Consider the following 144,179-nt stretch of genomic DNA (forward strand, 5'->3'; position numbering starts at 1 on the left):
GTTGATCCCCTTGGGTGAGTAAGCTGCACAAGGATTCCAGGGCTGACAGCATTCCTTCTGTCACATCTGCTTCATCCAAAAGCATCTGCAGAGCTTTGACAATATCTTCATCTGCTTTGAGGTAGACCTGCAGCCAGGTTGCCTTGCCTATGCGGGAGAACCTTCCTGTGTTGTCAGCCCCAGTGAATGCATGGAAGGCTGGCAAAGCCTTTGCTCTTTCTTTACCTAGAGCTCGCCACAGTGGTTCAATCTGCACAACACTAGAGGCCATACAAATGGACGTGTTCTTCAACATGAGATCATAATTTGCTGTGATGAGCACTAAAACATCTGTATCTGGTGAGAAAAACACCAACTGTGCTTCATGTGGGTTTCTCTGTGAAGCCAGCACAGCCTGGTGGATCAGCAGTGTGTCTTCTTCTTCTTCAAAGAGAAGGTCTTTGTTGCTCCTAGTGAGCCCTGAAGCAGCTGTGATGATCAGCTTGGAGGATCCCTTGTTGTACTCCAGAGTTTTGGCAGCAAGATATTCAGTCAGATCACTCTTAGTTTTGTCATGGGAGAGGAACCTGCTCATTGGGATGCGTTTGATGCTGGTGTCATCTCTGACTTGATACTGAATAGAAGCTTTTCCTTGTCTTCGTTTATCTCTAGTTGCACTCTTCAGATAATCTGCCCTATATGTGTCAAACACGAGCATGATTTCATCATAATCTCGTGTTAGTTGCATCAGTCTGTCATTTAAGCAGCCACTCAGATCCTTGCCTGTCAATACAGTCGCTGTTTTTTTGCTCAGCTTCTGCACAAGCACCATACCGTACACCAGTGCTATCTTCCGACTTGGCTGATCAGTAGATGTGAGGTCTGTGAGTCCTGTATGCATTACATCTTGGTGAGTAGAACTTCCAACTTGAGGCAGCTGATGGTCTTCATGGGGCATGTCTTCTTTTGTCAGCTTCTCAAGTAGATGGATTAACTTGGACTTGTCATTGCATGGCAGAATTGTTCCATCAGGAGCGAACAGTGCTCTTGGTGTCAGAGTGAATTCATAGTTTCCTATGGCCTCTTTCTGGTTGATGTCTCGATTTGACCTAGCAAGTACCATCAGCCTTGCAAACAGGTCCTTGGTCTCTTTCAGATCCACAGTATTGTCTCTGAGTTTCACTGTAATCTTCTTGTTCCCAGACAGGAACATCTTGTTGTTCTCTTTCTTCACAGGGCCCCAGAGGCTGACATCTCCATTGATACGCTCTGACACATAGTCTTCATACAACTTCTGGCCAGTGACATCAGCATTCAAGATCTGTTGTACATACTCATCTGGGATGTAGGCTTGCGTGATCACATTGTGCAGGTTGTCACCTTCATTGGTAAAGGGGTTTCCATGGCTGAGTATGGCTGTCTTGATCTTGTCGATTGTATCATGTGCCCTCTTGACTGCATTTGGCCCAAGCTCATGATGCTCTGTGATTCTGTCAGCTTCCATGTCAAACTGACTCTTGAACTCTTTTGACATACGAGAAAGTTCTGGTGTGACCATGAAAAATCTCTGTCTGGCATTGGCATTGTTGGAGATGCCAATGATCCCAGAGCTAATCTTCATTAGCTTGTTCAGGTGTTCGCATGCATGGTCTGCCTCAACAGACACAAAGGGAATGACACTCTTGGTGACTGATATATTGCCTGCTCAAGGTGATTGGTCCTCAAGTCATGCATGTCTGTAAAACAATGTTCTTAAGGGATGACACTTCTGATATAGCAAGTCTGAGGAAGAGCCATTGGCTCGAAAAATCACTGCAAATAAAATCTTTCAACAGGAACTTTGCTACTTTGTTTGTGGATCACACTCAGCACGCATTCTAGTAGGTTAGCAATGTACATGTCTTTGTAATGAAAAGTTATTTCATATTCCAGCTGTTCTTCAAAAAATAAAGATTTTTTATATCACTCATTAAAACATGTAATATTTATTGTGGGAATGATTACAAAGATATTGCAAGAAAACAACCACACAGGGTAATTGTTTACTTACTTATGCATCTATGGCTTAATGTGGTAACATCTTGTAGCTTTTTAACTAGCACCATTGGATTCCTTGACCCTTACAGTGTGGGTTTATCAGTAAAAATCAACATTCCAGTTTATTCAGAAGTCGAGATATTACAATTTTAAATTTTACGGCGGCCATTTTTAAACTTCAATATGACATCTGAGCAAATGCAAACATTGATTTTATGACTCCTTATACAATAACCTTTCCAAAAATGTATAGTTTAGCAAATCCCCAAAAAATTCCCACAAAGGTTAAAATCAGAATATAACGAACCTGACTAAAATAGGGAAGCAAACAAAATAGGGTAACGAGGGAGGACAGGTGGAGCAAATGAGTCAATAATCAGGTAAGAAGATGGGTGGGGTTAGACAATCGACAGGAGAGCACATGGCACAAGGAAACATACTGTACATGACAAGCCATGTGCTCATACCAAACATGACTAAAACACGAGCACATGGCCAGGAAAACAAATCACCAGCCATGTGCTCACACATGAACACGCAGCTAATGAAACTCATAAGCCACGTGTTCACACGAAACATGACAACATGAAAGCACACAGTGTTAAACACAAGCTGTGTGCTAGTACAAGACAAAACATGAGTGTCAGGGCTCTGTCACAAAACCAAGAAATAGACTAGACAGAAGTGACAGAACTCTGACACACATTGCATATGCAAGATTGGTCAATGCGTTTCGAAGCTAAAGACAAGTTTTTTTAAAAACAGTATAAAAAACAAAGTCTCTTGCATTAAAACACCAGTATGCAACTGCCTATCATTGGTAAATGTTAGAAATGTTTAATATGGGCCCTTGAAAACTCTGTATGTTGAGGATTTGCAATACCATGACACTATTCTTGAAAGGTATACCCACATTTTTCGAATAATAAGATCACAGTAGCTTCATGGTTAAGGCATTCTGGAACTGAGTATCATCATGACTTACTGGTTTGCACTAAAATGGAAAAGTTATTTTCAGTAAAATAGCTGATATTGTTCTTATGGTAAAACGTTTTGGTGACTTTGGACTGGTTGGTTTTGTCGAGCATCTTCATTACTGTGCAAGAGAACAGAATATTTATGGTTTGTCAAGAGGATCTTCCTTTTTTCAGACCATTTGATTTACAAGCACCATATGGTTTTGAAGAACCATATTTGTATATTGTTCCAATGCATTGTTTTGTGCATGAAGATCTTTAATAATCTTGAACTAATTTCTGATTTGTTGTGGAGCACACAAGCTAAAACAGTTTTTCCATGAATATATTTACAAATTCAGTCAATTGAATTTATACTTGACTGCTTTTTGTTGCTTTCGGGCATGCTCATGCTTAGTGTAAGAAAGAAAGTTTAAGAATGTTTGTTTCAGGTCACCTCACGTTTATATGAGTTAGAGTTACAAACATCATTTGAACCATAAGTCATCTTTTTTATATTTAATATTTTGCAGTTTGTATACCGTTTTATATGCTCTTTTTCTGATTTGTCAGAACAGCAAAGTTTATGAAGTTGGAACAGATTTTATGAAATGTTTCTTGTTTTTTAAATTTAAATAGGAAATGCCTTGCTTTTATTTCTGAGAAGATTCCCTTTCAAAAAGCACATTTCATAAATAAAAAATCCAACAGAAGTGTGTGTGATTTACGTGTTAAAATGTACTCTGTGAGTAATTTACACAATTCACACTATCACACAGAACCCTTGAAACCACAAAAACACACTTACCTCAGCCCAAAAATAACTTCAACAGGAAACTTTACTTTGGTTGTGAACTCAAAGAGAAAACTCAAAGAGATCAATTAAAACTTACAATCTGGCTCCAACTTTTCAAATCAATAATTGAACCATTTGTTTTATATGGCAGTGAAGTGTGGGGTCCTCCTATAAAATTTGATTTCTTAAATTGAGAAAAACATCTGATTGAAACACTACATTTGGAATTCTATAAAAGAATTGTCAAAGTAAAAAAAAAAGTAAATTCTAAGTTCAGTAGTTTCATGACTGTTTCATGTTTCATGATTCATGACTATTTATTATTATTATTTATTTTATTATTATTTGTTATTATTATTTGCTATATCTAGCCATGTGTTTATATAATATTGTCTATTTTTATTTAGTTTTATTATTATTAGGCCTATTATTTTCTCTACATAGGCTTTACGAAATGTTCACATTTACTAAATCATTTTCTATGTTGTTTTAATGATTTGGCAATACAAAATGTCATGCCAATAAAGCTTTATGAATTGAATAGAGAGAGAGAGAGAGAGAGAGAGAGAGAGAGAGAGAGAGAGAGAGAGAGAGAGCGTGCACGCGAAAGATAAGCCCGTTTCTCGCGAGAGTTTTCCGTACGACGGTTACCTATAAACCCGATCACGAAGTTTAGCTCTTTGGCTGTGCTCAGCTGCTCAAAATGACACTGTTAAAGTGTCAGCATTGTATTGGAGAAGATAAAGCAGCAGAGGACACAGATCACGTGGAGGTTTGGTGTTATTCATGTTATACAGCAGCTGTTTTACCATTAAAGAGAAAAGCCTGAGTTTATGTGAGCTAACTTAGCTGGCTAACGTTAGCACAGCTGACTCGATTCATATATATTTACCTTTATCGTTAACACTACATTAACATTATATAGCTCTTTAGCCTATTAAAGTAAGTTAGTGTTTTAATGAAATAAAGTTTTGCTTACTATTATGAATCTTTATCATAGTTATAGAACAGTTATACCATTGTATAATAACCGTAGTTATTACCTTTAGGTAAAACCATGTGGCTCTTCAGTGCAATTGTTTTTTTTTTACAAACCGATATATGTTATGAAAAATAAACGTCTAAAGGTCTAAAAACACATGAAGAAACAATCACCACTTCTGCCATAGTCAAAATGTGACGCATTAAGTTCTTCTGCCAAAACACAATAACTTAGTTAATAAAGCTAAAGTTACTATAAGAAATACTTGGAAATAATATTATTTGGCATTGATTTCATTGTTAAGTGATTGTAAGAGCATTTCCCATCAAACTATCTATGTGAAGAAAAAAAAAAACCCTCCATAAAACACACATAATACATTGTAAAGTAGGCTATGTGATGGAAGTTTGCTGTACTGCATATAAGTTATGCTGATTTAAACACAAATTCGTTGAACTGCAATATTTCTTAAAAAACATGTTATTATAGTAATGATAATTCAATTTGAATCTTCATTAAGAACAATAAAAATGACAAAAAAACCTTCAAAAGTAAATTACAGTAATTAAATCTGAGGCAATAAATGTGTTTAATTGGCGTGAATATTTCACAATGCAATTCAAATTGAAGGTGACAGAGCAATACAATCTTGACCTGGACATGTTATTGTGAAATTAATTCAATGTGTTTTATTACCTGACACATTGTATTGCAGAAAATCTTGCCACCAGGGTACAGTCATCTGCTGTGTCGTCATGAACTGCTGGAAATGTCAGGGGATGTTGAAAACTTTCGAGCGGGTCTTAAATTGCAGCTGACTACAGAGGAGGAGGTCCAAAAGTGGCTGGAGGACTTCCAAAAGACCTCAGCTTTAACATGGAGGAAATCCAGGACATACCCTGATTCTGGACGCTACAACAAATACAGAGTAGGAACAACCTGTTATGTGTATGACAGAGCTTTAAAGGCAACCTGATATCAAAATTGAGTCTATACTTTCTTAAGATGTTCCTGTTCTTATTGAATGCAATTCATCAGAGTAATAACATTCTCTAAAATGATTAACGATGATGTAATAATGGTTACAGGATTAAAAGCAAAGAAGATGGGAAGAACACCCCCCCCCCCCCCCCCCCCAACCCAACCCCACCCCACCTGATTCCTGATGTTCAGTTTAAACATTGAACGTAAGGCCATTCTCTCAAAACTGCTTAAGTACTGTATTTTGTATACCAGGTGGATCTGAGATGCCAACACAAAACGTACAGTTCATCATCCAAGACATCCAAAAATACCAACTGCCCTGCTACCATGTTTCTGATTCTCAAGAGACATATGTATGAAAGAAAGTCCAGGTGAGATAAAAAAATAAGACCAAGGTGATGCACTACAAAACCACAAAATGTTTAACACCCAAACATTTGGTCAATTAGAAATTGAATTTTCAATAGGTCATACAATCTATTTCGAAACTGTGTTAAAACAAAATTCTATCTTATCTAATCTATCCTTCCACAGATCAGGAGACCCGCACATAGAAGAGGGCTATTTCCTTCATGTGAACTTGAGGAACGAACATAATCATAGACTGAACACTGCTGAGGTCATGAGGTGGAGAGATGTGTCTAATGACACCATTGAAAAGCTACATCAGCTCTACAGAACTGGTCACTCTCCTTCATCTGCACTCAAAAGCATTAAATACAATCTGCAGGAAGAGGAAGGTGATAACTACATTTACGCTATTGCAGATCGATCCATTTGCCCGGACCTTCAGTTCTGCTACAGGTCTGTCATTCAAGTGTGTTTGATAAACTATAGTAAAATCTATATTTAAAATGTGTTATGTAATGATAATGTAGTGAAGCGGTTTATGAGTCAGTAACAACAAAGAATTTTCATTATAACAATATCTCTAGTTCAAAACAATATTTGCATTCATGTTTATTTATGTTTTTTTTTAAATCCTAAATATTGTGATGTTTCTATAAGATGTTAAAATTTGACAAACTTAACTAACAGATACTTATTGACCTTGACACAGTCATGACAGCCTACAGGTATCCTCCCTGTGATACCATTTCCTCTTTTATGGCTTCGTACATGTTGGTCACACCACACTGACCTTAATTTGGTGGCCGAAGTTTTCAATATATTACTCTTTCTTTGAAAAATATTTTAATAAAACTTTTTTTTTTTACACCACTTTGACATTTGTGCCCCACAAATTGAAAACACGTTAATTGCAGAAGTGCATTAATTCTGTTTTATGTTAATATACATGTTGTTACTACTGAATACTGAGCCCTACTTTTTATTATATTTCACTACAGATTATACTACAAGCTTTTTCAAAAGTCATATGCTGAACCTGCAGGTAAGATGATTCTGGCAAACCTGCAGTGTCTAGAAAACAGTTTAGAGCAGTGCAGCGGCGATAGATTTATTGTGGCCATGTTAATGAAGTGGGTCACACAGGTGTAAGATGTTAGAGTGGACAGAAGAGTTTTGTAGATTAATCTGGCAGTTTTGATGTGTTTGTGTGCGTAATATATACAGTAGTCAACATTTGAAGTGGATCAAAACCTTTCATCAAAGTTATACATGAATTTTGATCAACTGGACAACTTTGATGAACTTTTTTGATCCACTTCAAATGTTGACTACTGTATTTTATTAATATTCAAAATTATACAACAAATAGTTGCAGTCCCAGATGCGAATCCATCTGTGCTAAAATACACCATATACAATCAGCTGTTACAAGGGTGCATGCTCGGACTGATGTTGAACTCAGTTGCAGGGTTTTATTTAAAAGTGATAAATAGGAAATAAACAAAGACAGTAGTGGATACAAGGAGGTAACGTTACAATCAAGCAATAAGGTATACGGATATATTGTGAATATACTCTTGTGTTTGGTAACAACAGCCTTTAGCAGTGACTACATTCACAATATAGCATGGCCTCTGATATTTTTTACAATATGTGTATAAATTGGATGGATACTTTAATTTGAAAAGTGCTACAAATATATTTAACATTTAAGTCATTTTAATCAAATCAAATGATATTAAATTACATGCAATTGCAGAAGATTTGTTATTAGTGTTGTTTAATCCCAGCATTTCTCTTGTGAAATATGGGTGTCTATTCAGAGAAGGACATTTCAGAAGAGCTTTTTAAACCATTAGAATTGGAACAGTCATGGGAGACGACAACAGTGACAGGTGAGTATGTCCCTGTTGAAATGAAACAAGACTATATCAATAATAGTTGTCTACAAAGAGATATAGAAATGATTTAACAACATTTTGCCCTTTCTCTAAAACAGATGGACACACTACATGCATTGAAGATGGGGTGTCTGTAACTACTCTACCAGTCATCACCACAGGTGAAACAACTCATCTTTTGTCACTTTGTTTGACTCAGTTCACATGTGTAGATATGAAACAGGTCAGCAATGCAAGAATTCATCTGTCACAGGGCTCCAGACTAACTTTTTTTACTAGGAGCGCTGTTGCCCCTGACTGAAAATTTTAGGAGCACAAGCAGAAAATTTAGGGGCACACCTTAAATCAGCTTGCAATGCAATTATTCAAATTTCCCCCAAAATAACTGTAATACTGACAAATTCTTTAATAATAAAGAGACTTAACGTACAGATATTGTTGGTAGCACTGGGGCTGACAATAAATCACTAAGCTTAATTTAGGGTGTAGATGAAATTAACTTTTGTTATTATTATCATTCATAATGTCTTAATATTAATTAAAAAACAAAAGGAGAGACAAAATGTATATTAAGGAGTGAACATAGCCAATAAACATCCTACTGTTTACAATGGTATTTTTTTTTTAAATAAGTGTTTAAATAAGAGTTATCCAACATCTTAAATTTTTTAGTTTTAGGACAGTCTTTGAAGGATGAACAAAAAATGTGTTGGTCATCACATAAAAAATAAATAAAAAAAAAGCATTTATATATGATATTATAGTTTTGAAGTGCTAGAAAAGATGTGTAGGCTGCGTTTGACTATTTCTGTCACATTATCATATTTATGGTTAGAGTTACTTACTACTACATTAGCCTAAATCCATGGTGAATGTTGCTTATTTGTGGACTGAAAGCCTTCTATAAGATTTTCTCCTGGTTTCCACGTCAGCACTGTTTGATCTAATATCTATGGTTTATAACAGAACTCTGCGCCGAATCGGAATGTTTCTCACTGGATCTCGTAGCGATGATGTTATTAATTCTGAGGCGAATTCAATGGATTTCTTCACTGGATCTCCTAGTAACAGTGTCGCGTGAGCGAGATCGGCCCGCGACTGGCAAGTTCGGGTCCTTATTTTACTGTCAATGGTTCGGGGCGCTGCTCCATTGATATACACTCACCGGCCACTTTATTAGGTACACCTGTCCAACTGCTCGTTAACACTTAATTTCTAAGCAGCCAATCACATGGCGGCAACTCAGTGCATTTAGGCATGTAGACATGGTCAAGACAATCTCCTGCAGTTCAAACCGAGCATCAGTATGGGGAAGAAAGTTGATTTGAGTGACTTTGAACGTGGCATGATTGTTGGTGCCAGAAGGGCTGGTCTGAGTATTTCAGAAACTGCTAATCTACTGGGATTTTCACGCACAACCATCTCTAGGGTTTACAGAGAATGGTCCGAAAAAGAAAAAACATCCAGTGAGCGGCAGTTCTGTGGGCGGAAATGCCTTGTTGATGCCAGAGGTCAGAGGAGAATGGCCAGACTGGTTCGAGCTGATAGAAGGGCAACAGTGACTGAAATAACCACTCGTTACAACCGAGGTATGCAGCAAAGCATTTGTGAAGCCACAACACGCACAACCTTGAGGCGGATGGGCTACAACAGCAGAAGACTCCACCGGGTACCACTCATCTCCACTACAAATAGGAAAAAGAGGCTACAATTTGCAAGAGCTCACCAAAATTGAACAGTTGAAGACTGGAAAAATGTTGCCTGGTCTGATGAGTCTCGATTTCTGTTGAGACATTCAGATGTTAGAGTCAGAATTTGGCGTAAACAGAATGAGAACATGGAACCATCATGCCTTGTTACCACTGTGCAGGCTGGTGGTGGTGGTGTAATGGTGTGGGGGATGTTTTCCTGGCACACTTTAGGCCCCTTAGTGCCAATTGGGCATCGTTTAAATGCCACGGCCTACCTGAGCATTGTTTCTGACCATGTCCATCCCTTTATGGCCACCATGTACCCATCCTCTGATGGCTACTTCCACCATGTCACAAAGCTCTAATCATTTCAAATTGGTTTCTTGAACATGACAATGAGTTCACTGTACTAAAATGGCCTCCACAGTCACCAGATCTCAACCCAATAGAGCATCTTTGGGATGTGGTGGAACGGGAGATTCGCATCATGGATGTGCAGCCGACAAATCTGCGGCAACTGTGTGATGCCATCATGTCAATATGGACCAAACTCCCTGAGGAATGCTTCCAGCACCTTGTTGAATCTATGCCACGAAGAATTGAGGCAGTTCTGAAGGCAAAAGGGGGTCCAACCCGTTACTAGCATGGGGTACCTAATAAAGTGGCCGGTGAGTGTACATAAGAAAGGCTATGCGCTGCCATAGGTGCGCTGCTCTGTCTATTATTGGTCCGGAATAATTAACGGTCCGTGAAGCATAAATGAGTAGCGTATTTTCGTTCCACTTTCATTTTGTTTGCATTCGCTGCTTGGTAACGAGTCGATAGATCGCTCATTGCTCAGACGCACATAGCAGCTTGTGATATTTGTCTCCGTCTCCTTCCCACAGACACGCGCGCTCTCTATTCTTGTCACACTCATTCATTCCGGATTCATTGACGCGCCCCTTCCACGCTTAACCATGCGTTTAACGTGAGGCAAATTTACTGGTCGCACATGTGCGACTGGATGTAAAATTCAGTCGCACACTCTCAAATTTTAGTCGCAAAATGCGACCACTTGGTCGCAGTCTGGAGCCCTGTGTCAATCTGTCCATCATGTAATGCTAAATAACTCCATTGCTATAGCAAGAAATTTCATGTTTATGATCAGTACATTTTCTTACATGCCAATGGCAAGTGTAGCAAAAAGTTCATTTTTGTCAGGTTTTCTGGAAGGAAGGACCCAAGAGCAGACAGATGTGTAGTCAACTTTACTGAGAAAGTTTAAACTAAAAAAACAGTGAGCCTCCTTACTCCAGGCCAATTCAAAATAGCCAGACAAAGACTGGTCAGCCAGGCGAGAGTCCAGCCAGGCGAGAGTCCAACCAGGAGTCCATCCGATCAGTTATCAAATCCAAATTTTAAGCAAATTTAGGTCAGAAATGGAGATTAAATGGGAATAACCGGACAAACCTAAAACAGAGTCAAGGGCAAGCACAGGTCAGACACAGGCCAGAAGGGCGAGCTGAACCAATCCAATCTCCAGAGCCAGGGATGTAAAGGTCAGCATCAGGATGGGCAGTCCGAGACCGCTGTGCTCTGGAGGAGACAGGCAACCACAGATCTAACTGAGCAGAGGACAATTTCGTGAGCAAGACAAGAAAATGGACTAATAGACTAGATCAACTGACAAAGACTAACAGGCAAGTGTGATACACTGGCAAAGAAACACAGAAATTATGAATTAGAAATGTGGATGTGAATGAGAATGTGGAGGTCAAAATTTGCTTATTTGTTTTGACTCTTTATGTGAGCTGTGTCTCAATGTTTTCTGAGATTAAGGGTGCTTTCACACCTGGATCGATTGGAGACGTTGTTCCGAAACAAAGGGGCGTTTCCCTTTTGGCCCGGTTCGTTTTGGTCATATGTGAACACAACAATCGCACTCTGAATCGGAACAAAATAACCGAGCCGAGACCGCCTAGAAGAGGTGGTCTCGGCTCGATTCCATACGAACCCTGGAGCGGTTCGTTTGTAGTGAGAACACAACCGACCCACGAACCGGAACAAATCAATAGGCAAGGTGGTCTCGTACCTTTATGTACTGCTGTCGGAGTTTTTTCGCCTTTGCGCGGCACTGCTCGACGGACCGTTCATAACCCCTCTCTTTCATTTTATAGCTGATCTTCTTGTACACTTCGGTGTTCTTGTATGTAGTGTCCAATATCCGGGAGATGTGTTCTTCCGACCAAATATCTATGAGGCATTTCACCTCTTCGTAGCACCAAGTCAACCCGCGATTCATTTTGTGTTAGGCTACTGTTGTCATGGCGATGTCCCACAATGGAATGCGCGACCTGAACGCATGAGGTAGTGACGAAAAGGCGTAAGGAAAGCCCTGGAAGGGTGCGCTATTTGTACCGCTTTACAACAGTGTGGTGTGAACAGAGTGACAAATTAAATTGATTCGGAACAAAGTATTCTGTTTCGGATCTGTTCCGGAACAAAACAAATCGATCCAGGTGTGAAAGCACCCTAAGATTTAATATGGAAGCAGACGTTTTGTTTATTTGTATGTCTTCTGTTTAGAAGGAGAAGATTTTTCAGAAGACAATGAGCCAGGCCCAAGTACGTATTTTCTTTTCTTAAAGGGTTAGTTCACCCAAAAATGAAAATTCTGTCAGTAATGACTCACCCTCATGTTGTTCCAACCCGTAAGACTTTCGTTCAACTTCGGAACACAAATTAAGATATTTTTGATTAAATCTGAGAGCTGTCTCACACCTCCATAGTGGCAGGTTGGAGGTAGGTTTCTATTGAAATTGAAACCTGCCGGCCCATAAACATTGTTAAAATAGTCCAAGTGACTACAGTGGCTCAACTTTAAGTTTATCAAGCGACGAGAATACTTTTTGTGCAAAAAAAAAAAAAAAAAAAAATTCTTAAACTTTTCTTCTTCTACTGTGTGGGCCTCTGAGTTCACGTAGTGTAACAGTGCAGCGCTGCGTCAGAACGTAGGCTCACTATTGGCCGACGCTGGTCATGAGTGTGATGCTGGCCAATAGTGAGCCTACGTTCTGACGCAGCGCTGCGCTGTTACACTATGTGAACTCAGTCAGGCACTGTAGACTATTTTTTTACTAACTTTCTGGGCTGGCAGGTTTCAATTACAATAGAAGCCTATGGAGGAGTGAGACAGCTCTCAGATTTAATAAAAAATATCTTAATTTGTGTTCCGAAGGTGAACGAAAGTCTTACGGGGTTGGAACAATATGAGGGTGAGTAATTACTGAAAGAATTTTAATTTTTGGGTGAACTAACCCTTAAACGCATTTTACATTAAAGGGATAGTTCAGTCAAAAATTCTGTCATCATTTACTCACCCTCAGGTTGTTCCAAACCTGTATGAGTTTCTTTTTTTCTGTTGAACATAAAAGACGATATTTTGAACTTGAAGAATGTTAGTAACCAGACAGTTGACGGTTACGCCAGCCATTGACTTCCATAGTAGGAAAAAAATACTATGGAAGTCAATGGTTACTGTCAACTGTCTGGTTACTAACACTCTTCAAAATATTTTCTTTACTGTTCAACAGAAGAACGAAACTCATACAGGTTAGGGACAACATAAGATTAAATGATGGCAAACAAATGTTTTGGGGGGTGAACTATCCCTTTAATAAGACTAATCCTGTTAACAGACAACACAGTCATTATCATTGTATCTATCTGTTAAGGTGGAGCTGAAGAGGTCGTCGGGTCTTTGGATGGACAGCTCGAGGAGATTTTTGGGATGCTAAAAAAGAAGCTAAACGAGGATGCAAGTTTTACACCACCTATAAGAGCGTTTGTGTCCAATTTCTTTCAAATAAAGACTGACAGTGCTCTGCAGTCATCACTTTTTTGTTTTGGTAAGGCCACTCAGACAATCAATCAGATCAGTGTACAACCTGCTGCAGGTCCACGGAGGAAAGGGGCTCTGGCTGGACGTAGAGCTGTTGGCAGACCCCCAAAGAGCTCAAGAAGAGAGCACCCATACTGCAACAGCAGATCCAACAACACTCCCCAAACTCTCACATTCTGTTTGCAGGAAAACAACACCCTTGAGAAGACAGTCCCCAACACACCACCACCAGCTTTTGGTGTGTGTGAAGGTCCAACTACTGTCTAGAGGATATTAAATTAATAAGCCTTAAGAAGCTGGGCTTTACAGTGAACATCATGAAATCATCTACTTTATATCTCTGGTCTTCTTGTGCACAATTCAACAGTGCATGTTGTTCTAGAAGAGGAAATGTTTGTTTGTATATTTAATTACAATGTAACGACTTATTGACTTTGTTCTGATGTGTGGGTATGAAACACACTTTTCACCATGCAGGTAATTCACTATGGATAAAATCAAGTTCCACCCTACTTTTTTTTTTTTCTCATTGAATGTTTAACTCTGCAGTGTCACATTATGGAAGTAAATTGGGCTGCTAAAGCCGTTTCATGTTCACTTATAATGACTGCCATATTTTTAAAGGTGTCCAGACACCTAATGTTACGGTTACCTTTTTGGTTAACAACCTTATATTTAGAGAAAATTTGTTCCTAATATCTTCATTTTCCAGACCAATGCAACTTCTTGATTTTTTTTTTTTTTGCAATGATCTTTACTGTTGTGTAGGCCTATACACCACTTAAGTTTTATTCAGATCCAGTACTGCAACAAGCTGTCTGTGGTGGCCAGTTTAATGTGGTTTCATTATTTACAAAATATGACAAACGGTCCAATCTTACTCTTTATGCACATGGACAAAAAAATATTATGCATTGTTTTGCCATTTCTAAATGAAATTGTTTTTTGAACGACAAAATATCACTTGTCAGTTATTTGTAAATTCATGGGTTTTGTCCCATGAATGGTATGGTATATTAGCATAGTTTTGCTTTATAGACAATGTACAAATAGCTTGTTATTTTCCCTGGAAGGCACTACAAATGTGTAGTTATAGGTATAATACTTGCCTTTGTAAAGTACTCAATAAACCTGTAAGATCATGATTAATACCAATATATCTGTGATTAAAATATTTTATATTGCATTGCTGCCATAAATGTCATCACAACAAAAGAATACTTAGAAAATTCAGAAACTAGGACACCATCTTGGGAACCGTTAACATTTTATGAATTGGAAATGCTCTAACCCTAATCTGGTATTCTGTCTAAGGATATTACAATTCACCCATGCAAAATTAAATGGATTTGTTGGTAGTCCCCTGGAAAGCTTGATCTTCCAAAAAAGGTTATTTCAAATGGAAATGCATTTACCATGTTAGAAACTATCCCAAAAAGTCATTTTTCTATTAATTGACAACTACGGGTTTTATGGGATTTGTGCGATTAATTACAAAGATGCATTTGCATCAAACACATTTACATGTATTCACAAGTCAAAATCTTTAATGAAATTGTTTATTTCTTAGATGACAAACCCCAGCAGAATGAATAGGTTGTACAAAATATCTTGGCACCTGAGAGTAAAAAAGACTTTTCATAGTATGGATAGAATACACTGAATTCCCCAGATTATTTGAACTGGTTTTAAATTGAAAACTGCTTTGTGATGCATGGTTGATGTCAAAGAACAACTTCCTTCTTGCAGCCCAATCATATCTTTCCTGGGTCCTCCTTGAGAGTAACGGTTCTGTTGAACACCAGCTGGGGAGGAAGAGGTGACAGATGAGAAGTGTTTTCCTCTACTGTATGTTCATCTTTTTGACAATTTAATGTTTCTGGAAATACCTTTTCAGATGTGCTATCAGGGTCCAGAGAAAAATAACCCACTCTTTCAAACTGAAATTTATCAAACACTTTGGCCTTGCCCACGGAACGATCCACCAAGGCACTTTCAATCACTGTTAAGGAATTCTAGGAATGAAAAAACAAAACAAAAAAACTTTATTAATCTTTTAAAAATGAAAAATGTCAGTTACACTTTAGCGTCCTTGTTACATTACATGTACTTACTATTGAAATAACTGTAAATTATGCATAATTATAAGCAACCAATCCTTTTCCCAAAAGTTACTTAATAATTGTAACCAAAATTTCTATATTATTGCATTCATTGCTTGCTATATGCAGTTGCATATAGCACAAAATCATTAGTGGTGGTTAGGTAATCACTTGGGGGCAGTTTCCGGGACAGAGATTAAGCCTAGTCCCAGAACAGCACAGTTGGTTTTAAATTAATCTTGTTTATTTTAGTTCAGACTCTATAATCCAGGTGTTAGTAATCTGTACTTAATCTGTTTCAGAAAGCCATTTTTTTAAGCCACAGGTGACTATTCTAGATTAAGGCCTACTCCTGGCTTAATTTAAACTCTGTCCGGGAAACCGCCCCTTAGAGTTTGCACTTTGTTGCATAGCTCATTTTAGTTTGTTGTAAACAAACTTTATTTAAAAATTCTAGTTTATCCTATATAATGTATTGCCTTACAGGGTTAATGTCACTCAGGAATCCAGCAGGCACTTCAGCTGGGTCCTCTGGGTGTTTATGGAGAAAACTACAGACAAAAAAATGAGAGTGAGGGTAAAACATACAGAGTCTGTCAAAAAGACGTGAGACATAAAATATTAAAATGAAATAAAAACCTGTGGTTTGTCAGCATACAAGGAAACTTACAGGCTTTCATACAGGCGCACTTCACACCGCAGTGGCTCGCTCACCCAATGAATGAATGCTTTGGGTTTCTCCCCAGAGTCTGAGCTGACACACGTCACCTCTAGCTCACACACTTTACCACAGTTATCCTGACAAGAGAAAAGACATTTAACTCTACAAAGCCTACTGTATTATATTTGATATGCAAATTTCTAAGGCCTCTAAATTATCAACATGATTAAAACTTTGCTGAGAAGCCTGTTGTACACAAACTTCTACATGCTTTTTGATCAATCAGCTTATTTTTTTTTTTAGCAACTAAAAGATTCTCAACAAAAACATATGCAAACTTTAAAAAAAAATTCATGCAAACTAAGTGGATCATGTGAGCTAAGTGAGTGGTGTTTCACCTTGATGACGCGCTGTACAGAGATGACGTATCCTGCATGTCTCAAGCCTACCGGCTGATCTGGAGTCAGGCGCTTATAGCCCTTCTCCATTACCTACAGCAAACACACAAAACAGCAAAAATGGTCACCTCTGCATATATGGGATGCTGGTTCAATTCAAAACAGATCCTCATATGAAATGATCTTAAAAACACCTCTCTAAAGTCACTCTGCTCAATAAAGATGGTCTTTGAGAAGGAAACCACGTGGCTGCCCTTGGCTTCATTGGCTGGGAAGTCTGGGACTCGAAGCTCCTTCTGAATAGGGGAAAAAAACAGATGAGTGATGCACTGCCGTTATGAGACTACGCTTCGCAGAAAAAAAGGACAAATTGATGCTAAATATGTGAGCTAATTAGTTCATAACTTAAAGTCATTTTGAAATATTTTTTTTTACATAAATGAATACTGTAACATTGCAGTGTTTTTTGTTTTGTTTTTGCAAGAGATATTTTCTATTTTGTAATGGACTGTTTTTTTATGCAAGCTTTTAGCTAAACTAGAGAGTTAAACAAATTATTTCATTTCCATCTGTTATTTAGTATTTGGCAAGTAGCCACATAATAATCATGATAATGTACCATCAGCCAGTCTGTGACGGAGACTCAGATGAACTCGTGTTGAGATCTATGTGCAGTTTATTATATAACTGGAGTTTCAAAAAACAAACAAACAGGCGTGGGTCGAAGCACCAGGATTAACAGCAACGTAGATAAAGCAGCAAACGTCATAACAGGCAGGTGGTCAGGGCTGGCAGCGAACAATCACAGAGTAATTCAAATCAAGGCAGAGTCAAAAGGCAGGCAGCAAGGGTCATAAGTCCAAAAACAGCAAGGGTCAAAACCAGACAAGATAAAGGACAAGGGAAAAACGCTCAGAAATGTCAACCGTGGCAAAACAAGACTTCGCACTGAGCTTGGCGTGCTCAGGGCTTAAATAGTCTGCGAAATGGAGTTCAGATACGCGTTTAATCAGTCCAGGTGTGTGGGTTGCTTGGAAATGTAAAAAAAACCCAAAAAAAAACAAAGTCCCTTTAAGACAAGTCATTTCACTCGGCGGCCATCTTTGAAACGCCTCTCGGCCGTGCAAGTACAGCTCCTATCTCTTTGAAAGGGTAAACATAAAATTCTCCAAACCTGAAACCACCAATAAAATCTGTCTCATAAATTTAGTTTCTAAACGCTCGAATCATGACAGAAAACGAAATTTTTCAGGCTGGATCAAGCTAATGCGCATGGGCAGTCTGACTGAACCGGAGCTTCTAACAGCAGCTGCAGTGACTTTACCCAGGGCTGGACTGGGACAAAAAAAAATTAGCCCAGGCATTTTGGCCTAGACTGGCCCACTATGATCATAAACACCACCCATCTTTGCACACCCTTGAATATGTATACCAACTCCTATTCCTTAAAACCACTAATGGCATGTAACGAGTGAGTAGGAATGAGTGAGAGTTAACAGATGAAATAACTCCAAAATTAAATGTATTAATACAATTGAACTATACCTCCACAGTGATGAATCCTAAAACAAGCTTTAAGCTGCATTGGCATAGCAATACCAGTGTTTCCCACAGGATTTTTAGTAAAACTGTGGTGGGTGAGCCTCAGGCCTTTTGGGGGGGTTCGGAGGCATGGCCCCCCGAAAGAAAAAATTGAGCATTTTAATGTAAAATTCATTAATCTGGAGCACTTTGAGAGTTAAGAGCTCCAACCCATATTCAGTGTGCAAATTGAACAAAGAAAAACTCTTAGTTGTGATATAGTGTTTCAGTCTACATTACACTACTACATACCGTATAGCCGAATATAAGACAAGGTTTTTGTCCTAAAAATAGACTGAAAAATGAGGGGTCGTCTTATATTCGAGTGGAGGAACCGATTGATAACCTTTTTCTCCCGCGCCGTCGAGCGCCGAGGAGAAAGAGGGTTTCAGACGCGCTGAATATGGCGCTTTCCATGACTTGGTCAGCTCGTCATGTACCTCCGGGAAGAAGGGGGTGGGTCTCTGCTCGCTTGTCTCCGTCCGCTCTGGCATCCTCTGTGAACGAATCGGTTACCTAACATAACCTCGGTTCTCTCTAGATGAGGGAACGAGTATTGCGTAAGCTAGCTTACGCTGCGGGAAAGATTCATCTTTTCTGAGAAATTGAAGCCTATAATTATCCTATAATTATCCTATAATTTTGTATCCATTGTCAACGCAGTTCAGCTGCAGCAGACCATGAGCAGGCTAGCTAGCAGCTCATTGGCTCGCTCACAGGGAACTGCTTAAGCCTATGAGGAGACACGAATTAACTCTCGGCCAATGAGAGTCTGACCTGCTCTCATTGCGTCAGAGCCCGCCAAAACGGGCGTGGCCAGAGAGTATAAATTCGCCTCTCAGGCTGCAAACTCTGGTTTTCATAGAATGAAGCGAGAACGCTAGTAGCACAAGCACGGCCAGGAACGCAATACTCGTTCCCTCATCTAGAGAGAACCGAGGTTACGTTAGGTAACCGATTCGTTCTCTTACGAGAGGTTCTCTCGTATTGCGTAAGCTAGCTTACGCTGCGGGAACACCTGGTCAACGCCGTGCGTGCTAAGCATCCACTATGAGTCCCAGGGGGGACCCCGGGGAACCCTTATGAGTGGGAATAATATATGTACATGTGACAAAGGCCAGCAGAGCGGGCCGGGGATTGTGAAGTACATAAGCACATGATAAGGAGGGACAGAGCGAAACCGGTCTGAGTGAATAACTCCCTATAGTGCAGCTCAACCAGAAGAGCTGTAACATACTAGACTGCTAGTAGTTTAGCCTGCAAGGCGGGAACTTCCAGATTGTAAAATCTGACAAAGGTGGAGGGGGAAGCCCATCCCGCTGCCACACAAATATCATGAATGGAAATTCCGCTGGACCACGCCCACGATGAGGCCATGCCTCTAGTGGAATGGGCCCTGATGCCCAGAGGGCATGGCAGGTCTTTTGACGCGTATGCGGCTGCAATGGCATCAACTATCCATCTGGACAGAGTCTGTTTCGAGGCGGCCAACCCTTTGGTGCGTCCACCGAACGAAACAAAAAGCTGCTCAGCTCGTCTGACCGGAGCAGTGCGAGTAAAGTATAATCTCAGGGCCCTGACCGGACACAGGAGATTAGAGTCAGATTCGCTATCGGATGCAGGCAGAGCCGATAGGGAAATAACTTGTGCCCTGAACGGGGTACCAATCGCTTTTGGGACATAACCATCTCTAGGTTTGAGAACGACTAAGGAGTCATTGGGCCCAAACTCCAGACAGGAAGCGCTACTGGACAGCGTGTGAAGGTCTCCCACACGCTTCACTGACGCGAGCGCGAGCAGAAAAATGGTTTTGAGCGAAAGGTATTTGAGGTCCACGGTGTTTAACGGTTCGAATGGGGGGGCTTTCATAGCTTCGAGAACTATGGAAAGGTCCCAAATCGGCACCGAAGGGGGGCGTGAGGGGTTCATCCTTCTAGCTCCCCTGAGGAAGCGGATGACTAAGCCATCTTTGCCCAGTGACTGGCCGCGCCGGGGTTCAGCGAACGCCGCGACGGCTGCCACATACACCTTGAGAGTGGACGGGGACCTGCCCTTGTCCAGCATCTCTTGGAGAAAACTTAGCAAGGAAGGAACCTCGCATGACCGTGGGTCCACGCTTCTGTCGGTGCACCACTTAGAGAACACAGACCATTTAGACGCATAGAGCCTTCTAGTAGAAGCCGCTCTAGCCTGCATGATCGTGTTTAGAACTCCCTCTGGCAAAGCAACGGGTAGTCGTTGATCACCCACGCATGAAGCGCCCAGCGCTCTGGGTGGGGATGCCAGATCGTGCCGCGAGCTTGGGAGAGGAGATCTGTTCTGACTGGATTGGGCCACGGGGCTGTCTGTGACAGCTGAGTGAGCTCCGGAAACCAAGTCTGACCCTCCCAACGCGGAGCTATGAGGAGCACCGAGTGGCGTGTTTCCCTGATTCTCTGAAGCACCTGCGGTAGCAGAGAAACCGGAGGGAATGCATAAAGCGGGCGGCTGGGCCAGGTCTGGGCTAGCGCGTCCTCGCCTTTTGAGAAAAATATTGGGCAGTGGGTGTTTTCTTCTGAGGCGAAGAGGTCCACCTCTGCTCTGCCGAATATTCGCCACAGCTTTTGGACTGTAAGAGTGTGCAGGGACCATTCCCCGGGGGGAATGGGGTTCCTGGACAGACTGTCTGGACCGTCGTTCAGATGGCCCGGCACGTGCGTCGCTCTGAGCGAGAGCAGGTGACACTGGGACCAAACTAGGATGCGTTCTGTCAGCCGGAAGAGATTTCTGGATCTGACTCCGCCCTGACGGTTTAGATAGGAGACCACGGCCATATTGTCCGAACGGATCAGCACATGGTGACCGTGAATGCGCGGCAGAAAGCGCGCGAGCGCGTTCTCGACCGCCAGCATCTCCAAACAGTTTATGTGGAGGAGACTCTCCTGAGCTGACCAGGGGCCGAAGGCCGGTGAGCCCTCGCAGACCGCACCCCAACCTGTGTTGGATGCGTCTGTCGAAATGACTTTTCGGCGAGAAAAGGTCCCCATGGAAACGCCCCGCTGAAACCATTCTGTCATGGTCCATGGCTGCAGAGCTGTGATACAGGTCTGCGTTACCTTTATCAGGCTGGCGGCCCGTGGTCCACGCGCGGTGAGACACACGGCTCTTCAACCAGAACTGAAGCGGGCGCATGCGCAGTAACCCCAGCTGGAGCACTGCGGAGGCTGAGGCCATGTAACCCAGCGCCTTCTGAAAAGTTTTCAGAGGTGTGAGTCTGTTCAACTGAAAGGATGCGGCGAGACGCTGAACACGGCGCGCGCGCTGTGTAGACAGACGAGCCGTCATCGAGACCGAGTCTAGCTCTATACCCAAGAAGGAGATAGTCTGACTGGGTTGAAGTGCGCTCTTTGTCCAGTTGACAGAGAGGCCCAAACTTTTCAGATGGTCGAGGAGAACTGTACGATGAGACAGTAGCTCTCTCTGTGATTGTGCCAAAATCAGCCAGTCGTCCAAATAGTTCAGTATTCGCAGCCCCTGACTCCGCAGGGGGGCGAGCGCCGCATCCATGCACTTCGTAAACGTGCGGGGTGCTAGGGATAGGCCGAACGGAAGGACGGTGTATTGATAAACCTGGCCTTCGAAGGCGAAACGTAAGAATGGCCTGTGAAGGGGATTTATCGGAATCTGAAAATAAGCATCTTTCAGATCTAGTGAAATGAACCAGTCCCCCTGGCGCACATGCGCGAGGAGTTTTCTGATAGTGAGCATTTTGAATGGTCTCTTCATAAGAACTTTGTTCAGAAATCTGAGGTCTAAGATTGGTCTGAGGCCGCCGTCTTTCTTTGGAACCAGAAAATAACGGCCGTAAAACCCTGACTCGCTCATAGATAGAGGAACTCTCTCTATAGCCCTTTTGCACAATAGTTTTGCTATCTCTGAACGGAGCAGAGTCACTGCTTCTGGGTTCACAATAGTTTCTAGCCGCGCTCGGAAACGTGGAGGGCGGCGGTGAAACTGTAAGCGATAGCCTAGCCTTATTGTGTTTAGCACCCACTGGGAAATTCCCGGAATAGCTTCCCACGCTTTGAAGCGTAACGCTAAGGGGTGAGTGGCTACATGGTCCCCGTTGCTGCACACAGCGGGCCGCGCGGGCGCGCTCATAGTGTTTATGACAGCGGGACTTACACTCAGAGAGGAGTTTAAGGGCCGTGTAACAGAGTGAGCAGAGGTGGGACGCGCACACGGGCTCGTGGGCGCGCTTATGCACTCTTAAACTCGAGCGGGTTGGAACCGCTTTATGAGAGTGGGCTCTGTGAGACACACGGGAACTGAAATGCTTTTGTGTATGAGTGAACACAGTGTTGTGGGCACATTTTCTACACGTGAGGCTTTTATGCTCTTTTTGAGATATCTCTGGGTCGCCGTGAAAACGGTGTTTGTGCACATGCAGTGCTTTGTGTATGAGTGAACACAGTGTTGTGGGCACATTTTCAACACAAGAGGTTTTTATGCTCTTTTTGAGATACCTCTGGGTCGCCGTGAAAACGGTGTTTGTGCACATGCAGTGCTTTGTGTATGAGTGAACACAGTGTTGTGGGCACATTTTCTACACAAGAGGCTTTTATGCACTTTTTTAGATTTCTCTGGGTCGCGGTGAAAACGGCGTTTGTGCACATGCAAGCGGGAAAAGAGACCGGCTTGTTGATGGCGGTGTACACTGCTGCAGTAGCCGTGTGAACGGGGACTGACAGAGGGCGAAACCTTGATGGCGGTTCAGCCATGGCGAGAAATAGCCGTCCTTTTCTCAGCTGAGGCTGGTCACGTGAGCGGCCTGCAGCGGGATATATATATAGCCTGAAATCGGCTGCACTTGTGACGCGCGTCGCGTGCAAGTGCGTGTTAGAAACGTGAGCGCTGCAAGCGGGCACGAGACTATTTTTAGCCTGCAGAGGCTGGACTTGTGATGCGCGCGGCATAAAAATTATCTGCGAGAGCCGGAATCGAACGCGGGTCTCTGGCGCGAAAAGCTTTGTGATACACCACTGAGCCACAGGGGTAATGACACAAGCACAGTAGCGCGAGCAGATAAGAGGGCGTGATAGCAGTAACAGGTTTGCCTCGGTGGAACTAACACACTATAACCCATTTGTCCAGCTTTATGCTCGGAAATGAGAACGTTTCTCATGAGCGCGGGAGAGCGCGGCCGCTTTCTGTCACGTAAGAGAGCTGGGCGCGAGCTCAGAGCTGCATAAAGATTATCTGCGAGAGCCGGAATCGAACACGGATCTCTGGCGCGAAAAGCTTTGTGTTCCACCACTGAGCCAGGGGTAAAGACACAAACATAACAGCGCGAGCAGATAAGAGGGCGTGATAGCAGAAACAGGTTCGGCCTCAGCGGAACTGATACACTATAAACGCTTTATGTAGCGGCGTTATATGCAGGCGGGAGAGCGCGGCCGCTTTCTGTAACGTAAGAAAGCTAGCCGAGAGCTCAGAGCTGCATAAAAAAGTTATCTGCGAGAGCCGGAATCGAACACGGGTCTCTGGCGCGAAAAGCTTTGTGTTCCACCACTGAGCTAGGGGGAAGACACAGGCTTAATAGCGCGAGCAGATAAGAGGGCGTGATAGCAGCGACTAGTTCGGCCTCGACGGAACTAACGCACTATAAACCCACTTGCCGGTGACGCGTATGCATGGGGCCGGGCTAGCTCTCTTGTAAAGTAAAGAAAGCTAGCCGCCGTTGGCACAGCTGTAAGCGGCTCGTCCCCCATTCAGCGCTCGTAGGCGGTGAGAGGGGGAGGCGGCGTAACGCTTCGAGTCGAGCCCGCAGGGTCGACAACAGAAGCCCATTCGCAGAGGAAACATCCGCCGTCGGCGAGAGAAAGCTCTGCGTGTTCCAGTCCCAGGCAGAGAGCGCAGAAGAAGGCGGGCTCTGGCGCTGAGAGGGACGCGGCATGAGCCGCAGGTGTGCGAGGCATCTTAAAAAAGACGCTCGCTGCTCTTTTGTGAAGGTACACAAACAAAATACAATTGTAAAGGATACGTCGTCGGATGGCGCTAGCTTGCAGGACGGCTGAAGGTGGCGAAGTCGGCCGGCTTCCTCAGTCTCCCAGATGCTCGCTAGAAGGTGCCTTTTCAACGACGGCGGCTTCTCTCAGGATCAGCAGATGCGTGTAGCCTCGCTGAAGAGATGAAAATCAGAGTTTGCAGCCTGAGAGGCGAATTTATACTCTCTGGCCACGCCCGTTTTGGCGGGCTCTGACGCAATGAGAGCAGGTCAGACTCTCATTGGCCGAGAGTTCATTCGTGTCTCCTCATAGGCTTAAGCAGTTCCCTGTGAGCGAGCCAATGAGCTGCTAGCTAGCCTGCTCATGGTCTGCTGCAGCTGAACTGCGTTGACAATGGATACAAAATTATAGGATAATTTTTGGCTTCAATTTCTCAGAAAAGATGAATCTTTCCCGCAGCGTAAGCTAGCTTACGCAATACGAGAGAACCTCTCGTAAGAGAACGGCGCTTTTTCTTGCGCGGCTCGAGCAGAGGGAGAGAGAGAGAGAGCGGGAGCCGGATCGTCGTCGAAAACCGGCAGACGATTCCGCAGGGTGGTTAAATCCATCCCGTCACACTCAGGGCAGCCGCCCTTGGTGAGTGCGGCCTCCGCGTGGTCACGGCCCAAGCAGGAAGCGCATAGGATTTGCCGGTCTCCGCCGACGAGCGGGCCTCTACACGAGGCACAGGTGATGCGAGGCATTTGGGACAACGCCTCGGAAATTTGCTCTTAAAATTATTTTCTGTTGAAAACCAGATTCTTTCCACAAAAATCTATTTTTTCCCAAAAATAAGTCTGGAAAATGGGGGGGTCGTTTTATATTCAGGGTCGTCTTATATTCGGGGTTGTCTTATATTCGGGTATATACGGTAATATTAGTTATAATATTAATCCCATGACAGTAATAGCCATATGTTGTAAAACAAATGCACTGAAAAATAAAGGAAATTATTTTTGTACTAGTTTCTATATTTGAAAGAGAAACACATGATCTTTTATTTTGACGGAAACTGCATCAAGCTTTTATTTTGGCGGAAAACATGGTTTACAAACACGACCCATTACAATTCTAGTAAAATGTGTCAACTATGCAGATGTGGAAATAATTCGTAACTGGGTAATGGGTTCCTTCCTACACTCATGACAGCCCAAGTGTTTTGAAAGTAGTTCTGCTTACCGCGGACTCTACACTCACTCATCTCTCTCCTGATCCTCCTCACTATCATCATCAGCCACGGGAGCTGATGAAGGTCCTGCTGCTGCTGAAAACATCTGTTATTTTGACACATTTTACAGCGTCTGCTTGAAGGGCCTGTTTCTTTTTTTCATGCTATTTCTCTGCCCATTCCTTGCGTTTCTTCTCCATCTCTCTGACTATTTTGACAGATACACACTGACACTGCACGCGCGCATAGAGCCCAAAGGGGGAGGTGTTTAAAGATGTGATTGGGCCAGCCCTTTGTCAATCAATAAAATAACCAATGGGCCACTGATCTACGTGGTTCATGGTCTAGTCTGTGAAAAAAAAAAACCTACGCTGACTTTTTTTGATCAATGCATTACACCGGCACAAAGACCCCAGCGCCGCGAATTAAGCAAAACAAAACATAACGAATGGGCTGCCGATGTACAAGTTTTATGGGCCATTTAGAAAAAAAGATTATTATTTTTTTTTTTTAAATGTATCTGACCAAAAAGCACGTCGGCCCACCGGGAAAGTGCCCGGTCTGCCAGATGGCCAGTCCGCCCCTGACTTTACCAATCGGCCACTGGCTCTTATTTAGAAGGCGGGATTTATGGTATTTTCCACCATATTGAGCATTACACTTTTCCCCATTCAAAACAACATGAGTGATGCGTCTTGTGTTATACTAGTCTTTGCTAATACTCAGCTGAGAGAGACCTCCGGTGGCGAATGGAAGGATTTTCAGGATTGTAATCTGTGCAAATCATTACCGCGATATAACCCTCTTCAGTATGCTAAAACTTCATTTTTATTGTGCGATAATGACCGACTGGCTGTAATTAGCGAGAAAAGCTTGTGTCAGCTTGTGTTTTTTTTTGTAATTATGACTGGCTAGCTGTATACACAAGTTTACGCGCCATATCCTGGGCGGCGCCATAACACAAATGCACTTAATTTCCGCTGGAAGTGGTTTGCACAGCGTCTGCCGGTGTAAACACAGCGATTAAGATGCAGCTTGGGAACACGGTTCTACTACTTTGACTGGAGATGGCGTTACTATCCCCCACCCGAATTCAGTGCAGACCTGGGAGGATAACATGACGATGGGCCCAGCATAATGTACAGCAAGATTTGCTCCTACTTCGTGCAGTCCATGGCAATAGATGTAAAAGCAATGGACAATCTGAAAGCCTCCGAGGCATATCAATATCTGCACAGCAACAAAGTCGGTTGTGTCATGCCATACAAACATGATCGTTTTGTTTATCTGAAAGCAAATGTAGAGCCTAGCCTTATTTAGGTCATGCCAACAGATGTCCATTGTTTACATAATGCACAATTTACATTATCTCTTTATGCTGTGCAATATATCAGTTAGAGCCCGACCGATATATCGGCGCACCGATATTATCGGCCGATATTAGGCATTTTCCTAACTATCGGTATCGGCCTTTATAATGGCCGACAAATTAATATTTAAAAAAATACTGGTGCGGTGATTCATGTAAGGGTGGCGCTGCCAATAAAGCACAAAAAAGCTGTCACAAAGAACTGGCAAAAGTGAATACATCAAATATAGCAAGGAGACATTTAAATTTTTTATTAATAAACAAGTGTTTTCAGTCAGTGTCGCTGCAAAGTTGACGACGCTGACTCACGATCTTCAGTGAACACGCCAGAGAGAAATGCACATTTCATACGGATTACAGCAGAGAGCAGTCTGTCTTTCGTTTTGAATTGTTCTGTTTAAAAGTAGACATTTCAATATAGATATATTTCTGCTGAGTTTTGGTTAATTTATGAGACGAGTTGCAGTTCACGCGCCGGCGCCTCCGTGTCGAGATTATCTATTGTCTGCTATACAGGTCCTTCTCAAAAAATTAGCATATTGTGATAAAGTTCATTATTTTCCATAATGTAATGATAAAAATTAAACTTTCATATATTTTAGATTCATTGCACACCAACTGAAATATTTCAGGTCTTTTATTGTTTTAAAACTGATGATTTTGGCATACAGCTCATGAAAACCCTAAATTCTTATCTAAAAAAATTAGCATATCATGAAAAGGGTCTCTAAATGAGCAATTAACCTAATAATCTGAATCAACTAATTAACTCTAAACACCTGCAAAAGATTCCTGAGGCTTTTAAAAACTCCCAGCCTGTTTCATTACTCAAAACCGCAATCATGGGTAAGACTGCCGACCTGACTGCTGTCCAGAAGGCCATCATTGACACCCTCAAGCAAGAGGGTAAGACAAAGAAATTTCTGAACAAATAGGCTGTTCCCAGTGTGCTGTATCAAGGCACCTCAATGGGAAGTCTGTGGGAAGGAAAAAGTGTGGCAAAAAACGCTGCACAACGAGAAGAGGTGACCGGACCCTGAGGAAGATTGTGGAGAAGGACCGATTCCAGACCTTGGGGGACCTGCGGAAGCAGTGGACTGAGTCTGGAGTAGAAACATCCAGAGCCACCGTGCACAGGCGTGTGCAGAAAATATGGGCTACAGGTGCCGCATTCCCCAGGTCAAGCCACTTTTGAAGCAGAAACAGCGGCAGAAGCGCCTGACTTGGGCTACAGAGAAGCAGCACTGGACTGTTGCTCAGTTTTGCATGTCATTCGGAAATCAAGGTGCCAGAGTCTGGAGGAAGACTGGGGAGAAGGAAATGCCAAAATGCCTGAAGTCCAGTGTCAAGTACCCACAGTCAGTGATGGTCTGGGGTGCCATGTCAGCTGCTGGTGTTGGTCCACTGTGTTTTATCAAGGGCAGGGTCAATGCAGCTAGCTATCAGGAGATTTTGGAGCACTTCATACTTCCATCTGCTGAAAAGCTTTATGGAGATGAAGATTTCATTTTTCAGCACGACCTGGCACCTGCTCACAGTGCCAAAACCACTGGTAAATGGTTTACTGACCATGGTATTACTGTGCTCAATTGGCCTGCCAACTCTCCTGACCTGAACCCCATAGAGAATCTGTGGGATATTGTGAAGAGAAAGTTGAGAGACGCAAGACCCAACACTCTGGATGAGCTTAAGGCTGCTATCGAAGCATCCTGGGCCTCCATAACACCTCAGCAGTGCCACAGGCTGATTGCCTCCATGCCACGCCGCATTAAAGCAGTCATTTCTGCAAAAGGATTCCCGACCAAGTATTGAGTGCATAACTGAACATAATTATTTGAAGGTTGACTTTTTTTGTTGACTTTTTTTGTATTAAAAACACTTCTTTTATTGGTCGGATGAAATATGCTAATTTTTTGAGATAGGAATTTTGGGTTTTCATGAACTGTATGCCAAAATCATCAGTATTAAAACAATAAAAGACCTGAAATATTTCAGTTGGTGTGCAATGAATCTAAAATATATGAAAGTTTAATTTTTATCATTACATTATGGAAAATAATGAACTTTATCACAATATGCTAATTGTTTGAGAAGGACCTGTATTTACTTCTTTTTTTTTCATTTATATTTTATTGTCTTTTCACAATATGAATTTTACAGAACAACAAGGCAAACATTGACAATATTTAAATACAGTCAAAACTTGTTTTTCCTTGAATTCCCTTAATGATAAGACATTCGTTTTTTGAAACATAAACCAAACATAAACATAAAACTAAAACAAAAAATAAAATAAAATTGTAGCTTAGAACTGGGGTGTGGTATGTGTTACTCTCCGTGACAATCCTTGCATAGTAAATTTGCTTTCTTCATCCTTCTACATAGTACATTAAAGAGGTATTCATAAAACATTCAGACCTTACCACAAGTCTCTAAACAAAATCCGTTCTATGTTGCCTAATATATTTAATCCATCCTTTCCAGATATTGTTAAATTTATCGACTTCCAATCTTAATGACGCAGTTAGCTTTTCCATCTTATAAATGCTTAGCATTACATCTACCCATTCTTCCACTTTAGGCACCAAATCACTTCGCCATCTTCTGGTTATTGCTTTCCTACTTGCCAACAGCATAATTCGAAGCAATTTATAATCGTCCTTTCTTTTTAATTTTAGAGTCTCAGCTATCCCAAGATACATAATTTCAAAGCTGATTGGTATTTTCGTTTCTATCACCTCATCAATTACCACTTTTAATTGTGTCCAGTATTGTGTTATATGGGAGCAACCCCAAAAGATATGGAAGTGATTTGCTTTAGTTTCACCACAGGATCTCCAACATTTAGTATCGCCATGTTTTCTCTGTGCTGGGGTCGCAAAAAACCTTAGTGTATTTTTCCATCCATATTCCCTCCAGAATGAGGAATTTGTGGTTTTCCAATGATATTTATTTATTTCCCCCCAATTCTCTCCTGACAACACTATGTTCGCCTCCCTCTCCCATCTTTCTTTTACATATACTGTGTTGTCTGCTTTCAAGTCCTCCAGAATCTTGTACAGTTTAGAAATATCTTTCCGTTCTATCTGTGACCTATATGCTTCCATCATTATTTTTATGATCCCTGGCCATGTTGAACCAAGATTAACTTTTTTTAATTCTTCTCCCAAGTAATGACGTAGCTGTAGATATCTATGAAAGTCTTGCTTCTGGAGACCATAGACCTCCTTCATTTTCTAAAAACTCATTACAGTTAGATTTTTGATAACCTCCCAATACATTTTTGGGCCATTATTCCACAATTTAAACCTGCCATCCAATTTATTGGGTGTAAAATCTATATCATATGCGATCCACCTCAAAAACCTACAATGACCCGTTAAATTGTATTTCTTCACAATTTTAGACCAAATTTTAACCGATACCCCCAACCATGGATTTATTTTTAGTTTCAGATGAGACCTCAGTGTTTCATCACATAGAAAAGCTTGTATCGGGAGCCCCTCAATTAGTTTTCCCTCAATGTCTTTCCATTTTGCAGAATATTCTGAATCACACAAATGAATCAAAACCCTCAACTGCGCCGTCTGAAAATAACTTTTTAGACAAGGTAAAGCTAGACCCCCGCTCCCCTTAGGTAATTGTAATGTTCTATATTTTATTCTTGGCTTAGCACCCTGCCATATATACCTAGATATAATTTTGTCCAACTCATTAAATTCTTTTCCTGACATCTCAATTGGAAGATTTTGAAATAGGTATAGCAGCCGGGGTAAAACGTTCATCTTAATCACTTCCACTCTTGATACCAAACTCAAGTACGGTATTAAATTCCATCTTCCCAAGTCCATTTTAATCTTTGATATTATTTGATCGTAGTTTGAGGATTTCAATTTTCCCAACTCTTTTGGTAGATTAATACCCAAGTACTTCATAGACGTCATATTCCAATTAACATTGATACTCTGTCTTATAACTTGATTTGGTTCATAGTTGAAGGTTATGACTTGAGTTTTTTGGACATTAACTGTATACCCTGACAGCATACCATAATCCTTAAATGAATCCATCAATATAGGCAAGGATGAATCGGGATTCTCCAGATAAATCAGGACATCATCCGCAAACAAAGCTATTTTCTGTTCTAACCCTGCCATTACAATACCTTTGATGCTATTATTTTGTTTTATCCACTGGCTTAGCGGCTCCAGAAAAACGGCAAATAGCAAGGGGCTTACTGAACATCCCTGACGGCAGCCCCTTTCTAACTTAATGATGTTAGATAAGCTACCGTTGACCTTGATCCTTGCTATAGGACCTGTGTACATAGCCCGAATGGTCTCAATGCACCTTTCATGAAAGTTAAACCTCCTCATTACCCGGAATAAGAAATCCCACCTTACGGAATCGAATGCTTTTTCTGCATCCATTCCCATTATTAAGGCTTCTAGCTTCTTATCATTAATATGTTGCATAATATGCAACGTTCTGCGGATATTGTCATTGGTTTGTCTATGTTTTATGAATCCAGTTTGATCTAAACTTATAATATCAGGTAAAACCTTTTCAAAGCGCCGTGCTAGAATTGCTGTGAATAATCTATAATCTATATTGAGCACACTTATAGGCCTATAATTTGAACAGTTGGTTTTATCTTTGCCCTCCTTAGCGATTACTGATATGATTGCTTCCCTCCATGAATCAGGAATAGCTCCCCCTTTTAATATCCAATTAAAAGTCTTGTGTAATAGTGGAATTAAAGTTTTTCTAAACATTTTATACCATTCAGAAATATATCCGTCTGCACCAGGGCTTTTATTATTTTTGAGTTTAGAAATTGCTAAGTTTATTTCTTCTGCCGTTATTTCTGACACCAAAGAATTATTTTGCTCTTCTGTTATTTGTGGTAAATTTAATCTGTTTAACCCTCTGGGGACCAAGGGTTTTTTAAGGCCCTTGGGATGTTTTGACATGCACTGACATTTGTGCTTTTTTCAGTTATTTATAAACATGTTAATGGCAACGGTGTAAATTCACTCTATATAGCACAAACGGGGCTACCATAATATTTGAGCAACATGTATGTACATGTTTGTATTTTTGAGAGAATATTATTTATGCATGGTTATTGAAAAACTTAAAAATAAAAGTTTCTGAAATAAGGCCACAAAACACATATTGATTATTTATTCACAAGACTTTTGAAAATTGTATCACATAGCCTAGAATATTTGCTCCAAAACTATGTGAGAATCATCCTGACTACTCATTCAGAGAAGTCAATAAAGTCTTTTATAATGTGTATGACGTGTTTAGTGTGAGAAAGCTTTATGCGAGGAGGCGTGATCTCTCATTAATATGTATGGCATTTCACACCTGAGAAAGACAAAGACCCTCCCATAATGGCCCTATTAGGTGCTATCAGGCCCTTATGAGGAGCCTTGCACAAAGAATGAGGAGATTTAAAAAAGAATGGCTTTTAGATTGTTTGGATTTATTTACAACACAACATAATCCAAAGATACACAACAAAGGACTGGTTTCTGGTTAAAATTGCTTTTTAATTATATATACACTACCGTTCAAAAGTTTGGGGTCGGTACGATTTTAAATACTTTTAAAAGAATTCTCTTCTGCTAACCATGGCTGCGCTTATTTGATTAAAAATACAACAAAAATCGGTTATAGTATTAAATATTATTCCAGTGTAAATCAGCTGTTTTCTGTGTGAATATATAGTAAAGTGTAATTTATTCCTGTGATCAAAGCTGAATTTTCAGCATCACCAGTGTCAGTGTCTTCAGTGTCAAATGATCCTTCACAAATCAGTATAATATGAGGATTTGATGCTCAAGAAACATTTATTATTATTATCAATGTTGAAACAGTTGTTGGTCTGTCAGTTGTACAGTTTTTTTTTTTTTTTTTTTTTAGGATTCTTTGATGAATAGGAAGTTCAAAAGACTTTTGTAACATTTTAAATGTCTTTACTGTCACTTTCGATCAAATTAATTATTCCTTGATAAATAAAAGTATTGATTTCTTTCCTCCAAAAAAAAAAAAAAAAATTCTCACTGACCCCAAACTTTTGAACGGTAGTGTATATACACACACACACACACACACTGCTTAGAATAAGTGAAAACACCCATGCTAAAGTTGACTAAGAAGAGGAATAAAAAATCTTAATGCCTTAATTTAAAAAATGAGGAACTCTCTAACCTTTAGGGAAATGAATAATGTCCCTGAATTCTTTGTGAATGAATAATGTATCGCAAATAATTAAATGTTCTTCTTTAAAATACAGGGTGCATACTCTGGACACTTCTATCACACACCCTTCACCATATAGACATGGTTTTATTTCAGTTCAAAGTTAGAGTTGGAAACATCTTGAAAAGAAAATAGTCTTTTTCCATAAATGTCTTAGTTTGATCATACATATTTCAAAGTTGAGGATTCATTATTTTGATATAGCTTGCATTGGAACAAACATCTTAGTTGATTAGTTTATTGACAAAACATAAGCTTATTTGATGTCTTTATTTTGAAGCTTATTTGATTTGAAAAACTTTATCCAAAACTAGTCAAAGAAATGTTCTTTTATTTCGTCTGTAACAGTGCGTATCTGTGCATTCATTCATTCACACACACACACACACAGACACACACACACACACACACACACAGACACACACACACACACACACACACACACACACACACACACACACACACACACACACACACACACACACACACACACACACACACACACACACACACACACACACACACACACACACACACACACACACACACACACACACAGAGAGAGAAACATAATTCACATTTAAACAGTAGGATATGCTATGTCCGTTTACAGACACTAACGTTATTCTATATCGCGATTAGAACAAAGCACAAAACACTTACACTTCTCAGCTGAATCTGTTGCTCCTCCTCGAAGTGAAAATAAACCAGCCCTTCTGTGGTAAATGTCCCAGGATTATTCCTCATAGCCGCGCAAGACGAATCTTAATCTGACTAAAAAATATTGCGTGTTTACAGCATTTGCCTGGGGGCGTTTATCTATTTTGCAAATGGCCTCAACACATTATCTTATGAATAGCGCGCTCTGCGAGTGGGTGTGAACAAATTAACGATAATGAGCTGAGACAGGAGAAACTGTACTTCTCTTTAGTTTTTGACAGATTACATTGCAGGAGAATATTTGTTTTAAATGTGAATTGTTTTATTTAAAAGTAGAAATTTAAAGCGTTCTTTAGACGTATGTTTCATGTTTGTGTGATAAGTATTAGCGGAGTTTCCGTTCATTTTCCAGACATGTTTCAGAAAGATTTTTGCGGAGACAGAGTGAGCTGAAAGCGCACCCTGTTTATTTTATTTATTTTTAAAAAAACACAAGGTTTTGATGTTAATGTGAGTGTACACAAAAAAAGAAGACCCTCTATAGTTTATAATCATGTATTGATTTTATTTATATGACCATAAATGACGGAGTATTTTAAGTCTATGTTGCTGCTATGTGAAAAAAAAACAGCAAAACGCGCGGGCGCGTTCTTGGTCCCCAGAGGGTTAAAAATTCATCAACCTGGGATTCATTGTCATTATGTATCTGGGAGTACAACCTGCTGTAGTAAAATTCAAAACTCTTATGAATTTCTTCTGTTTTATAAACCACAGAATCCGTCTGTGGATCTTTAATTTTGTAAACATGTCTTCCCGTCTCCTGTTTTTGAAGCCTATATGCCAGTAATTTTGCAGATCTACTCCCAGCTTCATAATATCTTTGTTTAGTATAAATCATTTTCTTCTGAATTTCTTGTGAGAAAATCTCATTAATCTCTGCCTTTTTCATTTTAATTTCAGCCATAATTTTGCTTCTACTTTGTTTTTATGTTCTTTTTCCAATCTTTTCAAATCACTTTGTAGAGTTTTAAGCCTTTCTTGTTTCTTTCTCTTCCTAAATGCCGATCTTGCTATCAATTTCCCTCTCATAACTGCTTTGCATGCGTCCCACAGTACTGATGGAGAAACCTCCCCATTGTCATTTTGTTCCACATATTCACAAATCTCTTTTTCAATTTCCTCCTTCATTTGACCATTAAGCAGGCTTGAGTTCAGCCTCCATACTGTTTTTTTCTTTTCTGTCCCCAACATTATATTTAAAAATATTGGACAGTGATCAGACAGGTCCATCACTCCAATATCACAGCTTTCTATTTTGTATCTATCTCTTCCATAAATAAAAAAATAGTCAATCCTTGAATACACCGAATGTGGTACAGAAAAATAGGTATAATCTCTCTTAGATGGGTTTAGTTCCCTCCAAATATCCACAATTCCCAGATATGATATTATCTTCTTAATTTTTTTGCCTATAGAGTTTTTCTGCTGTGCTTTTCCTGATGAGTCTAGCTGTGCATTAAGTCTCTGATTAAGATCTCCTCCTACAATTAGCATCCCCACTGCCTCCGTTGTCAACAGATCAAAAAATTGTTTATAAAACTCCCAATCTGATCCTGGAGGGGCATAAATGTTTAATAAGGTTACTAATTCCCCTTCCAATCTGCCTATCACCAAAACATACCTGCCCTCTTTATCTTTAATTATCTTCAGCATTTCGAAACTAATTCTACCTGATATCAGTATTGATACCCCTCTTCTCCGGCCTGATTTATAAGATGATGAAAACTCCTGATTATAACCCATTCTCTTCAACTTTTCATGCTCTTTATCCGTTAAGTGGGTTTCCTGTAAAAAAAGTATCCCAACTTCTTCTTTCTTCATTTTACTAATTACCTTGTTCCTTTTAACAGGGCTACCCAAACCGTTAATATTATACGAAGCTACTTTTAATGTACTATTTTGTATTGTCATTTACCAAAACACTATTGTTTAAGATCAATGTCTCTACCCCCTGTGCTACAAAAAACGAACTTTGTGAACAAAAATGTACAGTAGAACAAAACAAAACTCACTGTTTCCAAACCTGAGGTTTTACAGTCTTCAACCTTTCCTGAGCTCACACCAAGCTCTGAGGGGAATCCCCTGAAAGTAAGGGGGCCCTCATGACCATTTATGGTCCTTCCCATCAGTCACTTCTATACACAGATTCCCCAATTACAACTTCAAGAAGAAAAAATAAAAATAAAATAAATCCTCACTTATCGTCCGCTGAAAACGAAAAACGAAAAATTGCTCACCTAGTTCCTTTTTATTCAACGCTGAAAACATAATACGGAGAAAATGTCTTAACCCCCTATGTAGTATAACGTTACTGCCGGTTACTGTAGTTTGATGGGCCTACTCTTGTGCAGTCTCCGTAGATCTTCTAAAGGCTTGTAGTTTCTCCTTGTATCCCAAATTAGAAGTCCCTGCCTGGTCCTGTCTGCCTGTTCCCCGGGTGGAGCTCCACATCCGACGCTGGGACCTCTCCAGTGGATCTATCGCTGGTTTGACCATACGCACTTGAAATCCTCTGTCCACCATGTCTCTAGTCGCCTCTGCTGCGGAGTTATAGAGGCATGTATCTCCCTCATAGAAAACACAAAAACTTCGCGGGAAACGGTGTTTGAAATCTGATTTTGTTTTCTCTCAGCACTCTCTTTGCTTCGGCGTATTCCTTTCTCTTTTCCATCACTTCAGGTGCGTAATCGTGATCTACATACACCCGTCTCCCTTCAAAGGGGAACCCTTTTTTCTCCCATGCCTTCTTAATAATGTCCTCTTTACATTTGTAGCTTGAAAACTTAGCCACTATAGATCTTGGTGGTGCATCTTCGGATGGGGGAGGCCCTAGCGAGCGGTGGGCTCGCTCCAGACTGAGCTGGTACGTTGGTGGCAACTCTAGCTTTTCTCTGAGTAGAGCTTCCACAAAAGCCCCCACTGATTCTGCATCCTTTTCGGCCCCCTCTTTGATTCCATGTAAACGAATGTTTTCTCTTCTGGCCCTTCCTTCTTGATCAATTTGTTTATCCTCAATCTCTCTGTGGAGTTTGATGAGCTCACATGTGATTTCCTCAATGCTCAGAACTCGCTCCTCCGTTTCACCGATTCGTCTTTCAGCTTCATCGATCATTACATTCGTCGTTCTAAGATCTTCTCTGATGCCGTTTAGACCATCTGCTGTCTCACGCCTAAATTCCCTTATCTCCCATAGGACTGCCTCCAAATCCGACATTTTACCTTGTATTTGCGTTGTTCCGGATGTTAGCTCCGCCGTTGACTCCGGCTCCAACTCCGCTAGCTCAAATGCTAACTTCACTTGCTCGCCGTCCTCGTTCCCGCGTTGCTTAACGTTTCCAGCTTTCCTTTTGGTTTTCCTTCTTGACATATCCCAAGCCCCCAATATTGTCTTCTTTAAATCATCTATGTTACACTCAGGCTTTAGGTTTAGGGGGCAGACTCTGAACTTTTATCGGGGAGCTGCTTCACTACGCTGTCGCCATGTTCAAACCGGAAACCCTACCAGTGCCTTTTTCCTGTATTTACTTCTTATTTATTAAATCCAGGCAATTGGTTGATGAAACATTGATTAAAATTAAGATACAATTAATACAAAACGAAATTCACTTTAATGAAAGGCTTTGTGCTTTCTGTTTTGAGGTCTCTGTGAAAGTTTTAAAGTCTTTTAGTGCCGCTTTCAGAGCTTGTCACATCCGTTGTTTTTTCCTCATAAATGCGAACACGAAAAATAAAATAAAATGAATATTTTATGTTCTGCTGAGAGCCAACCCTTCTTCATCCGGTTGGTAGTAGCCTATTACTTTTGATTTGCGCAGTGTAATTCACAGAATTGATTTCTCTGCTACCAGCCTCTGTCACGTATTGTGTGAGCTTGTGATGACTAGGGAAAGTGCGCAGCTGAGAAGTCCTGATTATATTGTCTGCTATATTTACTTCTTATGTATTAAATCCAGGCAATTGGTTGATGAAATATTGATTAAAATGCGTTGCGCGAGTGACATATCTCCGACAGTAAACTGATGCCCCTTTCTGCTTTGTAACGGGCGCTTTTTCGCGTCTAGGGTAAACAGCTGTTGCGACGCGAGCAATAACGGCCGTGTCCGGTGTAGACAGTGTTGAAGCTCATTCTGCCTAACGCTACGTAACACAAGCAATAATTTATATAATTATAACACTATGTTTCACGTTTAGTACATTTTGCTTACTACTTATTTAAAAATAGTATAAAAGTACTGTACATATGTAATTAAAAACGTTTTCATTATGATATTATTAATTTATAGTAAAAAGATCTGAGTTCTTCCTCCACTGGTAGAGATTAGAGGAATTAAGACTAAAAATAGAAGATAATATTTTACATTAAATTAATATATGATTAACTAACTGTATTTTTTCTATGTACATTTCTGAAATGCACTTTCTGTAAAGCTGCTTTGAAACAATATGTATTGTGAAAAGCGCTATACAAATACATTTGAATTGAATTGAATAATAAGGTTTTGTCAGTGACACTTTTGATATATTTATTGATATGTTATGTTTTATATAACGTGACTAAATTAAAAGACAGTCGTTAATGAAGATTATGCAACAGTATTTAGAATATATAACAAAATAATATAACATGCAATGCAAACTAGTTTGGTTACAGCTCAAATGTATCATTCTCATTCTATCATTCACCTGTCTCCATTACATATCTTTGTCACACAAGTGTTTGATCACCACATTTGAGTGATCATTGCAAAACGTTTATATATTTATTCTGTTTATACTGTGTATTCTATATACAGTACCCATCAAAAGTTTGTACACACCAATAGGAAAGTGTGTCCAAACTTTTGACTGGTACTGTACTATAATACACATACATAATATTGCTACTGTATTATAATATGCACACAAATAATATCGGCGATATATCGGTATCTGGCTTTTTTTATTCGGTATCGGCCCCCAAAAATCCATATCGGTCAGGCTCTAATATCAGTGTGCCTGTACTGTTTGAGTGAAAATAAAGTTTGATGTAATTTCATTTCATTTAATTATTGCACTGAACTACGATCATGAAAGATAGGCCTTATGTTCCTTACTGTACGTTCACACATGCAGCTTGGGAACACGGTTCTACTACTTTGACTGGAGATGGCGTTACTAGAATTCAGTGCAGAACTGGGAGGATAACATGACGACGTGGCCCAGCATAACGTACAGCAAGATTTGCTCCTACTTCGTGCAATCCATGGCAATAGATGAAAAAAGCAATGGACAATCTGAAAGCATTTGAATGGTTTATTAATAAACTAGTGTTTTCTGTCAGTTTTCGGTTCATTTATGAGACGCGCTCCAGTTCACGCACCGGCGCCTCCGTGTCCTAATTATATTGTCTACTATATTTGCTTCTTATTTATTAATCCAGGCAATTTGTTGATGAAACATTGATTAAAATGAAGATACAATTTATACAAAACGAAATTCACTTCAACAAGAAAGATTGCGTATTTAATCCTAACAGGTATTAAAAAGTAAAATACAAAAGCAGCCCACACAATTACATCACTATGAAAATTTTCATATATAATATTAAAAAATACAATGCATGCAGTATTTGTTGTGTTTATCTGTATTTAATGAACATCACGGCTGGGTGTTGGTAGACAGGAACACAAGGCAAGATTCTAAACCTCACAAGGCACTCTCAGCCAGGTCCTTGATTTCGAGTCGGTATCAGGCTTGCGAAAAAATGTAAACAATGGAGCGCATGGACATTGCCTCTTCGTAGCTGGATTGTGGTCGTAGCACTCTCTATCTAACCACTCGTTTCAGGTGCTTTCTCGAGTGTTTGCAACCAACTACCAAACACGTCGTTCCCGAACCACTTTTCTTCATGTTGTAATTGTTATTTCATTTGTCACTGCGATATCAGTGCTTTGTCGGCACAACGGAGCTAGCTAGCAAAACAAACCCAGCCCGCCAGAACGGAAGTGGATTGCATCGACGGGAGGAGTTTAGGACGTAGAGCGGAAACGGCTCAAAAACTTGTGTATATTATGCCTTATATGTAACAAACATTCATGCACTTATGCATTTCTACCTGTGCATTGGTTGGCAGGTTAGTGATGGTGACTTTCAGAGGCTCGAGTATGGCCATGGCACGAGGGGCGATGTCATTAAGGATCTCCCTTACACACGACTCCAACAGGTGTGGCTCCATGGTGGTCTGGGCAACAGTCACACCCACCTAAAAAAAAAAAAACAGATGTCAACAGCAGAGAGCAGTTTCTAATAGTGGTAAACCAATATATCAGCAACGGATAAAAGGGCCAACATCTGGATTTTTTTTTTAATTATCAGAATCGGCCAATTAGTTTTTCTGTTTGACAGTTTGATGTTAGATGCAAGACTTATTTGGAATTCCACAATAAAGCACACAACATCTATAACAACGCTATAACACGTTAACAGGGCTGCACGATTAATCACAATTTACATGAAATCACACTTAAACCGATTTGGCTTTTCGCGATTGTGAAATCGCAAAGGCTAATAATAATAATAATTATAATAATTATTTGTTACATTTATATAGCGCTTTTTCTGGGACCTCAAAGCGCTTCACATATGGAAGGGGGGAATCTCCTCAACCACCACCAATGTGCAGCATCCACCTGGATGATGCGATGGCAGCCATATTGCGCTAGAACGCCCACCACACACCAGCTTATTGGTGGAGAGGAGACAGAGTGATGAAGCCAATTAGTATATAGGGATGATTAGGAGGCCATGATGGACAGAGGCCAAGGGGCAAATTTAGCCAGGATGCCGGGGTTTTTATTTTATTTATATTATTTTTACACCCCTACTCTTTTTCGAAGGACATCCTGGGATTTTTAATGACCACAGAGAGTCAGGACCTCGGTTTAACGTCTCATCCGAAGGACGGGGTTATGCGATTATTTTTTATGTGCAGCTTGTCAATGTACGGCTCTGTAAACGCTGCTCCATCTGAAAGCCCTGTGAGTTTGAGTCACTTATAACGTGCATTTGAAAAAGCAACACGCGTCAAACATGTTTCCAAACATGAGAAGCATTTATGAACCACCTGTCCAACAAAAGACAACATTTAATAACATGTGTTTACTCCAAACTCACAGTTGAGCATCCTTCTGTGAAATGATGTGGCTTCTTACACAAAATAAGACAGACGTGTGTTTATTAGTCATGTTTAATCAAAGCGTTTTAATCTTCTGTTTATTCAGCTACAGTGATAGTATGATGCCTGATAGGGATTTCCTGAAATGATGTGTGTTATCTACTTCCGCGGCGGGGCATATTTGGCGTGTCTGCGTGAGACTCCCTCTGGCGTTCAGATGGAGCAGCATTTACTAATCAGCCGTGCTGCACTGACAAGCTGCGCATAGAATAATCAGTCTTTGCCAAATAGCGTGCGGTTTCATTGCGATTAATTGTGCAGCCTTAATCTGAATCGCTGGATGACTGGATCAGAGCATCTCCAAAACAGCATGTCTTGTGTTGTTTTATTTACCATGTGAATGTGTTGTCTACTGTCATTAAATTTTGTGATGTGATATACAGTATATCAGCAATACTCTAAGATATCAAGTTTCTAATAAACCTATCCTTATCTTAAAGCTCAATTAAACCTTTATTTGAAAATAACTTAAATTTCAATCTGTTCCTCAAACAAAGCTATATGACTTCAGAAAGTAATGGAAAAAAAGTCAACTACCTTTATAATACTTCTAAGGTGCTTTTGCATCCAGACACAAAGCTTAAAAACTTAAAGGGGTCATATAATGGTACATGCACTTTTACAAGTTGATTGTACTGAAATGTGTGTTGGCAGTGCCTGTACACAAACATCATATAATGATAAAAATCCATCCAGTGGTTTTGTTTTAATCTCCTTATATGTTTTCCCCTGCCTCAAATCAAGCCGTTCGTTTTTGTGACGTCAATAAAACGGACGCCCCTCCCACGATTGTTGATTGACAGGAGCGTTTCAACACAGACCCGCCCTCGCACATGAGGGAGCTGTCAATCATAGTCTGCGCGGCGCGGACCGGACCGGCGCGGTCATTGTTGATATGCTGGAGCACTGTCTATGAGCAGAATGGCGTCTAAGCGATTGTGGTGTTCTGTTCTTGGGTGTAATAACGAACACAGTCATTTTAATGTTCCTGAATCCGAACCGCTGAAGACGCAGTGGCTGAGTTTTGTTTTCGAAGGGAATATTCCCCACGAGCAACGTCAATGCTCTCATGTTTGCGCGAATCATTTCACACACCAGACTGCTTTATAAACGAGGGTCAGTATAAAGCTGGATTTGCTAAGAAGCTTTGCTAAAAAGGATTGGTACCAGATATTCGTGTTCCTGCTGAACCTCCAGAAGAACGGAAGTGAAACGTTTTATTAAACTTTATATTAATATATTAATCTTTGCAAATCGCTAGCTGCACGCTTCACAATGAATGCGTCTAAGGTTTACACTCAGTCAGGGTACATTACGGCATGTTTTCTATGTATGACGTTCTCAATATAATTCATAATTCCACGTATGCACAGAACAGAGGGGCGGAGTGAGCGCAGCTCATGATCATTTAAAGTCATATGCACTGAAACGGCGTGCTGAAAACAGAGCTGTTTTTGACCAGGTAAAATAAGTGTTTTCTTACAATACTAATGAGAATTTTTAATTAAAGTATATTACAAACTTTTAATTTAGACCCTAAAGAATCATATTAGCTTGTACAAAAATGGCATTATATGACCCCTTTAAACATCCATTTATTTTAATTGCATAGAAGATAATTGAAAATAGTATTCTAATTTTCTCTTTTTGTGCATTATGGAAAAAATAAAGTCATTGAAATATATGAGAAAATAACAATTTACTCCTAAAAATGACCATTTTAATTTTTTGATGAATTATTCCTGTAAATGTCTTTAAAAGCATTAAGTGTTGTGTTTTGAATTTGTGGTGATTAAGGTTGACAGTCGTACATAATTTGCAGAGTAATCGGCACTGATAGTTGCTTTGTGATATTATCCGTTATCAATATCGATATTTCACAGCCGTTTTTAATTAATCTGTGATGCTCTGTGGGAAACAGTGAGAGATCTCTTTCACACTTTTAATAACTTCAATATTATGCACGTCCCACAGTAGACTGCATTTTACGAAAGTCACGTTACATGATTATATTGCAAACGAATGCACACCGCTGTGAAGGAAATAAAAGGAAGGTGCGCTACATGGAATGCGGCTAGTTTTAAATAGTTTTACTTCAATTATCTTTCCCTTCATAAACCTTGTAAGCCAAAATCGAAATAAAATTACATTAAAGTGCCCCTATTTTGCTTTTTCAAATATTACCTTTTGTAGCGTATGAACAAGAATCATGCTTCGTTCATCTGAACACAAATAATGCACATTCCTTCTGAAATCCAAAGCTTTTACACTCTGAACTCATGAATGTAAATCAGGACTCTCTGCAATCTAAATTACCGGCACGGTGCCAACATGTCTGGGATTAGATTGTTTTCTGACACCATTTACGACTCTGCGATCCTCTCCAGAGACATCGTAGACTCCTCTCCACTCACTTGGGCCGCATCAAAGGAATTCTAAGCCCGCCCCTGTTGTGTGCTCCACACACGCAGATTCACCCCTAGAGACTACGAAGCCACCTCACACACACATACATGGACCTTTCATTAACTTCCTCATTTAAAGACCTTACTGAGATATATTTGATATGTTTGTATGTTTGCCTGCTTGCCCATGTCATATTGGGGTATCTACGATTTTATCGTAGTATTAACTGAACTATAAGTGCTTGTAATTATGCATTAGAATGTAACTTGGTATTCCTATCCTTTTTACATGTCTTTCTTGGTACTGTTTTAATCCGATCGGTCTAACTGAGTTGGTCATATACAGGAGTGTGGTGAGCAGGATGGCCGAGGGACGTGAGAGAACGTCGCCGTCCACCGGGGGCGGGGCAGCGTCGAGGCGTCCAACGAGGGCCATCCAGCGTCGCCGCCGGGCACCGCGGAGGAGATCGCCCAGCTGGTGAGGGACAAGATGGCAGCGCGTTGTGGGAGCCGGACCAAATTTTTTTTTTTTTTTTTTTTTTTTTTGATCAAAATGAATCAAAATAAAACTTTATTTTAAATGAAATAAACACAATACCTGCCAGCAGTCCCTCACGGAACTGCTGGCTACCCAAAATAAAATATAACTACCTGCCAGCAGCCCCTCACGGACGACTGCTGGCTACCAAAATAAAATAAAACAAAACACAAACAAAAGCAGGCCTGTTCCTCTCTCGATCATCCACTCCGTCGCTCCTCCTTTATGCTTCCGCTCCTCCGTGAGAGATGCGAGACCGGTGTGCTTCCCAGGTGCTGCTCATTAGCAATCGCACCACCGGCCTCGCGACGTTCTCTCACGTCCCTCGGCCATCCTGCTCACCACAAGGAGATTATAGAAAAATTTATGATTCTATGTGCACCAGCTTTCTGGAGTAGAAAGGACAACTTTTAACGCCGCCATAAACTATGCAGATGAGCCGCCTTGACAGGACATGAGCCGCCTTGACAGGACAAAGAAAGATTTTTCCCTCTCAAACATCTCTAAGGTGATTGGTCATTCACCCCAAAGGAGGTGTGAACTTCATTGTCCTTAAGAGGACGGAACGCCAGTTATTCTTGTCTTCAGTTATCCTTTGTTTTCCCTCTCTCTTCTCTTCAGCCCTCTTCATTTTGGTCTTCAGTTATCCTTCGTCTTCAGTTATTCTCTTACACAACAGACTTCTTCGGGTCTATTTTCTTTTGTTTGTCTTTAGTTTTTGTGTTCCCTTTTCGTATTCTCCTTTGTTCATTTCTACTTGCGAGTGAAATGAACTTTACTTTCAATGGACATTTGAACTTCCTGTGACTACGCTCGCTCCGGAAGAACCGAGGGAAGGAACGACACACACACACGCCTTCTTTACTCAGCAACACAAGAGAACTATATATGCAAGTATTCGTTTTATCGAGCTTTCAAGGCGTTTAAGATTTGTTTACCCCATTTAGGGTGATTTGATATCTTGGTGTCTCTCTCTCAAGGTTCCTTTTGTCTGTCATTTTTGCCATAACTGATTGATCATTCTCTCCCTCTTTCTACCACTCTCTTATTCTCATTCTCTTTCATTGTTGTTGCTTTATTTTGTTGTATATACATTTATTCCTTGTAACGTTAGTCACCGGTATACGTAGTTTTCCTTTATTAAATCCATTATATTCATTTATTGACTCTGTCTGTTGCTCATATTACGAAGTCCCTTAAATGTTCGATATAAGCTACAAGCTTTACAATTTCTTGATACTTTAATTAGTATTTTTATAAAACAGGAAAGTTATTTTTCATGGCCAAAAAGATAGCCTTTCTTGCGAGTCTATAAGGATAACTTCTCTTGAGGGTTGATGAAAGATATTACGATCAGTTTGCTGGACGAACAGATTATTCGATAACAAATTAATTCCATAGGGGTTATCATTAGAATCGATATATTCTAGACAATTTACATATTAATATTTAATTATAATTCGTTGTGATTGATTATTGACATATACAATTGATCTATTTTTGCCTACCTGTATGGATAATTGATTATAATCCGTTGTATGTAGTTGTCCATACAGATACATTGGCAACGTATCCCCTTTACGGGTCATTTTAATCTGTGTATGCGATTCCTGATCATATTCATGATCAGTTATTAAAATTATATTCCCTTTATTTAAGCTAGATTCGCTGCACTTTCATGCAGTGTGTAGTATAGCTGCCTGTAAACTAGGGATGCACCGAATCCAGATTTGTGGGGTTCGGCCGAATAACGAATCCACTGGTTAAGACTGCCGAATCCGAAACCGAATACCGAATCCTACTCTCATCCTCAGTCCATTAACAAAGTAAACACATTAATGAAGTAAACAACGTGGATTTTTCATTTTATTTTATTTTAACTGTAAAAAAAAAGAAAGAAAAAAAAAAGAATAAGCAACATTATGCATTTTAACAGCGGCGATGATGTGTATTGTTTAGAGTCCTTGCCACCATGAGACAAATTGGCATTGCAAATTGAACTTGTAGCTCGACTTGAATTGCCTTCTTTTGACTGAAAGTACTGCCAAACAACACTTTTTCTGCTCAAAAGTTACATTTTCACTTTCTCACAGCCTACTGTATTCGAACGGTCCACCTACTGTAACGAGTGGAAATAAGATGTGTCCCCTTTAAGAGCTGCGCGCTCCCTATTGAACTGTCTGCAGTCTGTATTGTATGTGCCGTGCGCCTCGAACACCCCATGTATGCGAGTTATTTCTGTTTGATGCTCATTTTTATCTTATTTTGTTAAGTAACGCTGTGGACGGTAGAACGTGTGACAGACAGTTCACGAACACGAGTTCGATTGGGGAATAAAGTGCGAGTTGTGAGATGCCAGTTGCTTCCGTGAGTCTGTTTTCTTCCTGACACAACGCGTAACACTACAGGCTTTTTTAACTTGAACCGGTGCTGTACAGACCGATCGGTTTATGACATCAAAGTACCGCGAGAGCATTTCAAAAGCATAAGGAGCCGTCTGCTCTCTATTCGCTCTGATGTCATACTGATGATATACTCTGATGTCATTCACCAATCGGTCTGTGTAGCGCCGGTTCAAGTTGATCTAAACCTAAGGTAAACACCTTCCCGACCCCGTAATCAACGGCAGCGTGACATCGTCGTAGCGCGCGTAGTGCAAGCCTAGGGTTCGGTGGAAAAAAATTCTAAGGTTCGGCAGAAGTCGAACCCTGTTAAAAAGTCCAATATTCGGCCGAATCCGAAACCTGGATTCGGTGCATCCCTACTGTGAACGCAAACAGACTGCAAAGTTGTAAAGTCGAAAGTGCATGATAAATAAAGTTATTGTCTCCCAAAAAAAAGAATCGACTCTGAACAGACTAAACGAGTCGTCAGGAATTCCAGTCTCACTTCCGTGGCCTGCATACGTAGCGTCTCTAGTAGTGATCATTAGCTCCTGCTTCCATTCAATCTTTCAAGTATCTTGATTTGAACTACTTATGCTTAGGGTTGGGTACCGAAACGCGGTGCCAATAGGGAACCGGTTCCGACGTAAACGGTAGTAACCAGACCGAATAAGAAAGAAAATTTCGGTGCCTGATTTCGGTGCCTGAATCTCTGTGTCATGAGGTGCACACACGTAAAGTCTCTCGCTCTCTCCCTCTCCCTCTGTCCGCGCACTATACGGTTTGGAGCACAATCTGTTCTGTCTCGCATGCGCGCTCTTGCTCGCTCGCTCTAGATTCCGGGAGATTTTAACTAATTTGCTGGCATCAGGGAGCCGTTATCAATATGCGGGAGACTCCCGGAACGTCTGCTGATAGCGAGGGGATTAATGAAGATGCCGAAGACAAAACGCTCCAAGGTTTGGCTGCATTTCACGTGTAAAATTACGCATCAGAACGCCCTCTAGGTGTGCCGATTGTCTGAAGCCCATATAGAATCACGCCAATCCATTGGCTGATGGCGCAGGCGCCGCCTTGACGCTCTTACGTCGTCATATTATATTAGCGCGCGCATCATCTGCTCCTCAGATTTCTCTGCCGAAAAAGGAAACTTGTCGGCAGCGCGAGGAGTTTGGCAGCGAACGCAGCGTCTCGTTCCCTATTCAGAGAACATGGGTTACACCAGTAACCAGTAACCAGAGACGTTCTCTTTCATAGGTTCACTCAAAGCTGCGTAGCTAAGACGCAGTGGGAACGAAATACCAAACTCGCCAAGCTAAGCGCTGCCGTAACTAGTACAATGACCAGATAACTTACATGACTGGTTCAAGCAGACAAAACATGTGAACCTGTAGCCATGTCGATACTAGATTACCCTGGTAGTAATCTCTATGAATCTCCAGTATTATTACATTGTTTGATACAATATTGTTTTATTTGATATTATGTAAATGTGAATTTTTATTTTATATTGGTTTATTTATTATTACCATATGTTACTTGTATTTATATTGTTTAAAGATTTAAGTTAATATTGTGTCCAGTTTGGCCCTGTAAATAAAAGGGTATTATTTTTTGACAAAGTGTGTGCGGTTTCGTTTTCTTAAGTACCGTTTCAAGAACCGTTTAAGCACCGGAACCGTTTAAAAAATACCGAGTAGGTACTAGTATCGGATAAAACCCAACCGATACCCAACGCTACTTATGATATCATACAATGTTGCTCCATTTTTCTCTCACCCGGGCACAGAAATTGTTGATAGCTAGTGGAGGGAACCCACGTCTCCTGAGAGCTGTGAGGGTGAAGAGTCGTGGATCATCCCAATCTCTGAAACATACCACACAGGACACAAACATAATCCAAAAATTCACAAATAAATGACCAAAAAAAAAAAAAGTATGTGCGTGTTACCTAACAACTCCTGTTTCCACCAGTTTGATGATCTTTCTCTTGGAAACAACAGTATAAGTAAGGTTGAGTCTGCCATATTCCCACTGCACCGGGCAGTACACATCCAGAGCATTACACAACCAGTAATATGATGATCGTCTGAAAGAGACAAAAACCATCATGTAATACATACATACTGTAGCCTCAGATATATGCACACAAAGAAAGAATGGTGTTATTATTCGGAGCTTGATTTCAACTTCTTAAAAAAAAGTTTCTAAGGATAGTTGGAGCCATGAATGCTGATTGGTTAATACAGTGTTCCAGTTGTACAAAACTACACAATATGGTAACAGTCGTTATGTCAAAGCTATTAACTAGCTAAGCCTTAAATGAAGGGTCGATAATTTTGATGGTAGGTTTATTTTAACAGATAGACATAATATCAACCAAAAATCCAGAAAAAACACATTATATACACTCACCTAAAGGATTATTAGGAACACCATACTAATACTGTGTTTGACCCCCTTTCGCCTTCAGAACTGCCTTAATTCTACGTGGCATTGATTCAACAAGGTGCTGAAAGCATTCTTTAGAAATGTTGGCCCATATTGATAGGATAGCATCTTGCAGTTGATGGAGATTTGTAGGATGCACATCCAGGGCACGAAGCTCCCGTTCCACCACATCCCAAAGATGCTCTATTGGGTTGAGATCTGTTGACTGTGGGGGCCATTTTAGTACAGTGAACTCATTGTCATGTTCAAGAAACCAATTTGAAATGATTCGAGCTTTTTGACATGGTGCATTATCCTGCTGGAAGTAGCCATCAGAGGATGGGTACATGGTGGCCATAAAGGGATGGACATGGTAAGAAACAATGCTCAGGTAGGCCGTGGCATTTAAACGATGCCCAATTGGCACTAAGGGGCCTAAAGTGTGCCAAGAAAACATCCCCCACACCATTACACCACCATCACCAGCCTGCACAGTGGTAACAAGGCATGATGGATCCATGTTCTCATTCTGTTTACGCCAAATTCTGACTCTACCATCTGAATGTCTCAACAGAAATCGAGACTCATCAGACCAGGCAACATTTTTCCAGTCTTCAACTGTCCAATTTTGGTGAGCTCTTGCAAATTGTAGCCTCTTTTTCCTATTTGTAGTGGAGATGAGTGGTACCCGGTGGGGTCTTCTGCTGTTGTAGCCCATCCGCCTCAAGGTTGTGCGTGTTGTGGCTTCACAAATGCTTTGCTGCATACCTCGGTTGTAACGAGTGGTTATTTCAGTCAAAGTTGCTCTTCTATCAGCTTGAATCAGTCGGCCCATTCTCCTCTGACCTCTAGCATCAACAAGGCATTTTCGCCCACAGGACTGCCGCATACTGGATGTTTTTCCCTTTTCTTGTCTCCCTTGTCTTGACCAGGACCACACCCCTAAATGCATTGAAGCAACTGCCATGTTATTGGTTGATGAGATAATTGCATTAATGAGAAATTGAACAGGTGTTCCTAATAATCATTTAGGTGAGTGTATAGATTATAAATTGATTAGCATTTGATCGAGTGAAATACGTATTTGATCCCCTACCAACCAGCAGGAATTCTGCCTCCCACAGATTGGTTATGTGCCCATGTGAAACACAGATTAGTCCAGTGACTTTAAAGCTGCAGTCCGTAGCTTTTTTTGGGTTAAAAATTATCCAAAATACATATTTGAGAAATTACATAACCAGCCAGTGTTCAAAACTATCTGCTTGCCTTAGCTCGATTCAAAACGGTAAGCTTGTAATAATGTTTTTAATTCCAGTGGTACTGGTAGATTTCCACTGGAAATTCGAGCATTCATTACGCCACATCTGAATCTGTACACATAAAGAAGGAGTCTCGGCTAGTATAAGCTAGCCGAGACTGGATCCGCGTGTGAGATCCGCGTGTGAGGATGTTGGAGGTGGAGATTTATAGCCTTTTCTCACAGCACTTGATAGAAACTTATCAATTTGATGGCGGATTCAGAAAGGTTCAAACGACAATCACCAGTGACAACTGGACATTCACCTATTGTAAAATGCAAAAGAGTTCGTTCAGACTTCGGAGTGGCTAACTTACAGAAAAAAAGACTGCAACCGGCCCCATGCGAAAACAAGGATACATATCGGAAGGACATTACATGTAGTCACGCAATGCTCACGTTGTTAACATTAACAATTTGAGAACAAAGTATAATTTGCACAGTTTTGCGTGATATGATAAGCGATTTTTAGATTTAATCAGCGCGATTTACTGCAATGTCAGAACCAGAACAAAAGTGGATGTTACTTACTTGTCAAGTCAAAGTTTATTTATATAGCACTTTTTAAAAACAACAAGTGTTCAACAAAGCGCTGTACACATATATCCTTTATCAATAATGCAAACAACCAACATTACTAAAATAAAAGGAATAAAAGACAAAAACAATAAAACAAAACTCACATAGCTTCAAATGCCAAACTGTAGTAGTAAGTTTTAAGCTTCGATTTAAAAATAGCAAGGGTTTGAGCCTGTCTGATGTGCAGGGGCAAACTATTCCAGAGCTTCGGTCCTGATACTGCAAATGCTCTTTCACCCCTGCTTTTTAGTTTCACCCGTGGGACAACTAAAAGCAAATGGTCAGCGGACCTAAGCGATCTTGACGGAGCGTATTGCCTAATCAGATCTGACATATACTTAGGAGCAAGGCCATGAAGCGATTTAAAAACAAACATCAACATTTTGAAGTTAATTCTAAAATAGACTTGGCAACCAGTGAAGAGAGGAAAGAACAGGTGTAATATGTTCGTGCTTTCGTGTACCTGTCAACAAGCGAGCTGCAGCGTTCTGGACCCTCTGCAGTCTAGAGAGAGAGGCCTGACTAATGCCTATATATAGAGGCCATTACAATAATCTAGACGCGATAAGATAAAAATATGGAGAAGTCTTTGAAAGTCTCTAGAGCAGTGGTTCTCAACTCCAGTCCTTGCGACCCACTTCTCTGCATGTTGTGTATGTCTCCCTTATTTAACACACCTGATTCAGATCTGAATCAGGTGTGTTAAATAAGGGAGACATACACAATATGCAGAGCAGTGGGTCGCGAGGACTGGAGTTGAGAACCACTGCTCTAGAGGACAGAAATGATTTCACCTTGGTGAGTTGTCTCAATTAGAAAAAGCTCGATCTAACTACCAAGTTAATCTGTTTATCCAATTTAAAATCACAATCCATAGTGAAACCTAGATTTTTGACATAAGGTTTCACTAGTGGATTCAACTCACCAAGATCAAAATTTAGTGATTCGTAAGTACCACCGGGAGTAAAAAGCATAACCTCTGTTTTGTTTTCATTAAAACATATAAAATTCTGTGCCATCCAAGCTTTAATTTCCTCGAGACACTGGAGTAAAGGTGCTAAAGTGCAAGTGTCTTTTCTTTCCAACGGCAGATAAATTTGGGTGTCATCCGCATAGACATGAAACGAGATTCCAAATTTCCTAAAGATATGACCCAGGGGCAGTAAATACAAGGCGAACAACATAGGCCCCAAAATGAAGCCCTGGGGGACCCCAGACGTGAGATAAGCTGTAGAGGAGACAAATTCTCCAAGGCGAACTGCAAAAGTTCTTTCAGACAAATACGACTTAAACCATGCCAACGCAGTACCCTCAATACCAACACATTCTTCTAAACGTAAAATTAAAGTCCTATGGTCTAAGGTATCAAATGCAGCTGAAAGGTCCAATAATAATAAAATCGCACAGTTCCCTGAGTCAGTGGTAAGTAACAAATCATTTGAAACCCTCAACAGTGCAGTTTCTGTACTATGCAAAGACTTAAAACCAGACTGAAACACTTCGTGGATACCATTTAAACTTAAAAATACATTCAACTGTTCAAATACAACCTTTTCGAGTAATTTAGACAAGAACGAAAGTCTAGAGATAGGTCTAAAATTAGCAGATGACAAGCAGACTTGTTCGGATTACATTTTCCGGTGAAAATTATTATGTTGGTCATACTTCCAAAAATAATAATCTGTGATTAATCTGCCACACCGGCGCGGTGATTGACAGCTGCACACTCTCCTCAAACATTGTGTTCATTCACGCTGTGCCGTGTCGAAGTTTCCAACAGAGATGGCGACAAAGAGGAAAAACTGCGGACTGCAGCTTTAAGAAAGTACTCCTAATGTCAGCTCTTTATGTGTATAAAAGACACCTGTCCACAGAATCTGTCTTCCATTCCATCCTAACACCACCGTGGGCAAGACCAAAGAGCCGTCAAAGGACATCAGGGACAAGATTGGAGACCTGCACAAGGCTGGAATGGGCTACAAGACCATCAGCAAGAAGCTTGGTGAGAAGCAGACTTTTGTTGGTGTGATTATTCAGAAATGGAAGAAATACAAAATAACCATCAATCTCCCTCAGTCTGGAGATCTATGCAAGATCTCGCCTCATGGGGTAAGGATGATCATGAGAACGGTGAGGGATCAGCCAAGAACTACACGGGAGGTGCTTGTCAATGATCTCAAGGCAGTTGGGACCAGAGTCACCAAGCAAACCATTGGTAACACATTACACCGCAATGGATTGAAATCCTGCGGCACCCGTGAGGTCCCCCTGCTCAAGAAGGCACATGTAGAAGCCCATCTGATGTTTGCCAATGAACATTTAATGATTCAGAGAAGACTTGGGAGAAAGTGCTGTGGTCAGATGAGACCAAAATTGAGCTCTTTGGCATCAACTCAACTCCCTGTGTTTGGAGGAAGAGAAATGCTGACTATGACCCCAAGAACACCATACCTACAGTCAAGCAAGGAGGTGGAAACATTATGCTCTGGGGCTATAGATGTGTTCGACTCGTGCACATTATCTAGTGGACTTTGTTTTCAAGCACTCAAGTCACGCAGACAGTGTGCGCGGACACTCCTGATGACGAAAAGTATGTTACGTGAACCGTGATTGAACCGTCGTGGAACGGGGATGGACGAAGTATACTTCGGGCTTTACGCCTCAACCGCTAGAGCAGGGTTGACCAATCCACTTTCCAGCAGTATTTAGCTCCAGGCCTAATTGAACACACCTGAATGCACAGGAATAGCCTGTTTTGTTTTATAGTTTTCCAGTCCATGTCACCAACCAATCCATGTCCTCAGGAAACCTAGAAACTTCCAGGCAGGTGTGTTGGATAAAGTATAAGTATTGAAGTTTAAAGGCACAATATGTAAGATTTTTTCGCCACAAGAGGGCGCAGTTTCCAACAATAACAAAGGCGTAGGTTGATGACGCAGTGATGAGCTGAATGATGGGACTTGCTGTCAAGCTGATGGATCTAATAATGTTTATGGATGAGTGCAAACATTCATGTTTTTTAACATTACAGTGGTATGAAGCAGGTCGCGATTGCTAAAGAGACAGATATAACACGCGAGTCCCGCGGATATAAAGGAATAAGGACATTTAATTCTACCGAACTACCCGCAAGTGCTGGATTACTCACACAGGTCAGTTTATTAGACAAATTAAACTTGTGAGGTAACGCAGCGCTGCTTCATTTGGTCTAACGTTACACTATCACACTAAACGGCATTTAAATGTGTGTTGAAAGTTATAATATTATACTACGTGTTAGTTCGTTTGCTATACGAAACAAGCAGTAAGCTAGATCAACATTAGAATAACATACTGACCATATTCTATCATTTCATCATGTTGAGCTAACGTTATATAACATTGATTTGCTTTATGTACATTTGCTCACCTGTCTAATAAAGCTGTCATGTCGTGACTCGTGAAGCTCTGTCAAGTCCAAGTTAGTCGCGGACGTGGAGCTCTCGGCATCTCAAAAACGCCACGCTGATATTGATCCTCATTTTAGTTCTCCTTGTTTGTTCCAAAGTCTGCTTGCTATGGTCTATGTTTGAAAGAAACAAGAACTGCAGGCCGCTAAACGTTACGCACTACGCAGTTGTCCACGTCTGTCGCCATGGTTACGTCATGCTATGGCAGTATGAACGGAAACCGAGGATAGCGCGGATATTGCGTCATTGACAGGCGACATTGTTTCCGGGACGGCCACTTATTTAAAATTGGAATTTCTCAGAAATAAAAAAATCTTTGGAGACTTTTGGGATATTGTAAGTACACAACTGCAGGAAATATGTCTCAAGTGCAAGTGATTTTTGGATATTTTATTACAAAATTCTTACATATTGTACCTTTAAGTTCACCCCAAAATTTTAAAATTCAGTAAGACTGCAGCACAGTCCAGGCGTGAACCGATCTCATCAAGTTACAGCACAAAATAAACATGAATGAATTTCAGAAGGCATGTTGAAAGAAACAGTACAGCTTACTGAAATGAACCAGGTCTTATGTAATTGCTCAATAAGTGTTTTAACTGTGAAAAAACATATATAAATGTCACGCAATGCTACATTTACCCCAGGAGAGCTATTTAATGTCCATAAATTTGTTAGTCAAATAGAAAAAAACAGCTGTAGAGAAGATAATTTTGTACAAATATATTTATTTTTAAATATGCACTATTACATATGATATTTTTTAAATCTGTTGGTGATGTCTTGAATGAATGTTTGAATAAAACAAACGTTATCTGTCATGACAGCGACTGTTTAAATGTTTATATTTCGACAATGAACTGGAGTAGAAACAAGTCTATCAATAAATATAAAAATGGTCTTATGTGCAATTTAAATATTTGTATGTGTGGTGAAGCAAGGGCGGGGTCGAGAGCTGTGGGAGCAGAGCGAGGCCGGTGAAGAGAATGTTATTGAATGACACCTGAGAGACACAGCGGTCTCGAGTCCACAGAGGAGCTCTGGAAGAATAAAAACGACAGTGGAAGGCGAGAGATGACTAGACCTGTGATATTTGTTGTTTTATTATGGTTATATGTGGCAGTCGGCCGTGAGGCAGCTGCAGCTTGTTTTCGTTTTGTTGTTTAAGTTTTATTTTTACATTAGAAGTGGCTGTTTGCTGGTTCCCGCCACCTTCTTCCCTGAACTATGAACTTTGCTACAATACAACTCTTTGATTGCTGATTATTACACAAGTGTTACTGGATCCCTCTTCATTGTTGCGTTTGATATTGAATCAAATCAAAATCAGAATCAAAGAGAATTCAAAAGCTTGTCTGAAGTTTAAAATCATTGGTTACTCGTAAGCCAATCACATAACGTTTGGTTATGACATGTGTTATTAGCCAGCTCAGCCGCATCGAACTTCCACTGTAAACACATGTATGATGTGAAAACGAAACCATCGAGCGAAATACCGGAGTGAACATGGCTGACCGAGTTTTGCAGCCTCCTTAACCTGATCCTCCATGAGTGCAACCAAGGGGGACACAATCACAACTATCGCCTTGCCGGCCTTTGGCCTGCCCAGTTTCTCGCTGACGATCGGTAATAGTTGATAAATTAAACCTTTCCCAAAACCTGTCGGGAGTAGGGCCACAACATCACCTCCATTCAAAATGTTTAACAAACACTCTTCTTGTTCGGGCTTCAGTTTGCAAATGCCGGGAATATTCTCCACAACAGAGCGAATTGCATCCCGTGTCTCCATATCCGCGGTTGTTTTCGATTTCCCTAACCTAAAATACAATCTTAAACTCGGTGCTTAGCGTCTACGTCACAGGTCTCAGCTCGCCCTCTGTTCGTTGATTGGCCGGCTGTTTTCAGGCCGGAGGAAAACTGAGAGACATGTCGATGTCTCAGACTGAGTACAGAAGCGAACTGAAATAGAGCGGAAGTACGAAGTCTGACGCAGTCAGGCTATCAATACCCAGCCCTACCTGATACTCTGATAAAATGTTGAGTGACATACCTGGCCTGAAACTCTTTGGTGCACAGTGAGTGTGTGATGTGTTCAACGGAGTCACACAGACAGTGCGTGTAATCATACGTGGGGTATATGCACCTGTACACAAGAACAGAGCGGCATAAAATTAAGAAACAGACCAAACATTGTGAGCGAAACAAAGTGTCTTACCATGTGTCTCCTGTCCTGTGATGTGGCGTGTATTTGATCCGGTACGCCACAGGGTCCATTTTCCCATCTTCCATGACCATCTTCATTCTGAGAGTGGCTTCCCCTTCTGCAAACATGCCCTTCCTCATCCTCTCAAACAAAACCAAAGACTCGCCCACGGGTCGCTCTCTCCATGGGGAGGGAGGGACGTTGTGACCCTTAAGCTCCTCTCCATGCTGGTGGCACACATACGCATGACCCCTTACACACAAACAAACAAAAAGGATTCAGTAGTCAATAATATAGACCGCATTCAGAACACACACACACCCCTCCAAAAGTATTGGAACAGTGATGGCAATTCCTTTATTTTTTCTGTAGACTGAAAACATTTGGGTTTGACATCAAAAAAATTAATGAGACGAGATCAACATTTCAGCTTTTATTTCCAGGTATTTACATATGGATCTGATACACAACTTAGAAGATAGCACATTTTGTTTAAACCCACCAATTGCTCACGTGACCAAAAGTATTGGAGATGTGACTGACAGGTGTGTTTTGTTGCCCTGGTGTGTCCTATTACATTGATTATTCGAATAATAGATAACACTGAATGTCTGCGCTCAGTTTCAGATTTCGGTTTTGCCTGTGCAGACTGCATTTATAGTTAGACGTGTAACCAACATGTAAACCAGAGAGCTGTCAATGGGTGAAAAACAAGCAATTGTGAAGCTGAGAGAAGATGGAAAATCAATCCGAGCCATTGCACAAGCATTGGCCATAGCCAGTACAACCATTTGGAATGTCCTGAGGAAGAAAGAAACCACTGGTGTACTAAGTAACAGACCTCGAATAGGTAGACCAAGGAAAACATCAGCAGCTAACGACAGAACCATTGTGAGAGCTGTAAAGAAAGACCCTAAAACAACTGTTAGTGACACCAGCAACAACCTCCAGAGGGCAGGAGTGATGGTATCACAATCTACTGTTCGCAGACGACCAGTGGTGGAATGTAACGAAGTACAAATACTTCGTTACTTTACTTAAGTACATTTTTCACGTATCTTTACTTTACTTAGGTAGAATCAATAGTGCATACTTATTACTTTTACTTCGTTACATTTTGCAGCAATTATTATACTTTCTACTCCACTTCATTTCTACAATGTTCTGTTACATTTTCTGATCAGTTTTTCCCCTGCCAAAACGTCATCCTGACCGTCCGTTCGTCGCACGTTTGTCTCACCAGTGAAGTTTGGTTGCCATATCAACCTGGTCACACTAAATGCGTCTCTATAGCACGCAGTGTGTTTATCGTGCAATTTATACGCGGAAATTTGTTTTTATGTGCATAGGATACGCATGGGTAGGTTATTTAGTAGTGGTGTGGGGTGCGTGTGTATTCTACGTTTGGTTAGGATAAGTATGGCAAGCCAAGAGGTTCAGAATTACGCCATAAATGAATCGTGTTTACAGCCAAACCCAGTCACATTAAGCTTGATGTGATGTATATTGCCTAATTGCAAGCTTGTTCAGAAATGGTGACAGAAACTTAAAAAATAACGGCTTTTCCATCATTATTGAACATCATAATAGGAGTATTAGGTTGAATGAGTTAGGATTAACTGTTTTATTAATCATTAGAATATAGACATTAAGAGAATAAATTGTTATGCAAGTACTTTTACTTTTAATACTTAAAGTACATTTAAAAATCAGGTACTTTTTACTTAAGTAGGGTTGTCATTGTGATACTTCTACTTTCACTAAAGTAAATATGTCTCTGGTAATATGTACTTTTACTTAAGTACTGAGATTCAGTACTTCCTCCACCACTGCAGACGACTTCATGGACAAAAGTACAGAGGCAACACCAGCAGATGCAAACCTCTCATTAGCAAGAAGAATATGAAGGTCAGGCTGGAATTTGCCAAAAAGTACAGAGACAGGCCTCAAACATTCTGGAGCAAAGTTTTATGGACTGATGAGACAAAGATTAACCTTAACCAAAGTGATGGAAAGGCTAAAGTTTAGAGAAAAAAAAGATCTGCTCATGACCCCAAACATACCAAGCTCATCTGTGAAACAGATAATGTCATGGCTTGGGCTTGCATGGCTTCTTCTGGGACGGGCTCATTAATCTTCATCGATTATGTAACTAACACATGATGAAGTTACAAATGAAGAATGCAAAAGTTTGGTGATGTCAATGGGTCACAGGCTTGATACAGTTATTGCAAGCAAAGGATTTGCAACTAAATATTAAGTCTTATTCACATATCTGTTCCAATACTTTTGGTCACATGATCAATGGGTGGGTTCAAACAAAAGGTTATATCTTCTAAGTTGTATATCAGATCCAGATGTAAATACCTGGAAATAAAAGCTGAAATGCATTATTCATCTTTTGATGTCAAACCCAAATGTTTTCAGTCTACAGAAAAAATAAAGGAATTGGCCTCACTGTTCCAATAATTTTGGAGGGGAGTGTAAATGCCATTGTTTTCTCAGGTAATTATATATAATAATTTATTTTAAAGGATCATATTTTGAGGGTCTTTTGAAAAATAAAATCTTTTAATCTAAAATTAAGAAAGTATATTAAAAAAAAGTACTGTAAGAAACGGGTGGGAATCACAGGGTACCTCACGATACGATACACGGCTCATGATACCGATAATATCCCGATACAGCAATTCTGCGATAATCGATATATTATGCCAGTGAAAAGGTTAAGTGCAGGTTCTCTCTCTTTATTCAAGTCAACCCTTTACAATGCGACTAAATCTTCTCTGGGAGACTAAATAATGTCTATCATAAGCCATTGGCTAATAAATTCTTAGATTTTACTCGCCTGTGTGTGTGTTAGAGTCTAAGTCTAAGTTTAGCATAGATATATTTTCACTCGCTGAACACTGACTGAGCGCTTGAGAGTTTTGATCTCTGTCAAGCGATCTGTGCTATGCAGCGATGGATGTGTAGCGTACCGTAAACTCTATTGTGAAGGTGCATGACTCGCCGTCGCTTTGCTGAGAGCGCTGTTTCTCACAGACGCAAAGAGAGAGAGTGAGCGAGAGTGTCTTGCATACCAGGCAGAATTGACGTGCTACATGTAAACGATATTTTTTTTGTTGCATTTTTACATATTTTTCTCCGGTAGTGGGCGGAACTAATGTGAAAACGGCAATTGCATTGGCTGGCGCTCAACCCTGTTTTGATCTCAGAGAGTGAACGCTGAAACCGTGATTAATATTCATGAACCCAGCAGCTCATCAATTCTTAGTGCATTGTATATTGTTATTACTAGTAGTAAAATTAGTAGTAGTATTATAATCTTTTAATAATAATCACTATTATCTATTACCATATATATATATATATAAATAAATAAAAACACACACACATATATACTCATATATAAATATACATTACATATATATATACAGTCGTGCTCAGAATTATTGGTACCCCTGGCAAATATGATCAAAACTGGCTGTAAAAAATAAATCTGCATCGTTTATCCTTTTGATCTTTCATTAAAAAAAATTGCCAAAAAACAGCTAACCTTTCATTTAAGTAAAAGAATTGAAAGTGAAATCACATTATGAAATAAATGTTTTTCTCCAAAACACGTTGGCCACAATTATTGGCACCCTTTTATTAAATACTTTTTGCAATCTCCTTTTGACAAGATAACAGCTCTGAGTTTTCTCCTATAATGCCTGATGAGTTTGGAGAACAACTGACAAGAGATCAGAGACCATTCCTCTATACAGAATCTTTCCAGATTCCTTCAGATTCCCAGATCCATGTTGGTGCTTCTTCTCTTCAGTTCACTCCACTCATCAGGTCAGGGAACTGGGACGGTCATGGCAGAAGCTTCATTTTGTGCTCCGTAACAAATTTTTGTGTTGATTTTGATGTTTGTTTTGGATCACTGTCCTGATGGAAGATCCAACCACGGCCTATTATAAGATTTCTAGCAGGTGGTGTCAGGTTTTAATTTTATCATCTGTTGATATTTGATAGAATCCACGATGCCATGTATCTGAACAAGTAGTCCAGGACCTCCAGCAGAAAAATATGCCCACAACATTAAAGATCCAACGGTTTATTAAATTGTACACATGGGGTACTTTTTTATCCTTGTGTGCACCAAACCCATCTAGTGTGTTTGCTTTTTTTTAGTTTCATCTGATCACAGAACCCTGTGACGTTTGAAGTTCCAGTCGTGTCTGACAACGAGTTTGCTATAGTTTGTTCTTGGATGAGCGAGGAAGATTTTTCTTGAAACCCTCCCAAACAACATGTGGTGATGTAGGGGTTGTATGATTTTTCAACTGATCTCTGCAATTCTCCGTCTGTGATCCTTGAAGAGTCTTTGGCCACTCAAACTTTCATCCTCACCGTCCATTAAGGCAATATAGACACATGTCCTCTTCCTGGCAGATTCGTAACATCTTTAGTTGATTGGAACTTCTTAATTATTGCCCTGATGGTCAAAAATGGGGATTTTCAACTCTTTAGCTATTTTCTTACAGCCACTTTCTATTTTGTGATGCTCAACAATCTTTTGATGCACATCAGAACTATATTCTTTGGTTTTACTCATTGTGATGGATGATTCAGGGAATTTGGCTTTTGTGTTTCCTCATATTTAAACTCCTGTGAATTCATGGCTGGACAATTTCATGTTCCTAGTCCTCCTGGTGTGCTAAAAAAGGTAAACATTATGGGAATATACATCAGAGATATTTTACTCGTGAAAAATTCTAGGGGTACCAATAATTGTGGCCAACGTGTTTTGGAGAAAAACATATATTTCATAATGTGAAACCTTATTTTCTCAATTAAAACATCGATATTTGGCGCCAGTGTATCGATTCTCTTATCGCACGGATAAGGACAACTATATATCGCCCTATCGATATTTTGTCCCACCCCTAGTAAGAAATTACTGGCTGAATAATTACTTCAGTCTGATGTGCCTGAACATTTTAATTGGCACATGAATCACAATGTAATTCAAAATTACTTTTTGCAAATGTGAAAAAATAAAGTTGTATTTCCACTATATATCCTGCGGTTAAAGAGCATTTATAATCTGACCCACTGAACGTTTCAGAGTAAGGCGTGTGTTCGTTTACACACAAGGAGGTCATAATCAGGTGTTTTCATTGTCTCAGAGTAATAATAAATTTGGTTTATCAGAAAGTAATCTCCTAATCTCACACTTATTCCTGAATTTTGTTGTTATTTCTAAGCTTTGCTTTCTTATGTCTGCTAGTGCATGTTTTAATGTGCATGGCACATTAACATACCGGACTTCAATTGTGCTCATAAATTAAATTTTTATTTTAAATTAGGTGCACAAGTTCTATAAGCACAGAGCCCTGAGACATCAGGTTTGTAATCTCACCTGCGAATGAGATCAACAGCAAGATCGTAGAGAAGCTGGAAGTGATCAGAGGCGTGCGTGACAGAGTATGGTCTGTACCCTGAGTGATGGTGAAGAACAAACAAACAAATATACATATATGCATGAAAAATGCTTGTCAATAGAAAAGTTCACATTTGAAACATTTGTGTAATGTCACTTAAAGCTGCTGTAGGTAACTTTTGTAAAAAAATCTTTTTTACATATTTGTTAAAACTGTCATTATGTCCTGACAGTTGAATATGAGACAGATAATCTGTGAAAAAAATCAAGCTCTTCTGGCTCCTCCCAGTGGTCCTATTGCCATTTGCAGAAATACACCGCTCCCGGTCAGAAACAACCAATCAGAGCCAGGAGTAGGGATGGGAATCGAGAACCGGTTCTTCTTCAGAACTGGTTCCCAGTGAACCAATTCCTTGGAACCGTTTAGTATGCCTGCTTAACGATTCTGCTTATCGGTTCCGCACGTTGCAAATGTGTCATGACGTCACACACGCGCTGCGTTATTTTGATTCAGAACGCAACAAACATGGCATCGAGGCAGAAGCGCTCGTTTGGTTATATTTCACGCGAAAAGACGACAATATGTGAGGTGCCGTCTAGGGCTTAAATCAAACTTCATTCACGCACACATATATGAAACACTTGCATAAACGTATACTAAGTAGTCAAACATACATGTATACTGCTGAATGCTCAAACAAATACATATGAAATGCACAACGACACACCTAAAGTCGCTCACGCATACACGCAAACTCTACACACACGAGATGCGTGAAACTCTCCAGGCACATACTCATATGAGACGCGCGCGTGCACACACAAACTCTCCACGCACATACTCATATGAGACGCGCGCGCGCACACACAAATTCTCCACGCACATACTTATGAGACGCGAGCACACACACACTCAAACTCGCGCACATACTCAATGAGAGTATGACGGCGCCTCATAACAATATGGTCACTTGTTGCAACACCTGTAAAATTTCCATTTCGTCAAAGGGGGGGACCTCCAATATGCAGAAACATTTGGCCACACATCATGAACAGACTTTAGTCCCATGAAACTTAAACTGGAATGTCACTGTTTCTGTCACTGCGACTTCACGAACAGGTGAACACGCGCACGCACACATCACTTTTGAAGTAAAATTGAGGATGCAGTGCATGTAATGCATCGAGATATCGAATTGAACTGAATCGATGACATGATAATCGTAATCGAACCGTGAGACCAGTGTAGGTTCACACCCCTAATACGCTGTGCTGTGTCAGGGAGTTAATAATAATTAACAAACAAATAAGTTATAAGTTCAATAAGTTAATACAAACAAACAAATTTGTACTTATTCCCTCACCCAATGAGAATCGATAAGAGAATCGATAAGCAATATCGATAATGGAATCGGAATCGTTAAATTCTTATCAATTCCCATCCCTAGCCAGGAGGAATGTCTTGGCAGTGTCAATCACGCTTGTGTACGCGTTGATCACACCTCTCTCTTGCACAGCGCGTACCGTCGTTCAAACCAAACTCAAGATTGCCGGTGTGCCGCAGCTGTGCTAATGGCGGAGAAACAACCTAAACTGCCAATTTCTCGAGTGGCACCTGCTCATAAAACAAAGACGGGTAAAAGGAAAAAGACCGATGACGATAAACAAGCGAAAAAGAAAGAATTAGACAGAGCCCATTGACTCGGTGTCAAAACTCTAGCCGCATAACATGTAGATAAAATGTCACGCACTGTGCAAAGCAACAATTGAAACCTGCTAATTCACTGGCTTGTCATGTTACTGAAATAATGTTGTGGCGATCAGGACGAGGCAGAGGGATGTGAAAGCGGCGCGAGGACGGTGGCATGAGTGATAATGAACGACAGCTGTGAGACGCACCGGTCTCGTATCTCTAACGGAGGAGCGGAATCATAAAGGAGGAGCGACGACAGTGGAGAGAGGAACGGCCTGATTTTACGTTGTGATTTTATGTTCTGTTTTGTGTGCCAGCAGTCGTCCGTGAGGGGCTGCTGGCTTATACTTTCATTTTGTATTTGTTTATTTATTATTAAACTTGTTGAACGTTCGCCGGTTCCCGCCTCCTCCTTCCCATAACAACTGAACCCCGTTACAAATGTACTAGCAAACCTTATCTAGCATTAGGCCTACATATCGCTAGAATAACTACTTGAATTAAATTATATATATGTTACTTTAGTTACCGTTATATTATTTTACTAACTATTTATAACTTATAGAAAGGGTGCAACGTTATAAAGTTACATTACATGTATTGCAAAATACATAATGATTTGAGGACCAAGTTTGTAGTCAAAGTATGGGCAGGCCTTAGTCAATGTAAAGCATATTGTTGATGTTTCGTCCCTACTAGTGAATCTGCCGTAACTGTTTATCCGCCGTCATCGGTGGCCCTGCTTACTAGCCTGCGCGTTCACGGCAGGCTCCGCTGTGGAGAGAGCACTGTAGCGCAGCAGAGAGCAAGGGGGTGGGACCTTTAAGTTGTGCTTGTTCAAATTTTCAGGCTAAGTGAACGTTTTCCCTCCCTACTGCAGCTTTAACACAAAGCCCTTTCTTTAACTTTTTTTACTCTAAAATGCGTTTAAATTCAATTCATAATGCATTGCAAGCAGACACTGTTATAAAAAGTGTCAACTTTCTCTTTTGAAGTAACTACTGTGACAATGAGCAACCATTTGAAAAAAACAGACCACAAGTGAGGTAAGGTGCTCAACTTTCAACAAAAAAAATAACAGTACACAGGATTAGAACCACAAGACGGTGAGTAAGTGATGACAATTTTCATGTTTGAGTGAACTGCTCAGTCTCAGCAATCAGCTTGTGATTGGATCAGCCAAGTCATATCTTAATACTCACCAAGCCACTCCACCATGTCTTTGATGGCAGTGAAGTACTTCTCCTCCTCTTTCTCTGGGTTTGTGTCATCATACCGCAGGAAACAGATGCCATTATTGGCCTTCACACAGACACAAAGTCAGAAAGGAATTTTTTTGTTATGCAAAATTATTAATGTGAGAGTATGTGTGTGCATGTATACCTTGGCAAAACCAAAATTGAAGTTAATTGCTTTGGCATGACCAATATGCAGAATACCATTAGGCTCAGGGGGGAAACGGGTGCGGACCTACAAAGAGAAAATTTGATTTAAACAGAAAATACTGAACTCAGTTTAGTTACTTAACCCTCTGGGGTCCAAGGTGTTTTTGGGGTCCTTGAGATGTTTTGACATACTCTGACATTTGTGCTTTTTTCAGTTGCTTATAAACATATTACTGGCAAAGGTGTAATTACACTCTATTTAGCACAAACAGGGCTACCATAATGTGTTATCAACATGTATGTACATTTTTGTATTTTTGAGAGAATATTGTTTATGCGTGGTTATTGAAAAAACTAAAACTTAAAGTTTCTGAAATAAGGCCACAAAACACATACTAAATATCTGTCCACAAGACTTTTGACTAATGGATGTTGTGGCCTAGAGTTTTTTCTTCAAAATGATCTGAAAATCATCCTGCCTTATCATTCACATAAAACAATAGATTGGTTTAAATTTAAAAATGACACTTTGTTTGGAAAGGCAATATGCGCAGGGGTGTGACCTGCTGTGATTCACACCTGAGAAGACAATGGGCCCGCATAATGAGCGCATAATGGGGCTGCATACTAATGACCCTTTCATTCAGGTGTGTCACTGAGCCACAAGAATGCAATGACAATATACACTCACCGGCCACTTTATTAGGTACCCCATGCTAGTAACGGGTTGGACCCCCTTTTGCCTTCAGAACTGCCTCAATTCTTCGTGGCATAGATTCAACAAGGTGCTGGAAGCATTCCTCAGGGAGTTTGGTCCATATTGACATGATGGCATCACACAGTTGCCGCAGATTTGTCGGCTGCACATCCATGATGCGAATCTCCCGTTCCACCACATCCCAAAGATGCTCTATTGGGTTGAGATCTGGTGACTGTGGAGGCCATTTTAGTACAGTGAACTCATTGTCATGTTCAAGAAACCAATTTGAAATGATTAGAGCTTTGTGACATGGTGGAAGTAGCCATCAGAGGATGGGTACATGGTGGCCATAAAGGGATGGACATGGTCAGAAACAATGCTCAGGTAGGCCGTGGCATTTAAACGATGCCCAATTGGCACTAAGGGGCCTAAAGTGTGCCAGGAAAACATCCCCCACACCATTACACCACCACCACCAGCCTGCACAGTGGTAACAAGGCATGATGGTTCCATGTTCTCATTCTGTTTACGCCAAATTCTGACTCTAACATCTGAATGTCTCAACAGAAATCGAGACTCATCAGACCAGGCAACATTTTTCCAGTCTTCAACTGTTCAATTTTGGTGAGCTCTTGCAAATTGTAGCCTCTTTTTTCTATTTGTAGTGGAGATGAGTGGTACCCGGTGGAGTCTTCTGCTGTTGTAGCCCATCCGCCTCAAGGTTGTGCGTGTTGTGGCTTCACAAATGCTTTGCTGCATACCTCGGTTGTAACGAGTGGTTATTTCAGTCACTGTTGCCCTTCTATCAGCTCGAACCAGTCTGGCCATTCTCCTCTGACCTCTGGCATCAACAAGGCATTTCTGCCCACAGAACTGCCGCTCACTGGATGTTTTTTCTTTTTCGGACCATTCTCTGTAAACCCTAGAGATGGTTGTGCGTGAAAATCCCAGTAGATTAGCAGTTTCTGAAATGCTCAGACCAGCCCTTCTGGCACCAACAATCATGCCACGTTCAAAGTCACTCAAATCACCTTTCTTCCCCATACTGATGCTCGGTTTGAACTGCAGGAGATTGTCTTGACCATGTCTACATGCCTAAATGCACTGAGTTGCCGCCATGTGATTGGCTGCTTAGAAATTGTTAACGAGCAGTTGGACAGGTGTACCTAATAAAGTGGCCGGTGAGTGTATATATATATATATATGCCTATATAATACAAAATTGGTTCACAGTTCCAATTATTTATTTATTTTTCAAATTGTGCTTGCAAATTGTATAATATCAAATGTAAAAATTTATAGTAATTGTGCAGTTAATTATCATACTGTTTTTACAGAAAGTTTGGGAATGTATCCCAAATGTGTCACTAATAAAACACAATACAAATAATTTAAAGAGGAGGCTTATATTGAGCTTTTAAGATTTACCTAAGATTTATTTATATGTAGCCTACATATATTTTTGCTATTTTAATAAAAAGGTTACAATTACAACAACAATTAAAATTTAACTATATTTCAAATGTAATCTTTCTTTGTATTATATACTAAAGTATACATTTTATCATACATATTTCACAGTTGCGGATTAATTAGTTTGAATATAGCTTACAATCGAACAAATACTATAATAACATCTTAGCAAACAAGCTTATTTGATGTGGCAGTATTTTACAGTAAAAACGACATCTTGTCTTTCATATGTAACATATCGTTTTTATGATTAGGACATATAAATGTTAATTTGCAGTTTAATACGTTGCTTATACAAAAATATTTTATTTCAACATATTTCAGTCGATTTTTACTCATCTCAGTATTGGAATATAGTTAGGTAAAAGCTGTTCATTCATTCACACACAAAAACGCGATTCAAACAGTCTTTTTGTTTACAGACACTATTCCATTTCGCGATTAGCACAAAGCACTTGAAAATAAAGAATGTACCTATTTCCTCGGCTGGATCCGTTGCTCCTCCAAATGAAACTACCTGTAGCCTACTTCTGAGGTAATTTTTTCCAGGATTATTATTAAGATAGTACTATTATTCCTCACAGCGTAGTAAATCTGAGTCTCTTTCGGTGGTTATCCAGCTGATGTGGGCGTGGATGGCCTCAGAGCATTTGTGTTTGAATAGAGCGCGCGCTCCGTGGGCGTGGTCAAATTAACTTTAATGAGCTGAGACGGGAACGACTATCATCTCTCTCTTTTCGTACAGATTACATAAAATGAGATTTTTTTTTTTTAATATAAATTACTTAATTTAAAAGAAGATAATTCAGGCTTCATGCCTGTGTGCCTGTATACCTGTTTGACTGAGTATTTGCAGAGTTACAGATGATTTTTCGGACGCGTTTCAGAATGGACTTCACTGACAGAGAGAACGCAGAACGCGCATCATGTTTATTTTTCTTTATTAGGCGAAAAGCACAACACTTTGTTTTTATTATGAGGTTCCACAAAAAAAATACAAACTTAACAGGATCGAATGATGTACAACACTTATATGTAAGATCAAAATTAACAGAGTAATTTGAGTCTCTTTTGCACTGATAAGGAAAAAAGTGAGCTGGTATCGCCGGCGAGACCGCCGACCCCAGAGAGTTAATATCCACTAATAAATAAACACTTCAGAGCCACTAATTCAAAAGACAAAAAGTGCATTCAGGTCATACCTGTCCTCCAGTGACTTCCAGGTGCTTCTTCAGCAAATTCACGGTGTTGGGTGTTACAACATAACCCTCCGTCTTGTAATTCTCCCCTAGAGAAAGAAAAAATAAATCACATGATTCACTTTTAGCCATTTAAAAAAAAAATCCCCTGATGTTACATTGGGTTTAAGCTTTGCATATTGAGGCTTTTTACAAAGTCTATGGGTGCTTCTCAATACTAAAATGGATGCTTCCTCGTTCCTCCATCATCTAACCTGTGACATCTCAAATATTTCAAAAGGGCATCTTGATTCATTAATATTTATTATGAATTTCTTAAATAACCAAACTTCAACAACATAAGGGCAGACCCTTTGTACGCAGCTGATGACGCTTTGAAGTGAGACTCGAGTGATCAAGAATATACAAATAAGCTTTCCTTCGATTTAGGGCTGCAACAAATCATTATTATGGTAATCGATTAATCTGTCGATTATTTTTCAGATTAATCGGATGAAGAAAAAAAAACAAATATTATACATTTAAATTTTTACTCATTATTTTAAACAATATTATTCCACATCCTAGATACAATGCTGTCCTCCAAACAATGTGTACTATAAAGCCTATAAAAAACAAATATAGTGAATGTATCTCTACAGGCTATGCTGTACATTATTAGAAAAAGGGCTAAAATACATTCTACACCTAAAATCAACCAATTGCTTACCATTTTAAAGCAGAGATTAAAATGACTAAATTAAAACGGGCAATAAACAAAAACAAAATCTTAACTTGTACGAGATATGAAGAACACACACATTCTACACTTAATTTCTAACAAAAAATATTTTAGCAAAATGTGCATTTTAGTCAGAATTATTGTGCTCCTATTCTACTGCGCTCCCTCTGTTTGAAGCTAATGCGCCCACCAGCGCTCATTCATTGAAGACTGTGAAGTTTAAAAAACATTTGTTGTCAGAATATGCTAAATGGAAATTTCGAACATTTACAGAAAAGGATATAACCATAAAATGTAAGTTATGTGCTAGGGAAAACACGTGTCAGAGGCATTAAACATCATATCCATCTGTCAAAGCATGAAAGGGCAAGACACGGTAAACGCTTATGCTTTTGTTTGAAGCCCTTATAAATATAAAGCATTCTCATGTTTCGGATAACTTCGATCATGTACCTTTCCCGCAGCAACTCACTCTGTGTCCTCCACTATTCTACATATGCATTTTGTTAATAGAAATGGGTTATTCGGTTACTGTAAAGCGTGACTGGCTGATGTTTCCGTCCACCGTGCACAGACGCGACTAAAATCAAATTCGTTGTTGCAGCCCTACTTCGATTCCTCCGTCCTCATTTTCTTTCCTTGCACCCTAAGGGGGGTGGAGTTAGAAAGGAAGAAAAAAAAAAAGCACGGAAAAGAAAGAGGGGATTCACAAATAATGAATGAGTAGCACCCTATGTAGCTAACTGGACACCGATATGTCAACACTCTCACCTGGCTTATGGAACTTCAGCGCCTCTCCTCTCAGCTGCTCCATCAATGATTTCCCCTCTGTTTTTCCTTCACCTAGAGAGAAAGACGAAAAATATAAAATAGACTTTTACATTTTAAGAAGAAAATATGTTAGGGTGCTAGGTGGTATTACACCCTCCTTTAAAGGGATAGTTCATCCAAAAATTAAAACAAAAAAGAACAACAACAAAAAATTATCTGAGAAATCCTTTTGTTGTCCATAAAATAGCAGTCTATGTTCACCAAAACTTTGGTTACAGAAGAAAAGGTCATCCAGGTTTGGAATGACACAAGGGTGAATAAATGACCATTTTCATTTTTGAGTGAATTATCCCTTTAATGCAAATCCATGTGATATTTTTGTATTGTCCACCAGGCAAATAAGAAAACAACACATCAACAAGCCACATGATTGAAGGTATACATTTTGTACATAGCACAAATGGCATGGGAAAAGTAACTGCCAATGTTTAAAAATTAAAGGTTTTCTATAAAAACAGTATAATTTGAATAAACCATACTACATGAGAAAGAGTGAGCATACTTTGACAAAAGTTCAAGATCAGTTAATTTTTTTCACCAGATTTCTTCAGTACATTAAGTTTTTAGGTCTATTTAACACTAAAACACTGTAGTCTTCACTGTATGAATTAAATATACATTGATTCTTATTAAAGCTACTAAAATTATTCAGTCAAGAGCAGTGAGTGATTTTCTCTTTGTCTTTTGATGTTTGAGTAACATTATCAGCATAGACAGAAGAGTTATATTAGACAATGACATTGCGGTCACTGTGACCTAACACACAGATCTAATATCCACCTTAAATTAGGTAAGCCATTTCCTGTGACTGTGTGAAACTTGATTCATTAGCTTTAGGTAAAAAAAAAAAAAAAAAAAAAAAAAAAAGGTTTTTTTTTTTTTTTTTTTTTACAAATACCAGTTTGCACTGCAGTATCAAGCAGCATACCAGACTGTTTTTGTACAGCTAAAATAACTGGAAGCGACTAATACTGGAAGCACATTGAAGCTGTGCAATAATCTCAAAGATCGCAGCAATTAGAAAACAACAACGATTCAAGAAGTCTCAGCCTAAATTCTCTCATTCAGCTGATTCACTCAGATATACAGTACTGTCCAAAAGTCTTAGTATTTTCAGCAAAAAATGGTTTTAAGACAGTTAATGGTAGCTTTTGCTGTAGTGTCACATTTCTTTTTCTAAAAAACTGTGACAGACTAAATCCAAAAGAACTGTGGCAACGTCTCCAAGACGATTGAAGAAACCTCTATCAATAGAAACTTCATATCATCGGCACAATATATATCGCTATACTGCCTAACCCTAGCCCCTAGTATTTCTGAAGCAGCATTTCACTAACACAAAACTAAAGATGCATAAATCACATTAAAGTGCAGTAAAAAATGTCTCATAGCTTTCTGTGTGTCTTACCGTTTACTTCAGAAACCTGCTCAATCTTCACATCCTTCTCTGCAGCTTTGGTTTTGGCTGCCTGTGATAAAAGAAAAAAAGATGGCAGCACATTTCACTGCTGCATAGTTGACATAACTACATAATTATCTGTAATAGATAGATAGTTTGTTTTATTTAATGCTCGCTCATTTCCTGAAAGTTCAACATAGCCTGGAACCCAGCAGAAGATAATACTGAAGAACTGATTCTGTAGATAATCCACTTTAGTTAAGTTTCAGTCCACTAAAGGATGAAAGATTTTTTAAGTGTCCATTGCTTGAAGGCAGAGGTGGGTAGAGTATCCAAAAACTGTACTCAAGTAAAAGTAAAGTACTTATAGAAATATTTACTCAAAGTAAAAGTAATAATCTTAACAGTTAATTGAGTAAGAGTAAACAAGTATCCAGTGTAAGATCATATATAGGCCTATATATATATATATATATATATATATATATATATATATATATATAAATAAATGTTATTATTTAGATATTTTTCATTTAAATTACTATTATTATCATCATAATTAGGCTCTCTTTACCACAAAAACAGAAGAAACAAGCATTATTTCTGGCTTCTGAAGCCCAAAAATCATTGCCTGTCCTCTGGTTTTTATAATAGTAACTTATAAAACTACATTTGGATTATTAATCAATGTCGAAGTGAATCTACAGAGTTTTGCATTCAAAGGCGTGTAAAGGGAACGATTGACACAGAGAAGAGTTAAAACTCTTCACATGTGCTCACGCTCATGACCGCTACTGAACATCTGAACACAAACAACGATCAAATGCACATTGATAGATCTTCTTCTGTCTGTTCTCCAAAACATGTAATCAAATGTTTGCAAATTTCTGCAAGCGTGTTTAAACTGGTTAACTGTGTCTAAGGCAGACAAAGGCATTCTTTTTCAAGACGAGTTCCCACGCCACTGCGCAATACACACAAATCACAGCGAGATGGTGGGTGTTCATTTCATAAACTGTGAACAATGGCTTATTTAATGTATAAATTTAGGTATATGTCCAAGAAACTGGTAATGTCAAACTTTGTATCGTAGTAGTAGTGGTATCGTGGCATAGGCTAATAATCTGTTTGGTTGTAAAATGTATTACCTGAATGAAATGAAATCGAATGTATCGTCCTGTGGAATCATTCATTCACAGACAGCATGCGAAGATGTTCAACTAATAAAGATTTTCATTGCTGGCAAACAAAATAATGCATTTGCAGATTTGCTTTCACTTGACTGTACTGTAGGTCCATGGCCACTTCATCCAATGCTTGATGTTCTTAAATCTTCCTGTTACGAGTCCAAGTGTGAAACCGCTTCAGACGATTCAGTGCGTGCATGAAACCGATTCACAAATTGATTTAGACAGTTCTGCCAACTTATTTGATTAAGTCTTTGAACAGAATCGACTCAAAAGAGTGATTCATTTGTGAATTGAGCATCGCTCATGCCCAGAAAAATAAATAAATACAGCGTGCTTGGAATAAACTACGCATTTAACAACTTATCGCATTAAAATAAAGTAACGAGAGGAACGTCGCCCAACGTAACGAAGTAAAAGTACAGTTTTTTTCATTAGAAATGTACTCGAGTTAAAGTAAAAGTACCCACATTTAAATCTACTCTTAAAAGTAAAAATTTTCCAAAAAAATACTCAAGTAAATGTAACGAAGTAAACGTACTTCGTTTGCGGGTTATATTGTAACAGTCCAAAATTATTGCATCGCAAAAGGACAAAAATATACTTCGTTTGCACGTTAATTTAAATGATGATTGATCATAGGAATTTGTGAAAATTGACATCCCTAGTAATGAGACATGTTCACTGAACCCTCTGATGTGCACCAGATCCTCACTGGCACTGTTTCAGTGGAAAAGGGGTGCAACAATAAAATGGTGACCGTGAAAAATATATACCTTGGGCTTTTTCTCCAGATCTGCCTCAGTTTTTGGACCCAGAAGGTGCAATACCTAAAAGCCAACAGAAATATTCAGTGCACGTACATTAACAATGATTTAGACTGATTAGAGCAAGGTAGTAAAAATGTCACACAAACCTGCATATCCACTTCATTCTTGACAATCTTTCCATCAGCCCATTTGAGAGCGGCTCTGGCCTCACCTGAAGAGCACAAACAGACACTATTCCTCACCAGCACAACACATGACTGTACTCATATGACATATGACATGCTGCCTCACCCATGAGTATTCCCATGTTGAAGCGGTATCTCTCTGCCAACAGCTGATCTTTGTGTTTCTTGATAATTAGTTCCACCTGTGGAATAGTTATTAGGTCAATGGCGGATAAAGATTCTTATGAAACTATGAAAATCTAGCATTTTTTTTTACATTTTTGAAAAGTGTTGTACTCAACTTTAATAAAAGTACTATAAAAATAGCTTAAATATAGAGAGGAAACAATTTCAATACTTGGCCACTAAATAAATCAATTAAAATAAATATGACATTGGAGAACAGTTATAAACTAACTACTTGCTATTTCTGTAACTACTTGATATTTCTATAGAAATCATTTCTAACAATATAAGGCTTTACTTTTAGCCTGGGAAAACCCAGACAACTTCCGGCAAATTTAGATTTGCTCTGAAAGTTAGTCTGGCAAAGAGCTCATTCAAGGCCATTTCCAATCCGTCGAAATCGAGGCACCAATGAGAAACGTTGGGGCGGGCTTTACACGGTGACGACAGCGCTGGGATTTTGAAGCAGATTTTGTAGCCTACATTACAAAGATGGATGCCGCCATCGAACATCACTTGTTCAAATCAGCTATCGCGTCTGTTTTAAGCGATTTGAACGTTTCCTTTTTGTTAAAAACCGAGCAAAGAACAACACTCGGAGATGTTTCTCCGCCGCTCTGCATACGTCATCTCCTTCATCGCTCTGATTGGTTTTAGGTCTATCCGCGACGTCCGTTGGTGACGCCCCTCTGGAAATGATTTGTCTATGACGCTTTGCCAGACCATAACTCAGTTACAACTGAGAATGGTCTGGTTTTAACCAGGCTACTTTACTTTCACTTTTTATCTATATAACACATCGTTGCTGAAAAAAAGTATTAATTTCTTTTTTTTTATTTAATTTTTACTGCCCTCAAACTTTTGAACGGTAGTGTATATTGTTATAAAAGAATTATATTCTATCTTAAATAAATACTGTTCTTTTTTAACTTTCTATTCATCAAAGAATCATGAAAAAAGTACAGGTTATAAAAAAATTATTAAGCAGCACAACTGTTTCCAACATTGATAATAACTGAGTATCAAATCAGCTGAGATGATAGAGGCGGAACAAGACATAATAAAGTTATCACGCAATTCTTCTGGCAGGATCATTTTATTTAGCTAAATATCTCACCATTCACTGATGCATCCAGGTTGCACTCACTCACTATTCTAAAACGAAACTGTTTTAGCAGGACAGCAAATGCAAGTACATTTTGTGTCATCTTTGCAGGACTGTGATATGATGTACATCAGCATCGGGGAATAACATTATAATCTTGTTCACGGTAGAGAAAGCTGCTTGCTTACAGTGAAGTTAACAGTGAAGACTTAAATAATGTAAACAGCTTTTGTGTGTTTAACAGCTTCTCCATATATATATATATATATATATATATATATATATATATATATATATATATATACACACACTGGCCCTGAAAATCATCACAAACACTTACGATGTGAAATGTTGAATTTTCTGTTAAATTTGAACCACTGAATTTGTGGAAGCGAATTTGTAAAGCGGAAATAAATTTACCGAAATTTGCCTGTCGAATATTATAGGTTGAATTTTTAAACAGAATGAATATTGTGGAAGTGAAATCTGAAAGGTGAACATGATATTATTGAATTTTTAATAATGAAAATGTGTGTGAAATGTTTTGAATTGAAACATTCACAGCTTAAATATAAAACCATGTTGAATTTTAGCCCATAAAAATGATTTTTAATATTAGTATAATTTTTCAATTAGTGCAATTCAAAAAGCTTTTTTTGTGTCAAAAACATTTGGCATTATTTTACTTCCGTATCAATTGCCCTGAAGTAAGTAGTGTGCTGTGTGCATGTGATTGAGGAATGTGTAGAAATTCAACTGAAATTGCACTAAATCTGTTTGTTTTAACCAAGATTATGCTGCAAGACTTTTTTTCCAACAACATTTAAGTTCACTGTTAAAGGCTACCCTACAATTTTGCAAATTCAGAGTTTATTTCCATTAATTCCCATAGATTTCCGTTAATTCCGATGGAAAGTTTCCAGCCTTGAAAGTTGCCAGAATTGTGCAACCCTAGTGAAGACTATGCAGAGTTATTTTACATTTGCTTACATTATTAAATTTCTGTACCTGATAACTACTGTTAGACCTACCTGAAAAAACTGAAAAGCACTGTTTATTTCATGTGTATCTTTGTTGTTTTATTTATTTGCGCTTTTGCTTGTAATTTGATTATTTGTTCTTATTTTATTACTGACTGTTTACTTGTCTTTAATAATGTTCTAAATTTTTTTGTTTGTTTTGTTTTTTACCAGTTTAAACCCAGAACACTACCAGTCATTTGGATCAACCTGATTTTTCTCATCATCATCATCATAACCTTTTGATAAAAACGCTTCTGGTTAAACGCTAATAAGCTGGAGCGGATAGTTAAAGGGGACATATCATGAAAATCTGACTTTTTCCATGTTTAAGTGCTATAATCGGGTCCCCGGTGCATTTACCAACCCAGAAAACGTGAAAAGTGACAACCCAGTAACTTTGTTTTGGTAACCCTTTCTCTGCAAGCATGTCAAAAAATAAACCAATCAGATTTAGCTCCCCTTCTGATGTAGGAAGGGGATCTTATTATAATATTACCGCCCCTTAATCTCCACATTTCCACAATGGTTTTCACCCGCGGCAGCAACATTTGGTTTTCGCAAGTGACAACGGTGTAACCAGTTCTAACGCAATGGGAAAGTTCAATCAAAGCATGCAAACTGTTCTGTTGTTGCTGCACAGACGAGCATAGAACACTATTTGACCAAAACATGCCACAGCTGTCTCATAAAGACCTCAGGGAACAGTGTCAACTTGTGTAAAAGTTAAACATGACAGTACGTGCGAGTCTATGAGATGAATCAATGTAACTCCACAACAACTACATAAATGTATCCACTAAACATTCAGAATTCTTCAGGTGCAGTCTAACAGTGTGTTCACACCAGACGCGAATATCGCGTCAAATTCGCGCCTACCGCGTCTAGTTATACGCTTGAATACTTTGAATCCATTCGCGCGTCAAGAGCGAAATTGACGCGGGTAAATTTTGCTTCAAACTTTTGTTTTTTACACGCATCAATTTCGCTCTTGACGTGCGAATGGATTCAAAGTGTTCAAGCGTATAACTAGACGCGGTAGGCGTGAATTTGACGCGCTTTTCGCGTCTGGTGTGAACACACTGTTATGGTAGAGATCCACTTTTACGACACGACTGTCGCGTGGTGTCGCGACGCCTCCTCACATTGATGGGCGTTGTACATTGATGGGCGTTCCTCAAGTTTACTGCTATGGGCGGGGTTTTGAGCCAGCAGCCAGTCTAGAACAAAGGACCCTCGAGAGACTTCCCTCCGTCTCCATGAGCTCTATGTTAGGATAGAGCAAGTGGATCTGCACCCTCACGGTGCGGATCCACTGGTGCGTGCGACACATCTGTCGCGCCGCCCTTCGCTTTATTCCTACGGGTGATGTCACACAACTTTATCACACCCGCAAAGCATCCTGGGAAGCGGGCGCTTCATTTGGAAAAATGCTGCGCGTCAAAAGGCTGGCAGATGCCCATCTTTGCCCAAAAAGCTGGCCGATGCCCATCTTTATGCAAATGAATTCCGTTGAATGCGACGCGATTATCCAATAGAAGTAGAGCATATGGAGATGGGGGGAAGTCTCTCACAGGTCCTCTGCGAGAAGATGACGGCCACTTTCAGCGGTACTTCCGCCTGTCCTGCGCCCAGTTTGATCACCCTCGCCCACCTAATCTGTCATTTATTTTTGTTTTGATGATAAATGGAGCCAGCCTCCAAAAGTGATTAACCTGTCATGTGATTTTTTCGCTCTCATACAACACTGTCCAGACACGAACTATGTTCTTATGCACTAAAGTATGTTGGTTGTCTTTACATTAGAATAATAATGTTTCATATAATCTAGATTAGATACGGAAAAAATAGCATTCAATACAAAATGAATATGTCTCATATATTTAAATCAGGTTTTTATGTGATAAAATATTTGCTTTGTTGTGCATTAGAACCACACCAGGCATTGTCATATTACAAAATAATTTATTGAGGCCAAACATATAAAATAATCTTCGTAAAGTTTGGAAGAAAAATCCAAGTCCAGGCACTCAGTGGGTTACAAAAGTAAAAAAGCCTTTATTATTATTAAAACGAGGGCTAAACCATTAAAAAACACCAACGCGTATCGGCCCACTGGCCTTCATCAGGGTGTTGGTAACAAACAGACAAGATCAAGCAATACTTATAGTTGCATAATCTATTGAGGCCAAACATATAAAATAATATTATAAACTGAAAAGTGGGCCTGTCCCCGTTTATCACGTCACTTCACCATGTGACAGCAGCAAGCAGGCTCCTGATTGGTTAACGCTGCACGAATTAACGGCAAAGTAAAAATTTTTCAACACGAATTCCCTCAAACGCGTGAATGCACAAAAAACATTAAATAAAATCATTTGCGCGTAACGCGCCAGACGCTCAATTCGCACGTAACGTGCCAGACGCTCAATTTGCGCATACTTGACACGTGAATTAGCGTTTTTGCTCTCACCCAAAAAAGTGGCAAATTTGACAAGCTATTATAAATGATCTGGGGGGTATTTTGAGCTGAAATTTCAGACACATTCTGGGGACACCATCGATTTAAATTACATCTTGTGAAAAGGGGCATAATATCTTGCCTTTAAGGAAAAAGCAGTCAACAAGTGTCCAGGGTGCATGGGAACTCCTCTAAAACTGTTTAAAATAGTGCTGTCAAACGATTAAAATATTTAATCGCGATTAATCGCATTAATGTCATAGTTAACTCGCGATTAATCGCATTTAATCGCACATTTTTATCTATTCTAAATGTCTCTTGATTTCTTTTTGTCCCATTATTTTTTTCTCATTTTAATGCTCTTATCAACATGGAAAAGTGGATCGGCTTGCTTTGTGCAAATGTTTTTTATTGAAAACAATATTGGCATATACTGTTTAATTTCACACTAAAACATTATCACTTGGAGCAAATAATCTCTCACACAATATAACACTGTCCATCAATAAAAGGGTGAAATAAATACTGACGAGGTCCTGATATTGACGAGGGGGCGGAGAATTCGCATCAGCTGTGTGTGTGTGTGTGTGTGTGTGTGTGTGTGCTGGCCATCATCAAGTGGTATTCAGACTGGACGTGCTGCGATGATGATAGCTCAGTCAGTTCACAACGACAAAACACACAGATCACTTTGGTCTTGTCAATGGAACCATTTGGCAACTTTTTAAAAGTAAACTTTCCATTCAGAATCTTATTGGCATCCATTTCGGCGTCTCACGCTCGTCATCCACTCAAAACTGGACGTTTTGAACGTTCCTATAACATTCAGAAATAACGTTTTTATAACTTAATGGGAACGTTATGAAAACATTCTTATAACCTAAAATTGTTAGCTGGGGAAGAGGAGAGACTCGCGATTGCACTGAACACGTTTTAAGTGCAGGCATATTCTCTGAGTGAGCCCAGAGAAAATTCTTACAAGAGCAGCGTGTATCTGAGAGCGCGCGCGACTCGAGCAGAGAGATTCGTGCTCGCGCATCCGGCTCGCAAGCCCAAACAAGTGTGTGCGGCGTTGTTTTGTTTCCGGTCTAGCTAGATCCGCTTGCGCTTTCAAAACGTCCTCGCGCGCCGCAAGCCATTGAAATGAATGGGTTTCATAGCGCAGCGGCCCGCATGCCGTCCTGTTGCAAAAGCATGTGAAAAAAAACTACAAAGTTTGCTAGGCCAAAAAGACCGTTAATCGCGCGATAAAAAAATTAACGCCGTTAAAATGGGTTTGCGTTAACGCCGTTAATAACGCGTTTAACTGACAGCCCTAGTTTAAAAGCATCTCAAGTGTCACCTCATGAAAATAAAATAGTTTTCAGGTACAGTGGTTACTCAACCAGAATAATAGTTTTACCGCCGCCGCTCCTGCGGCGGTAAAATTCGGATGTGTATTTGCTGCCTTTTACCGCTAAGAGGCGCTACAATCACAGACTTTGAAAGGTGTCCGTTTATTCTCTCTATTGCGTAATCTGCCGCCGCACCGCGGCTCATTCAGAGCGATTGAAAGCTGGTAACAGATGAATTCAAGTGAAACATTGTAGTTAAACAAATTCATAATCACAATACTGAAATTAAATTGAATAAATAGTGAAAACATTACAAGTGGCACAGTGGTTAACGCAACAACATGAGCCTTACTGCGCATCAAGCGATTCGAGATCGAATCTCAATGTAGCCAACAATCTGTTGGCCGAATTCATTTATGTTTTACCGTTCTTGATGCTTAAATAGGTAACTGTTTATTAGCGAGTTCATTAACCGTTTATTTATTTAATGTCAAGCATTTTGTTTAATTATCAATGCCACATTAACGTAAATTTGCTACATTCCATGTAGAGCTGCTGCACGACAAAGCTGATCGCGTCAGAAATAGGGCTGGGTATCGTAACAAAATGTTCGATACCAATACCGATACCGATACCTTGACTTCGATACCGGTTCCTAAACGATACTTTTTTCGATACCAATTTTATGTAACCAGTTTTAACAATATAACATTACCGAATTTTTTTTCTTTTTCAGTTTGTTTATTTTTTTACACTCATATTTTGAGTTTGTAAAAAAGCACCAATGCTTAAGTTTTCTATGTTTCCTAATCATTTAACAACATACTCTTTACTTCAATGAGCTCATTGTTTCTGCCTTAATGCATTGTTTAACTATGAAACTGAATGAAAATTAATTGAAATGCATTACACTGTCATCTCTGATAACAGATCACTCTAAATTGTAATTTAGACACATGCATTTTCTGTAAAGCTGCTTTGAAACGATATCTATTGTGAAAAATGCTATACAAATAAATGTGAATTAAATTAAATATAGGCTACTGGGGGGCGGGATATTTGCCTCGCGCTCAGCACGTGAAGCTTGCCGCAAAGCACTGGCAAAAGTAGCCTAATAATTATGGATGTGGAAACAATAGCAAGGAGATATTTTAATTATTTATTAATGAACAAGTGTTTACTAATGGCTTGTTCACACCGAAAGCGAATTTAATTATTTGTGCGAGTAGATTACATACAAAGTCAATGCAAAGACGTGAATAGACGCATCATTCGCGGGCGTCGCGAATTATGCGTTTGCCGCGAACGTCTTCTGCGCAAGTTGAAAAATTTGAACTCGAGCGGAAGATTTAAGCGTCTGACTAGACGCGATATACGCGTATTTGATGCTCTATTCGCGTTCGGTGTGAACACACCATTACTCTCAAGTGTATTCTGTGCGCTTCTAACACACACACACACACTACAGCCTCACGTGCGACGAGCCGCGTCTCTGGGCAGCCGCGTAAACTAGTGTTTTTCCGCCACAGCCAATCATACTGAATGCTTATTGTTTCACTGACGTTGACGAGATTAACCACTTAGGTACCGAAATTTGGTACCGAAAAACAAGACATGTTTCGATACTCGGTAGTATCGAGGCAATTCGGTCGGTACCTAAAAAGTACCGAACTCGGTACCCAGCCCTAGTCAGAAAATGAAAATAATGATGCTCGTCTTTAATCTGCTAAATTATTGTTTTGTGAATCATTCACGAAATTAAGTTGACTGACAGTGATACCTGGCCATAGCAACGGGAGAAATTTTTCAAAACAGATCCATACATTGAACAAATCAGAAAAGACTGATTTTGTTGACTTGACAGACTAACTAAATAGTATTACTTTCAATATAAAAACAAATGAAAATGTAAAAGAACACTAAAATTAATTAAGTTTGAAACCCATCGCAAATTTTTAAGGTTTAAATAAAGTGTTGGGAGAGTTTATTTGTTTAAAACAGGGTTGCATTGAGTTTAGAGTTTATTTCCTTTGCGATGCAAAATAAGAAACACAGAATCTTATTCTTGCAACATTTTAAATTTGTATTGCCAAAGAAATTCCAGCCAAATTAAACAAGTCAAGTCAAGTCATCTTCATTTATATAGCGCTTTTAACAATGAATTGTTTCAAAGCAGCTTTACAGAGATAAACATATAATTTAAGGTAACAGATTGTTTTGGCGTTATAGCGGTTCTTGAATAATGTTACTTCCAGCTAAAGTTAACTTTGATTGATTCACCTCCGTCGAAATGATCAGACTTTAAACGCGAACCTGTGATTAACGCTGACGGCGTTCACATGCTCATTCAGAATTCTATAGTTATGTGCTTTTTAAAATATGTGCGCAGGTTTGTAATTCATACAACCCAGCCTAAACAAACTATTAAACAATTAAAACAGTTCAAAACGAAAATAGTCCAAAGCCACATAAATTAAGAACATGCGTTTTCTTTGCCTCTCTCTCGCGCTTGATCTCTTTTTAGCAAGTTTATTTTGTCTCCCTCCCTCCAAAAAAACAACAACAAAAAAACTGTAACAAATTATTTAGCCTTTGTTGCTTCAAAGACAAAGCATGCCTTGTTGAATTCACTTTACAATAAAACGAGGTTGATCGAATTAAAGAGCTCTGTATCTGCTATGGCATGAACGCGTTTCGTGGACAGTTCATGTTTAGATAAGGCCAGATTGTTGACAATCATACACACTGCTCAAACATTCTAAAACTCTATAAAAACCAGTTGAAACAACTGGATTGAACACTTTAATTGAAATTTTGTGTGAAAAATCTTTAAATAGGCCTACAAATATACAATATTTATAATTTGGCCTACATTTGGACACACCGAGAGATTTATCCTTAAAAGAATTTAGCCTTTGCCAGCTCATCAGGCTGGCTATCCACATCTCCATATGAAAGAGAAACATTAACACCTATTGTGCACGCACGATAAAGCCACTGTCCCTCCAACCCCCCAAAGGCTCTCTGAGTCTGAGACTGACTTAAAACAAAAAGAAGTCGCAATTCACACTTAAACACTTAAGCATTACAGTTAAGCATTAGACTATTAAAGTGTTGATAATGAAGGAATTAAATAATGTAAGCTACATGTAGTGATATTTCTGTCATGAAACTTTATTACTAAATATTTCATTTCAATAATTCATTCAATTTCAATAAGTTGTTCTTTTTTATTCAAATAAACCTCGAACCACAGTGCTCCTTTGTGCTGCTGTTAAACTAAATAACATTTATAGAATAATTATGAACTTAAATGAAACAATATAGCAAAATTTCGACAAATAAATTATTTGATCTGCTTTTACATTTTATTTCAGGGCGATTTAGCCAACATTTAATTAGAGCGAGATTTTCCCCGTCTTGTTCTTTCCTCGTTGGGAAGCGCTCACATCATAGCTAAACATGTTTAAGTAGATCCTCTGTACCTCTCAGTTTCAGATGGATTACAAAATCAGATAACATTTATTAAATATTTAGACATTTAAAGGCTTTAGACATAGCCGATTTCTTATCGTGACTGAGCTGAGGCAAGTGGCTATCGGTTCATTTTTGTAACGCGCAGTTCCCGGAGACAGAGACGAGACGACAGCTAAAATGTTGTTGTTAGCCTAATATGAATAAAAGTTTACAGTTTTGAACGATGTAGGCAAAAAATACGGAGTAAGTTATTAAGTTATTTTAGCTGTTATGAGAAAAATAAATCCAAATGAACGCGCCGCCGCGTTTGTCGAACTCTAATTCAACATGCCAGAATAAAAACCGACTTTAGAACAATGTATAGCGCCACTCGGCGTGGTGTGCCAAAACACTTAATTATAAACTTCAATATTTCATTCAAAATGATCTCAAAACGCTTTGTGACATTTTGAAAAGCCGTGCATGTATTAAGGCCACTGGAACTAATGAACAACTGAAACGCTGGTTTTGATTTTATTGTTTGTCGTTTAAACATCCCTGTTGCATATCTCTATTTTATATAGGCTATTGTATATGGTCTATTGGTGAAGTAGCCTATAGCCTCTAGGGAATCCAAAAAATATATATAGCCTATTTTTTTTTTTTCAGAACTGCTTTTGAAATTACGATTGGTAGGCCTATTATTATCCAGATGTAAGTCATTCTGTTGGATACTATTTGTTCCAGTGTAAAATGGAAACGCTTGGCAATTTTATTTTATAAATATAAGCAAAAACTATATGGTGTAACAGAGTTTTAGAACTAGACAAATCTCTCTGCATTAATAATAGGATATAAAATGCATTATTAGGCTAATATAACATTTACAAAAGTCCCAAGTTGGTTCGGGATTTGAACCCGTGTCATCTAAATGATCGAACCGTAAGTTCTACCACTCGGCCATGAATTTACTTTTTGTGAAATGACCAAACGTTTGTTTCTCCAGTGTGTTCGTTCACATGAGCGAAAAAACGTTTTATCGTTAGCATATTGTAGACCTTTTACAGTTTTAAAATATGATATATTATCTGCATGACCAAAAATTACGGAGTAGGCTAGCCTTTTAAGTTCTTTTTAGCTGTTATGAGAAAAAATAAATTCAAGTGAAAGCGCCGCCGCGTTTGTCGAACTCTAGTTCAACATGCCAGAATAAAACCCAATTTTAGAACAATGCGTAGCGCCACTCGGTGTGCCAAAACACTTAATTATAAACATCAATATTTCGTTCAAAAACATCTCAAAACGCTTTGTGACATTTTGAAAAGCCGTGAATGTATTAAGGCCACTGGAACCAGGATCGTAACTGAAACGCGCTGCATTATCTCTCAATACAGGAGCAGAAGCGCCGGTTCAGATTGTATTGTTTGTTGTTTAAACGTGCGTGTTGCATATTTTTAAAAATATATAATATATTTGAAATGGTCTATTGGTGAAATAGGCTATAGCATGTGGAGGGGGGAAATCCGTCACCAGCAAATCGCACCTTGTTACACAACCATGTTTTTAAAAACTCTTTCTGTAGCCTATATGGAACCCCATGAAGTTTTTTTTTTAATATTTTTTTTAACAGAACTGCGTTTGAAATTACGATTGGAATTATTTTACAGATTGATATAAATTCAGTCAATCTGTTGGACAATATTGGTTCCTTTGTGTAAAATGGAAATTGTATTTTATAAATAGCCCGTGTTTATTCGGGATTTGAACCCGTGTCATCTAAATAGAAACCACTTAAGTTCTACCACTCGACCACGACTTTTCTCACTGAAAATTGCCCAGAACTTCGGTAGTTCAGCAGTCAGTGCGCGCACACGAGAGAAGCGCTCTTCAATCCTCTCATTCCTCAATAGTTTAGCGTTATTGCACCTAATTTATTTCCACTGACTGCGAGAGAGACCTATTTTAACTTTTGATTCATAAAATGTTCTGCTCTAAAAAGTTTCTGTTTAAATGTACTTTTACTTAATTAAGTTTTGCTTTCGTTAAATTTAACCGAATCTGTTGTAGGCTAAATTATTTTTATTTTTATTATTTTTTGTTCTAAAAGTTTGTTCTATTCTGTTTCGTTTGTTTATTTTTATTTTATTTTTTACATAGGCCTATTCAATCAGTCTCATTCTTGTTTTTTTTTACAAGACCTTGTGCTGTGTTTTTTAATAAACAGATACAAACAGAGATAGGCCTATAGCCTAATAGTTTGTACAAATAAACGTCTATATGTATAGGTTAGCCTACTACTATGTATTCTATAAATTGTATGATCGTTTGTTTAAATAACATTAACAAAATGGTCTGTCTTTAATTAATAATAAAAATTATTACTTTAACATGCAGTTTCAACTTCACCAAATCTTTGTTTGTTTCCATATTGAACAGAAAATGCAATATAGCTCTTGTTTTAATTTTTCATGTTTGTTGCTTATTTGGAAATTGCCATAGTTGTAGTATTTCATACTGTTAATTGACATTAGCCCCGCACTTACGTTTCAAAATGCAGCAATTGCGGCTGTTTTGCTAAATGCCCCTTTGCGCCACCTGGCGGTCATTCCGCGAACGACTTTGAAATTCGACTAGTTTATTTTTGCCGCGGTGGATTTGCCGCGGCACTAGTCGCGGCGGTAATAGGCATTCTGGTTGGCTACCCACTGTATTTAAATTTTTTTGGGGTCAATACACAGTTCCCATAATTCCATTTGCAATGAAATTTATAATATTACTACTACTAATAATAATATTCTAAAAATAATATTAATAATAAATGAGTAGGTGCGTCCAAACATTTGATTGCTATATTTGTTCTCCTCCTATAATATCTAGTCTATACTCACACCACAGAAAACTTTTTTGTGAACATTCGTGAATGAAGCGTCCTTACTGCATCCTCTATCTGCTCAGGTGTGACCACCACTCCCACCCCACAGGCAGTCTCAAACTCACGCGGATCCACATGTTCCTGAGGGTGACTTTTCACAAAGTCCAATGCCGCTGAGAAAAAATAACAGCAAAAAAAAGAGAGACAGTATTAACATTAAGTGACATGGCATTTGGCGCACAAAAGCTAATGGCACATCTCGATATGCTTAGTGATACATTCGGTGGCACATTCGGTCTTCATTGGCGTGTGATAGTGGATAGTGGCAGCATGTGCCACTGACATTGTCGCCAAACACTGGCACTGACTGACATGACACCTGACTAACACCGAGTCGCGGAACATGTCGCAGTATGTTGTGACACCTCCAGCTGTGACTGACAGATGAATTAAGCAGCTATATACTGACGTAATTGTGACACAAAATCCTAAATAAATAGCCTAATTTAGTGATATTTTAAATGTCAATTAAAAGCATTAAAGTTGGTAATATTTTTGTCAGTTTGTGGCACATCACATGTATTTGAGTGGCATGTGCCACTGAATGTTTTGAAATACCAGTGCTACTGTATGTTGTTTATCACGCAAAGTCACAAACTGCCCATTCTAGGAAAGAAATGAAATCCATCATGGGTCACTGTGAATAACACATTAACAGTGGCATTCGTTACTGTAAACCTTTATTTTTGTATGATGCTGCACGGATGCATGTCGGTAGGTGTCAGTATAAGTACTAGCCAGCGCAAGATTCTCATCTGTGGCTTTAATATTTGAATATTATTTAATATTCATTTTATAGAATTATGTATAATAAATAAAATCCATTTTTGTTGTCACATTAACTCGATGTAGCAATGTAATAAATCATTTGTTTGACAGCATAAAGCAAATTGTTCCACAAGTGCCAAATTACGCAATCCATGGGCTCATCACAAGTTTTAGTGACACATGCCACTATCCACTAAAACTGACATGCCTCTTTCCATTATTGACACCTGCAGCTGTCTGCCAGAGTATAATGTAGATTATGTAACATATGCACTTAAAGGCAGAGTAGGTAAAAATCCCCCAAAATACTTTTTTCCAAATTTGTTTAAACTGTCTTTATATATCAATGCATAATTAAAATGGAAGTAATCTGGAAAAGAAATTATAAAAATCTAGTGTCTGTAGTCCTCTCAGGACTGCAATAAACACAGCTCATTATTCCATTCGGGACGAAAGAAAATATTGGCTGGGGCGACTGTCACTCTCCCTTGCTACCATGGATACCGCCTGTGCTGATACAGGAGCAGCCCAAATGCGCGCACCCGTTTGAAGAGGCACGGAAGCTAGTAATAACAATTATGGCAGAGAAAGAACAGTCAAAATTCTCAGTACCTGCATGTACAGTCAAACAAGCTAAAAAAAAGGAAGACAGTATTTGAAAAGGCTATGAACAAAAAGTCTTTGGATAAATCAAGAAATCATACGAGAGTCAATATCGGCGTGGCTTTCCAGCGGTGGCGACAACTGAGGGATCTCAAGGGGCTGAAAAGTGACTCCATGATGGCATTATTTCTGCTGGACAGGTAATCTCGCTGTTTTCATTTTGATGGCATTTATTTTTTCATGAAGCATGTATCACTAGCACACGTAGCTACCTAATATAGCTACCTAACGTTACGTAGCATAACTAACGTTACACTGGCTTAGCTATGACAGTGTAACTTTGGTTTCGACTGTTATAACGTTACTGTTAGTGAGCCAGGGTTGAGACGATAAATAATCATCAATAGGCCTATCTGCAGTTGAAAGCTGTTTTGTTTAATTTCGCCAAATCTAACTTTAGGTTAAAAAGTTTAGGGGATCTATTTTTATACCTAGCTTTACCCTCTGCCAAAACTTTGTTCCTATGTTCACCGTGAACTCTACCTGCTCCGTTTTTTCACGTTTGGTTTGTTGTTATATGTTATATAGGGCTGGGCGGTATGACGGTATATATCGTTACCGCGGTAGAAAATGTCAACCGTAACAGATTTTTTTTATTCCGTGTATACCGCAACATGCAAATAAGTGGGCGTGGTTAACTCGCGTGCAGCGTGCGTGAGACTGAAACACAGTGAATTGTCAAAGAAACATGGAGAAAGCAGATCAAGAGCATCCACAAAGGAATTACGCTTTCTAAAGGGTTGTTGTTGTTAACGTGATATTTTCGGGGGGGAAAGGCGCAGCAGTTAACTAGAGCAGTGCAGCACCCTACAGTTTAGAGTCCACGCTCGCAACGGGGAAAACATTAATTGACAATGACAGTTCATATATCAATATCGTAACGAATAGAAATAACCTTAAATAATGTTATCTGCATCTTTCCGTCTCTTATGTATAGTTTTAAACACGAAAATCGCAGCATGACACGCAAACAGTTTGCCGTGGTAATGAACAACCTGCTTGTTAAAGCGAATGTATTATCCTGTATCTGAGGCAAAATTAATAAATATGCAGCGCGAGTTATATATTTCTAACTCCAAACAATTGGCCACTGAACCAGCTGATAAAAGCTTCCTTTGATTCGATACTGATTACAACTTGACACTCAAATTAACCGATCGCATTTTACTGATGCAAAAGACGCGCGCATGCACACGCACTGAGAGGGAGCGCGGTGTGTCAGTGTTCACCGGGCTATGGAAAAAAAAAAACGACACAGTTACAAGGTGTGTATAATTTAAACTAGGCTACTTAGTCACCATTAACAGTAGCTGCTGTTCGGTTTTCATACTGCTGCTCTCCTTCTAGTCACTTCTGAACTTCTCTTGATTAAAGCTGCAGGTGACGGGTTGCCAGATATCACAAAAAGAGCAAAACAAGCTCCTTAACCCTCTGGGGACCAAGAACGCGCCCGCGAGTTTTGCTGGTTTTTTTTTCGCATAGCAGCAACATAGACTTAAAATACTCCGTCATTTATGGTCATATAAATAAAATCAATACATGATTATAAACTATAGAGGGTCTTCTTTTTTTGTGTACACTCACAATAACATCAAAACCTTTTTTTTTTTTTTAAATAAATAAAATAAACAGGGTGCGCTTTCAGCTCACTCTGTCTCCGCAAAAATCTTTCTGAAACATGTCTGGAAAATGAACGGAAACTCCGCTAATACTTATCACACAAACATGAAACATACGTCTAAAGAACGCTTTAAATTTCTACTTTTAAATAAAACAATTCACATTTAAAACAAATATTCTCCTGCAATGTAATCTGTCTGAAACTAAAGAGAAGTACAGTTTCTCCTGTCTCAGCTCATTATCGTTAATTTGTTCACACCCACTCGCAGAGCGCGCTATTCATAAGATAATGTGTTGAGGCCATTTGCAAAATAGATAAACGCCCCCAGGCAAATGCTGTAAACACACAATATTTTTTAGTCAGATTAAGATTCGTCTTGCGCGGCTATGAGAAATAATCCTGGGACATTTACCACAGAAGGGCTGGTTTATTTTCACTTCGAGGAGGAGCGACAGATTCAGCTGAGAACTGTAAGTGTTTTATGCTTGTGCTTTGTTCTAATCGCGAGATAGAATAACGTTAGTGTCTGTAAACGGAAAAATAGCATACTGTTTAAATGTGAATCATGTTTCTCTGTGTGTGTGTGTGTGTGTGTGTGTATGAATGAATGAACGCACAGATACGCACTGTTACAGACGAAATAAAAGAACATTTCTTTATAGTTTTGGATACAGTTTTTCACATCAAATAAGCATCAAATAAGCTTCAAAATAAAGACATCAAATAAGCTTATGTTTTGTCAATAAACTAATCAACTAAGATGTTTGTTCCAATGCAAGCTATATCAAAATAATGAATCCTCAACTTTGAAATATGTATGATCAAACTAAGACATTTATGGAAAAAGACTATTTTCTTTTCAAGATGTTTCCAACTCTAACTTTGAACTGAAATAAAACCATGTCTATGGTGAAGGGTGTGTGATAGAAGTGTCCAGACGTATGCACCCTGTATTTTAAAGAAGAACATTTAATTATTTGTGATACATTATTCATTCACAAAGAATTCAGGGACATTAGTAATTTCCCTAAAGGTTGGAGTTTTCCTCATTTTTTAAATTAAGGCATTAAGATTTTTTATTCCTCTTTTTAGTCAACTTTAACATGGGTGTTTTCACTTATTCTAAGCAGTGTGTGTGTGTATACACTCCTAAACAAAATCTTAAGACCGGGGGAAACATTGCAAGTATTCGCATTTCGCGCTGGTGGATCATAACCGGGTTGTAAGTACTGCTTCAAAATGCCAAAAGAAGAAACAGGAGCAAGAGACAAAAAATAGAGAGTTGGCAATTTATTGAAAACTGCATTTAAACTTAAACGGGCTGTTCATCAGCTGATCAAAAGTTTAAGACCATAGCCCAAAAATAAACCTACAACAGAACTAAAAGTGTCAAAAAAGGACTCAGTAGTGAGTAGCCCCACCGTTCTTGTTGATCACTTCAAAAACTCGTTTCGGCATCCTTGATGCGACTGTTCCCAGGAGGCTACTGGGAACGTTGCTCCATGTGGTGAAGATGGCTTCACGAAGGGCATCCACGGTCTGGAACTGACGTCCATTTTTGTAAACTTTCCTTGCCATCCATTCCCAAATGTTCTCAATGGGATTTAGATCAGGAGAACACGCAGGATGGTCCAAAAGAGCAACGTTATTCTCCTGGAAGAAGTCCTCCGTCAGGCGGGCGTTGTGAATTGCAGCGTTGTCCTGTTGAAAGACCCAGTCATTACCGCACAGACGGGGGCCCTCTGTCAAGAGGGATAGCCAGCCGCCGTTTGACGCCCCTGGACAACCTGAAGCTCCATTTTCCCATTGAAGGAAAAAGCACCCCAAATCATGATGGAGCCTCCTCCACTGTGCCGCGTAGAAAACATCTCTGGTGGGATCTCCTTGTCATGCCAGTAATGTTGGAAGCCATCAGGACTGTCCAGGTTAAATTTTTTCTCGTCAGAGAATAAAACTTTCTTCCACCTTTCAATGTCCCATGTTTGGTGCTCCCTTGCAAATTCCAAACGGGCAAGTTTGTGGCGTGGGAGGAGACGTGGCCTTTGAAGACGTTTTTTGTTCTTGAAGCCCTTCTCTCGCAGATGACGTCTTATGGTTATTGGGCTACAGTCAGCATCAGTAAGTGCCTTAATTTGGGTCGAGGATCGACCTCTGTCTTCACGGACAACCCGTCGGATCCTGCGGCTCAGTGCAGGTGAAATTTTTTTGGGTCAACCACTTGACTTTTTTTTCCCATAATTCTCAGGATCTTTTAAGAAATGTAAAATGACTGTCTTACTGCATCCAACCTTGGCAGCGATGACGCGTTGCGAGAGGCCTTGCTTGTGCAGCTCAACAATCCTGCCACGTTCAAAGAGAGAAAGCCTTTTTGCCTTTGCCATCAGGAGATCATGACAGTGTGACTGCCTGAAGATCAATGACACGAAAGCCATATTTTAGTGCAGATTTTACCTTTTTATGCCTATGGTCTTAAACTTTTGATCAGCTGATGACCAGCCTGTTTAAGTTTAAATGCAGTTTTCAATAAATTGCCTACTCTCTATTTTTTGTCTCTTGCTCCTGTTTCTTCTTTTGGCATTTTGAAGCAGTACTTACAACCCGGTTATGATCCACCAGTGCGAAATGCGAATACTTGCAATGTTTCCCCCGGTCTTAAGATTTTGTTCAAGAGTGTATATATATAATTAAAAAGCAATTTTAACCAGAAACCAGTCCTTTGTTGTGTATCTTTGGATTATGTTGTGTTGTAAATAAATCCAAACAATCTAAAAGCCATTCTTTTTCAAATCTCCTCATTCTTTGTGCAAGGCTCCTCGTAATGGGGCCTGATAGCACCTAATAGGGCCATTATGGGAGGGTCTTTGTCTTTCTCAGGTGTGAAATGCCGTACATATTAATGAGAGAGCATGCCTCCTCGCATAAAGCTTTCTCACACTAAACACGTCATACACATTCTAAAAGACTTTATTGACTTATCTGAATGAGTAGTCAGGATGATTCTCACATAGTTTTGGAGCAAATATTCTAGGCTATGTGATACAATTTTCAAAAGTCTTGTGAAGAAATAATCAATATGTGTTTTGTGGCCTTATTTCAGAAACTTTTATTTTTAAGTTTTTCAATAACCATGCATAAATAATATTCTCTCAAAAATACAAACATGTACATACATGTTGCTCACAGATTATGGTAGCCCCGTTTGTGCTATATAGAGTGAATTTACACCGTTACCATTAACATGTTTATAAATAACTGAAAAAAGCACAAATGTCAGTGCATATCAAAACATCCCAAGGGCCTCAAAAAACCCTTGGTCCCCAGAGGGTTAAAAACGCAGTGTATAAGCAGACAGGGCAGAAATGTACCGGGGAACACATTTAAACATAACTAGTATTACTATACTAGAAAATTAAAAGGAAGTAACTAATTTATTATGAATAGAATAGTTCAATATAAAATATTCAGATATTATAAACTGATTGATGAAGTAAAGCATAACATGAGATTGAAAAATTATTCAGCAACACTTTATTTAAAGTTTAATTGCACCTATGAGTTGTATTTAATATCAATCAGTTGGGGGAAGTTCATCTAAAAGTTGATTAAGTGTGTTTTGTTTATATTTAGCTATCAAAATAGTTTACCAAAGAAATAATTTACCAAATAAGAGAAAAAGAAAACAATGTGAAGTACTTTTCATTTCTAAAGTATTTGGGTTTATTTATTATACACAGCCCTTTTTGTCGATTTTTCGAGAATAGCTACATATATAAATAACTATATCGTGAAATATATCGTTACCGTGAAATAAAATTAGTCATACCGTGAAATAGAATTTTGGTCATACCGCCCACCCCTAATGTTATATATATGTTTGAGTGTATGTTACTCAGTTAATCTGTAAACAATACATCAGAGCCAACAGTGCTTTCATCGTGGAAGCTCTTACATGCAAAACACCTGTATATGTTATGAATCTTACAAATTCACCTTCATCACAGTGTAACTGATAGTAACGGCAAATGTGTATCAATGAAGCTATTTATAGCTTTGCCTTATATTGAGTTTGATTCGGTTACGAGCTAGTAAAATATTTTAAACTTTACCAGTATCGATATGCGAGCTTGATAGTGTGTACTAACAGCCATGTTAATTGTTTATATTCATACTGATAAAGTAAGTTATTTTATTACTTGTGATTCTGACATGATGTCACTACATGCACTGCGCTCCTCTCTGCTCGGCGCTGGTAAACGCGTCCGACTCTTCCAGCTGAGCGAACGGCCAGGATCGCGCGTTCATGTGTTTTGGGGGCGTGGCTTTGGAAGGAGCCGAGAAGGGAGGGGGTGGGAGTTAATGGAATAATGAGCTGTGTTTATTGCAGTCCTGAGAGGACTACAGACACTCGATTTTTATAAGTTCTTTTCCAGATTACTTACATTTTAATTATGCATTGATATATAAAGACAGTTTAAACAAATTTGGAAAAAAGTATTTTTGGGGATTTTTACCTACCCTGCCTTTAACTGCAGAATGATATCCAATTAATACGTTGCTGCCAAACATATGATTCCTTGAGTTAATTTGTACAACAAAATTGATTTTATTTATTACATAATCCATTAAATTATTTTTAAAAAAATTAAAGCTACACTGAGGAAGGTCCTGCGTGACCAAAACATTTGTTGAGTTTATAAAATGCACTGAGCACTTTTTTTGCACTTGTATAAATAAAGAAGATTGCTAGTATCTCAGCATGTAATCCTTTTCGGATACGTAGCCTAGCAAATGATTTTCAAGATTTTTTTTTTACTCGTTTTGGAAGGACTTGAAATATTAAAGCCACAGATGAGAATCTTGCACTGGCCAGTGTTACACTTATACTGACACCTACCGGCAATAGGGGGGCACCAAATGATTAAGAGAATGACTAGCCAAAAACGTTTTGTATATATATTATTTTGCTGAGAGATGCAGATATAAAATGAACAGGTAATGATACAATATATACAGAGAGAATAAAAAATATGTGCATATAAAGAATTGCGATTAGGTCAGGTGAGGTCACAGTGTAGCCCATTTCTTCGAAATGATGAAAAGACAGAGACATATCGGCATCACCAGCAGAAGGCACTAGAAGCGAAACTAATGCCTCAGCCGATACTCAAGCTGCAGCTAATGTTGTGAGCAAAGGTGGTAAATGGCTTAGTTAGAGATGCTCAATACATGCATAACTTTTGTTTCAATCGGACTGAATTCATTCCGATTGATGAATCAATGTGTGAATTAAAATGTGGTCACCCTAGGGCACTACACTGTAAATCCAGGCCTGAGTGGAACATGCCACTCAAATACAGACGTGACACAAATAACATGTTTGAAAAAAATACTACCGACTTTAATGCGTTTAATTGCGTTAAAATACAATATCACTAAATTAGGCTATTTTTTTAAGGATTTTGTGTCACAATTACGTCAGTATAGCTTCTTAAAGGGTTAGTTCACCCAAAAATGAAAATTATGTCATTAATGACTCACCCTCATGAATGTTCCAAGCCCGTAAGACCTCCATTCATCTTCGGAACACAGTTTAAGATATTTTAGATTTAGTCCGAGAGCTTTCTGTCCCTCCATTGAAAATGTATGTACTGTCCTTGTCCAGAAAGGAAATAAAGACATCATCAAAGTAGTCCATGTAACATCAGTGGGTTAGTTAGAATGTTTTGAAGCATCGAAAATACATTTTGGTCCAAAAATAACAAAAACTACGACTTTATTCAGCATTGTATTCTCTTCCGGTTCTGTTGTCAATCCACGTTCACGAGTCCGCAGAGACGTCCGTGTATTCGGTTCAAATAAATATGGCTGGGCAAAGAAATGCAAGTCTTCCTCTGTGTCGAAATCCTTAGACATGTTTGCGAAGATTGTTTTGTTTACAGCGTGCGTCTCCCTCAGACTGTAAACGAAGCTCGGGCGCACCAGATAACACGTCAGCAGCGTCTTACGTCAGCAGCGTCACTGAACGCGGATTGACAACAGAACCGGAAGAAAATACAATGCTGAATAAAGTCGTAGTTTTTGTTATTTTTGGACCAAAATGTATTTTCGATGCTTCAAAACATTCTAACTAACCCACTGATGTCACATGGACTACTTTGATGATGTCTTTATTTCCTTTCTGGACAAGGACAGTATACCGTACATACATTTTCAATGGAGGGACAGAAAGCTCTCGGACTAAATCTAAAATATAAACTGTGTTCCGAAGATGAACGGAGGTCTTACGGGCTTGGAACGTCATGAGGGTGAGTCATTAATGACATAATTTTCATTTTAGGGTGAACTAACCCTTTAATTCATCTGTCAGTCACAACTGGAGGCGACATATTGCACGACTCGGTGTCAGTCAGGTGTCATGTCAGTCAGTGTCAGTGTTTGGCGACTATGTCAGTGGCCATATGCCACTATCACACGCCAATGAAGACCGGATGTGCCACTAAACATGTCGACATGTGCCATTGGCTTCTGTGTGTCAAGTCTAGTGTTCACTGCTATAGTTTTCTCTTTAAATTGCCTATTTGTACTAATTTTGTACACAAAACATTGGTACTCATATCAGCATCAGTCCTATTATATTCATAATTTCTTATTTATATAAAAAAAAGTTTAAAATGACAAAATGTACAAATTCTTGATTCCTAATCAATTATATTGATATACATCAATTACTTTAAGAAAACAAAACATTGTAGACACTGAGAAACAAAAAAGAACAGAGTGACAGAATAATAAAGACAATCAGATACCTGACAACTGCAGTTCCGTGGTTATTTTTCGTGTAATAATGTATTCTGTGAGGAAAGAAAGTCGATGTGTGTCTTTAAGTCGTGTCACCATACTGTACAGCAGAGTGCCTGTAGTCTTATCAATGCCAGCGGACGCAAGAAGCCCTTGAGCCTGAGAAACACAACAGTAACATCAGCAATATTACAAAACTTTTTCAAACATCCCTCGTAATGTAAGGTAAGGAAATTGCCATAAGTTATTACGAGGCTAATGACTTTTACAGCGCACAACAGCAATTATTCATTATGCGTATTAATTCGTTATGTACCACTTCGATGGCCTTCTTGAGTGTTGATGAGAGCAATTCATTTTTCAAGGTTTCCTTAGCTTTCTGCTCACTAAGGCCAATTGACATGAAAATAGACACAGTGTCCGCCATTTCCCTTCCTGCACACACGCCGTTTTACTGTCTATGGTTTACACTTCCTCCAGTCCTGCAGAAGGCGTGGATTCAGATTTGTCCAATCAGATTTACTTTCACCCATCCTTCCACCAATCGTCGGTGCGCCTCTAGTCTGTTCACACTTATTGCATCAGTCGAGCCAAAAGCCACTAAGGCAAGCCTGCAAACCAAACTTTAGCCAGTTGTCGGAAGCGCGGTAGGGGTGACGTTGAACTTGAGCGACCGTGGCGGCATAGACATAATAAATTCATATATATTTATAATACATGTATTTATTATGTCTATGGACCTTGCTGTAGGTCGCCTGCGGTTATCTTTTTTTCTGGTGATTGTATTTAGGATTCAGAATTCATAAGTTGTGGTCATTTGTGATCAGAGCTTATTTTTTGCGATAGTTCAAAAGCATATGGGAAAAATTATTTGTTTTTTTTTGGTCGAGGGATTGTGATGCTTTTTTTAACGTAAGCTGTAACTGGATGTCTTTTTAATTATTTTTTTACTTTATTTTTTCTCGCAAAACATACAGAGATGACATGTTTACATAAAACTTTGTATAGGCCTTGCCCTACAGTATACAAAATACTGTATCAGGCTCAAGCCCCTGCCCCTTTTGTCTCAAAATGTATTGTGCCCTTTTCTTATAATTGTAAATAATAATAATAATTATTATAAATATTATAATAAATAACAATATTAGATAACAATATTCGATAATAAGATAACAATATTCGCTTTTCGTAATTCATAGACCACTATGTTTCTTAAACTTTTATAAGTTAAGATATCAATATTAAGCTTTGAGCTTAAAGATTTCTTTAGGGCCATATCTCTCATCTTCATTAACTCCTTTATGTCATTATTTAGCCATGGAATGGTATTATTATTTAGTTTATATTTCTTTTGCTTTCTAAATTTTTCTAATAACCCTGTGACAGCTGCTGTTATAGAATTGCAACATTCATCCACATCCTCCATGGCCATAATTTGTTCCCAATTACAGTTCTTTAGTTCCCTTTCAAACTGTACAGTTTTTGATTTAAGGATAACTAATCTTATATTATTATTATTATCAGGTTTACCAAAATATTGCAGTCTCTTTTTAGTGAGTTTTCTAATTATCAGGGTCATATTATGGTCTAAAAGTCCAGTTATCAGATTGTAGGTCCTAGTAATACGCTCTGGTCTATTAGTAAAAGCCATGTCAATGAACGTTTTCGTTTGCCGAGTAATCCTCGTGGGCCCTTTAATCATAGTCAAATTTAGTCATTATAGTTTTTAATTTTAATCTACAAACCTTATCAGACCAATTGATATTAAAATCACCATACCATATTGTCTCTCTGTGAACCTCAAGCTGTTTCGCTACCTTTTCCAGCTCACCATAAAAAGACACATTGTGAAAAGGTGGGTTATAGAGAACAGCAATATTAAAGTTCATTGATGTTGATAAAGTTACATTAAGAGCAAGGCATTCGAGGGGGGTGTTAAGTTCTACTACGTGACATTTTAAAATATCTCTGATGTAGATTAAAGGTGACCTATAATTCAAAATTTAATTTACCTTGGTATAGTCAAATAACAAGAGTTCAGTGCATGGACATGACATAGAGTGAATCTCAAACTGGACTGTTTTCGCGTTCTCATTTAATTCACGTTTATGAAAAACACCCCTGAAAAACGGTCGGTTTTCCACACAATACCGACTGTGACGCAATAGTCGGGATCATTAATATGTACGCCTCCAAATATTTGCATAATGCCAGCCCTCAATGCCAGGCGGAACTGCGCAGCCGAAGCATGGCAGTTGCTCAGTGTGGATGTACACATGAACACAAAAGTATTTTTTAGTTCCTTCATCTGAGCCTCTGAAGAAACAATGGGTTAATTTTATTTTCTCTGGAAATTTCCAAACGTTTCACCGAGTTTCCTCAACTTGGGCCAATACAGAGCTGGCCTCGGATCGAGCTACCAAGCAACACTTTCTGATGTGTAATTGTTCAAGTTCAGACAGGTAATCTTTCTCTCAAAATCGTTCAATACTGTTTATGCATCAGTAAGTCAAGCCAGTGACTAAAATATCAGCTTCACATCGTTTCTTTTAGTAGGATGAAAATAATCGTATTTAAATTGTGAACAAATTATATATGTCACACAGGTCGAGGGGAGGAATGCTCGGATGACCAACCACCCCCCCTCTCTTACTGAGTCACCACCGTGGGGAGCCGACACCACAGGCACACAACAGAGGACTACGGAGACACAGGTAAGTTTCAAAGGAGGAACGATCTTTATTGAACGATAAAACAAGGGGCATCAATTGGATAGCCTTCACTGTCCTCTAGATATCCTTCTGTCACGGGCGGGCGTGTCGCAACTGTCACGGTGTCCCCTGGGCGGCAATTTAGGGACTCCGTTCACCAGCGGTGCTGCAGACTTCCAGACTCAGATAGTGAGAATAACAGGTAAGGGTTATTCACAGTACACAGCTCTCCCTTCGGTTCACAGGGGGGCGAGCCAGCGAATCACTAGACGGCTTCACCAGCGATGCTGCATGCTTCTGGACTCAAACAGTAAGTAGAACAGGTAAGGATATTCACAGTACCGAGAACTCTCATCGGCACACCGTAATGGAACAATGGTTTGAAAGCTTACTTTTTCCCAGCAGTGCTGCAGACTTCCGAACTCGGGCAGTAAGTTATAGCAGGTAAGGATTCTTCGCAGTGCGCGGTACTCTTCGGTCCACAGGAGGAAGACAGTGAGTTAAAGGTTTACTTCGCCCATGATGCTGCGTCCTTCTGGACTCAAACGGTAAGTAGAACAGGTGAGGATCTTCACAGTACAAAATACTCTCTTCAATGTACAGCAGGAAGACAATGGATTAAACAGGGTACTTTACCAGTGATGCTGTATACCTCTGGACTCGGACAGTAAGTAGAACAGGTAAGGATCTTCACAGTACACAGTACTCTCTTCAGCTCGCAGTAAGGAGACAGTGAATTAAAAGGTTGCTTCCCAAATGATGCAGTGTGCTTCTGGACTCAACAGTAAGTAGAACGGGTAAGAATCTTCACAGTACAATGTACTCTCTTCAGTGCACAGTAAGGAGACAATGGATTAAAAAGGGCACGTTACCAGTGATGCTGCATGCGTCTGGACTCAACAGTAAGTGGAACAGGTAAGGATCTGCACAGTACTCTCTTCAATTCACAGCAAGGAGACAGTGGGTTAAAAGATCGTTTCTCCAGTGATGCGGTAGGCTTCTGGGCTCAACCAGTAAATAGGACGGGTAAGAATCTTCACAGTACAATGTACTCTCTTCAGTGCACAGCAAGGAGACAATGGATTAAAAAGGGTACGTTACCAGTGATGCTGCATGCCTCTGAACTCAACAGTAAGTGGAACAGGTAAGGATCTGCACAGTACTCTCTTCAATTCACAGTAAGGAGACAGTGGGTTAAAAGATCGTTTCTCCAGTGATGCGGTAGGCTTCTGGGCTCAAAACAGTAAATAACAATTAAGGACCTTCACAGTACAGAGTACCCTCTTCAGTGCAGCTGTATCACACTGGACTTCCAATGGGGAGCAGATATAGTAACTTTCCACAAACGTGTAAATGGGGCTAGGGCCACTTCTCAGCAAAGGCACAGCACACTTGTGTTCACTTCAATTCCACAGCCACAAATCAATGTGTATCAATAAGGCAAAAGCACTGCAATTCACTCACGCGTTAAGGCTGGTCAGAGGCCCCACTCAGTTTGTTTTTGCGCTCGCTCCACGAGGGATTTCTCTCTCAATTCCTCCTCAACACACTCTGAAACACATAGCTCTTCCGACAATCAGATCCACATTTACTGCATCCTCTTCCAGCAATTTAAACACTCATAAGATGAAATCAGTTCACTTGTCTCTTCTCTCTCCTTCCACAGCACCAATCCAGACGATAGCTCAGTCCAGCAGACTTCCCACAAACGATCACTCTGATCCAGCAAACTCAAATGGGCGGTCTCCACACCACAACGGTTTTCCTGAGGAAGCTTGTATCCAACACTGCTCCAAGTCAACCCTTTAGGCTCTTCAACACTTCCAACTCACTGAGCACTTCAAACCCACTGAACACCGCAAACCCACTGAACAACGACAACCCACTGAACAACGCGAACCCACTGAACAACGACCAACACTCTCTGAATGGTCCCTTTTTATCCTGGCTTGCGTAACAGGAAGCCTGTGTGAGCGCCGCTTCTCTCTCTCTCACACCTGCAATGCATTAGCGCTAATCAGTGCGGGCATGTTTACATCACCGGAGTGGGGCGTGTTGCACACAATACCTTCCCCTGGGAAACTTAGGACTCTCAAGGGGGTTCCGCTTGCCGAGCGATTTTGTCACCCGTGACATCCCCCCCTGCCAATCGGTTCTAGTCCCTAGAACCGGCGTTTCCTCAATCCCATTCGCCATACCTCGCAGGTGGCTGTCCTCGGGTGTCCCGCTGAGATCGTCAGGGTGGCGAGGCGGAGCCGCTCTGGCTTCAACTCCATGGTCCCTCGGGACCACAGCCCACCCTACCATGGGCACCTCTGGGGTGGGTGGCGCGCCTGGAGCCTCAGCCTTTAGCTGCGGATAGTTCGGACATGGACGGAGCAGGTTTCGATGGAGCACCCTTATTGGTCCTGACTTCCCTTCGGGGCGTACAGAGTAAACGGGAGCATCGGGCCCTTGTCGTTGTTCCACCACATATGGCGTCGACTCCCAGCGATCGCTGAGCTTCCCCTTCCCGGGGCGCCGGTTGTCCCTTACCAGCACTCGCTCCCCGGGTAACAACGGGGCCTCTCGGGCAGTCCGGTCATATAACCGATTATTCTTGGCGGCTGCTGCACTCAGATGGTCTGAGACTCGTCGGTAGGCATTGAGCAGTTGGTGGTGGTGCCGATTCACCCAGTCAGTGGTACTATACCCTCTTTCTGCAGTCTCGGTCCCCAGGAGCAAGTCCACAGGCAAACGGAGATGGCGCCCAAACATAAGGTAGGAAGGAGCATACCCTGTGACACTGTGCACACTATTGTTATAGGCTTGTAACAGCGAGGGAAGATTCTCGGCCCATTGGCCCTGTTGTTCACTCTCTAAGGTCCCCAATTACCCCAACAAGGTCTGGTTAAATCTTTCGCACCCCCCGTTACCCTGAGGGTGGCATGAGGTCGTATGGGTTTTTCGGCACCCATAAAGGTGGCTCAGCTCTTGGATGACCCGGGACTCGAAATTTGAACCTTGGTCTGAGTGTAGGGTTTCTGGGCAGCCAAAAGGTTGTATCACTGCTCTCCAAAGAGCGCTGGCCGTGGTAACTGCCGTTTGATCAACGGTGGGGACAGCCCAAGCATATTTGGTGAATAAGTCGGTCATGACCAGAATATTTTGGAATCGGTCCGTCGGCCGACCCAGAGTCAGGAAATCTATCCCTACAATATGCAGAGGTGCTTTAGGTCGTAGGGGGACCAATGGAGCTCGGACTTCCTTCCTGCGCTTGAACAATGTACACCGTGGGCAACTCTGAACAAACTCCTCAACCTTCTTTTCCATCCTAGGCCAGTAGAAATACCTCCTCAGCAGGGACAGTGTCCTCTCTTGGCCCTGATGGCCCGTATGGGTGTGATATGCAGTCAATAGCTCAGAAACTTGGCCCTCCGGTACAGCAACCTGATGTATGATCTCCTGTGTGCAGGGATCCCGCCTTGAACGACAGATTACTCCTTCTCGGAGTTGCAGCCTCTTCCACTGCCCCAGAAGCTGTCGTACCCCCACCGTCTGAGCCCGCCTTTCCTCTGCCCTCGGCATGTTTCCCTGTCTGAGGTACAACAGGAGCTGACCCAGATCTGCATCTCTCTGCTGCAGCCCTCTCCACCGTCCGGGGTCCCACCCCCAACTGGACGGAACAGGCTCCGGGGCCCCAGGGGCTTCCACCACTGCCACCAACAACTCGTCTTCAGTACCAAGGGTACAGAGGGGTGTTTGATCGTCTCTCCGGGTGGCTGGGAGTCTAGACAGGGCATCTGCGTTCACGTGTTCTCTGCCGGGACGATATTTAAGCTGGTAATCATAATTTGTGCCACCCAGCGCTGCTCCACTGCCCCCAACTTAGCGGTCTGCAAGTGTACTAAGGGATTGTTGTCTGTAATCACCGTTACCTTGGCTCCCCACAAGTAGTCTTTAAACTTCTCCGTCATGGCCCACTTCATCGCCAGCAGTTCGATTTTAAAGGAGCTATAATTTGACGTGTTTCGTTCGGCGGGGTGTAAACTTCGACTTGCGTAGGCTATTACTTTCTCCACTCCTTGCTGCTCTTGGGCCAACACGGCCCCCAACCCTGCGTTGCTGGCGTCGGTATACAAGAGGAACGGCCGGGTGAAGTCTGCATAGGCTAAGATAGGGGCCTTCAGAAGTTCCTGCTTAAGGTTCTGGAAGGCGGTCTCACAGGTGGAATCCCAGTGTACTGAGGGGGAGCCTTTACCACGGGCACGTCCAGTACCAGCCAAGAGTTGGTTTAATGGCTTCGCAAGCCCAGAGAATCCCTTTATGAAGCGCCGATAATATCCCACGAACCCCAGGAATGACCGCACCTGTCTCACTGTCCGGGGTGGCTCCCATCCTTGGACCGCCGCCACCTTCTCCGGGTCAGGGGAGATCCCTGCAGCACTGACGTGATGTCCCAAGAACTGCACCTCCTTCCGCAGCAACTGGCACTTGTCTGGCCTAAGCTTCAGCCCATATCTCTCCATGGCCCTGAACACTTCCTCCAGATGATGCAGATGGGTGCGGAAATCAGAGGAGAAAACGATCACATCGTCTAGGTAGACCAGCGTTGAGTCGACTAATTGTCCTCCTAGGCAGCGCTGCATCAGGCGTTGAAAGGTCGCAGGAGCATTGCACAGACCGAATGGCATACGGTCCCATTCAAATAACCCAAACGGGGTGGTGAAAGCTGTCTTCTCCCTATCTCGGTCGTCCACCTGCACCTGCCAGTATCCACTCGCCAGGTCCAATGTTGAATACCACGCCGCTTGGGTGAGACTGGTGAGCGAGTCCTCAATCCGTGGCAATGGAAATGCATCTTTCTTCGTTACGCTGTTGAGTTTGCGATAGTCAACGCAGAACCTCAAAGCTCCCGTCTTCTTTTGCACCAGAACGATGGGCGCAGCCCACGGACTACTGCTTTCTCGGATGATTCCTCCCTCCAGCATCCCTTTCAACAGGGTGCGGACCTCGGTATAAAGAGTGGGGGGCACCGGACGGTAGCGCTCCCGACTAGGTGTCGCCCCACCAGTGGGTATTTGATGCTTCACCACCCCTGTGCAGCCATAATCCTCTTCGTGTGTTGAAAACACATGTTGCCACTTCTTCAGCAGCTCCTGAAGCTGTACCACTTGTTCCTCTTCCAGGTTCTCACCCTTCAGGGACTCTCCCATCAAATGGGCCGGCACTCCTCTTCCAACCGAACCCAGTTCTACCTCGACGGGACGGACAGCAACTTCCACCACCGCAGGGCTCACCTGTCTGAAGCAGACATCTTGGTGCTCATGCACCTGGACAGGACGTACTGAGGAAACTCGGGCCAGACGTTGGTGTCGACGAAGGAGCACAGGGTAAGGATTTGTATTCCGTACTTTGACTGCGACTCGCCCACGGCGAACAACCGCCAGCCCGTGAGCCACTTCAACTGGCTGACAATCTTCATGAGGCTCTACCAGGACACAGGTACCTGACCCACGGGGTCCCGCGGGTACACGGACCCAAAGAACGGTCTCACTCTGGGCTGGGATAGACAGAGCATACCGACAGGTAACTCGACCGATGTCTTCCCTTTCTTCCATGTGATTAGCTGTGTGCACTCTTCGGCAATCGGCCAGAATTCGGTCCCAGTCCTGTTTCGCCGGTGACGGAGACGTCCGAGCCGGCCGGTCCCGAAACAATTCTTCCCAGCAATCCAGTATAACGTTCATCCCTAACAGTGCTCGATGAATGCCCAAGCAATGATCTCGGACGATAACTACCCCTTTTTGTGGGACGGGGACCCCTCGGACAAGAAAGTCTACCACGATGTACCCAGTATAAGGGATGTCCAGACCATTGGCCCCCCGTAAGGTCAGCTTGGAAGCTTCTGTTGCTTGGAGCCGATGATCTGCGAACAACTCCTGGGCCAGGCTCTCTGAGAATAACGTAACTTGAGACCCTGTATCAACCAGACAGTCTATCGTGACTCCATTAGCTTGAACCTCCACGGTGGGGCAATGTCCCACCCAGTTATCTCGTGCAGCAGGAAAAGGAGGGTCACACAAAGGGGTCCCGGCCACTTGACCCACAGTGGCCGGTGGGACTAAAAACCCCCTTGAGAACCCCGGCGAAGCCCACACTGGCGGCTGATATGTCCCGGATCTCCGCAATTGATACAGATGGGCCTTCCTTGATCATCCCACTGGAACCGGGGGCCCACAGGACGTAGGGGGCGGCGCACAGGGCCTGGCCCCTCCTCTGAATACGACCTCCCTCTCACCACTGCTCCGCCCTTGACTCGTCCTCGACGAAGTTCACCCAGCAGGTTCCGCGATAATTCCGCCATCTGTCCCTTGACATCCTCTAGCAGCTCGGTCCTCAGTTTCTGCTTCCAATCGTCCGGTTCGACAGGAGCAGGTCCACTAGCACTACTTGCTGCCACACAAACTGGGGTACGAGTTACCTCTCCCTGGTCTATTTCCAACGCCAAGGCCTCTTGTCGCAGAGCCTCAAAGGTCATAGTGGGGTCTCGTCGAAGCTGGAGTCGTATGCCCTGGCGTACCGGCCCTTCACGCAGCCCCAAGACGAATTGGTCTCGTAGCAAGGCATCCCCTTCACCCAGTCCATGATCCGGTCGCCCCTTCAGCCGGCCAAACTGCTCCCGTAACTTCAAGGAGTATGCCCGAAGTGTCTGCGTAGGTCCTTGTTGATAGTTGAAGAACTGGGCACGAAGAGTGGCCACTGGGGTAGAGTCTCCATACAATCCAAACAAGAAATCAAAGATAGTTTTCGCAGTAGCCCGTGCGGCTTCCGGTGCAGCCAGTACTTCCCTTTTTGCTTCTCCTTCCAATGACCCCAACACAAACTGTACTCTCTGCGCGGCACTCAATCCCTGTAGTCCAGCCAGGTACTCCGTCTGCGCCCTCCAATCCTGCAAACTTAACTCCGACCCCGGTCCTCCATAGCGCTGCGCCCAAGGAGCTCCCATGAAGATCGGCATGACTTGTGGACGAGCCTCGGGTGCCTCTTCGTCCGCCATCGCGTACCTGTGGCCGCTACAACTCACGGCGTGTACCCTGCCAACTACGCCACTTGATGTCACACAGGTCGAGGGGAGGAATGCTCGGATGACCAACCACCCCCCCCCTCTCTTACTGAGTCACCACCGTGGGGAGCCGACACCACAGGCACACAACAGAGGACTACGGAGACACAGGTAAGTTTCAAAGGAGGAACGATCTTTATTGAACGATAAAACAAGGGGCATCAATTGGATAGCCTTCACTGTCCTCTAGATATCCTTCTGTCACGGGCGGGCGTGTCGCAACTGTCACGGTGTCCCCTGGGCGGCAATTTAGGGACTCCGTTCACCAGCGGTGCTGCAGACTTCCAGACTCAGATAGTGAGAATAACAGGTAAGGGTTATTCACAGTACACAGCTCTCCCTTCGGTTCACAGGGGGGCGAGCCAGCGAATCACTAGACGGCTTCACCAGCGATGCTGCATGCTTCTGGACTCAAACAGTAAGTAGAACAGGTAAGGATATTCACAGTACCGAGAACTCTCATCGGCACACCGTAATGGAACAATGGTTTGAAAGCTTACTTTTTCCCAGCAGTGCTGCAGACTTCCGAACTCGGGCAGTAAGTATAGCAGGTAAGGATTCTTCGCAGTGCGCGGTACTCTTCGGTCCACAGGAGGAAGACAGTGAGTTAAAGGTTTACTTCGCCCATGATGCTGCGTCCTTCTGGACTCAAACGGTAAGTAGAACAGGTGAGGATCTTCACAGTACAAAATACTCTCTTCAATGTACAGCAGGAAGACAATGGATTAAACAGGGTACTTTACCAGTGATGCTGTATACCTCTGGACTCGGACAGTAAGTAGAACAGGTAAGGATCTTCACAGTACACAGTACTCTCTTCAGCTCGCAGTAAGGAGACAGTGAATTAAAAGGTTGCTTCCCAAATGATGCAGTGTGCTTCTGGACTCAACAGTAAGTAGAGCAGGTAAGGATCTTCGCAGTACAACGTACTCTCTTCGGTACACAGCAGGAAGACAATGAATTAAAATGGTACGTTACCAGTGATGCTGTAGGCTTCTGGGCTCAAACAGTAAGTAGAACGGGTAAGAATCTTCACAGTACAATGTACTCTCTTCAGTGCACAGTAAGGAGACAATGGATTAAAAAGGGCACGTTACCAGTGATGCTGCATGCGTCTGGACTCAACAGTAAGTGGAACAGGTAAGGATCTGCACAGTACTCTCTTCAATTCACAGCAAGGAGACAGTGGGTTAAAAGATCGTTTCTCCAGTGATGCGGTAGGCTTCTGGGCTCAACCAGTAAATAGGACGGGTAAGAATCTTCACAGTACAATGTACTCTCTTCAGTGCACAGCAAGGAGACAATGGATTAAAAAGGGTACGTTACCAGTGATGCTGCATGCCTCTGAACTCAACAGTAAGTGGAACAGGTAAGGATCTGCACAGTACTCTCTTCAATTCACAGTAAGGAGACAGTGGGTTAAAAGATCGTTTCTCCAGTGATGCGGTAGGCTTCTGGGCTCAAAACAGTAAATAACAATTAAGGACCTTCACAGTACAGAGTACCCTCTTCAGTGCAGCTGTATCACACTGGACTTCCAATGGGGAGCAGATATAGTAACTTTCCACAAACGTGTAAATGGGGCTAGGGCCACTTCTCAGCAAAGGCACAGCACACTTGTGTTCACTTCAATTCCACAGCCACAAATCAATGTGTATCAATAAGGCAAAAGCACTGCAATTCACTCACGCAATAAGGCTGGTCAGAGGCCCCACTCAGTTTGTTGCGCTCGCTCCACGAGGGATTTCTCTCTCAATTCCTCCTCAACACACTCTGAAACACATAGCTCTTCCGACAATCAGATCCACATTTACTGCATCCTCTTCCAGCAATTTAAACACTCATAAGATGAAATCAGTTCACTTATCTCTTCTCTCTCCTTCCACAGCACCAATCCAGACGATAGCTCAGTCCAGCAGACTTCCCACAAACGATCACTCTGATCCAGCAAACTCAAATGGGCGGTCTCCACACCACAACGGTTTTCCTGAGGAAGCTTGTATCCAACACTGCTCCAAGTCAACCCTTTAGGCTCTTCAACACTTCCAACTCACTGAGCACTTCAAACCCACTGAACACCGCAAACCCACTGAACAACGACAACCCACTGAACAACGCGAACCCACTGAACAACGACCAACACTCTCTGAATGGTCCCTTTTTATCCTGGCTTGCGTAACAGGAAGCCTGTGTGAGCGCCGCTTCTCTCTCTCTCACACCTGCAATGCATTAGCGCTAATCAGTGCGGGCATGTTTACATCACCGGAGTGGGGCGTGTTGCACACAATACCTTCCCCTGGGAAACTTAGGACTCTCAAGGGGGTTCCGCTTGCCGAGCGATTTTGTCACCCGTGACATATACAGAAAGTGATCAAAGAACAATCTTTCCACACAGCGCGAGTTTATCTGGACACTTGCCAAACTCGTTATGAAATCAATGACGCACGTTACTGCACAACGAAGCTCTTTCTGTATTTACATCATCGTGTTTGCATTGGTGAAAGCAGAGAGAGTGCAGAAACTGCTTTGCAATGATAAGATCTTCATTCTCGCGATCAACACACAGTCATCTGCTCAATGCTCATCACGGCAACATTTTATGTGATGGGAATAGATCTAAATACTTTAAAAACATCTCACGATTCGTTAATCTCGATAGCTGTTATAGTAAAAACGTATAATAGCAGTAGTAAAAGTATTCGGGAGAGAGTTTCACATGTAATGCGTTGCTATTTCATATGCAAGCATGTCAGCCAATCACAGCAGTGGCCGCGGTTACACTGAATCCCACAGCAGACACGCCCCTTCAAACAGAGTGTTCAAATCAGAGGCTAAAAGCAGGCTAGGAAAAATGCCATTTATTTCTAAATTATGAATATTTTTTATCTAAAAAACATACTAACATTATAAGGGTAACCCAGGAAACATTATAAAATAATAAAAAAAAAACATTCTAGGGCACCTTTAACACCTCCTCCCTTCCCAGAGTTTCTGTCCTTTCTGTAGCATTGATATCCAGAAACGTCAATCATATTTGTTAAAATATTATTGTGCAACCAGGTTTCCGTCAAACAAATGTAATCCAAGTTGGAATCCAGGAGAAGTGCTGAGATCTGATCCCTTTTAGAGATTAGACTGCGGATGTTTAATTGTCCTCCTAGTATTCCTTTTGGTTTACTCATAGGTTCCCAGAGCACTCGAGCATGATTGACCGTTTGAAAGAAAAGATGTTCTTTTTGCTTTTGCATAGCACAACTGGCCATACTGAAGCGCGTTTGTAGTGTCTTTATACGCCCCTCCATTAGCACGCTGTCACAGTCTTCGTCTGCACCAGTCTGTCCTTGTCTCTTCACTACACTTCCCAGAATCCTCCTCGTCTCCACACCTGTATTCACTCCCTCACTTACCAGCCTGTCCCTCGTTATCATCATCTGTGTCACCTGTCTTCACATCATTATGGTTCATTTGTCTCTGTATTTATGGTGCGTTCTATTATTTATCCGCGTCGGAGTTCCGACTAGGAAGACAGACGTTGCCTAGCAACACGCACCAACACGCCCCCTTTCCTCGGATTTTCCCGCTCGGATTTCGGACAACCGTGAGGACACCGAGCAAGAATTCTGATACGGAATCCAAGATGGCTGCGCCCTGTGTGACTTAGTATGAATTGTTTTCATTGTTTTTGGACCACTTTGGTTGTTTAAATTAAGATTTTAATCACTCGTATTACTGCAATACCTTACTGCGTCCGTATCACTGCATGTGTATGGGAATCAGTCTTGTTGTGAGTGCAATATTGAATGAAGCCTTGTTTCAAACGGGTGTTACTAACGTGGCTAGCGTTGCTAACAGAAGATAAACTAAAACGTGAAATAAAGTGACAATTTTAGAAGTTCAAATGGCTGAGTTTTGATAAGCGTCTGGTACTCGGCCAGTGCTACCATAGCAACAGCTTTCCGGGTGGCGTCCATGTTTTTTCTCCGACTCGGACGCACAAAACATACCAGAACGCTTGAAGTGTGGAAATGGCGTCATATCCGAGGGCCGAGTCGGTTCGTTGACAATAATAGAACGCACCATAAGTTTGCCTCAGTTCATTCAGTCTTTGTTGGTCGTTACATATGTTATGTTGTTGTGCTACCTGCCAGTCTATGTTCTTGTGAGTAATTGTTATTAAAATAGTTTGTACTTTGAACCTTCTGCCTTCTCGTCATCTTCTGCCTGCACAAAACCCTGACAGAACGACCGACCAAACAAAAGATGGACAAAGCGGGATTCTTGTTGTGCTCTCTCAACCAAAATGGCCGTAAGATTGAATCTTACATTGAGGACTTTATTAAGTATAGCCATCTAACCTCCCTTACCGATCAGCAGTTTATGGATCTATTTTGGATTTGTTTGGATCCACAGTTTTATGCGCTGATTCCACCCGGAGGTCCCGGTGAGACCATTGAACGGTATCTCGAGGCGATTTTAAGTTGGTCTGGCTCCCCGTTCATGGTCAGTACCGCCCGTTCTAAGCCCTCTTCACCGCTGGTTCCGTCCAGCCCAGCCGAGCCTTCCCCGCTGGCTCCGTCCCAGCCCGAGACCGTCCAGCCCGAGACCGTCCAGCCAGAGACCGTCCAGCCAGAGACCGTCCAACTAGAGACTGTGTGTTCTAATCCCTCTTCACCGCTGGTTCCGTCCAGCACCAAGCCCCCTTCCCCGCTGGTTCCGTCCAGCACCAAGCCCCCTTCGCCGCTGGTTCCGTCCAGCACCAAGCCCTCTTCGCCGCTGGTTCCGTCCAGCACCAAGCCCTCTTCCCCGCTGGTTCCGTCCAGCACCAAGCCCTCTTCGCCGCTGGTTCCGTCCAGCACCAAGACCTCTTTTACCCCTTTTCCACCAACAAGAACCGGGTGCTGGTTCAGAGCCAGAGCCAGAGCTGGTTCGGAGTTGGTTCGACTGACAAGCTTACTAAGAACCGGTTTGCCTTTCCACCGGCTAGAGAGCCACAACAGAGCCAGATCTTACGTCACTGCATACGTCTCATGTTGCCCAGCAATGCTAGTGCGGTAGCGCCAAACACAAACACGCCAGGCTTGTTCGAGATGCATCGGCTTCTCGCAGATCGATCGCCGCATGACATCAAAGCACTGCGAAAGTGATCCAAAAGCACAAGGAGTCGTATGATCTCCAAACACTCCCGCAGCTCCGATCGGTCCGCGCCGCTCCGATGCATCTCGAACAAGCCATCAACAATAACGGACGTTGCGTTACTATGGATGCTCATGGGTTTGCAAAAATACATCGGAATCCAACGCGTTTGTGCAGCTCGCCGTAACTTACATAGACGGATATTATAATCAAGCTGCTATTAGCTCGACTAGCTGCTATTTAAAAATGGCGGTCACAAGTTTCTATTCGTCTTGTTGGTCACGGTAACCCCGCCCCCTGCCCCTGACGCAAGCGGTTCTTACTTGGCTCTGTTCTAGACCAGCAATGATTTGGTGCTACTTAAGAACCACTTTTCCTGGTTCGGAGCTGGTGCTTTGCGTGTGGAAAAACAAAGAACCGAATTGAAACTAGGCTCTGGCTCCGAACCAGCACCAGCTCTGCCTTGGTGGAAAAGGGGTATTTGCCACTGGTTCCATCCAGCATCAAGCCCTCTTCACTGCTGGAGTACGTCAGGCACGCAGAGACTGTTCACGTCCCGTCTGCCCAGCCAGAGACTATGCATGTCACGTCTGCCCAGTCAGAGACTGTTCGCGTCCCGTCTGCCCAGCCAGAGACTCTTCCAGTGCCTGAGCCAGTGTCTGTTTCTGTGTTTGTGTCTGTCCTTGTGGCTGTTACTGTTCTAGTGGCTGCTGATCCTGAGCCGGTGTCTGTTCCTGAGCCGGTGTCTGTTCCTGAGCCGGTGTCTGTTCCTGAGCCGGTGCCTGTTCCTGAGCCAGTGTCTGTTTCTGTGTTTGTGTCTGTCCTTGTGGCTGTTACTGTTCTAGTGGCTGCTGTTCCTGAGCCGGTGTCTGTTCCTGAGCCGGTGTCTGTTCCCGATCCGGAGCCTGTCCCTAATCCGGGCACTCACCCCAAATATTTTTTTTGGGGGGGGGGGGGGGGGGGGGGGGGGGGGGGGGGCATATGTCTTCGTCCCGGCCATCCAAGGGTCCACGGCCACCCGAAGGGTCTTCACCGCCGTGGCCGCCCGAAGGGTCTTCACCACCGTGGCCGCCCGAAGGTCCTACTGCTCCGCCGTGGTCACGCCCACAGCCTGCTCCGCCCTGGACGCCCGAGGGTCCAACAGCTCCGCCCTGGACGCCCGAGGGTTCGTCTGCTCTGCCCTGGCCACGTCCTGCTCCGCCCTGGCCACGCCCACGTCCTGCTCCGCCCTGGCCACGCCCATGTCCTGCTCCGCCATGGCCGCCTGGACCACCCTGGAGTTCGTCCTGCTGCACCCGGTCCGCCTTCCCGTCACGGACTCCAGGATGCCCACCCTCCCACCCCTGTTCTACGGCGTGAGGACACGCCTACCGGGAGGGGGGTGTAATGTCACAGTCTTCGTCTGCACCAGTCTGTCCTTGTCTCTTCACTACACTTCCCCGAATCCTCCTCGTCTCCACACCTGTATTCACTCCCTCACTTACCAGCCTGTCCCTCGTTATCATCATCTGTGTCACCTGTCTTCACATCATTATGGTTCATTTGTCTCTGTATTTAGTTTGCCTCAGTTCATTCAGTCTTTGTCGGTCGTTACATATGTTATGTTGTTGTGCTACCTGCCAGTCTATGTTCTTGTGAGTGATTGTTATTAAAATAGTTTGTACTTTGAACCTTCTGCCTTCTCGTCATCTTCTGCCTGCACAAAACCGTGACACACGCCTCGCTGCCCCACTGTTTACCGATTAAGAGTCATCCCGTGAGGTTCTACCTCTGCGTGAGACCGTAGCCGACGCGGTCTGCATTATCTCAGCCCCCGCGCGTGAGTCTATCAAAGAAGATGAGAATGACTCACCGGTCGGGCTGCGATCTGTTATCCACAGGCGGCTAGGATCAATAGCGGTGCGCTCCTCGGCTTGACACTGCACCTGTAGTCCCTGGCTCAAAGCCAACAGTTGAGCGGTCCAGGGCTCTGCTCCGCATGGCTCCAGTGTATGCAGGGGCGTTGCCTCCACGTATCCACGAACACCTAGCCCCACCTGCTCCACAGAGCTAGCAGAGCTAGCCTTCTTCTCCAGCGATCTTGGGCCAGGATTTAGATGTATATCCCCGGCTAAAAGCATAAGCATTAGTAGTATTTTAGATGCCTGTGCTTTACCCTGCTGCGATGTTGCCTTGTTGCCCTTATTGTTCTTACTCCTGTTGCTCTTCCACCAGCATGACGACCAAATGGAATACAGAGTGTTGTATCCATACCCAAACATATAGAGCTTAGTTTGTTTACCAAAAAATAAGCCATCTGAGATACCCTCATAGGATGATAACTTAGTGCTCCAAACACACGACAACAATAATAAAAAAAGTGATAAAATACAAAAGGCTTGAGTGGAGCCCAACAAACCACCCCTGCCTTCGACAGCCATCTTGGAATTCATTATAATGAGAGCTGTCTCAGTACTATGGTGCGGTCTAAATCCTGCCTGAAAAACCTTGCAGATACCATTTCTTTCTAAAAAGGAACATAGTTGTGAGGAAACTGCCTTATCTAGTATCTTTGACAGAAAAGGTAGATTCAAGATCGGCCTGTAATTGACTAATTCTCTAGGATCAAGTTGCGGTTTTTTTAATAAGAGGTAAACAAAGAAGTCCTGTTCACTGTTATACTGTACATCTGTTGTTCCAGATTGACATTCATAAGGTTTAGGCATAGCATGTCGATGGCGCCGCGCATGGCAGCCACGGTCGGATGGTGCGTCGTGTTTTGTTTTGTTTGTTAACTCAGTGTCTTGTCATGATTTTCGGCGTTCTCTAACAAGAGAAGCGCTTCTAAATATCAGGAAAACAATTCCAGCGGATTTATTTCCCACTTTTATGCTCCCAGCGGCAGAATTAGTGGACATTCTAGTGAAAGCCGGGCTCGGCTTTGAGCGAACAAAGGAACGTTGGCGGAGAAGGGGAAAGCGAGCGGGTGCTCTTGTGCGACTTCGCAGACGCGGTAACCGTACAGTACTACCAAGCATTTTTCTCTCAAATGTTCGTTCACTATGCAACAAAATGGATGAACTCCAGCTACTGATGGTGAGAAGCAGAGACTTTCTTGCAGCGTCTGTCCTATGTTTCTCGGAAACTTGGCTGGGCGATCTGATCCCGGATTCTTCGTTACAACTGCCCGGCTTTAGGTTGCTGAGAGCGGACCGAGACGCGGCTCTTTCTGGTAAAACGAAAGGTGGAGGTATTTGTTTTTATATTAACAGTAGCTGGTGTGTAGATGTCACAGTGATTCTGCAACACTGTTCACCGGACTTGGAATCATTTTTTATAAACTGTAAACCTTTCTACTAGCCTCGCGAGTTTGCGTCGTTTATTTTGGTCGGTGTTTACATAGCGCCGGGAGCTAATGTTAAAGAAGCCCATCGCTTACTCGTCGATCAGATACTAAGTGTGGAGCGAACAAATCCGGATTCCTTAGTTATCATTCTTGGCAACTTTAACAAAGGTAATCTCAACCATGATCTCCCCAAATATAGACAACTCATCAAATGCCCTACCAGAAAAGATAACACTCTGGATCACTGCTACACTACGGTCAGTAAAGCCTACCACGCAGTTCCTCGTGCAGCACTGGGTCACTCTGACCATGCCATGGTCCACCTGATTCCTGCGTACAGGCAGAAACTAAAACTCTGTAAACCCGCTGTGAGGATATCAAAACAGTGGACCGGTGAGGCCTTAGAGGACCTGCGGAAATCAGCGTGTTTGGACTTTACTGTCTGGGATATGTTCAGGTACACTTCCAATAGCCTGGATGAGCACACAGAGGCTGTAACGATCAGTTTCTGTGAAGACTGCTGTATTCCAACACGCACCAGGGTGCATTTTAACAACGATAAGCCCTGGTTTTCAGGCAAACTCAGAAGGTTGAGGGTGGAGAAAGAGAAAGCATTTAGGAGTGGGGATAGAGATCGATTCAAGGAGTCGAAAAACAGGTTTGAAAAAGCCGTGAAGGAGGCTAAACGACTTTATTCAGAGAGGCTGCAGCACCAGTTCTCTGTTGACGACTCCGCTTCTGTCTGGAGAGGGCTTAGGCAGATTACCAACTACAAGCCCAGAGCCCCCCACACCACTAATGACTCTCGCTTGGCTAACGACCTGAATGAATTTTACTGTAGATTCGACAGGCAATTGGACAGTCCTGTTCTACACCACTCTTCACCAGAGCTCCCTCCCCACACCACAGCGTTGGCTCTCTTCGTTCAAGAGAGTGAAGTAAACAGACTCTTCAAGAAGCAGACCCACGGAAATCAGCCGGGCCAGACTCCATCTCTCCAGCCACCCTTAAGCACTGTGCGGACCAGCTGTCTCCTGTGTTCACCACCATCTTCACCACCTCTCTGGAGACATGCCATGTACCAGCTTGTCTTAAGTCCTCCACCATCATCCCTGTGCCCAAAAAGCCAAGGCCTATAGGACATAATGACTACAGACCCGTCGCCTTGACCTCGGTGGTAATGAAGTCCTTTGAGCGGTTGGTGCTGGCCCTAGGGATGTCACGGTACCAAAATTCCAGTAGTTGGTACCGATACCATTAAAATGTCACGGTTCTCGGTACCAATTTCGGTACCACAGCAAAATCAGTTTGAACTATTTTATTTAACTATTTGAAAAAAAAAATATATTAAATTCAATTCAATCACTTTATTATTTATGATGGTAAATTTATGAAAGCATTGAAGGCTACATGCTGTTTAAACGAAAATATTGATGATAATGAGAAATATTGCTTATAAAAAAATCAAGTGAAAAATAAGCAACCTTCTACCACAGATTATTATTATTAGTAGTAGTATTTTTAATTAATGGAGACGTTGTTACATCTATTGTACAGTAGCCTAATATAATTATTTCTGTCAATATCTTTAAGTTAAACCAAACTTTTATTTTGACGGGTTGCCGTGAAGACCTTGAGTTTCTGTGTGTGTATGATATGACGATAGTTTTTCTCAAATGAAACGGTAAAATGCTCATGAAGTGACTCTCGGAGATGAATGGAATCATGAATCATGTCATCATATCGCGAGGCAGTGTGTGTGTGTGTGTGTGAGGTAACGTTAAATGAAACCGCGCGTCTGAACCATTCATTCACACAGAGACAAGCAGAACATGCAGGGTTCATATTATTTAAACAGTCGTTTTGCAGTTTAATATACACAGACACCACATCAGCAGCACCGTCGGTCGCCATGTCTCAGCGCTTTCATGAAGAGGACGCAACTTCACGCCCTTCGTGCATGCATGCGCGTCCAGAACCGGGTTTGACCGGGTATTCGGTACCACCGGGACTTGATACCGTGACGTTTACATTTTTTTAGTACCGACTTGGTACCGAAGTACCGAATATTTTGACAACACTAGCTGGCCCACCTCAAATCAATCACAGACTCTCTCCTGGATCCCCTGCAGTTTGCCTACAGAGCCAACAGGTCTGTGGACGACGCAATCAACATGGCTCTGCACTTCACCCTCCAGCACCTGGACTTTCCGGCAACCTATGCCAGGATCTTGTTTATGGACTTTAGTTCCGCCTTTAATAACACCATCCCTGCCCTGCTACAGGACAAGCTCACCAAGCTCAAAATACCGGATTCACCTGTAGGTGGATCACAGACTTTCTGTCTGACAGGAAGCAGTGCGTTAAGCTGGGGTCACAAGTCTCTGACCCCCAGTTTATCAGCACCGGCTCCCCTCAGGGCTGCGTCCTTTCTCCTCAGCTTTTCTCCCTATACACCAACAGCTGCACCTCCCGTCACCCATCCGTCAAACTCTTGAAGTTTGCGGATGACACCACCCTCATTGGGCTCATCTCTGATGGGGATGAGTCTGACTACAGGTGGGAAGTTGACAACCTGGTGTCCTGGTGTAGTCAGAACAATTTAGAGCTCAATGCTCTAAAGACAGTGAAGATGGTAGTGGACTTTAGAAGGAGTACAGCCCCACCTACCCCCATCAACCTGTGTGACTCCCCAGTAAACATTGTGGAGTCCTTCTGTTTCCTGGGCACTATCCTCTCCCAGAACCTAAAGTGGGAACTGAACATCAGCTCCCTCGCCAAGAAAGCACTACAGCGGATGTATTTCCTACGGCAACTGAAGAAATTCAAGCTCCCGAAGACAATGATGGTTCACTTTTATACAGCCATCATAGAGTCCATTCTTACCTCCTCCATCACCACCTGGCATGCTGCTGCCACGGCCAAGGATAAGAGCAGACTGCAGCGTATCATCCGCACTGCGGAGAAGGTGATTGGTTGCAATCTGCCTTCCCTCGAGGACTTGTACTCCTCAAGGGTGCTGAAATGAGCAAAGAGGATTGTGGCAGATCCCTCCCATCCTGGTAATTCCCTGTTTCAGCTACTCCCCTCTGGCAGAAGGCTGCGGTCCGTCAAGACCAGCACCTCACGTCATAAGAACAGTTTTTTCCCTTCTGCTACTGGCCTCCTTAACAAGGCCTGGAGCTCTCAGTGACACTGACTTTAAACTTGAACTTAATGCTATTTTTGCACTTTGGCATATTTGCACCATTCCTTTATTAGATACCCCATGTGGGCACATTTTTTGTGTTATTATAGCATGTACCTTATATGTTGTATGTTATATGTATGCACCTCCTGCCAAAGTAAATTCCTTGTCTGTAAACATTCAGGGCGAATAAACCCCCATTCTGATTCTGATTCTGATTCTGACATGTTATGTGGGCTAAAATTATGTTTTAAAATACATTTTCAGTATAATAATACTTGTTGGTGAAAAGCAGAAAGTTTTACTGGGAGAGTTTAGAGAGTTGGAACAAGAGTTTAGAGAGTTGGAACAAAAAACTTATGTTGCCACATTTTTTGATTACAGCAGTAGGAATCTCAAACCAGAATGGGGAGAGGAATCATTATTAATGAAAGATTGTAACCATCTAATTTTGATACCCAATGCATAATTTCATAATCACTGGCTGCATTCGAAAACTTAAAAATGCTGCCTTCGGAGGATGCATTCCAAGGTAGGAAGGCATCAAGGCAGGAAGGCATTCCAAGGTATCAAGGCACGTCCGAATTCAATGTTATCTTCTTGACTCCTGACTCCTGAGATACCTTCATCTGATTGATTTTTGAAGGCAGTAGAGATGTTTCCTTTGCTCCCTTTGATTTCCCACAATCATATGCGTTGAATCGTATTTCGGTGACAGTTGAGCTAGAAAAAGAAAGATGGCGTCTGAAAGTTGCGGTTGCTGGTCAGTTTGTGTGAAAATGTACATTTTTAACCAATGTTTTCCACTTCTGATGTAATTTTTAGTGAGAAATAAGTAATTAAATATTTGTTTAGCTATCACCAAAGCTCGCAAAGCTCTATTTTGCTGTAGATAATTAAACTGTTACGCTACCTCAGAAGTCAGTTTTGTGAGGTACCTTCGTGCGCAAATGCTCCCTGCAGGAGAAGGGTATAGCTGCAGATTTGAGATCCAAAATGAGGTGGGAGCTCCAACATAGGGCGTGGTTTCCTCCCATTGACAGACAGGTACATGACATGAATGCGTGATTCACGCCCAAATTTTGGAGATCTCCGGTCTGCAGCCAAGTTGGTATAGCTGCAGACCAGAGATCTCCAAAAAAGTTACCAGCCACATTGGCTGGTGATCAAAAAAGTTAATTTAGAACCCTGCATGTAACGTTAACACACAGACAGCTACAGGCTAGCACAACCCAAATCAAACCCGAGTGTGTGGTTTATTTGTGTTTTGTTTTTTATCCGCGGAGTTGCGGTCTTGTAAACATCGAAAGTATGACTGAAACTAATAGATTGGAGCCATTTTCTGGGTTGTTTTGTTGTATTACATTTAACTTATATGCGAATGTTGTACACCTCCCCATTACAAACTTTCAAGACTATCAATGTTATAAAATGACCAACTTCTAAAAACAAATGTATAGTTGTCTTTGTAAAGAATTGCTCGCTTATATATAATGCCGAAGTCATATTTCAATGTCTTTGGAAAACAAGAAAAAACACAAAATGACTTAAGCAATTATGCTATGAGGCTAACGATATGTAGCTTTGGAGCCGCTGCTGTGACACTGTCTACAAACGCTTCCAGTGTGAATACTCTCGCCTGCAGCTGCAGTGACGATGTAGTTACGCTGACGCGCTGCTCAAATGCCGCTCACGCTTGCATTGCGGTGTGAAACCTATGAGTGAAACGGCCGTAAGGCTGCATCGAAAGGTAACTTCGCGTCTACTGCCATGTTTGATCCATAGGTATAAACAAACAAACTGCTTCGGTGTGTCGCATAGACGCGTCATCGTCTTGCTGCTTCCTCCCCGTTCTGTGATTGGTTCCCTAAATGAGGCGAAAATTTGGTCCATGGTATCCATACTGCCTTTCAGCGTGAATAAAATCGCGCTGCGGGAAGGCAGTATGGGGAAACCCAGACTACCACCATAGGGCATTTCCAAAGCACATGCATATAAGAACCTACTATAGATTTGTTTCAAAGATGACAATAAGGATCAGATCTAACCTTCATTTTATACAATACATTTGGAGTAATGTATGCCCTATTAATAAGATTGCAGTGGATCATCTGATGTGCAAGGTGGATGCAGTAAAACACCTGGCTCATAACACATCCCAGCCAGGCTTGATTGTTACTTCCCTTTTCCAGTAGTAGCTGGAATATAGGTACATTGTTGTAACAGAATGGAATTATAGACCTTAGAGACTAAGCCACTGGAGGGGGTGTTAGTCCAGCCACTTTCTCAAAGGATGTGGTGATATATTTGTTCTGCCCATCTGGTCATGGTATATAATCGCAACCTAGTGGCCATTTTCAATATTGCAGTTTGTTATTTTCTGTACATACGCAGTGTTGATTTATTAGTTCGGCAACAGTTCAACGTGCAGCATCTATTTCAATTCGACGCACAAAGAATCTTTTTTTTTATATATATATATGATTTATTTATTGAATTTTTCACAACAGAGACAAACACTCAAAAAAAAACATCAATACAAAAACGCCAACACAAAGTCCCTCACCCCACTAACAGGTTTAGTACAGTATATAATATATTATAACAGAACTGTATGTAATAATACAGACATAGGCCAAAGTAAGCCTTAACTAGGTCTAGTAGGTAAAGTTGAGTAACCCAAAAACTTAGTAAATAAAATGTGCTGCCAGAATAACCAACACTGATAGTGCAGGGTGGGTGGTCAGGTCAGTCAGTCAATCGGGACTGCATCCAGCTGCATAGATTTAACATGCTCTAAAAAGGGTAACCAAATTCTTGTCCAAATGTCCAAGGGGAAAATAATCAGAATAATCATTGTTTGTGCGGACACGAGCCAAAGGAGAAGCATAAAGAAGTTTAATCCACGAGATAAATTTACAGCCAAATCCAAACCTTTTTAATGTATGGAATAAATAAGGCCACTCCACACGGTCAAATGCTTTCTCTGCGTCCATCGAAATAACAAACTCAGGGGTGGAAGATGTTGAGGGAGAGTACTATATATCAAATAGACGCCTGACATTGTGAAAAGAGTGCCTACCCTTGACAAACCCAGTTTGGTCTGTAGAAATGATTGAAGGCAAAAAAAAACTGATCTTCCCGGTCAGAAGTGACCGGACACCTAAAAATGAAACTTTCTTCCATCCCAGTAAAACCAATTTTTGTTCTATAATATTTTTTCTTTTTAATTTTGTATTTTGAGAGAATTTGAAGTTACTTATTAATATTTATGCAATATTTATGGTCCATTTTTGCCATTGAATTTTTTTTTTTTAATTTTTACAAATATTTCTTCAATTATTGCAGTATTTCAGGGCCCGTATTCATAAAGAATCTTAATGAAAAGAGTTGCTCCTAGTGACACAATTCTAAGAAAATTCTTAGAAATGTGGGCATTTACTCTTAAAATTAAAGAAAAATCCTAGTAAAGAAAAAAGTAATTCAGAAAGTATCTTAACCCTTAAAAGAGGTCTTAAGGTCAAAATGGTTAGGAGTACGGACGAGGACTTTTAAGAGGCTTTAAAGTTTCTTTAGCAGAGGAGAAAATGGCAGAAAGACGAAGAGGGAGAAGAAATGTGTTGCAGACAGTGGATGACAGTGAGTTAATAAGATGCTATAGATTGACACCCGGCTCGAATTTTCCTTTAAGGATGGCCTTGTGTTCATCCACTAACTGGGCTAACAGTAAACACTGTTCCTCTGTCCAGTCGGGCTTGCTCGGCCTTCTTGGTTTTGATTCCATGTTTGTTACATTAAAACCAACATTCAAACCACCACTTAAATAGACATGCCAGCAATCAGTGTAATTGGAAAGAGTGGAAAAATTTGTATCATTCTAAGCCAATCAAATACCTTATAGGAAATTAACAGCATGGTAAATAAAAAAAAAGGATTTATATACACATATATAATGTGTGTGTGTGTGTGTGTGTGTGTGTGTGTGTGTGTGTGTGTGTGTGTGTGTGTAAGAGAGAGAACGGTAAAATAGGAAAAATCACGCATGTAATTTCAAAGTGAAGGCTTAGAATAGACCCTATAGTTAAAATCTCTCTTTTTTTCCTTCTTGGACAACCAACCAAACACAGTCTTCAAAAGATTGTGTCATACATAGCAACGGGGTCAGCCCCGCCTCCTCACTAAGATGACAGTTTTTGTCTTTTCCTTACTCAGAGTTGCTCTCAGATCGGTCCCGAATCGCTCTTAAGCTAAGACTCCTACGTAAAAGTTTTTAAGCTAAATTAAGAGTTTTCTGAGAGGATTCTCAGAATCTTTATGAATACGGGCCCTGATTAGCTTAAGAGCGATTCGGGACCGATCTGAGATTTGTATTTTTGAGAGAATATTGTTTATGCATGTTTATTGATAAAACAAAAAATTAAAGTTTCTGAAATAAGGCCACAAAACACATACTAAATATGTCTCCACAAGACTAGAGTATTATAGAGTGGCCTAGAGTATTTGCTTCAAAATGATCTGAAAATCGTCCTTTCTAATCATTCACATAACACCAAAGATTGCTTTAAATTGTGAAAAACATTTTTTTTTTTTTGAAAGGCAATATGCGAATGGGCGTGAACGGCCCAACCCCCTCATGTATAATTAGGTGATTCTCACCTGAGAAGACAAAGATGCATTCATTTCATTCAGGTGTGTCACAAGAAAGAATGCAAGGAAAATATATATACATATATACTAACATACACACACACAGACATATATATATATATATATATATATATATAAATAATCAAAATATAAATGAAAGTCAAAAGCACATTTTTAGTCATACCTGGAAACAAATCCTGTTCAAATAGGTTATATGGGCCATTCAATAGAATTGGTTCAAAGTTAGAGTTGGAAACATCTTGAAAAGAAAATTGTCTTTTTCCATAAATCTCTTATAAAGTATTGTTTTTTAAAGTATGCCAATACATTTATTATACATATTTCAAAGTTAAGGATTCGTTATTTTGATATAGCCTAGCTGGAACAAACACTATAACAGTTGATAAGTTTATTTTTGACAAAACATACTATATATTTAACATATGAGCAGAAACTGCTAACAAAAGCTTATTTGATGTCTATTTGTTAAATAGACTCGAAAATGATGTTGGCATTAGTGGAATTGCATTAGCATGGTTTAAATCATACTTATCTGACCGTTATCAATTTGTAGCAATAAATGAAGAGATGTCTTATCGATCACAAGTTCAGTATGGCGTACCACAAGGCTCAGTACTGGGACCGTTGCTGTTCACTCTGTACATGCTACCATTAGGAGATATCATTAGGAAACATGGAATTAGTTTTCACTGTAATGCCAATGATACTCAGCTGTATATTTCTTCAAAACCTAACGAAACTTACCAATTCACAAAATTAACGGAATGCATAGCTGATATAAAAAATTGGATGACTAGTAATTTCCTACTACTAAATTCTGAAAAAACAGAGATTCTAATTATTGGACTAAAAACTTCCACACGTAATAACCTAGAATACTGTCTAACACTTGATGGCTGCTCTCTGTCAAGTCTTCGTCGTCGGTTAGGAACCTGGGTGTGCTCTTTGATACCAATCTTTCATTTGAAAGTCACGTGTCTAGTATCTGTAAAACTGCCTTTTTCCATCTTAAAAATATATATATAAATTACGCCATATGCTCTCATTAACAAATGCAGAACAATTAGTTAATGCGTTCATGACATCAAGACTAGATTATTGTAATGCTCTACTGGGTGGTTGCCCTGCACGCTTAATAAACAAACTACAGCTAGTTCAAACACAGCAGCTCGAGTTCTTACCAGAACCAGGAAATATGACCATATTAGCCTGGTTCTGTCAACACTGCATTGGCTGCCTATTAAACATCGTATACATTTTAAAATATTGTTGATTACTTACAAAGCACTAAATGGTTTAGCTCTGCAGTACTTGAGCGAGCTTTTAAAGCATTATAGTCAAGTCAAGTCATCTTCATTTATATAGCACTTTTAAAGGAGCTGTATGTAAGATTGTGGCCAAAACTAGTACTGCAATCACTTTCAAATTACTGTAGAGTGGTGTATCCCCTCCCCCTCCTCCCTGACTCGAGGTTGCCAGATCGGCTGCAGGATCCAGCAGGAACGTGACGAGCTGCAGCTGTGGTAACTAGAGCAGAGCTGGCAACCCGGATGCCGCAACACTACTGACTTCGTGATTGGTAGATAGGTGGAGGGTGGAGCATCAGACCAAAACACAACATGACAACATCAACATCAGTTGAGGGCTGCAGCTGCACTTTTTAAATGACAATATCCTGGCCAGACTACTGTTGTCAGTGATATAAGTATTTGAAATGTACATGATTTCTTAATGTCTAGTGACATTTCAGGGCCATTTTATGATTAATTGAAATAAATTTCTTACATACAGCTCCTTTAACAATGGATTGTTTCAAAGCAGCTTTACAGAGATAAACATATAATTTAAGGTAACAGAGATTGTTTTGGCTTTATAGCGGTTCTTGAATAATGTTATTTCCAGCTAAAGTTAGTTTTGATTGATTCACCTCCGTCGAAATGATCATTTGTTATTAAATTAGGGGCCGCTAAGACGACGCCGTTCTCTCTAAACAGACTTTAAACGCGAACCTGTGATTAACGCTGATGGCGTTCACATGCACATTAAGAATTGATTCTATAGTTATGTGCTTTTGAAAATATGTGCGCAGGTTTGTAATTCCATACAACCCATGCCTAAACAAACTACTTGTCTTGCCTATAAATTTTGATACAGAATTTTGTTTTATTTTATCACTTCGGGGTACGCGAACCGAAATTCGATTTGTCGATTTTAGTTCAGCTTTTAATACAGTGCAAAAGAATAAAACCATTTAATTAAGATAGTATTGACATTCATGTTTTTAAGCTTATTTAAAAGCACGCTTAAAAACATGAATGTCAATACCATCTTAATTGGTTTTATTCTTTTTTAACTGACAGGGCACAGCAAGTGAAGGTCAATGAGACACTATCAGAGATCAAATACTGTAACACAGGTGTTCCTCAGGGCTGTGTTGTTTCACCAATACTCTTCACATTGTACACAAATGATTGCAGGAATGTACACTCTAATAACCATATAATGAAATTTGCTGACGATACCGCGATCCTAAGCCTTTTGTACAAGAAAACGGACTCCTGTATGTATCAAAACTACTCGGTTACTCACGTAACCTCAGTTCCCTGAGTTAGGGAACGAGTATTGCGTAGCTATACGCAGTGGGGAAACTCCTTTTCCTCGATTTACTGAAGCCTTTATGTAAAGCGCATTTGCAGCTGCACAGCTAGAACATGAGCGTCTGGCTCGCTCATAGGCTGCGCTGCGGCAACTGCACATCCAATGGCGCGGGCGCCTCTGACGTGCGACCAATGAGATCACTCTGCGTCATACACGTCAGAGCCCGCCAAGGGGGCGTGACCTCAGTCTATAATAGTCCCCGAATTCGCCATTATAGCAGGTTTAACGACTGAAGCGACAACTTGCCATGTTACTATAGTGCGGCTGGCTACGTAATACTCGTTCCCTAACTCAGGGAACTGAGGTTACGTGAGTAACCAAGTAGTTCCCTTTCGAACGGTCACTTCGTATTGCGTAGCTATACGCAGTGGGGACGCTATGCAAAACGCCGCACTGAGTAACTGGCTGCCATTGCAACTCAGGCCCCTGAGCATACAGAACAAGCCATAACCGCATAATTATGTATAAATAGACAAGACACCGTCAGGTCTAAAATAGTACATTTCAGTTAGAAATAACCCAACATACTACACCAATGAACCCAGACACTGTCGGGGTTATTAGTATATGAACATATAACCAGTCAAGTGGGTTTATATATGAAATTATAACCGGCCAAAGCGGGTTTTATATATGTATGGAATATAACTGGCAAAGCGGGTTTTATATATGTCATATAACCGGCCAAAAGCGGGTTTTATATATATGTAAATATAACCGGCAACAGCGGGTTTATGCATGAAATACAACCGGCCAGTAGCGGGTTTTGTATATATATATATATATGTGAATGTGATAGTGCACAGTAATATATGACAAGACCGGCCACCGACGGGTCTTAATCATACCGAAGGCACCTTCGCCTGCAGGGAAGGCCCTTTCTTATTATAGAAACTTATAAATGTGGAAGGCGAGAACCAGCCGGCCGCATCACATATATCACTAATGGGCATGCCAGATGACCAAGCCCATGACGAGGCCATACCTCTGGTCGTATGGCCTTGATACCTATAGGGCAAACTTCACCCACTACGGTATAAGCCATAGAAATAGCATCCACTATCCATCTAGACAGTCTTTGCTTAGTGACTGGATCCCCCTTGGATCTACCACCAAAGCAGACAAAAAGCTGCTCTGATTGTCTAAAAGACACAGAACGCTCCCGATAGATTCTCAGCGCTCAGACAGGGCAGAGAAGATTAACCTCTCCATCCTCTGCAGAAGGAGGGAGGGCTGATAATGTCACCACCTGTGCTCTGAACCGTGTTGAGAGCACTTTAAGAACGTAACCATGTCTGGGCTTGAGGATGACTCTGGAGTCATCTGGACCCAACTCCAAACATGCAGGGCTCACAGAGAGCGCCTGCAGATCTCCCACTCGCTTGATAGATGCCAACGCCATAAGGAGAGCGGTCTTCAGCGAGAGGGTTTTTAGATCAACCGATTGGAGCGGTTCGAAAGGCAGACCTTTCAGAGCCCCCAGGACCGTGGAGAGGTCCCAAGGCGGCACAGACGGAGGTCTGGAGGGGTTCATTCTCCTCGCACCTTCCAGGAATCTTACGACCAAGTCGTTTCTTCCCAGTGACTGGCCAGCCGTAAGAACATGATGTGGTGCTATGGCTGCCACATACACTTTGAGCGAGGACGGGGAGTGACCCGCGTCCAGCAGCTCCTGTAAGAATGAGAGAACCACAGATATCTCACATGACTCTGGGTCAGCCTGATTTTTCGAGCACCAGCTGGAAAAACCTGACCATTTTGAAGCATACAGGCGCCGAGTCGACGGGGCCCTGGCTTCAGATATAGTACTTAAAACCTTCTCAGGAAGGTCCTTGGGTACCTGTTGAGGGGCCAAACATGGAGGGCCCATAAATCGGGTCTCGGATGCCACAATGTCCCGTTCGCCTGTGTGAGGAGGTCTTTCCTCAGTGGGACAGGCCATGGGATTGTGTCCGATAACTGAACCAGTTCCGGGAACCACGGTCTGGTTTTCCAGAGAGGGGCCACCAGAAGGACTGGGCACCCGCTCTCTCTGACCCGTTTGATGACTTGTGGAATCATCGAGACGGGGGGGGGAAAGGCATAAAGGGGACGGTTGGGCCAGACATGAGCCAGCGCGTCCCTGTTCTTCGAGAAGAACAATTTGCAGTGGGTGTTGATTCTCGAGGCGAAAATCCCCCCCTCGTGGTGCCAGTTCTGAGCCCGCCAGGGAATCAGGGTTCTTAAACAACCGTGATTCACCATAACGCGCAAGCTGCCTGATGCCATGCATGAGTTGGCACACGGCGTTTCAGCCAATGCTGCATCGGGCGCATGCGCAGTAATCCCATACGGAGTACTGGCGATGCTGCTGCCATGAGACCAAGCAGTTTCTGAAATTTCTTCAGTGGCGCGCGCTCGCGCAATCTGAAAGTGCCTGCGAGCGCTCGCACCGAGAGCGCGCGCTCTGGTGTGAGTCGCGCTGTCATAGCTCTCGAGTCTAAAACTGTGCCCAGAAAGATCACGCTCTGGCTGGGGGTTAGTTGGCTTTTTTAAACCCAGGCATTTTAGATGGCCGGGAATCAAATCCCTGTGAGCTAATAGCTCGATTCTCGACTGTGCCAGCACCAGCCAGTCGTCGAGATAATTTAAACACACGCACTCCCTGATGTCTCAGAGGAGAAAGCGCTGCATCCACACACTTCATGAATGTACGGGGTGCCAACGATAGACCGAACGGCAGAACGGTGTATTAATAAGCCTGGCCCTCGAAGGCGAATCTCAAGAATGGCCTGTGACGAGGATTTATTTGAATGTGAAAGTAAGCATCTTTCAGATCCATTGTGACAAACCAATCCCCCGGGCGCACCTGCGCGAGGATATGTTTGATAGTTAACGTTTTGAACGGCCGTCTCATGAAAGCTTTGTTCAAATGTCTCAAATCTAGAATGGGTCTGAGACCGCCGTCTTTTTTTTTTTTTTTTTTTTTTTTTGGATCAGAAAATAGCGGCTGTAAAAACCCATATGTTTTAGCACGGGGGGACTAATTCTATCGCCCCTTTTGCTAATAGATTCTGTACTTCGGTGCGAAGCACGTGACCCACGTTGCTTCTCACCGAGGTCTCGAGAACCGCCAGAAATTTCGGGGGTCTGCGAGCGAATTGGAGCGAGTACCCTCGCTTTATAGTGTTTATGACCCAACTCGACACATCGGAGATAGCTAGCCAGGCTAGAACCCGTGTGGCTAGGGCTTGACACACTGATTGGGGCTGGTCACCTAACGTAGGGGGACCTGATACCCTTATATTGTGATTTGTGCACACATTGAGTATTGGACTGACTGTACAAGCATTTGCGTGTGGGGAAGTCAGTGTTACAACGGGGGAGGGGCCGCCCGATGAAGGGGGGCCGTGAACCCATGTGTTATGCTTGTGAAACTGATAGCTAACATTTTGAACGGCCATCTCATAAGAGCTTTGTTCAAATGTCTCAGATCTAGAGTGGGTCTGAGGCCGCCGTCATTTTTCGGAATTAGAAAATAGCGGCTGTAAAAACCTGTATGTTTTAGCACAGGGGGGACTAATTCTATCGCCCCTTTGCTAATGAATTATGTACATCGGTGCGAAGCATGTGACCCACGTTGTTTCTCACCTAAGTCTCGAGAACCGCATGAAACTTTGGGGGTCTGTGAGCGAATTGGAGCGAGTAGCCTCGCTTTATAGTGCTTATAACCCAACTCGACACATCGGGGATAGTTTGCCAGGCTATAACCCGTGTGGCTAGGGTTTGACACACTGATTGGGACGGGCCACCTAACATAGGGGGACCTGATACCCTTATATTGTGATTTTTGCACACATTGAGTGTTGGACTGACTGTACAAGCATTTGCGTGTGGGGAAGTCAGTGTTACAACAGGGGAGGGGCCGCCTAGTGAAGGGGGACCGTGAACCCATATATTGTGATTTGTGCACACATTGAATGTTGGACTGACTGCACAAGCATTTACGTGTGGGGAAGTCAGTGTTACAACAGGGGGAGGGGCCGCCTAGTGAAGGGGGACCGTGAACCCATATATTGTGATTTGTGCACACATTGAATGTTAGACTGACTGCACAAGCATTTACGTGTGGGGAAGTCAGTGTTACAACAGGGGAGGGGCTGCCTAGTGAAGGGGGACCGTGAACCCATGTGTTGTGCTCGTGTGCTTTATTTGGGTCGCCGTGAAAACGGCGTTTGTTTGCAAAGACGCGCTCACTGCTGCGGGCCTGTTTAATAATAAAATCCCCAGCCGCCTGAACTGAACAGGGGGCTGTGGGAAGTTTTGCTGGCTTCTTTGAGGGTGGTCCGGCAAGCGCGGGACACGCGCCCTCTCTTTGCTTTGCGTGCTAGGACGACTCCGGCGGGAAGCGCTCGGCTAGCGTTGGGCATCAGCCGCAGGGCGGGGCTAAGAGGCCTGTTTCGCCGGCTTTGCTGGTCGGCGCCAGCTAGCACGGTTAGTTCTACTCGAGCTCGAGGTCCGCGACGGCCTGTGTTAGGATCCGAAGCATTTCAGCGTCGAAGTTAGTCCTGCCTCGCTGGGTCCGCCGGAGGAGACGAGGCCCGCCACGTGGGGGGGGGACGCTGATCTCCCTCGAACAGGACCGGAGATGACTGAGCTGGAGAGAGTGAAGCACGCGGGGACGTGGCCGGCGTGCGTTCACAAACGTCCGTGCTCTGGATGCCGTTGGCTGCGGCGCTTCTTCTTCCTTGGCTGTAGTAGGGCCAGAGAAGGAAGCGCGGGTGACGCGGCGCCGCCGTCTCGAGAGAGAGATAGCTAGCCGAGTTCGCAGCACGGAGATAGGCATGCACCCGCAGGCCGCACATCCGCCGACAGAGAGTGCATTCTCTGCGTGGTAGAGTCCCAGGCATGAAATGCAGCTCGCGTGTTCGTAGGCCTCGCTAAACACGAGGCATATGGAACAACGCTGGTACAGATATAAACACATAATAAACAGATATTGAAAAAGGATATCGCCGGATAGCCACAGGTGAGACGGCGTCAGGAGAAACACGGTTGAGATGTGTAGTCTGCTGAACTGTAGCTCGCTCAGGCTGAAGGGCTTGTTCGACGGCGAAGGCTCAATAAATGGTCAGAGACGTGAAGTTTGTCGCTGAAGGAGTAAAATCTGCTATAATGGCGAATTCGGGCACTATTATAGACTGAGGTCACGCCCCCTTGGCGGGCTCTGACGTGTATGACGCAGAGTGATCTCATTGGTCGCACGTCAGAGGCGCCCGCGCCATTGGATGTGCAGTTGCCGCAGCGCAGCCTATGAGTGAGCCAGACGCTCATGTTCTAGCTGTGCAGCTGCAAATGCGCTTTACATAAAGGCTTCAGTAAATCGAGGAAAAGGAGTTTCCCCACTGCGTATAGCTACGCAAAACGAAGTGACCGTTCGAAAGGGAACGAAATAGACACATTTGTTAAATGGTGTGACACCAACCAACTAATTTTAAACATCCAAAAAAACAAAGGAGATGGTCTTCGACCCGAGGCAAGTTACAGACCACAAGCCAGTGGTTATTAAAAACCAGTAAGTAACTCAGGTGTCCTCATACAAATATTTAGGTGTCCATATTGACTGTCTTCTTTGTTGGAATACACATGTTGATAACATGTGTAACAAACTGCAGCAGAGGCTATTTTTTTAAGGCGCCTAAGGTTGTGTGGTGTGAGCAGTCGTATCATGATGATCTTCTATCATGCCATCTTAGAGAGTGTCATCCGATATGGAATTACTGCATGGTTTGGCAACCTAACAGTTAAGGTGAAAAATAAGCTTGCTAACATGCACAAAATAGCCATGAAAATTATAGGGAGGAGAGAATATGAGCCTATACAGAGCCTGTATGATCAGGTAGTTATAAAACAGGCTATGAAAATTAAATCAGACCCTCAACATCCCCTCTTTCCTGAATATGAAACCTTGCCATCGGGAAGAAGACTCCGTGTACCAAAATGCAAAACTAATCGCTTAAAATTATCATTCGTGCCAGTCTCTATTAAGTTGATGAACGATGTGAAATAAAACTGTGTGAGCACTTCAGCACTTTACTTGTGATCTCAGTGCAATAGGGCAATGTGCAATATATATACTAGCACCTTAGCATATGCACTTTACATAAACTTCAATACAATGGAGTAATTTGCAACAACCATACTAGCACTTAAGCACTTGCACTTTAATCCATGGAATTGTGCTGTCAACTATGTCCCTTTTTCTTCTGTGTCTATATTTGCTTCTGCTTTTGTTGATGTGTTTTGTAATTTGTGATGTTTTGTATGATGTTTGTTTTATGAAACAACTCTGCACTGTGCCCAAGCAAAATATCCCCTCGGGGACAATAAAGTTAACTCAACTCAATTCACAACGCTTTATCTGTAGAGTGGGAAAGAGATCCTCCATAGGGAGAGACAAGTTGGCACTTCAGCACTGCATTGTCATCGGGTCCAGGCAAAGCTCCTTCGTCAGATCTGGATACGGCCTGGATCCGGCAGGCTGCGGTAAAACCTCGGGATAAACAAAGACACTAATATTAGCGTAGATGCCATTCTTCTTATGATGTAACGAGTACATCAAGATTTAAGGGAAGTGTTCCCAGTTCCGGCTGACCTAATCTATGCAGCCTAACATTGAATTATAGAAGTCTATAATGTATTATGTGTATGCTAGGTCAAAGAGATGTGTTTTTAGTCGAGCTTTGAACTGACAGACTGTGTCTGCTTCCCGGACAATGGTAGGAAGACTGTTCCAAAGTTTTGGTGCTAAACAGGAAAAGGATCTACCGCCAGCAGTCGATTTAGCTATTCTAGGTATTATCAACTGGCCGGAATTTTGAGATCGCAATAGACGTGAAGGACTATAATGCGTTAAGAGCTCGCTCAAGTACTGCGGAGCTAAACCATTTAGTGCTTTGTAAGTAATCAACAATATTTTAAAATGTATACGATGTTTAATAGGCAGCCAATGCAGTGTTGACAGAACCGGGCTAATATGGTCATACTTCCTGGTTCTGGTAAGAATTCGAGCTGCTGCGTTTTGAACTAGCTGTAGTTTATTTATTAAGCGTGCAGGGCAACCACCCAGTAGAGCATTACAATAATCTAGCCTTGAGGTCATGAACGCATGAACTAATTGTTCCGTATTTCCCAATGAGAGCATATGGCGTATTTTAGATATATTTTTAAGATGGAAAAATGCAGTTTTACAGATACTAGACACGTGACTTTCAAAAGAAAGGTTGGTATCAAAGAGCACACCCAGGTTCCTAACCAACGACGAAGACTTAACAGAGCAGCCATCAAGTGTTAGACAGTATTCTAGGTTATTACGTGTGGAAGTTTTTTGTCCAATAATTAGAATCTCTGTCTTTTCAGAATTTAGTAGTAGGAAATTACTAGTCATCCAATTTTTTAAATCAGCTATGCATTCCGTTAATTTTGTGAATTGGTAAGTTTCATTAGGTTTTGAAGAAATATACAGCTGAGTATCATCGGCATAACGGTGAAAGCTAACTCCATGTTTCCTAATGATATCTCCTAATGGTAGCATGTACAGAGTGAACAGCAACGGTCCTAGTACTGAGCCTTGTGGTACGCCATACTGAACTTGTAATCGATAAGACATGTCTTCATTTACTGCTACATAATACATTATAGACTTCTATAATTCAATTTTAGGCTGCATAGATTAGGTCAGCCAGAACTGGGAACACTTCTCTTAAATCCAGATGTACTCGTTACATCATAAGAAGAATGGCATCTACGCTAACTTTAGTGTCTTTGTTTATCCCGAGGTTTTCCCGCAGCCTGCCGGATCCAGGCCGTATCCAGATCTGACGAAGGAGCTTCGCCTGGACCCGATGACAATGCAGTGCTGAAGTGTCAACTATCCTCTCCCTATGGAGGATCCCTTTCCCACTCTACAGATAAACCGTTGTTGAAAATCCGGTTCGCGTACCCCGAAGTGATAAAATAAAACAAAATTCTTTATCTAATGTATAGGCAAGACAAGTAGTTTGTTTAGGCATGGTTTGTAGGGAAATTACAAACCTGCGCACATATATTCAAACGAATATAACTATTGAATCAATTCTTAATGCGCATGTGAACGCCATCAGGTCACAGGTTCGCGTTTAAGAACGCCGTTGTCTTAGTGGACCCTAATTTGATAACAAATGATAATTTTGCTGGAAGAGAATCAATCAAAACTAACTTTAGCTGGAAATAACATTATTCAAAAATCGCTATAAAGCCAAAACAATCTCTGTTACCGTAAATTGTATGTTTATCTCTGTAAAGCTGCTTTGAAACAATCTACATTGTTAAAAGTGCTATATAAATGAAAATGACTTGACTTGACTTGACTATGGGCCCAGGCCTTTTAAATCCATTTTTTTAAGTCAGATTTGCGCCATCTGTTGATAGAAAATTAAATAAAACATGTCATTGCATGGTGTTACCACTAGATGCCTGTATAGCTCTCTATGGAGAGGCTTGCGAATTCTCTAGTTGTTTTTGGACCAAATTACTTACTTTTAAGATGTGATTTGAATGTATTTTTTAGAAATTCTCAAATAATACTTTTTGCCAAGGTTTATAATTTTTTTTAAAATAAGTTTGATGTGAAGTGTACACGTTTTTGCATTATTACTACAGTCAAACCTGAATACAGAGAAAGTTACAGTTAAGTTAGTTACAGTTAACATTACAGTTCAATAAAAAAAATACAAAAATAAACAGTAATGCTTTATCAAAGCTTATTATTATTTATATTATTATTATTGACTTTTTTTAAACATTATATTAATTATTATTTTAATAATTTTAATTATAATTATATTAATTATATATATATATATATATATATATATATATATATATATATATATATATATATATATATATTAATTATAATTATTAATTATGTTATGTTTTTCACTATTGATGTTTTAGAGTTTCACCCCTTCATTGCTGAGCACTTTCTTTTCTGCATCGTGGTCGATTTGTAGAGAATTTGTGTGTTTTTGTCAATTTCCTGTTCATTCCTCTGTCATTTTTGACTGAAGAGCACAAGTGTGGCAAATTTTTGTACGACCACTTAGCCTGCTCGGATGATGACCTCATTTTTTTTTTGTGTTCACATACCTAATGCCATAAAAGTCACCAAGTTGTGGTGGAAGCTGTGATTTGATAAAATTCAAAACAGAAAATGTTTCGGTCAGAAATGACCGAAGAGCACCTGAGGGCTAGACGCCTTGCCAGCATCTTAGCTAATATTTTAACATCCGCACATAACAAAGAAATAGGGCGATAGTTACTACAGAAAAGGGGATCATTGCCTTTCTTCAATAAAAGTGAAATGGAGGCCTGTCTTAAAGTAGGAGGGAGTATGCCGCATTATAAAGATTCGTTAAACATATTTAGCAGTAGTGGGGAAAGTTTATCTGCAAATGCCTTAAAAAATTCAGTAGGAAGACCATCAGGCCCTGGACATTTCCCATTCTGCATCAAATGTAATGCATCTTTAATTTCATCTACTGTAAAAAGCTCATCCATCCTAGAAGATGTCTCGGGGTCAATGGAAGGAATGTTTAGGGGCCTAAGGAAACTGTCCAACTGAACCTCTTCAGATGAACACTCAGAAGTGTATAACAAAGCATAAAAATTCCTGAATTGGTCATTAATAGTTTGAAGGTCAATAGCTGTGCCATTGACAGTATTAATTTGTAAGATATGTTGAGCCGAGGCAGATTGTCGGATTTGGTGTGCCAATATTTTTCCTGGCTTATCTCCAGACTCATAATAACTATGACGAGACTTAAGTAATGCTTCTATTGCCCCGTCGGCATGCAGCCAAAATATCAAATTCAGACTTTTTAGTAAGAAAATCTTTGATTAGTTCAGGTTCAGGTGCATCCTCACATCTAGACTGCAGGTCAGCCAATTCCCTAGAGATAGAGATACTCCTTTCAACAGTGAACTTTTTCCGAAAGGCAGAGTAAGAAATGATCTCCCCATGTAAATAAGCTTTGCATGTGTAAGTCCGTCTAATTTGATCCAAGGGCGGCATTCAAATTAGCGGTGAAGGTCTCACGCGCGTTCCGTCTCTTCCAATGGCAAAGGGATTTTTAATTAAATACAATACATTTTATCTTATGTATTAACTCGTTTCATCTGACTCCATAAAATGAAAGTGTTTTTCAATGATATCTGTGCATCATTAAATATATGTTAATGTTTGACTATTCCTTTTAACTCCAATGAAAATAAAGTCAAGGTCTGTTAGAATAATCAAATATAACAATTTATTATGTCAGGTAAATGTATTATAACAATTCCATAATGAATTGAAAGGTAATCAATGCAAATCATCAAATGTTCTAGGACAAGAGAAATAGATGCAAACCCAACATTTAAGAACTACATGAGCTAACCTCACGGGCTGATCTGAGATACAGAAAAGAGCCACGATCCCTTGCTGCATTCCATTAAATAGCCAGACCTCATTTCATATGTAAACCTGTGTTCACAGTGGAAATTTACTGTTCACCCCCCCAGACTTACTGGGGGCAGAAGTTGATTTACATGGTACCATTTGCTAACAGTGGAAATTAGCATTCATGAATTTATACCTTTGGGAGTGCCTAGAGACCACATTCCTTTGTGTGCCAGTTATTCCTAAACTCTTAAAAACCTTATTTCCTTTTGTTTTACTTATTTGGAATGAGACATCTGAACCAGCCACCCTGAGACCTTTAAAATGATACTAAACACAATAATCATTCACATTAAACCATATATATACTTGTGTGCGTTTTTTAGTGTTACTGACTGAGAGAGAGAGAGAAAATGTAGATAAGGTGAAGGGGGGTGCGGGGTGTGTGTGTGTGTGTGTGTGTGTGAGATGTTCAAATGTTAATGTGCAAGCAAGGTCCTTTGCCTTATAGATCTGTGGTGAGGTGGATTCCTTCAACCAGTTTTCTTCAGTCTTACAGATTTCCCTCCTTGACCCCGTGGGTCATATTAGGATAAACACATACGGGGTCACAGTAAGACGTTTGTTGTAATCCTTGAGATGTAACTCAAAATTGTCTTTGCAATGTCAGCATCTGTAGAAGCTCAGAGGGCTGTGTTCACCTGCAGAACACCTGGTCCCACCAGGTGTATGTAGCTTGAGTCCAGCAGGTGGATGAGTGCGTTCAGGCTTTCTTTCTGTGATGTAGGCAAAGTTCATAGAGTCAATCTGGACCTTTTGACTTGTTCAGTTGACGTGTCATTCCTTCATGGAGAAACTTCCGCTTCCCTGGCACCTTCCCCATGATGATAATCTGTTCCTTCTTGACCAATCCTGTCACCTCCCAACGGTGCGGCTGTCTGGACAGACCTCAGTGGATGAAGGTGTTCTCCTTGGCTTCACACTGCTTTGTGTGAGACACCTGAAAAGCATCTTAAATGTCCGCTTCTCGATTGAACACATATGAACTTGAACTCGCGAAGAAATCCTTAGAAACGCATAATGCAACAAAACTAAATCATGTCATATTCAATGTAAAATACCATGTTCTTGTCAGCAGGTGTGAATGGTACATCTGTCTCATATGTTTTTCAAGGTCCTGAATGGTAAGGATGTCTCATATTAAATATCCAATTCTTAAATATATATATATATATATATATTTTTTGAATTATACAAAGGAAATGCAGCAAGAGGTCAGTGTAATCAAAGCAATCAAATAAATGGTATGCATCAATACGTCTTGTAATAACAATAATATTCAAAAATAAAAAAAATATGAAGAATCACTGTTTGTTCAGGAATCTTCCAATGTAAGCCACTTATGCAATCTTAAGAAGTGACTTGAAACATGCTTAAATGTATTCAAGAATGGAGATTGTTCATTCCTTGCAACAGGTGTGAGATTGTGTGTTTGTGTGAGGGTGTGTGTGTGTGTGTGTGCGTCTGTGTGTGAGTGTGATAGTTTGTGTGAGAGAGAGTGTGTGTGTGTGTGTGTGTTGTTGGCTAAGTCACAGTCAATGACAGGGTTGAATTGTAAATTCTGTAATTGTTTGAAGCGCTCACACTTCAGATCTATTTGTTATGATGTTTCTGTTATTAGTGGTTGCTGAGAAATCAGGGGCGCTCTGACCTTCCAACCACCCTAATAACAATCAGAGAGTTTAAACATTTTTAAATTTAATAGCAGGTCTGCCTCTGCTTTAATTTTGTTTTTGCATCATTGATTTGTGACTGTAGCCATTCATATGTATATTACAGTGTTTTCCCATGAGTTGGCAGAGTGTTGTGAATAGCGTATGCTAGCCTATGTGTGCCTCGGTCATCATGGGATCAGCTTTACCATCCTATGTGTGTGAAGCTATCTGGATCTGTTAGTGTGAAGATGCACAATAGATCTTTAGTGAAGTGACACTTTTGGACTCTATGTCATCTTTATCTTCTCATGATGTGTAGTGTTCAGTCTGAATAGACTTGATCTATTCCAGGTGATGATGCTGTGAGGGTGTAGTGATGGAGGAGTGTGTTCAGTGTTCATAGGAGATGGGTGGAATCTACTCTATAACAATTGTGTTGCAAATTTTAGTTCCAGTTCTAAACTGGGAGGCCATGCTAATTTACTGATGTGCTATTGTGAGATGTAAATGGCCTTTGAAGTGTCTTTTCACCCATCTCCCGAGTCTCAGGTTATGTTCTAACAATCGTGAGGTCCGGCCGTCCTGGCATCCGTCCCCTGAGGAATTGCAGAAGTAAACCTGACAGAAACAAATGCAGAGAGAACCACAGTTAATTCTGATGTTTTCAACAGTTTCAGATTCGGACATGTGGAATTCTTTTGCTTGCTCCATTATCATGTACATTGCAATTTTAATTCCAGCTGTCACATGAAACCGAGTTTTCATTGACCAGGTCTGAATTATTGCTGTTGCATCAGTGCAGTGTGCGACACCTTAAAGCTGCTCTTGCAGTCGAGCCTTCACAGTCTGCTGTGTCACAGCATTAGAGCTTTCATAACAGCCAGATCTGTGGGCATGAATTAGTTCATGGTGTCGTCACACGTTTGGTTAGTGCAGGTCTCTAGTTACCTTTAAAAGGCTGTGGTCTGTCTGATGTTTAGTTCACACCCTCCTTCTTAATTTACTTCCTTGATCAGTTGGCTATTACCTGTGCCACACTTCTGGGAGTGTTTTTTAAAGGCAAAAATTAATAAAACACACCTCCGCCCTTTTGGCACTGGATAGCAGGTCAACGAAATCGAACTGTAAGGATTAATGTCACACTTCTCCAATTAATGCCTGCTTGGCGATTACAATATAATGTATATTAGAATTTAAGAATATAAATGAAATTATATTGTTTCTGGTCTCTGACGAGTCTCTGCTCGTTCTCGTGTCAATACATTTGAGGGAAAAATGTGACAGATTCAATGAATTTAGATGTTAAACTATTGAGCCATTTGCTATTGGGCTGCTACCCGACTAGCAAATGACGCTAATAGCTGAAGGCCTTGAGTGACCAAAGTTGTTAGCTCAGTTTTAGGTGCATTTGAGCTTTGGTCACTTGCAGAGCGCTGGTTTGTGTCATCAGAGTGTGGCTGTCTGCGTTTTTTGAAATAGGGTGGAGGTCTGCCTCTGCCCAATGACCAGCACTTCTCCTCTGTATGGCCTGTTTTGTGACAGGAATTACAGAGTCTGCTCAGTTTTTCACCGTGTGGCTTTCTGAATTCTCCTGCAAATGGAGGATTTTCATGACATTCTAACACAGCTACCTCACCATGCATCTGTTTTCGTGACTCAATTCTTGTTGCCCAGCTAACAATACCTTCGAATGTATTTTTTGCTGGAGAAGCACCATACATGAGCGATTGTTGTACACGCGGTCCTGCATTTGTAAGTAGTAAGTCAAGGAGAGTTACATTGTTGTGGTTAACACCTTCAATTCCAGAATACTCCTCAAACAGTTCAAACATTTTTTCTGCATATGTCTCGAACGATTCTTCAGTACTCTGTTTCCGATTGAAAATCAATTCCCATCCAACAGGACTACAACCACGTAGATCGCGAAGACATCGTTTTAGTCTATTAAAGATTTCACCCTCAGGCTCATCTTGATACACTGACTGCACAATGTTGCCTGTCATCAAAGCCTGTGGTATCTTATAGTTCAGAACATCTGGAATTGAGCTGATAACAATTTGCCAAATATCTTTTGGTTCAAGCTGAAATGCATGTTTTAGACTAACAATGCGTCTCCACCATGGTTCGAATGGCTCTTTCAAGGGCAATGGTCCGATCTCTGCTTTAAACAAGCTACATTCAGTTACCGTTAGAGGACGCCGAATGGTTGACTCTGTGCCATTTGGGTGCCGTATCACCTTAAAGGCTGAAACAGGCACTCTGTTCAAAACTCTATCACATGCTTCACCTGTCTGAAAAGATACAGGATTGTTAGGGCAGGCGGGCTCATTTAAGAAGTGCACATTTTTAGTCCCATTGCTGTTGAGCTTTTTGGGAGACATGGACTTTTTAGCATTTAGTTTAGTCTTAAGATCTGCAATGGTGTATTTGTGATTTTTACACTTTTCAGTCAGGGCTAACTGCTCAGCTAGTAATTTATCTAGCTGTGTTTGGAGATCTTGAATCTTTGCCTCAGACATTTTTGCCTCTGCATTTTTAGAATGCACTTCTTCACATTTAACATCCATAAGCGAAGATAGAAATGTGGTTGATTTATCTAGCCGTTTATAACTCATGAAGTTTAAAGCCTCAATTATTTCACCATGTTTTGATTTCTTCTGCTTACTACCCACTGTTTTCCACCAAGTGACAATTTCATTGTCAATAGCGTCCATGTTAAGACCCTTTTTACTGAGTTTGTACAGTGTAGGCTCGACATTTTCGGCCCACAATGTAAACAGGGCAGGATCATTATACATGTTCCAATTTATATTTGGGGAAATTTCGTTCCCTGAAGCTTTGAATATGAAAAGGCTTTCTGGCTCAGGGCTGTAAAGGTGTACATTCGCTGTTTATCTTTTCTGTTTGCTAGGTTTTGAATACCTTTTCTTCTCATTTAGTCTTTTTAAATGGCCATTTTAACGTTTGAATATTCTTTTGAACTCTTAATTTTAGTTTTATCCGTTTAGATCAGGGAATCTATATCGCTCAGCGTTCCTTCTCCCAAGGCCGCACGGCACACTCCCGTCAGTTCCAATAACCAATTCAGAGGTAATTTGACTAAATATCTGGGATCTGCCGTATTCACACGTGCAATCAGAGATATCTTTACAAGTCCCCTTGAATGCCTCCTCTAGAAATTAAATCAATGTGTCACTTTAGTAGGGACGATTGACCACCAAGAAAGAGGACAGTTTATCAACTCAACTTCCCTTAAAATGGCTACAGGCCAAGCCCGTGGTCTTTAAACCGTGGTGTTTATCCAAAGCGATCACTGACCTAAAACAGTGGATATGGACACACCCAAACCTAGGTTGATTAACCACCGTTTGCTGATTCTAGTCGGAAATAACTTGTCCCCTCATTCAAGTACACTTAAAATGGAATCGGATATTAGCCGTCGCTAATCTGACGCGAAAGATGTGGAAATATACGAATCCAATAATCTATGGAAAAAACAGTCTTTCAGAGTCATTCAGAATTAATTCAAACGTAACCATTTACAAATTTGGTATGCGAAACAGCTCCCATAGAGTGGAGAGGGAAAGTCTACGTTCTCTAAAGCTTTGAATATGAAAAGGTTTTTTGTTTCAGGATTAATGAGATGCGCGTTCACAGTTTCTGATTCTCATCTATGTTCCTTTGCGTGGTTTTACCGCAGCTATGGGAGTTTTCCACCAAGGATACAAAGATTCAGACTATATGAAGGCAAAGTCATTTTAACGTTTGATAATTCTTTTCATTCTTTACTTATTTATTTTTTTCCGTTTTTAGATTAGGAAACTATATCGCTGTGCAGTCCTTCTCTAAAGTCCGCACGACACACTCTCGCCAGGTCCGGTCATCAAATCAGAGGTAATTTGAAAATGATACCGGATGTTAGCCATCGCTAAACTGACGCAAAAGATGTGGAAATATACGAATCCAATAATCTACTTGGGAAAATAATTGTAGAATGGGTTCAAAAGTGACAATATTTCGTTTTCCGAATATGAAAAGTATTTCTGTCTCGGAACTTTCAAGCGCGTTCGTGGTTTCTGACTTTCAAATTCATTGTGAATCACATTATAACCACATTCAGCATAGACACACACGTGTTTAATTCAGTTCACACAGGATACGTGGCCTAGAATACAACATCAACAGCCTTTACCTAAGTGTTCCAAATACACTCACAGTAAAGCAATCCTGTGTTTAAAGAATAAACTTACAATTAGCCTATGTGCACATATAGTAGCACAAACAACTATAAAGTGTGTTCTGTGAGTGTGTTACATTGTGTGAAGCACAACTCCAAATTTGAAAATACAAATTATTGCATTATTGCCTTTTAATCCCATCTGTGTTAAAGTGGAAGCTTTCAAATGCAATATAGAGTTTGTCAAGATTAGTTTAGGTTTAGTATAGAATATCATTCAATGTGGCTTTTGTGCCCACCGGTGGGCCGGTCACACAAAGGGTTAAGCGTTTTTGGATCCAGCATGGCTTTAGCATTTAGCTTAGCCTCATTTTGGAAGCAACATGGACAATAGCATTTAGCTTAGCCTCATTTTGGAAGCAACATGGACAATAGCATTTAGCCTTGCTAACTGCTTCTTAGCCTGTAAATCATATCATCATGTTTTCCAAATTTAGCTTTTTATAAACAATGCATCGATCTGCCTTTTTATTTATAAAATCACGTGTCCTCCGATATCTCCGTTTACAAACTTAGATTTTTCTTTCTGTTGTTTGCCGATTCTCTTCACGTGTTGCTAGTTCGTTTCAACAAAGCCAATACCACAATGGCGACAAACATGCGGCTGATTTGAAAACTTTTAAGCCCCGTTCACACTACAAGCGACTTTGTCGCTGCATGTCGCCAGTGGCTGGCGATGAGGTCGCTAGTGGGAGTTCCCACTACTGGTTGCCTTTATGAATGACATCCAATGATGTGGAGAAGGATCATACACGCTCCGCTCCTATTGGTTGTCGCTCCCGAAAGTCGCTCCTCATTTGCATAAAGTTAAACAGATCTCAACTTTGTCGCGTCGCCAGACACGCCCCATCAGGTCGCCAACGGTTGCTGTCGCGCGTGTCGCCGGAAATCGCCAGCTCCCCATTGAAATGAATGGTATCGCGTCGCTTGGTCGCGTGTAGTGTGAACGGGGCTTTAGGCTGTTTTACAGCTCCTCATCAAGTAACGTTACACGAAAAACATTTGGAAGATGTTATTCCGATTTTAGGTTTCGTTTTTTGTTGCTTAGTCAAACAAGGATATCTTTAATCTATTAACAAGGGTTTTCATTTTTCATCTGCGCTGTCGCTTATCACGTCCTCACGTATTTCAGTTCCGGACTAAACAAAGGGCTTTCCTATACCCATAACAATGCAAACAACATTTTCTCAACACTTCTCAAAAGGGAAGAAAAAAGTTGACTTACCACAGCGGCAGAAGAAAGGGAAGATGTTCAAACCTCGTGTTGATTTTAAAATCCCCATACTTTGCTGGAAAAGACGTTGCTCGCGAATTTATCTGTTGCGATCACGTCCCGGGGCTCACCAATTTGTAAGTCCGTCTAATTTGATCCAAGGGCGGCATTCAAATTAGCGGTGAAGGTCTCACGCGCGTTCCGTCTCTTCCAATGGCAAAGGGATTTTTTATTAAATACAATACATTTTATCTTATGTATTAACTCGTTTCATCTGACTTCATAAAATGAAAGTGTTTTTCAATGATATCTGTGCATCATTAAATATATGTTAATGTTTGACTATTCCTTTTAACTCCAATGAAAATAAAGTCAAGTTCTGTTAGAATAATCAAATATAACAATTTATTATGTCAGGTAAATGTATTATAACAATTCCATAATGAATTGAAAGATAATCAATGCAAATCATCAAATGTTCTAGGACAAGAGAAATAGATGCAAACCCAACATTTAAGAACTACATGAGCTAACCTCACGGGCTGATCCGAGATACAGAAAAGAGCCACGATCCCTTGCTGCATTCCATTAAATAGCCAGACCTCATTTCATATGTAAACCTGTGTTCACAGTGGAAATTTACTGTTCACCCCCCCAGACTTACTGGGGGCAGAAGCTGATTTACATGGTACCATTTGCTAACAGTGGAAATTAGCATTCATGAATTTACACCTTTGGGAGTGCCTAGAGACCACATTCCTTTGTGTGCCAGTTATTCCTAAACTCTTAAAAACCTTATTTCCTTTTGTTTTACTTATTTGGAATGAGACATCTGAACCAGCCACCCTGAGACCTTTAAAATGATACTAAACACAATAATCATTCACATTAAACCATATATATACTTGTGTGCGTTTTTTAGTGTTACTGACTGAGAGAGAGAGAGAAAATGTAGATAAGGTGAAGGGGGGTGCGGGGTGTGTGTGTGTGTGTGTGTGTGTGAGATGTTCAAATGTTAATGTGCAAGCAAGGTCCTTTGCCTTAAAGATCTGTGGTGAGGTTGATTCCTTCAACCAGTTTTCTTCAGTCTTACACATGCCTCCCAAATTGTTGACGCTGACACGTCTGAATTAACATTAGTGGAAATGAAAAGATCAATGCGACTATCAATGTTTTTTATGAAATCCGAGTCAGTAAGAAGAAACGAGTTAAAGCGTCATGGGGATCGCGTATTTAGAATTCAGATATCCGTATTTAGAATTTAGATATCCACTATGATAGTAGTGTGATCTGAAATAACTATAGGACTGTAGAAACAAGTGTTAACAGAAGAGAGCAGCTTGTTGTCAATGAGAAAGAGGTCGATTCGAGTAAAAAGCACCATGTACAGACTGCATACTGCTCCATAAACAGTTGAATAACTTTAGAGGATTTAGAGGGAGAGAGGGGCTTATTGGTTGAGCGATCGAGTGAGGGATCAAGACAGCAATTAAAGTCTGCACCGACAATAAGGTGACTAGACACTATATCAGGAATTGAAAAAAAGAAAGTTTTTGTAGAAATCCTCATTATCCCAGTTTGGCCCATACACATTAGCTTGCGTCACAGTAGTGCCAAAAATTCTCCCTGTAACAAAAATAAAGCGAACATTGGGATCTGATATGACTTTAGAGATGGACAGAGGTGCTGACTTATGCATTAAGATTGCAGTCCCACTGGCCTTACTTGAAAATGAAGAATGGTAGAGTTGGCCTACCCATCCTTTACGAAGTTTAAGATGATCAGATGGTGGGTTACCTGTCAAAAAGCAATTTTAGTGTTTAAATGTTTTAAGTGATTAATCACTTTATTGCGTTTCACAGGTGAATTTATCCCCTTCCCATTCCAGCTGGTAAACCTCAAGCCACCACTAGATGCCAACTTGGCGTTATAATTTAACATAGAAAGGATATGTTAGAGGTGATATAATCCAACAAATCTGCACCCATGACAGATTCCCAGCAGCACAAGAGAGGGAGAAGGAGGTAGCACACAAAATTGAAAAAAAGAAAAAAGAAAGAAAGAAAAAAACCCACACAGAGCACAAGAAACCAAACACACACAAAAAAAAACA

The 144,179-nt window shown here is 41.1% G+C and overlaps 2 protein-coding genes and 1 long non-coding RNA gene across 4 annotated transcripts; 1 reads left to right on the forward strand and 2 right to left on the reverse strand.

The window, feature by feature from the left end:
• Positions 1 to 4,383: 4,383 nt before the first annotated feature.
• Positions 4,384 to 14,038, forward strand: si:dkey-75a21.2 (uncharacterized protein LOC794385 homolog). Its single transcript, XM_056246742.1, has 9 exons — positions 4,384 to 4,540; positions 5,466 to 5,678; positions 5,987 to 6,105; positions 6,269 to 6,538; positions 7,084 to 7,127; positions 7,909 to 7,980; positions 8,085 to 8,147; positions 12,246 to 12,284; positions 13,394 to 14,038. Exons 1-9 carry the CDS (start codon positions 4,472 to 4,474, stop codon positions 13,825 to 13,827), a joined length of 1,323 nt encoding a protein of 440 aa, XP_056102717.1. The 5' UTR covers positions 4,384 to 4,471; the 3' UTR covers positions 13,828 to 14,038.
• Positions 14,039 to 15,105: 1,067 nt separating this feature from the next.
• On the reverse strand, positions 15,106 to 96,108 carry qars1 (glutaminyl-tRNA synthetase 1). The gene is made up of 23 exons (XM_056246741.1): positions 95,972 to 96,108; positions 95,664 to 95,814; positions 85,809 to 85,918; positions 73,440 to 73,515; positions 73,295 to 73,359; positions 73,155 to 73,208; positions 71,201 to 71,261; positions 69,733 to 69,804; positions 68,244 to 68,329; positions 64,867 to 64,953; positions 64,686 to 64,785; positions 61,770 to 61,848; positions 56,369 to 56,608; positions 56,204 to 56,296; positions 48,350 to 48,487; positions 48,178 to 48,265; positions 39,953 to 40,099; positions 16,916 to 17,017; positions 16,722 to 16,814; positions 16,333 to 16,460; positions 16,147 to 16,213; positions 15,450 to 15,575; positions 15,106 to 15,365 (listed from the first exon to the last, which is right to left on the reverse strand). The coding sequence occupies exons 1-23, from the start codon at positions 96,080 to 96,082 to the stop codon at positions 15,315 to 15,317; spliced, it is 2,325 nt and encodes a 774-aa protein (XP_056102716.1). The 5' UTR covers positions 96,083 to 96,108; the 3' UTR covers positions 15,106 to 15,314.
• Positions 96,109 to 105,632: 9,524 nt separating this feature from the next.
• LOC130082004 (uncharacterized) lies at positions 105,633 to 107,435 on the reverse strand. 2 transcript variants are annotated; one of them, XR_008806735.1, is made up of 3 exons: positions 106,798 to 107,435; positions 105,972 to 106,350; positions 105,633 to 105,876 (listed from the first exon to the last, which is right to left on the reverse strand). It is a non-coding gene; the product is annotated as an uncharacterized LOC130082004 (long non-coding RNA). The 2 variants fall into 2 exon arrangements; XR_008806734.1 differs by having other exon boundaries at positions 105,633 to 105,881.
• Between the last annotated feature and the right edge of the window lie 36,744 nt (positions 107,436 to 144,179).

The sequence above is a fragment of the Rhinichthys klamathensis genome, unplaced genomic scaffold, assembly GCF_029890125.1.
Source record: "Rhinichthys klamathensis goyatoka isolate OS25496 unplaced genomic scaffold, OSU_Roscu_1.1 h1tg000040l_1, whole genome shotgun sequence".
NCBI classification, from domain to species: domain Eukaryota; kingdom Metazoa; phylum Chordata; class Actinopteri; order Cypriniformes; family Leuciscidae; genus Rhinichthys; species Rhinichthys klamathensis.

What these genes read in the sequence shown, in the direction of transcription:
- si:dkey-75a21.2 (XM_056246742.1), top strand. Translation starts at nt 4,472, where the DNA reads ATGACACTGTTAAAGTGTCAGCATTGTATTGGAGAAGATAAAGCAGCA. An exon ending in ATGTATGAAAGAAAGTCCAG is followed by an intron (nt 6,106 to 6,268) that starts GTGAGATAAAAA and finishes ATCCTTCCACAG; the next exon opens with ATCAGGAGACCCGCACATAG. An exon ending in TCTACCAGTCATCACCACAG is followed by an intron (nt 8,148 to 12,245) that starts GTGAAACAACTC and finishes TCTTCTGTTTAG; the next exon opens with AAGGAGAAGATTTTTCAGAA.
- qars1 (XM_056246741.1), bottom strand. Translation starts at nt 96,082, where the DNA reads ATGGCGGACACTGTGTCTATTTTCATGTCAATTGGCCTTAGTGAGCAG. An exon ending in TGGAAGTCACTGGAGGACAG is followed by an intron (nt 64,954 to 68,243) that starts GTATGACCTGAA and finishes TTCTCTTTGTAG; the next exon opens with GTCCGCACCCGTTTCCCCCC. An exon ending in AGACATGGTGGAGTGGCTTG is followed by an intron (nt 61,849 to 64,685) that starts GTGAGTATTAAG and finishes ACCATCACTCAG; the next exon opens with GGTACAGACCATACTCTGTC.